Source organism: Coregonus clupeaformis, chromosome 8 (genome assembly GCF_020615455.1).
Source record: "Coregonus clupeaformis isolate EN_2021a chromosome 8, ASM2061545v1, whole genome shotgun sequence".
Classification (NCBI taxonomy): Eukaryota; Metazoa; Chordata; class Actinopteri; order Salmoniformes; family Salmonidae; genus Coregonus; species Coregonus clupeaformis.
Genome location: NC_059199.1, coordinates 53179639 through 53304277, shown reverse-complemented (window position 1 = coordinate 53304277; position 124639 = coordinate 53179639). Strand labels below are relative to the sequence as shown.

The following is a 124639-nucleotide window of genomic DNA, read 5'->3' as shown; positions in this document are numbered from 1 at the left end:
TAGTTTGTTAACAAGAAATTTGTGGAGTGGTTGAAAAACAAGTTTTAATGACTCCAACCTAAGTGTATGTAAACTTCCGACTTCAACTGTAGAAGGGTCTGCGTTTGACAATCAGGTATTCCTAGAGTCTGCACACCATCTGTTGTTGTTGTTGTTCTTGATGAAGAGACATACTCCTCCCCCTCTGGATTTCCATGAATCTAAGTCCTGTCCGCTTGGTGAAGGGAAAATCCATCGACTTGGATAGCCATGGGGGGTATCTTGTCCAAAATCCATGTTTAAGAATATTAGAATATTGCAGTTACGAGAGTCCCGTTGATAGAAAATCCGCGATCAGAGGTCATCCATCTTGTTATCAAGTGACTATAGATTTGCCAATAGAATGGAGGGAAGAGGTGGCTGGTTTTCCCTTTGCCTTAGTCTCAACAGGACACCCGATCTCTTGCCTCTTTTTCACCTGCGTTTCCTCTTAGGTAGCCCGAAGATTGGATTGTAGGTACATAAAGAGCCCAGGGTGGATGAGTCGAGGTCGAAGCCGAAATTGAGGTTAGTAACTGCCAATCTGATGTTCAAAACTTTTTGTCGAACATAACAAATGATAGAGGATACATTTAGTCTAAAAGAAAGTTCAGATAAATGCCAAAATAAGCACAAAATAGCAAAGTTGGTGTTGGAGCTCTCAAGACGGCAGCCATACAATACGGCGCCATGCTTAGCATCCAGTGTGTGTGTTCGTGTTTGTATGAAGTGGAGTGTCTGTGTGTGTAAGGGCTGGGCGGTTTACCATATTTTACTATATACCGGTATTGATGCACGTTTTTACTTAACCTTCTATTATGGTATTTCAATGTTTTGTTTGTTAAATGTGATACGCAACTCAGTTTTTATAGTTTACTCTGCTACTTGAGTCATCTCTCTCACCAAGCCCGCCCCCTGTCACTCAAGGAGCACAGTTGTTGTTGGTCGACCATGAGATCATTTGTTGTTGCTTGACTGTTCACTCTTCAGTCTGCATGATCAATGCAGCAGATGCAACAATATGTTGATGAAAACGACGCTGCTTTCCATGTAGCTTCTTAATATAAATCCACAAGCATTCTATAATGATCCACTATTAGTTTGTTTATCTTACTGTCTGCAAACAGCTAGTTTGTCTGGCTAAAATAAATTGTGTTAGCCGCTAATGCTAATCACTTGTTAGCTGGCCAGGCCGGGGTTTGGGGTTTGAGAAGTCAATGAGAAAAATGATTTTCTTCCCCTTAGTTGTTCATTTTCTCACAATCTAAAGGCAAAACCTAGATTTGAGCCAATGGCTTAAGTAGTTAAACATGTTATTACCTCGTGAAAGTGACGAACTGAAACGTTTTGATTGTTGTCAAAAATAACTTTATATCGAAGGAGTGCCTTTGATTTGATGACCTGCACATGCGCAGTTCGGCGCGAGACGACCGTTAGACCCGATGACGTGTTTCTGCGGAAAGTTTCTTCAAGTGCAGTCGCAAAAACCATCAAGCGCTATGATGAAACTGGCTCTCATGAGGACCGCCACAGAAAAGGAAGACCCAGAGTTACCTCTGCTGCAGAGGATAAGTTCATTAGAGATACCAGCCTCAGAAATTGGCAATTAACTGAACCTCAGATTGCAGCCCAAATAAATGCTTCACAGAGTTCAAGTAACACACCCATCTCAACATCAACTGTTCAGAGAAGACTGCATGAATCAGGCCTTCATGGTCGAATTGCTGCAAAGAAACCACTACTAAAGGACACCAATAAGAAGAAGAGACTTTCTTGGGCCAAGAAACACGAGCAATGGACATTAGAACGGTGGAAATCTGTCCTTTGGTCTAATGAGTCCAAATTTGAGATTATTGTTTCCAACCGCCGTGCCTTTGTGAGACGCAGAGTAGGTGAACGGATGATCTCCGCATGTGTGGTTCCCACCGTGAAGCATGGAGGAGGAGGTGTGATGGTGTGGGGTTGCTTTGCTGGTGACACTGTCTGTGATTTATTTAGAATTCAAGGCACACTTAACCAGCATGGCTACCACAGCATTCTACGCCATCCCATCTTGTTTGCGCTTAGTGGGACTATCATTTGTTTTTCAACAGGACAATGACCCAAAACACACCTCCAGGCTGTGTAAGGGCTATTTGACCAAGAAGGAGAGTGATGGAGTGCTGCATCAGATGACTTGGCCTCCACAATCACCCGACCTCAAACCAGTTGAGATGGTTTGGGATGAGTTGGACCGCAGAGTGAAGGGAAAGCAGCCAACAAGTGCTCAGTATATGTGGGAACTCCTTGGACAAGCATTCCAAGTGAAGATGGTTGAGAGAATGCCAAAAGTGTGCAAATCTGTCATCAAGGCAAAGGGTGGCTACTTTGAAGAATCTCAAATATAAAATATTTGTTGATTTGTTTAACACTGTTTTGGTTACTACATGATTCCATAAGTGTTATTTCATAGTTTTGATGTCTTCACTATTATTCTACAATGTAGTAAATAGTAAAAATAAAGAAAAACCCTTGAATGAGTAGGTGTGTCCAAACTTTTGACTGGTACTGTATGTGGACACCCCTTCAAATTAGTGGATTTGGCTATTTCAGCCACACCAGTTAATGGCAGGTGTATAAAATCGAGCACACAACCATGCAATCTCCATAGACAAACATTGTCAGTAAAATGGCCTTACTGAAGACCTCAGTGACATTCAACGTGTCACCGTCATAGGATGCCACCTTTCCAACAAGTCAGTTCGTCAAATTTCTGCCCTGCTAGCGCATCCCCAGTCAACTGTAAGTGCTTTTATTGGGAAGTGGAAACATCTAGGAGCAACAATGGCTCAGCCATGAAGTGGTAGGCTACACAAGCTCACAGAATTGTACCGCCCAGTGCTGAAGTGCGTACAAATCGTTTGTCCATGGTTGCAACACACACTACCGAGTTCCAAACTGTCTCTGGAAGCAACGTCAGCACAAAAACATTTCGGTTTCCATGGCCGACCAGCCACACACAAGCCTAAGATCACCATGCTCAATGCCAAGAGTCGGCTGGAGTGGTGTAAAGCTCGCCGCCATTGGACTCTGGAGCAGTGGAAATGCGTTCTCTGGAGTGATGAATCATGCTTCACCATCTGGCAGTCTGACGGACAAATCTGGGTTTGGCGGATGCCAGGAGAACGCTACCTGCCTGAATGCACAGTGCCAACTGTAAAGCTTGGTGGAGGAGGAATAATGGTCTGGGGCAGTTTTTTATGGTTCAGGCACCTTAATTCCAGTGAAGGGAAATCTTAGTGCTCAAGCATACAATGACATTCTAGATGACTCTGTGCTTCCAACTTTGTGGCAACAGTTTGGGGAAGGCCCTTTCCTGCTTCAGCATGACAATGTCCCTGTGCACAAAGCGAGGTCCATACAGAAATGGTTTGTCGAGATCAGTGTGAACTTAACTGGCCTGCACAGAGCCCTGACCACAAACCCATCGAACACCTTTGGAATGAATTGGAACGCTGTCTGCGAGCCAGGCCTAATCACCCCCCCCCCCCCTCCCCCACCAACATCAGTGTCCGACCTCACTAATGCTCTTGTGGCTGAATGGAAGGAAGTCCCCGCAGCAATGTTCCAGCATCTTGTGGAAAGCCTTCCCAGAAGAGTGGAGGCTGTTATAGCAGCAAATGGGGGACCAATTCCATATTAACGCCCATGATTTTGGAATGCGATGTTCGACTAGCAGGTGTCCACATACTTTTGGTAATGTAGTGTATATATACAGTTGAAGTCGGAAGTTTACATACACCTTAGCCAAATACATTTAAACTCAGTTTTTCACAATTCTTGACATTTAATCTTAGTAAAAATTCCCTGTCTTAGGTAAGTTAGGATCACCACTTTATTTTAAGAATGTGAAATGTCAGAATAATAGTAGAGAGAATGATTTATTTCAGTTTTTATTTCTTTCATCACATTCCCAGTGGGTCAGAAGTTTACATACACTCAATTAGTATTTGGTAGCATTGCCTTTAAATTGTTTAACTTGGGTCAAACTTTTCGGGTAGCCTTCCACAAGCTTCCCACAATAAATTGGGTGAATTTTGGCCCATTCCTCCTGACAGAGCTGGTGTAACTGAGTCAGGTTTGTAGGCCTCCTTGCTCGCACACGCTTTTTCAGTTCTGCCCACAAATGTTCTATAGGATTGAGGTCAGGGCTTTGTGATGGCCACTCCAATACCTTGACTTTGTTGTCCTTAAGCCATTTTGCCACAACTTTGGAAGTATGCTTGGGGTCATTGTCCATTTGGAAGACCCATTTGCGACCAAGCTTTAACTTCCTGACTGATGTCTTGAGATGTTGCTTCAATATATCCATATCATTTTCCTTCCTCATGATGCCATCTATTTTGTGACGTGCACCAGTCCCTCCTGCAGAAAAGCACCCCCACAGCATGATGCTGCCACCCCTGTGCTTCACAGTTGGGCTTGCAAGCCTTCCCCTTCACTTCAAGGCTTGCAAGCCTTCCCCTTTTTCCTCCAAACATAACGATGGTCATTATGGCCAAACAGTTCTATTTTTGTTTCATCAGACCAGAGGACATTTCTCCAAAAAGTACAATCTTTGTCCCCATGTGCAGTTGCTAACCGTAGTCTGTCTTTTTTATGGCGGTTTTGGAGCAGTGGCTTCTTCCTTGCTGACCCACTGGAATTGTGATACAGTGAATTATAAGTGAAATAATCTGTCTGTAAACAATTGTTGGAAAAATGACTTGTGTCATGCACAAAGTAGATGTCCTAACCGACTTGCCAAAACTATAGTTAGTTAACAAGAAATGTGTGGAGTGGTTGAAAAACGAGTTTTAATGACTCCAACCTAAGTGTATGTAAACTTCCGACTTCAACTGTATGTATGTGTATGTATGTATGTGTATATGTATATATATATATATATATATATATATATATATATTAGCGAGAAAAAAAAACATATGGGGGATTGGAAGTGATGTTACAATCCATCTGCAATATAAAAGCTGATCTACCCCCTAAAAAAAAAACCTAAAGAAAAAACATACAGCTGGCGGGATATACGCTGCATTGGCAAGATAGAACAGCTGCCTCCGGTAAGACAAGGGGTGGCAGTCTGTGTATATTTGTAAACAACAGCTCTTGCACGAAATCTAATATTAAGGAAGTATCAAGGTTTTGCTCGCCTGAGGTAGAGTATCTCATGATAAGCTGTAGACCACACTATTTACCAAGAGAGTTTATCTATATTTTTCGTAGCTGTCTATTTACCACTACAGACCGATGCTGGCACTAAGACCGCACTCCATGAGCTGTAGAAGGCCATAACCAAACAGGAAAAAGCTCATCCAGAGGCGGTGCTCCTAGTGGCCGGGGACTTTAATGCAGGGAAACTTAAATACATTTTACCTAATTTCTACCAGCATGTTAAATGTGCAACCAGAGTAAATAAAACTCTAGACCAACCTTACTCCACACACAGAAACGCATACAAAGCTCTCCCTCAAATCAAATCAAATCAAATCAAATCAAATCAAATCAAATGTTATTGGTCACATGCGCCGAATACAACAGGTGCAGACATTACAGTGAAATGCTTACTTACAGCCCTTAACCAACAGTGCATTTATTTTAAACAAAAAAAGTAAGAATAAAACAACAACAAAAAAAGTGTTGAGAAAAAAAGAGCAGAAGTAAAATAAAGTGACAGTAGGGAGGCTATATATACAGTAAAATAAAGTGACAGTAGGGAGGCTATATATACAGGGGGGTACCATTGCAGAGTCAATGTGCGGGGGCACCGGCTAGTTGAGGTAGTTGAGGTAATATGTACATGTGGGTAGAGTTAAAGTGACTATGCATAAATACTTAACAGAGTAGCAGCAGCGTAAAAAGGATGGGGTGGGGGGCAGTGCAAATAGTCCAGGTAGCCATGATTAGCTGTTCAGGAGTCTTATGGCTTGGGGGTAGAAGCTGTTGAGAAGTCTTTTGGACCTAGACTTGGCACTCCGGTACCGCTTGCCGTGCGGTAGCAGAGAGAACAGTCTATGACTAGGGTGGCTGGAGTCTTTGACAATTTTGAGGGCCTTCCTCTGACACCGCCTGGTATAGAGGTCCTGAATGGCAGGGAGCTTTGCCCCAGTGATGTACTGGGCCGTACGCACTACCCTCTGTAGTGCCTTGCGGTCAGAGGCCAAGCAGTTGCCATACCAGGCGGTGATGCAACCAGTCAGGATGCTCTCGATGGTGCAGCTGTAGAATTTTTTGAGGATCTGAGGACCCATGCCAAATCTTTTTAGTCTCCTGAGGGGGAATAGGCTTTGTCGTGCCCTCTTCACGACTGTCTTGGTGTGTTTGGACCATGATAGTTCGTTGGTGATGTGGACACCAAGGAACTTGAAGCTCTCAACCTGTTCCACTACAGCCCCGTCGATGAGAATGGGGGCGTGCTCAGTCCTCTTTTTTTTTCCTGTAGTCCACAATCATCTCCTTTGTCTTGGTCACGTTGAGGGAGAGGTTGTTGTCCTGGCACCACACGGCCAGATCTCTGACCTCCTCCCTATAGGCTGTCTCATCGTTGTCGGTGATCAGGCCTACCACTGTTGTGTCGTCGGCAAACTTAATGATGGTGTTGGAGTCGTGCCTGGCCATGCAGTCATGGGTGAACAGAGAGTACAGGAGGGGACTGAGCACGCACCCCTGAGGGGCCCCCGTGTTGAGGATCAGTGTGGCAGATGTGTTGTTACCTACCCTTACCACCTGGGGGCGGCCCGTCAGGAAGTCCAGGATCCAGTTGCAGAGGGAGGTGTTTAGTCCCAGGATCCTTAGCTTAGTGATGAGCTTAGAGGGCACTATGGTGTTGAATGCTGAGCTGTAGTCAATGAATAGCATTCTCACATAGGTGTTCCTCTTGTCCAGGTGGGAAAGGGCAGTGTGGAGTGCGATAGAGATTGCATCATCTGTGGATCTGTTGGGGCGGTATGCAAATTGAAGTGGGTCTAGGGTTTCTGGGATTATGCTGTTGATGTGAGCCATGACCAGTCTTTCAAAGCACTTCATGGCTACAGACGTCAGTGCTACGGTTCGGTAGTCATTTAGGCAGGTTATCTTAGAGTTCTTGGGCACGGGGACTATGGTGGTCTGCTTGAAACATGTTGGTATTACAGACTCAGTCAGGGACATGTTGAAAATGTCAGTGAAGACACTTGCCAGTTGGTCAGCACATGCTCGGAGTACACGTCCTGGTAATCCGTCTGGCCCTGCGGCCTTGTGAATGTTGACCTGCTTAAAAGTCTTACTCACATTGGCTACGGAGAGCGTGATCACATAGTCATCCGGAACAGCTGGTGCTCTCATGCATGCTTCAGTGTTGCTTGCCTCGAGCGAGCATAGAAGTGGTTTAGCTCGTCTGGTAGGCTTGTGTCACTGGGCAGCTCGCGGCTGTGCTTCCCTTTGTAGTCTGTAATAGTTTTCAAGCCCTGCCACATCCGACGAGCGTCAGAGCCAGTGTAGTATGATTCAATCTTAGACCTGTATTGACTCTTTGCCTGTTTGATGGTTCGTCGGAGGTCATAGCGGGATTTCTTATAAGCGTCCGGGTTAGAGTCCCGTTCCTTGAAAGCGGCAGCTCTACCCTTTAGCTCAGTGCGGATGTTTCCTGTAATCCATGGCTTCTGGTTGGGGTATGTACGTACGGTCACTGTGGGGGACGACATCATCGATGCACTTATTGATGAAGCCAGTGACTGATGTGGTGTACTCCTCAATGCTGTCTGAAGAATCCCGGAACATGTTCCAGTCTGTGCTAGCAAAACAGTCCTGTAGCTTAGCATCTGCGTCATCTGACCACTTTTTTATTAACCGAATCACTGGTGCTTCCTGCTTCAGTTTTTGCTTATAAGCAGGAATCAGGAGGATAGAGTTATGGTCAGATTTGCCAAATGGAGGGCGAGGGAGAGCTTTGTATGCGTCTCTGTGTGTGGAGTAAAGGTGGTCTAGAGTTTTTTTCCCTCTGGTTGCACATTTAACATGCTGGTAGAAATTAGGTAGAACGGATTTAAGTTTCCCTGCATTAAAGTCCCCGGCCACTAGGAGCGCTGCATCTGGATGAGCGTTTTCCTGTTGATTAATGGCCTTGTACAACTCATTCAGAGCAATCTTAATGCCAGCATTGGTTTGTGGTGGTAAATAGACAGCTATGAAAAATATAGATGAAAACTCTCTTGGTAAATAGTGTGGTCTACAGCTTATCATAAGATACTCTACCTCAGGCGAGCAAAACCTCGAGACTTCCTTAGTATTTGATTTTGTGCACCAGCTGTTGTTTACAAATATACACAGACCGCCGCCCCTTGTCTTACCAGAGTCAGACGTTCTGTCCTGCCGATGTAGCGTATAGCCTGCTAGCTGAATATTATCATTGTTGTCGTTCAGCCACGACTCCGTGAAACATAAGATATTACAGTTTTTAATGTCCCGTTGGTAGGATAACCGTAATCTTAACTCGTCCATTTTATTCTCAAAAGATTGAACGTTGGCTAGTAGGATTGATGGGAGAGGCAGTTTACTCGCTCGCCGTCGGATCCTTACAAGGCACCCGGATCTGCGTCCGCGATATCTCCGTCTCTTCCTCACGCGAATGACGGGGATCTGGGCCTTGTCGGGTGTCTGTAGGATATCCTTTGCGACCGCCTCGTTGAAGAAAAAATCTTCGTCCAATGCGAGGTGAGTAATCGCTGTCCTGATATCCAGAAGCTCTTTTTGGTTATAAGAGACGATGGCAGAAACATTATGTACAAAATAAATTACAAATAACGCGGAAAAACACACATAATAGTACAATTGGTTAGAGGGCTGTAAAACGGCAGCCATCTTCCCGGCGCTGTTCTTCCCGGCGCTGTTCTTCTCGCCCTCCATTTGGCAAATCTCACCATAATTCTATCCTCCTGATTCCTGCTTACAAGCAAAAGCTAAAGCAGGAAGCACCCATGAACCGGTCAATAAAGAAGTGGTCAGATGACGCAGATGCTAAACTACAGGACTGTTTTGTTAGCACAGACTGGAATATGTTCCGGGATTCTTCCGATGGCATTGAGGAGTACACCACGTCAGTCACTGGCTTCATCAATAAGTGCATTGATGACGTCGTCCCCACAGTGACCATACGTACATACCCCAACCAGAAGCCATGGATTACAGGCAACATCCGCACTGAGCTAAAGGGTAGAGCTGCTGCTTTCAAGGAGCGGGACTCTAACCCTGACGCTTACAGTGAGGGAAAAAATTATTTTATCCCCTGCTGATTTTGTACGTTTGCCCACTGACAAAGAAATGATCAGTCTATAATTTTAATGGTAGGTTTATTTGAACAGTGAGAGACAGAATAACAACAAAAAAATCCAGAAAAACGCATGTCAAAAATGTTATAAATCTCAATCAGAAAGATTTCTGGATCTAAGGTGTCTTTTATACATGTAACGAGCTGAGATTGGGAGCACACTCTTAAATGGAGTGCTCCTAATCTCAGCTTGTTACCTGTATAAAAGACACCTGTCCACAGAAGCAATCAATCAGATTCCAAACTCTCCACCATGGCCAAGACCAAATAAACCTACCATTGAAATTATAGACATATCATTTCTTTGTCAGTGGGCAAACGTACAAAATCAGCAGGGGATAAAATACTTTTTTCCCTCACTGTATAAGAAATCCCGCTATGCCCTCCGACAAGCTAAATTACTTCTATGCTTGCTTTGAGGCAAGCAACACTGAAGCATGCATGAGAGCATCAGCTGTGCCGGACGACTGTGTTATCACGCTCTCCATAGCCGATGTGAGTAAGACTCTTAAACAGGTCAACATTCACAAGGCCGCAGGGCCAGACGGATTACCAGGACGTGTACTCCGAGCATGCGCTGACCAACTGGCAAGTGTCATTTTCAACCTGTCTCTGACTGAGTCTATAATACCAACATGTTTCAAGCAGACCACCATAGTCCCTGTGCCCAAGGACACTAACGTAACCTGCCTAAGTGACTACCGACCCATACCACTCACGTCTGTAGCCATGAAGTGCTTTGAAAGGCTGGTCATGGCTCACATCAACACCATTATCCCAGAAACCCTAGACCCACTCCAATTTGCATACCGCCCCAACAGATCCACAGATACATTTACGTCATTTAGCAGACGCTCTTATCCAGAGTGACTTACAGTTAGTGAATACATATTATTATTTTTTTTATACTGGCTCCCCGTGGGAATCGAACCCACAACCCTGGCATTGCAAACACCATGCTCTATCAACTGAGCCCATGAGTCTCCCGGTCGCGGCCGGCTGCGACAGAGCCTGGATTCGAACCAGGATCTCTAGTGGCACAGTTAGCACTGCGATGCAGTGCCTTAGACCACTGCGCCACTCAGGAGTACAGATGATCTCTATTGCACTCCACACTGCCCTTTCCCACCTGGACAAAAGGAGCACCTATGTGAGAATTCTATCCACTACATTCTATTGACTACAGCTCAGCGTTCAACACCATAGTGCCCTCAAAGCTCATTACTAAGCTAAGGACCCTGAGACTAAACACCTTCCTCTGCAACTGGATCCTGGACTTCCTGACCGTCCGCCCCCAGGTGGTAAGGGTAGGTAACAACACATCTGCCACGCTGATCCTCAACACAGGGGCCCCTCAGGGATGCGTGCTCAGTCCCCTCCTGTACTCCCTGTTCACCCATGATTGCATGGCCAGGTACAACTCCAACACCATCATTAGGTTTGCGACACAACAGTGGTAGGCCTGATCACCGACAACGATGAGACAGCCTATAGGGAGGAGGTCAGAGACCTGGCTGTGTGGTGCCAGGATAACAACCTCTCCCTCAACGTGACGAAGACAAAGGAGATGATTGTGGACTACAGGAAAAAAAAAAGGACTGAGCACGCCCCCATTCTCATCGACGGGGCTGTAGTGGAACAGGTTGAGAGCTTCAAGTTCCTTGGTGTCCACATCACCAACGAACTATCATGGTCCAAACACACCAAGACAGTCGTGAAGAGGGCATGACAAAGCCTATTCCCCCTCAGAAGATTTGGCATGGGTCCTCAGATCCTCAAAAAGTTATACAGCTGCACCATCGAGAGCATCCTGACTGGTTGCATCACCGCCTGGTATGGCAACTGCTCGGCCTCCGACCGCAAGGCACTACAGAGGGTAGTGCGTACGGCCCACTACATCACTGGGGCCAAGCTTCCTGCCATCCAGGACCTCTATACCAGGCGGTGTCAGAGGAGGGCCCTAAAAATGATCAAAGACTCCAGCCACCCTAGTCATAGACTGTTCTCTCTGCTACCGCACGGCAAGCGTTACCGGAGCGCCAAGTCTAGGTCCAAAAGGCTTCTTGACAGCTTCTACCTCCAAGCTATAAGACTCCTGAACAGCTAATGAAATGGCTACCCTCCCCCTCTCTTTTACGCTGCTGCTACTCTCTGTTAATTATCTACGTTAACTCTACCTACATGTACATATTACCTCAATTTTTTTTTTTTTACTTATCTATTTTTTACTTAACACTTATTTTTCTTAAAACTGCATTGTTGGTTAAGGGCTTGTAAGTAAGCATTTCACTGTAAGGTCTACACCTGTTGTATTCGGCGCATGTGACAAATAAGATTTGATTTGATTTGATATTCTTCAAGAACCCATGGGTATATCATGGTATTCCATACCCAAAAACGAAAGTAGCAACTAAGGATTCTAGCTTTAAATTACAGTGCATTTATGTAAAAAAAAATATATATAAAAATGGGTGGACTAGAAGAAGATAATACAATAAGTATTAAGTTACAAAAATTGATCATTGTCACAAGAATTTCTATCTCAATGTTCCAAAACTGAACTCTTATATTACTCAATCTGTATCCCAGAGGTTGTAAATCTCTAATAAAGAGACTAAGTGTCCCAGTTTACAATTATCAGGCTTTATTCAGAGAGCGCTCTGCCCTCTCAAGTCCAGAGTCCATCTTTTATACACATACGTCAGACAAGAATCCCACCCCGCTTTAGGCGGGCTGTATTTTTCCACTGTACACATATTTGTTATGTCAATTCTGCAACATGTTTCATAATCTTCTCCAAGCCTAACGGTTTCTCCCCTCCCTGAGTTGGGAGGCCTATTTCCTATTATTGGTTTCACAGTTGTCAAAAGTTGTCTGTCGACAGCTCTCCGTCTCCTTTGTTGTCTGACCTAACTCCTACTCATATTGCTAAATAGTAACACCATGTCATAATCTTAATTTGTCCTACGCACACACATTACTAGATTATAGTCTTATTATTATAATACATTTCACACAGTTATCAATGGTTCCGGGATGTAATACTTTAGTCATTACATTTAAATTCTTCTATCAACTGTGCATACCAATATCCCTGTGAGACTCCCAGGCCCATGTTTCCCAGGGTTAAGAACATAAATTGTTGATTAATAATATTACATTGTATTGTATTACGCCCTCAATGTATTCCAAGGATCCCTCAGGGAAAATGTGTTTAATCTGTGATTAGCTATAAATTATAATGTAGTTATTTTATCAAACGTGGTCAATGGCTATTGTATAGAGAAAGAGATTGATGTTGGACGTCCTTATATGTAGGCCTACCTTTATATTTATGTAGATTCAAGGATAAACAGCGGGATGACATCTACAACCTGAAGGAACAGATGAAAACCGTCCAGGAAAGGAATGATGGTAATGTAGTCATTTTGTGTTTGCTCTAATGTAGTCCAAGAAAGGTTGAATAGTTCTTACCTCTGCTGTTCATTTCATTACAGATGCAAAGGTACATGTGGACCCGCTGAAGAAAGATAAAGGTGCCGACAATGAAAACAAAATTCACAATGATTTAAAAGTCAATATGTTTCTATTATTGCAATTTCACAAATGTATTTTATAGCTGAAATGTGACATTTTACTTGTTACAGAGACAATAGGCTCCTCTTACTTTCCTTTGTGCCTGTGAAAATATCTTGTTTCAGTTCCTTTTTTTGTCTGTTATAACCACAAATCAACCAAAGGTAGCTTTTTCAGTTGGACATTATTAAGTTTGTACCTTTTTATACAGTGCATTCGGAAAGTATTCAGACCCTTGATTTTTTCCACATTTTGTTACGTTACAGCCTTATTCTAAAATGGTTAAATTGTTTTTTTTCCCCTCATCAATCTACACACAATACCCCATAATGACAAAGCAAAAACAGGTTTTTAGAAGGTTTTTAGAAATGTTTGATCGGGTTCAAGTCCGGGCTCTGGCTGGGCCACTCAAGGACATTCAGAGACTTGTCCCGAAGCCACTCCTGCATTGTCTTGACTGTGTGTTTATGGTTGTTGACCTGTTGGAAGGTGAACATTCGCCCCAGTCTGAGGTGCTGAGCGCTCTGAAGGAGGTTTTCATCAAGGATCTCTCTGTACTTTGCTCCGTTCATCTTTTCCTTGATACTGACTAGTCTCCCAGTCCTTGCCGCTGAAAAACATTCCCACAGCATGATGCTGCCACCACCATGCTTCACCATAGGGATGGTAACAGGTTTCCTCCAGACGTAACACTTGGCATTCAGTTCAATTTTGGTTCCATCTGACCAAAGAATCTTGTTTCTCATGGTCTGAGAGTCCTTTAGGTGCATTTTGGCAAACTCCAAGCGGGCTGTTGTATGTTTTTTAAAGAGGAGTGGCTTCCGTCTGGCCACTCTACCATAAAGCCCTGATTGGTGGAGTGCTGCAGAGATGGTTGTCCTTCTGGAAGGTTCTCCCATCTCCACAGAGGAACTCTGGAGCTCTGTCAGAGTGACCATTGGGTTCTTGGTCACCTCCCTGACCAAGGCCCTTCTTCCCCGAGCTCTAGGAAGAGTCTTGGTGGTTCCAAACTTCCTCCATTTAAGAATGATGGAGGCCACTGTGTTCTTGGGGACCTTCAATGCTGCAGAAATGTTTCGGTACCCTTCCCCAGATCTGTGCATCGACACAATCCTGTCTCGAGCTCTACAGACAATTCCTTCGACCTCATGGCTTGGTTTTTGTTCTGACATGCACTGTCAACTGTGGGACCTTATACAGTGGGGAAAAAAAAGTATTTAGTCAGCCACCAATTGTGCAAGTTCTCCCACTTAAAAAGATGAGAGAGGGCTGTAATTTTCATCATAGGTACACGTCAACTATGACAGACAAAATGAGAAAAAATATCCAGAAAATCACATTGTAGGATTTTTGATGAATTTATTTGCAAATTATGGTGGAAAATAAGTATTTGGTCAATAACAAAAGTTTCTCAATACTTTGTTATATACCCTTTGTTGGCAATGACACAGGTCAAACGTTTTCTGTGAGTCTTCACAAGGTTTTCACACACTGTTGCTGGTATTTTGGCCCATTTCTCCATGCAGATCTCCTCTAGAGCAGTGATGTTTTGGGGCTGTCGCTGGGCAACACGGACTTTCAACTCCCTCCAAAGATTTTCTATGGGGTTGAGATCTGGAGACTGGCTAGGCCACTCCAGGACCTTGAAATGCTTCTTACGAAGCCACTCCTTCGTTGCCCGGGCGGTGTGTTTGGGATCATTGTCATGCTGAAAGACCCAGCCACGTTTCATCTTCAATGCCCTTGCTGATGGAAGGAGGTTTTCACTCAAAATCTCACGATACATGGCCCCATTCATTCTTTCCTTTACACGGATCAGTCGTCCTGGTCCCTTTGCAGAAAAACAGCCCCAAGGCATGATGTTTCCACCCCCATGCTTCACAGTAGGTATGTTCTTTGGATGCAACTCAGCATTCTTTGTCCTCCAAACACGACAAGTTGAGTTTTTACCAAAAAAGTTATATTTTGGTTTCATCTGACCGTATGACATTCTCCCAATCATCTTCTGGATCATCCAAATGCACTCTAGCAAACTTCAGACGGGCCTGGACATGTACTGGCTTTAGCAGGGGGACACGTCTTGCACTGCAGGATTTGAGTCCCTGGCGGCGTAGTGTGTTACTGATGGTAGGCTTTTCTACTTTGGTCCCAGCTCTCTGCAGGTCATTCACTAGGTCCCCCGTGTGGTTCTGGGATTTTTGCTCACCGTTCTTGTGATAATTTTGACCCCACGGGGTGAGATCTTGCGTGGAGCCCCAGATCGAGGGAGATTATCAGTGGTCTTGTATGTCTTCCATTTCCTAATAATTGCACCCACAGTTGATTTCTACAAACCAAGCTGCTTACCTATTGCAGATTCAGTCTTCCCAGCCTGATGCAGGTCTACAATTTTGTTTCTGGTGTCCTTTGACATCTCTTTGGTCTTGGCCATAGTGGAGTTTGGAGTGTGACTGTTTGAGGTTGTGGACAGGTGTCTTTTATACTGATAACAAGTTCAAACAGGTGCCATTAATACAGGTAACGAGTGGAGGACAGAGGAGCCTCTTAAAGAAGAAGTTACAGGTCTGTGAGAGCCAGAAATCTTGCTTGTTTGTAGGTGACCAAATACTTATTTTCCACCATAATTTGCAAATATATTCATTAAAAATCCTACAATGTGATTTTCTGGAGAAAAAAATCTCAATTTGTCTGTCATAGTTGACGTGTACCTATGATGAAAATTACAGGCCTCTCTCATCTTTTTAAGTGGGAGAACTTGCACAATTGGTGGCTGACTAAATACTTTTTTTCCCCACTGTATAGACAAGTGTGTGCATTTCCAAATCATGTCCAATCAATTGAATTTACAACAGGTGGACACCAATAAAGTAGTGGAAACATCTCAAGGATGATCAATGGAAACAGGAACAGTTTAATTTTGAGTCTTTAAGCAAAGGGTCTGAATACTTATGTAAATAGGGTATTTCTGTTTTTTATTTTAAATACATTTGCAAAAATTTCAAAAAACCTGTTTTCGCTTCGTCATTATGGGGTATTGTGTGTAGATTGATGTGGGAAAAAATGTATTTAATCAATTGTAGAATAAGGCTGTAACGTAACAAAATATGAAAAAAGTCAAGGGGTCTGAACACTTTCCAAATGCATTGTACCTTGTTTCAGTTCCTGTTTTTGTCTGTTATACCCTTAGATCAACCAAAGGTATATTTTCCAGTTGGACTTGATGGTGGAACTCTTCGACTCCATGGCACCACTATCACCTTAGTCACAAGAAAGTCAACATAAACACTGGCAACGGATACAACACAAACACATGTACTTTTTTCGTGTCATCTTCTCTGTCATTTTGATCAAAATAAGCATTCCCTCCTCCACAATAATGTATTTCATAGTAACAGTGCACAGATTTAATATTGCATGGAAATTATTTGTTAGCTGTAATGTATTATGCAAAGCTGACATTTCTAACATTGGCTGTACAGACACATATGTAAGGTTCTCTACACTGTATTGCCTTCTACACACCAGGGCCCTGATTCATTATGATCTAAAAAGGAAAACAGATCCTAGATCAGCACTCCTACTCTGAGACACTTTATGAATGCGGGCCCTGCTCTCTCCTCGCATGGGGAAGAGCAGAAAGCCATTGAAGGTGGTGATCAGTTCCTCATCCCCAATGTGAGTGTGATCGATGAGTCACCCAGACCTGATTCCCGACCTCCAAGGACACAGTGCTCACCATGTCATCACCATCGCTGGAGTTGTGATCATATCCATTGGCAATAGCTGTTCCATTTCTCATGTAGCAGCTGAAAGTGCTGTAAAGATCCCTGTGACAGAGAGAGAGAGAGAGAGAGAGAGAGAGAGAGAGAGAGAGAGAGAGAGAGAGAGAGAGAGAGAGAGAGAGATGTTTGTTCTGATTGAAGATAATGTAAAGAAAAAAATACTTTGAACAAACCAATAAAATATTTTCACAGTGAGAATGTTCTCAGCGTCATATATATGCCCCCCATCTCTCTCTCCCTCCCTCACCCCCTCACTCTCTGTCTGCCCTACACCCATCTCTCCTTCCCCTCTCTCTGTGCCTTAGGCATGCTGATGGCACTGTATAGATCGGTCTGTCCGTTTCTCTGTTCTGTATGTGGACACCAGACCAGGTCTGACCCAGTCTGATCATGACCCACTCACAGGCGGCTGGTGGCACCTTAATTGGGGAAGGATGGGCTCATAGGAATGGCTGGAATGGAATCAATGGAATGGTATCGAACACATCAAACACGTGTTTTCCATGTGTTGGATTCCATTCCAGCCATTATAATGAGCCGTCCTCCCCTCAGCAGTCTCCTGTGGACCCATTGTACACCCCCCTCCTATATAAAAAATATAGCCTACTAACACATACACTATATATACAAAAGTATGTGGACACCCCTTCAAATGAGTGGATTCGGCTATTTCAGCCACACTCGTTGCTGACAGGTGTATAAAATCGAGCACACAGCCAAGCAATCTCCATAGACAAACATTGGCAGTAGAATGGCCTTACTGAAGAGCTCAGTGACTTTCAACGTGGCACCGTCACAGGATGCCACCTTTCCAACAAGTCAGTTCATCAAATTTCTGCCCTGCTTGAGCTGCCCCGGTCAACTGTAAGTACGGGACCGGCGAGTGCTGAAGCGCGTAGAAATCGTCTGTCCTCGGTTGCAACACTCAATACTGAGTTCCAAACTGTTTCTGGAAAATACGTCAGCACAAGAACTGTTCGTCAGTTCACACAAGCCTAAGATCACCACAATTCCAAGCGTCGGCTGTCCGACGGACAAATCTGGGTTTGGCAGATGCCAGGAGAACGCTACCTGCCCAAATGCATAGTGCCAACTGTAATGTTTGGTGGAGGAAGAATAATGGTCTGGTGCTGTTTTTCATGGTTCGGGCAAAGCCCCCTAGTTCCAGTGAAGGAAAATCTTAACGCTACAGCATAAATTACATTCTAGACGATTCTGTGCTTCCAACTTTGTGGCAGTCCCGTTCCTGTTTCAGCATGACATTGCCCCCGTGCACAAAGCGAGGTCCATACAGAAATAGTGCCCGACCTCACTAATGTGGCTGAATGGAAGCAAGTCCCCGCAGTAATGTTACAACATCTACTGGAAAGCCTTCCCAGAAGAGTGGAGGCTGTTATAGCAGCAAAGGGGGGACCAACTCCATATTAATGCCCATGATTTTGGAATAACATGTTCAACGAGCAGGTGTCCACATACTTTTGGTCATGTAGTGTATGTTTGAGAGTGGATGGCATAAAGCTATGGGTAAAGTTAGTTTCATGGGAGAAAACATGAGGGAAGAGAAAAAGGGGGAGAAAAGGAGTAAGAAAAAAAAGGAGAGCGCAAGTTACTTATATCAGTGGTTCCCAAATTGTTTTTATTTGTATTTTATTCTTTGTTTTTTTTAAGGAACTCAGTCCGGCTTTAAACTTACTCTTGAAAGTTGTAATAATAGAATGCACAAGGTGCAATTGGGTAGTGCATCATCAGTTCCTCTTGTCATGTTAGTCTTTGCATACCTTAGAGAGCTATTTATAACTTGTCAGAAATACCCAGATCAACTATCCCAATGTTTTTTTAGCCCATAGATATTGTTGTAATTTTTTTGTCATTCAAATATCAAATGAATACACACTAAACATGGCAAGATTTATAGAATTGCAAAAACAATTGCTTTAAACCTGCAAAATGTTCTTTGCACCCCATGACAAAATGTGTAGTATTGCAGGAAATAAGCTTTAAACCTGCAAAATTCTCTCCACCAACAAGAGGGGTGTGAGCAATTTGTGTCATGAACAGTTTGTTGGAAAGGGGTGAAAAAGTCTGGGCACCCCTGACTTATATCTCTAGAGATGAAAGAAGTCTGTTATTGTAGTGTATATTTGTGTGTGTTTGAGAGTGAGTGTGTTGTTGAGACAGCTGCAGGGAGAGGGGGGGTGTGTCCGGTGTGATTGTTTTCCTGAGGCAGTGGCAGCTAGGGGGTGTGTCCCTGCTCCAACGTGATTGGCCCGGCGGACGATTCCATTGGGAGTGACATCACAACATCCTGCCTGACCTACTTGAAGGAAAATTCCACCCACAAACTACATTTACATTTTAGTCATTTAGCAGACGCTCTTATCCAGAGCGACTTACAGTTAGTGAGTGCATACATAATTTTTGTATTTTTCATACAGACAATGAGCGACAGCTGCCTCTGATTGGGAACCACACCGGCCAACATAGATCTAGACATACTAGATTATAAACATAGATCTACACCACATAGAAAATCACACCCTGACTCAACAAATAAGAGTCCCCAGAGTCAGGGCGTGACAGCTACATCCCTATGTATTTGTTAATTAGTTAGTTGTTTATACACTGAGTATACCAAACATTAGGAATAACTTCCTAATATTGAGTTGCACCCCCCACCCCCCTTTTGCACTCAGAACAATTTGTCGGGGCAAGGTCTTCGAAAGCGTTCCACAGGGATGTTGACCCATGTTGACTCCAATGCTCCCCACAGTTGTGTCAAGTTGGATGCATGTCCTTTGGGTGGTGGACCATTCTTGATACACACGGGAAACTGTTGAGCCTGAAAAACCGGTGTGCCTGGCACCTACTACCATACCCCATTCAAAGGCATTTAAATATTTTGTCTTGCCCATTCACCCTCTGAATGGCACACATACACAATCCATGTCTCAATTGTCTCAAGGCTTAAAAATCCTTCTTTAACTCCCCTTCATCTACACTTTTTAAAGTTAATTGAAAGTAGGGGCATTCACCATAACATCAGGACTGTCTCTTTCACACTGCCCCTCTCTCCCTCTTTCACACTTTCTTTCTGTTACTCCCTATCTCTTTTCTCAGTTTTTCCCCTCCTCTCTCTGTTCCTCTCCCTTTGGCTCTCTTTTGCTCCCACCCTCCCTCTCTCTCTATCCCCCGCTCTCTCTTTTTCCCTCTCTCTCTCTGTTCCTTTCTCTCTTTCTACCACCCTCTCTCCTCTCTCTTTTCTGCACTCTCTCTCACACCCTCCCCATCAGATTTATAAAGCATGGGGATTTTCCAAGAATTTTTTAAAACATTGCTGATGTTAGATTTTTCACTTAAAATCCACTTTGTGTTTTTCAAAAGCAGATGTATAGTCAGCTTTGTAGTGGATTGTGTTATTTAAGCAATGAGGCACGAGGAGGTGTGGTACATGGCCTATATACCACGGCTAAGGGCTGTTCTTATGCACGACGCAACGCAGAGTGCCTGGATACAGCCCATAGCCGTGGTATATTGGCAATATACCACAAACCCCCAAGGTGCATTATTGCTATTATAAACTGGTTACCAACGAAATTAGAGCAGTAAAAATACATGTTTTGTCATACCCGTGGTATACCACGGCTTTCGGCCTATCAGCATTCAGGGCTCGAACCACCCAGTTTATAAACAGGGATATTCCTGGTTGACTACCATTCTGTGGATCTAATCTGGACTAACACTGTATTGTCTGACCTCGATAATGGCTCAGGAGGGAGAATGAGAGAGAGGGAGGGAAAGGTAGAGGAAGGATAGAAAGAGAGGGATCCAGAGAGAGGAATGGAAAGAGAGGGAGAGAAAGAGGATGTATGGAGAGAGGAATGGAAAGAGAGGGACAGCATCAGAGGGAGATATATCCTCTCCCTCACTCCATCCCTCCATGACTGTGCATCGCCAAAGGGAGACAAAAGGCAGGAAACAAATAGCTCCCCCTCCTCTCTTCTCCTCCTCCTCCTCCTCCTCCTCTCCTCCCCTCCTCCACGATAACACTGTCTTTCACACACAGACTCCCTCTCTTTCCATCTCACTCTTTTCTTCTAACGTACTCCCTCATCCCTCCCTCCCTTCTGTCCCCCTTGACCTGTTCCTCTCCTCTCTTCTCTCTCCTAACCATTGGTTTTGTTCTCTTCTGGAGTTCTCTTCTCATTGACATTCAGTCCAGCTTTGAGGCTAGTTGCAGGGCAACCACAGCACAATACCATTCGCAAACGCAAATACGCACACACACACACATACGCATGCATGCACACGTACATACACACACATGCACACATGCATGCACACATACACAAACAAGGATACACACATACGCACACACACACTGCCCAGTGGGAGACGCTGATAAATCGCCCTCTGGGCTTACAGCTCCATCTCTCCCTCCCTCTTTCTCTCGCTCCCTCTCCCCCTGTCCCATGACCTCCCTGGCGCTACAAAGCGCTCCTCTTTCATCTCATTCCTCTCACACCCTTCTCATCCCTCTCTTCTCATCTCCCACTCTCTCTTAGCCTCAATGACCTCTCTTTAGGTTACATTCTCTTTGTTATATTAGTATTCCGTTCTCCAATCTCCATCTCCCAGCATCTCCAAGGTAATCTGGCCTACCAGCCGTCTTTCTCCCCGAACATACAGTACCAGTCAAAAGTTTGGACACACCTACTCATTCGAAACTATGAAATAACACATATGGAATCATATAGCAACCAAAAAAGTGTTAAACAAATCAAAATATATGTTATATTTGAGACTCTTCAAAGTAGCCACCCTTTGTCTTGATGACAGCTTTGCACACTCTTGGCATTCTCTCAACCAGCTTCATGAGGTAGTTACCTGGAATGCATTTCAATTAACAGATGTGCCTTGTTAAAAGTTAATTAGTGGAATTTCTTTCCATCTTAATGTGTTTGAGCCAATCAGTTGTGTTGTGACAAGGTAGGGGTGGTATACAGAGGATAGCCCTATTTGGTAAAAGACCAAGTCCATATTATGTCAAGAACAGCTCAAATAAGCAAAGAGAAACGACAGTCCATCATTACTTTAAGACATGAAGATCAGCCAATCGGGAAAATGTCAAGAGTTTCTTCAAGTGCAGTCACAAAAACCATCAAGCGCTATGATGAAACTGGCTCTCATGAGGACCGCCACAGGAATGGAAGACACAGAGCTACCTCTGCTGCAGAGGATAAGTTCATTAGAGTTACCAGCCTCAGAAATTGCAGCCCAAATAAATGCTTCACAGAGTTCAAGTAACAGACACATCTCAACATCAACTGTTCAGAGGAGACTGCGTGAATCAGGCCTTCATGGTCAAATTGCTGCAAAGAAACCACTACTAAAGGACAGCAATATTAAGAAGAGACTTGCTTGGGCCAAGAAACACAAGCAATGGACATTAGACCGGTGGAAATCTGTCCTTTGGTCTATTGAGTCCAAATTTGAGATTTTTGGTTCCAACCGCTGTGTCTTTGTGAGACGCAGAGTAGGTGAACGGATGATCTCTGCATGTGTGGTTCCCACCGTGGAGCATGGAGGAGATGTGATGGTGTGGTTTGCTGGTGACACTGTTGCTGATTTACTTAGAATTCAAGGCACACTTAACGTGCATGGCTACCAGAGCATGCTGCAGCGATACGCCATCCCGTCTGGTTTGCCCTTAGTTGGACTATCATTTGTTTTTCAACAGGACAATGACCCAACACACCTCCAGGCTGTGTAAGGGCTATTTGACCAAGAAGGAGAGTGATGCATCAGATGACCTGGCCTCCACAATCAACCGACTTCAAACCAATTGAGATAGTTTGGGATGAGTTAGACCACAGAGTGAAGGGAAAGCAGCCAACAAGTGTGGGAACTCCTTCAAGACTGTTGGACAAGCGTTCCAGGTGAAGATGGTTGAGCGAATGCCAAGAGTGTGCAAAGCTGTCATCAAGGCAAAGGGTGGCTATTTTGAAGAATCTAAAATCTAAAATATATTTTGATTTGTTTAACACTTTTTTGGTTACTACATGATTCCATATGTGTTATTTCATAGTTTTGATGTCTTCACTATTATTCTACAATGTAGAAAATTGTAAAAATAAAGAAAAACCCTTGAATGAGTAGGTGTGTCCAAACTTTTGACTGGTACTGTATATGCAGTAGCAATTGAGACTGGGAACGAGGTTCTCTCCAAGGAGTTAACCAAGAGTGTTATCAGTGCTGTGTGCTATGTGTGTGTGTTTGCTATTTAACGCAACAGTTTTTGTGACAAAACCATCAGTAGAGTTGAAAATGCGATGGAAACCCATTTAAGTTGTATTTTTCATTCGGTACATTGGATTTTAACTGTAAAATTTATTTTTATGTGCAAAACATCATCACGCACAGCCTTTTATCCGCAAAAAGTCAGTTTGACGGAAACACATCTCTGGTGGGAAAATTAGCATATTGTTTAATGCAGATTTTATAATATTCGCATGAAAATCTTTTGCAAATTGCATGGAAACCTAGCTATATACTGACTAGTTGAATCCAGGTGAAAGCTATGAACCCTTATTGATGTCACTTGTTAAATCCACTTCAATCACTGTAGATTAAGGGGAGGAGTCATCTTAAAGAAGTATTTTTAAGCCTTGAGACAATTGAGACATGGATTCACATACACGTTTTTAGCAGATGTTATTGCGGGTGTAGCGAAATGCTTGTGCTTCTAGCTGTGCCATTCAGCGGGTGAATGGGCAAGATAAAATACTTAAGTGCCTTTGAACGGGGTATGGTAGTACGTGCCAGGCGCACTGGTTTGAGTGTGTCAAAAACTGCAAAGCTGCTGGGTTTTTCACACTCAACAGTTTCCCGTGTGTATCAAGAATGGTCCACCACCCAAAGGACATCCAGCCAACTTGACACAACTGTGGGAAGCATTGGCGTCAACATGGGTCAGCATCTCTGTGGAATGCTGTCGCTACCTTGTAGAGTCCATGCCCTGACGAATTGAGGCAGTTCTGGGGGCAAAAGGGGGTGAAACTCAATATTAGAAAGATGTTCCTAATGTTTTGTACTCTCAGGGTATAATAACAAAGCATTGTATCATAAACTACATATTATATACTAACTTCATATTAACATAACAAAATCTTATAATAATGTAATATAATAAAATCACATTATATACTGAACAAAAATATAAACGCAACAAGTCCCATGTTTCATGAGCTGAAATAAAAGATCCCAGAAATGTTCCATATGCACAAAAAGCTTATTTCTCTCAAATTTTGTGCACACATTTTTTTTACATCCCACCTCCTTTGCCAAGATAATCCATCCTCCTGACAGGTGTGGCATATCAAGAACCTGATTAAACAACATGATCATTACACAGGTGCAACTTGTGCTAGGGCCAATAAAAGGCCACTCTAAAATGTGCAGTTTTGTCAAACAACACAATGCCACAGATGTCTCAAGTTTTGATGGGAGCGTGCAATAGGCAAGCTGGCTGCAGGAATGTCCACCAGAGCTGTTGCCAGAGAACTGAATGTTTATTTTTATTTTTTATTTTTTAGGGGGTAGATCAGCTTTAATATTTCAGATAGATTGTAACTTCCATCAATGTAATTGTCTGCATCACTTCCAATCCTGAATGTTAATTTCTCTACCATAAGCCGTCTCCAACGTCGTTTTAGAGAATTTGGCAGTATGTCCAACTGGCCTCACAACTGCAGACCATGTGTAACAACGCCAGCCCAGGACCTCCACATCCGGCTTCTTTACCTGCGGGATCATCTGAGACCAGCCTCCCTGACAGCTGATGAAACTGTGGAGTATTTCTGTCTGTAATAAAGCCCTTTTGTTTGGCTGGGCCTGGCTCCCCAGTGGGTGGGCCTGGCTCCCAGTGGTTGGGCCTATGCCCTCCCATGGCTGCGCCCCTGCCCAGTCATGTGAAATCCATAGATTAAGGCCTAATTTATTTATTTCAATTGACTGATTTCCTTATATGAACTGTAACTCAATAAAGTAGTTGAAATTGTTGCATGTTGCGTTCATCTTTTTGTTCAGTATATAACATCAGATTATATACTATGGCGTTGTTGAATACTCATTTCTGATTGGCTTGAAGGGAATTCTAGAGCGTGCATTCAATGGCTATAGTTCATTCTTAGATGTTCTATGTTTGAGCTGCTTTTGAAAACAAAAGTCAAATTGAAAACATTATTGGCATTGTTGAAATATATTTTCATAATAGCAAGTATAGGCCTGATGGTTTGGTTAGCTAAACTAGCAAGTCTGTTTGTTTGGTTACCAAGGCAACTACTGTAGCTATCTAGTAAAAATGCTAGCTACTTCAGTGGATGTTGAACACATTTCTACTTGTTAAATTATATCCATGGTATAAAAAGGATAATCAACTCAGAGCTCTATGTGTTCTCCGGAAAAGAATGAACGACGTGGAAAGTTAGCTCTGCTAGCGCGTCGTCGTAGACTACACCTTCCACGCGTTCATTATTTTCCATAGAATGCATAGCCCCTTGTTGATTATCCCTTACAGAATATACGAAGATCATATCATATACTAAAACCAAAGTGAGTTACTTCCCCTATCATGCATGGCCTTTGCTCAGAATGTGAGTGTTGGTTGAATACAAATTGACTCAGGAAGATAGAATCATCTGTTGAACATTTCCTTCATATCTCCTGTTCCGGAATCTTACAAAACCTTTTCCACATGTCCTCCATCTCTCCATCCTCATCCCTCCATCTGTCATCCACTCCTTTATCTGTCTCTACTCTTTATCAGTCTTTTTACATCCTGTCCTTCCTTTATTCACTATCTTCATCTGTCGCTTTTCTCCTGATCACCGTCTGTCCTCCCGAAATCCTGTCCATAATAATTATTCATCCCGCTTTCTTTTATCTTTAATCATTACTCTTTTCATTTCTATTCCATCTGTCAATCTCACCATTCTGATTTGAGGACCTCTGTTTCACGGAGGCAGATAATGTGAGGGACTTGCTGATTCGTTAGTTATCACAGGAACTGTGAAGTGAACATGAGCCTATAATTTGTATTCACAAGCACAGTCCATGTAATGATCAACTGAAATCACATGGCAACCGAGATAAACAAACCAACATGGATAATGCCCATTACAGAACTCAAGGTCAGATAAGGTCAATGTCCTTATGTATTTCCTGACAAACACAAATAATGAAAATCGTTCTGGCCAATAAAAACGGCACACAGAGGAAAATCCTGACATAACATCCTCCTACACAAGTCTGTATCATCATTTACCTTATTTGTAAAATTATTTTGACTCCAGTGCCACGTCATCGTAGCCTCAGTGTAAAACTGTCGTTGCACAGTGCCACCTGAAGGAAATACAGCAGTACAGCACCCAGTGTCCTGTCAGCTATCCTCCAGTTCAGTTGTTTTCAAACCTCTAGGGCAGGGGTTCCCAAACTTTTTCACTCGGGGCCCCCCTTCCAGTATTGGGGAACATCCAGCGCACCCCTGCCACGTCTATTTCTATGGGCACAAGCACTGTTCATGACACAAACTGTTCTCACCCCTCTTGTTGGTGGAGAGAATTTTGCAGATTGAAAGCTTATTTCCCGCAATTCTACACATTTTGTCATGGGGTTTTAAAGCAAATGTTCTTGCATTTCTATACATTTAGGCCATGTTTAATCTATATGTATTCATGTGATATTTGAGTGACTACAAAATGACAACAATATCTATGGGCTAAAAAATCTAAATAAAAAAACGGTAACTGACATGGGCTAGTTGATCTGGACATTTCTGGTAAGTTATAAATAGCTCTCTAAGGCATGCAATGACTGACATGAAATGAGGAAAACTGCTGATTCACTACCCAGTTTCAAAATTGCACCTTGTCAAATCTACTATTACAACTTTCAAGAGCACGTTTAAAGCCGGACTGAGTTCCTTAAAAATATATAAAAAAATCACGCGCCCCACAGTTTGGGAATTAATGCTCTAGGGCCCTCAAACTCAACTCTGGACCTCGAAGCCAGTTCCACTGCATTTTCTGTTCCCCTCTAGTCAAGGACTAATTTAGACCTGTGACACCAGGTGTGTGAAATTCATTATAAGGTAGAACAGAAAACCAGCAGGCTCCGGACCTCGTAGGGTAAGAGTTGCGTACCCCTGCTCTAGGGGACCCCCAGACATTTCATAATTTTGTTGTAGCCCTGAACTAGCTCACCTGATTCACCTAGTCAAGGTCTTGATTAGTTGACAAGTTGAATCAGGTGTGCTAGCTCTGGAATAGATCAAATACATGGAATGGCTGGGGTCCCGAGGAGAAGTTTCAGAACCACTGCATCCAGAAAAGGGTTGGGGTCAATTCCATTTTAATTACAGTCAATTCAGAAAGTAAACCAAATTCCAATTCCAAATTCCTCATTGAAAAGAGAATTGGAAAGTCAGTGTGCTTCCTGAATTGAAATTGACCCAAACTAGAATAAACCAAATCTCAATGATATGTAAAGAAACATCCTGACCGCTGCGCTCTCGCTCTCTCGTTTCCTTTCACTTCACAGAATGTAAGCTTGCGAGATCAGGATGGTCGAACAAGGCTACACAATAATACAGGAGAGACATCCAAAGAGAGGAAGGAGGGACATATATTTCCTTGACATACAGTAAATGGTAGAGTGTTACTGAATTTGTATGTGGGAGCTCACATTCAAAACCGTACAGTATATAGTTGAAACGTCCATATGAATACAAAGCTAAGTAAGTACAACTGTCCATGTATGTGTGCGTGTTGGCATGTACAGTTATACACATTTTGTTTTGTGTTTGTCAGGGTTTGTGTGCGTGTTTGCGTTGTTTAAGCGCCTTCTCCGTTGGCGTCATCTCCATCTTCCTCTCCTTCTTCCTCTTCCTCATCATTGTCCTCCCTTCCTCGATTCTTTACCTGCCGGCAGGATTCAATAAGCTGACATAAGACAGTCTGCGTCCCAAATGGCACCCTTTTACCTCCACAGTGCACTACTTTTGACCAGAGCCATAGTCAAAAGTAGTGCACTGACAGCCACTACTTCCTCCTCAATGTTTTCTTTTAATTCCTTTCCATCTGCCTTCTCTTCTGCACTTCTCTCTTCCATAACACTTTTCCCCCTCTTCTAGCAGTTCTCCGTTCCCAAGAATTCCTATCCCCTCTCAAGTGTCTCAGTTTGTAGAGCACGGTGCTTGCAACACAAGGGTTGTGGGTTCGATTCCCACGGGGGACCAGTACGAAAAAAAGTGTGGAAATGTCTGGATAAGAGCTTCTGCTAAATGACAAGCTAAAATGTCAATGTTAGCCTCACCTCCTGTTCCTCCAGTAGGTCTCCCTCCTCTTCTGAGTCGTTGAGAGACTGGTTCTCTCTCTCCCTCTTCAGGCTTTCCTCCTTTCCTCCGCAGTTGAGGAGAGGAGACACCTCCCCGGGCTCCGGCTTCCCACTACTCTTCATGTCTAGAGAGGGAGAGAGAGAGAGATTTTATTGATAAACAAAAATGAGTTGTTTCATACCTAATATGTCTGAAAATGCAGTGGGCAACAAGTGTACTTCCATCACTAGTGTCTGTCCCGTCCTACCTGACTTCTTGCTGTGGTCCTTCTCCATGCGTTCCAGACTCTCCAGCAGGTAGTCCACCTTGTGTTTGATCTGGGTCAGCTCTCTCTTGATGGTCTGCAGGTCGTCTGCTTTCACTGGGTTAGGAAGAGGGGGGAGAGAGGAGAGAAGGAAAGATGGATGTCATTTCCATAGAATTAACATGGATACGTGTCTACAGGGTAAATTAATAGTGGGTCAATTATCTGAGTGAATTTGGAGTTAGTAAGTGTGTGGCAAGGATGAGATCAAGTTATATCGTGTGTAGTTAGAAAGAGTGTGTGTGATCAATGTCGAAAGCATCTGTCATTCCGTGTATGTGTGTGGCACTGACTGGTGCGTGAGGTCGAGGTCCTGCTCTGGCTGCTCCTGGAGGTGGAAGATGAGAAGCTAGTCTTGGTGCGTCGGCTGCCCCCTCCACCTCCACCTCCACTCAAACTGACCCGGGGCTGTTTGGAGGGGATCACTGGCCGGGACAGGGGAGGAGGCGGAGGGGGCACACGGGAATGGTACGAGTACATCCTACAACGGCAACACAAACAGATACACACACACAGGTTATATGACAAAAGGCTGTTACAAATGTAATGCATTCAATGTGTAAAATCTCTCAAAAGAACACTACAGTTTAAGGAGGTACAGCAAAAATATCAAATTCTTTATCCCTTTTTAAGTACAGTGTGTGCGACAACGGCGAAAGGAAGGCTTACCTGTCATAGTAATCTCTCTGGAAGTCATAGTCCAAATCAAATGAAGAACTGGGCGTACGGACGGACGGACGGACGGAGGGGGGGATTGAGAGAGCGAGAGAGATTAACTGAAGCACTTGGTAAAGATCCTGTTTAAATATTTAAATTCACACAGAGAGGAGTTGAGGCACACCTGTATATGTCTCCTGCGGAGCGCTTAACCGTCTTCGATCTCTGAGGCTTCGGTTCACAAGCGAGGTTAATGTCTGAGAGAGAGAGGGGGGTGGGGGGGGGTGGGGGAGGAGAAAGAGAGACAGAAAGAACAGAAATAGTGCAGAGAAAGAAAGAGGGAAAATCAAGAGGAAGTTATATATCTAGACAGGGGGTGTAACATCCACATTATCACGTCTCCACATACAGTGGAGAGAGGCCTGTAATTTTCATCATAGGTACACGTCAACTATGACAGACAAATTGAGAAAAATAAATCCAGAAAATCACATTGTAGGATTTTTAATGAATTTATTTGCAAATTATGGTGGAAAATAAGTATTTGGTCACCTACAAACAAGCAAGATTTCTGGCTCTCGAAGACCTGTAACTTCTTCTTTAAGAGGCTCCTCTGTCCTCCACTCGTTACCTGTATTAATGGCACATGTTTGAACTTGTTATCAGTATAAAAGACACCTGTCCACAACCTCAAACAGTCACACTCCAAACTCCACTATGGCCAAGACCAAAGAGCTGTCAAAGGACACCAGAAACAAAATTGTAGACCTGCACCAGGCTGGGAAGACTGAATCTGCAATAGGTAAGCAGCTTGGTTTGAAGAAATCAACTGTGGGAGCAATTATTAGGAAATGGAAGACATACAAGACCACTGATAATCTCCCTCGATCTGGGGCTCCACGCAAGATCTCACCCCGTGGGGTCAAAATGATCACAAGAACGGTGAGCAAAAATCCCAGAACCACACGGGGGGACCTAGTGAATGACCTGCAGAGAGCTGGGACCAAAGTAACAAAGCCTACCATCAGTAACACACTACGCCGCCAGGGACTCAAATCCTGCAGTGCCAGACGTGTCCCCCTGCTTAAGCCAGTACATGTCCAGGCCCGTCTGAAGTTTGCTAGAGTGCATTTGGATGATCCAGAAGAGGATTGGGAGAATGTCATATGGTCAGATGAAACCAAAATAGAACTTTTTGGTAAAAACTCAACTCGTCGTGTTTGGAGGACAAAGAATGCTGAGTTGCATCCAAAGAACACCATACCTACTGTGAAGCATGGGGGTGGAAACATCATTCTTTGGGGCTGTTTTTTCTGCAAAGGGACCGGGACGACTGATCCGTGTAAAGGAAAGAATGAATGGGGCCATGTATCGTGAGATTTTGAGTGAAAACCTCCTTCCATCAGCAAGGTTATTGAAGATTAAACGTGGCTGGGTCTTTCAGCATGACAATGTACCCAAACACACCGCCCGGGCAACGAAGGAGTGGCTTCGTAAGAAGCATTTCAAGGTCCTGGAGTGGCCTAGCCAGTCTCCAGATCTCAACCCCATAGAAAATCTTTGGAGGGGAGTTGAAAGTCTGTGTTGCCCAGCGACAGCCCCAAAACATCACTGCTCTAGAGGAGATTTGCATGGAGGAATGGGCCAAAATACCAGCAACAGTGTGTGAAAACCTTGTGAAGACTTACAGAAAACGTTTGACCTGTGTCATTGACAACAAAGGGTATATAACAAAGTATTGAGAAACTTTTGTTATTGACCAAATACTTATTTTCCACCATAATTTGCAAATAAATTCATTAAAAATCCTACAATGTGATTTTCTGGATTTTCTGGATTTCATAGTTGACGTGTACCTATGATGAAAATTATATGCCTCTCTCATCTTTTTAAGTGGGAGAACTTGCACAATTGGTGGCTGACTAAATACTTTTTTCCCCCACTGTATACACTGCTCAAAAAAATAAAGGGAACACTTAAACAACACAATGTAACTCCAAGTCAATCACACTTCTGTGAAATCAAACTGTCCACTTAGGAAGCAACACTGATTGACAATACATTTCACATGCTGTTGTGCAAATGGAATAGACAACAGGTGGATATTATAGGCAATTAGCAAGACACCCCCAATAAAGGACTGGTTTTGCAGGTGGTGACCACAGACCACTTCTCAGTTCCTATGCTTCCTGGCTGATGTTTTGGTCACTTTTGAATGCTGGCGGTGCTTTCACTCTAGTGGTAGCATGAGACGGAGTCTACAACCCACACAAGGGCTCAGGTAGTGCAGCTCATCCAGGATGGCACATCAATGCGAGCTGTGGCAAGAAGGTTTGCTGTGTCTGTCAGCGTAGTGTCCAGAGCATGGAGGCGCTACCAGGAGACAGGCCAGTACATCAGGAGACGTGGAGGAGGCCGTAGGAGGGCAACAACCCAGCAGCAGGACCGCTACCTCCGCCTTTGTGCAAGGAGGAGCAGGAGGAGCACTGCCAGAGCCCTGCAAAATGACCTCCAGCAGGCCACAAATGTGCATGTGTCTGCTCAAACGGTCAGAAACAGACTCCATGAGGGTGGTATGAGGGCCCGACGTCCACAGGTGGGGGTTGTGCTTACAGCCCAACACCGTGCAGGACGTTTGGCATTTGCCAGAGAACACCAAGATTGGCAAATTCGCCACTGGCGCCCTGTGCTCTTCACAGATGAAAGCAGGTTCACACTGAGCACATGTGACAGACGTGACAGAGTCTGGAGACGCCGTGGAGAACGTTCTGCTGCCTGCAACATCCTCCAGCATGGTGGGTCAGTCATGGTGTGGGGTGGCATTTCTTTGGGGGGCCGCACAGCCCTCCATGTGCTCGCCAGAGGTAGCCTGACTGCCATTAGGTACCGAGATGAGATCCTCAGACCCCTTGTGAGACCATATGCTGGTGCGGTTGGCCCTGGGTTCCTCCTAATGCAAGACAATGCTAGACCTCATGTGGCTGGAGTGTGGAAGGCATTGATGCTATGGACTGGCCCGCCTGTTCCCCAGACCTGAATCCAATTGAGCACATCTGGGACATCATGTCTCGCTCCATCCACCAACGCCACGTTGCACCACAGACTGTCCAGGAGTTGGCGGATGCTTTAGTCCAGGTCTGGGAGGAGATCCCTCAGGAGACCATCCGCCACCTCATCAGGAGCATGCCCAGGCGTTGTAGGGAGGTCATACAGGCACGTGGAGGCCACACACACTACTGAGCCTCATTTTGACTTGTTTTAAGGACATTACATCAAAGTTGGATCAGCCTGTAGTGTGGTTTTCCACTTTAATTTTGAGGGTGACTCCAAATCCAGACCTCCATGGGTTGATACATTTGATTTCCATTGATAATTTTTGTGTGATTTTGTTGTCAGCACATTCAACTATGTAAAGAAAAAAGTATTTAATAAGATTATTTCATTCATTCGGTTCTAGGATGTGTTATTTTAGTGTTCCCTTTATTTTTTTGAGCAGTGTACTTTGCCTTTAGAAGAGAGAAACATATTGGAGGTAGAGTGGGAACACATGAGAAGGAAACCGCTGCCTGGGTTCTTACCTAGCACCTGTCCTACAATCATCCTCCCGTCCTCGCCGCCTACAGCGGCCCGGGCGTTCCTCTCGTTGGCGTACTGGACGAACGCGAACCCCTTGTGGACGGAGCAGCCCACGATCTTGCCGTACTTGCTGAAGAAGAACAAGGTAACGTGTCATTTGTACATCTGTGGCTGTTCGGTGTATATTTTCTGTGTGCTTGTTTGTGATGTTTTTACGCTACACAAGAATTGCCCTTCTGGGACAGTATTGACAGCTTTATCCCAACCCCGCCGAAAGACACACATACACAGAGACTGGAGATGTTGGAGCAGAGAGCAGCCATAGTATCGTGCTAGCTACCTGAAGATGGCCTCTACATCTGCCTTGGTGACCAGGAGTGTGTTGAGGTTCCCGATGAAAACCCGGGAATGGAGCGAGCGAGGGTCCGTCTTGTTGGTCACGTTGCCGGACATCATACTACTGGAGGTGAGAGACTGGCTGGTGTGTGTATGAGAGGGGGATGAAGGGAGGAGAGGAAAGAAAGGGAGAAGTAGGGAGAGAGGGGAGAAATTGAGATATGCATATCAGTGACTAAATGCCAGCCTGTGCGGGGCTGCTTTCCAAAATAAACTGGACCTGATTTGAGAGTGTGTGTGTGCGTGTGTGTGTGTCTGCGTCTACACAAACACACACACACACACACACACTGTACACCCCTACACAAGAACGGTTGTTTAAAACAAGCATTCCATTTATTATGTATGTAGGGCTACTTTGGATAATGGCTCACAGTAATGACTGTGTATAGGGGAACTTTAGGGCCTTTCCACTTTTGTGCCTAAAATCTACATGTAATGGTTTTGTACATAGGAAGGTGGGTGAGGGTTGTCCTTCTCACACACACTATTTGTGTGTCAGCAGTGCTTGTGTTCATATTTCATGGTTTATACTGGTAGCTCTCCGTTTCTGCATCTAGTGAACATATTTGGAATGTTGAAGTAACCAGAACTCACTCCATATTGCCTGTGCCCTGGACGGGCGTGGTCTGCCTTCCTGCCTGTTTCTGTTGGAGAAAAGAGTGTCTTCATTGGTCAACTGAGCCTGAGCTCGGCTATGCATTGTGGGAGATGTAGTGACTCTAGATCCACAAAAGTCTCCAGAAGTTAAGCATTTCATATTTTTGGATCAATGCTTCATATTGTTGGATAACTGCTGCCCCCATGAGGTACTTAAAAAAAATATAATATATATATATATATATATATATATATACACACAGTGCATTCTAAAAGTATTCAGACCCATTGACTTTTTCCACATTTTGTTACGTTACAGCCTTATTCTAGAATTTATTAAATTATTTGCACTTATCAATCTACACACAATACCCCAGAATGACAAAGAAAAAAAATTAATGAAATGTTTGTTAATTTATAAATAATAAAAAACAGAAATACATTGAGACTTGAAATTGAGCTCAGGTGCATCCTGTTTCCATTGATCATCCTTTAGATGTTTCTACAACTTGATTGGAGTCCACCTGTGGTAAATTCAATTCATTGGTCATGACTTGGAAAGGCACACACCTGTATATATAGTACCAGTCAAAAGTTTGGACACACCTACTCATTCAAGGGTTTTTCTTTATTTGTACTATTTTCTACATTGTAGAATAATAGTGAAGACATCAAAACTATGAAATGACACATATGGAATCATGTAGTAACCAAACAAGTGTTAAACAAATCAATATATATTTTATATTTGAGATTCTTCAAATAGCCACCCTTTGCCTTGATGACAGTTTTGCGCGCTCTTGGCATTCTCTCAACCAGCTTCACCTGGAATGCTTTTCCAACAGTCTTGAAGGAGTTCCCACATATGCTGAGCACTTGTTGGATGCTTTTCCTTCATTCTGCCGTCTGACTCATCCCAAACCATCTCAATTTGGTTGAGGTCGGGTGATTGTGGAGGCCAGGTCATCTGATGCGGCACTCATTCACTCTCCTTCTTGGTCAAATAGCCCTTACACAGCCTGGAGGTGTATTGGGTCATTGTCCTGTTGAAAAAACAAATGATAGTCCCATTAAGCCCAAACCAGATGAGATGGCGTATCGCTACAGAATAGTGTGGTAGCCGTGCTGGTTAAGCGTTCCTTGAATTCTAAATAAATCACAGACAGTGTCACCAGCAAAGCACCCCCCACACCATAACACCTCCTCCTCCATGCTTTACGGTGGGAACTACACATGCGGAGATCATCCGTTCACCCACACAGCGTCTCACAAAGATCTCCAATTTGGACTCCAGACCAAAGGACACATTTCCACAGGTCTAATGTCCATTGCTCGTGTTTCTGGCCCAAGCATTTCTCTTCTTATTGGTGTCCTTTAGTAGTGGTTTCGTTGCAGCAATTCGACCATGAAGGCCTGATTCACACAGTCCCCTCTGAACTGTTGATGTTGAGATGTGTGTGTGACTTTCTGTGACTTGAACTCTGTGAAGCATTTATTTGGGCTACAATTTCTGAGGCTGGTAACGCTAATGAACTTATCCTCTGCAGCAGAGGTAGCTCTGGGTCTTCCATTCCTGTGGCGGTCCTCATGAGAGCCAGTTTCATCATAGCGCTTGATGGTTTTTGAGACTGCACTTGAAGAAACGTTCAAAGTTCTTGACATTTTCCGGATTGACTGACCTTGATGTCTTAAAGTAATGATGGACTGTTGTTTCTCTTTGCTTATTTGAGCTGTTCTTGCCATAATATGGACTTGGTCTTTTACCAAATAGGGCTATCTTCTGTATACCCCCCCTACCTTGTAGCAACACAACTAATTGGCTCAAACACATTAAGGAAATAAATTCCACAATCCAGGTGACTACCTCATGAAGCTGGTTGAGAGAATGCCAAGAGTGTGCAAAGCTGTCATCAAGGCAAAGGGTGACTATTTGAAGAATCTCAAATATAAAATATATTTTTGATTTGTATAACACTTTTTTTTGGTTACTACATGATTCCATATGTGTTATCTCATAGTTGTGATGTCTTCACTATTATTCTACAACGTAAAACATGGTACAAATAAAGAAAACCCCTTGAATGTGTAGGTGTGTCCAAATTTTTGACTGGTAGTGTTTGTGTATATATATGGTCCCACAGTTGACAGTGCACGTCAGAGCAAAAACCAAGCCATGAGGTCGAAGGAATTGTCCGTAGAAATCCGAGACAGGATTGTGTCGAGGCACAGATCTGGGGAAGGGTACCAAAACATTTCTGCAGCATTGAAGATCCCCAAGAACACAGTGGCCTCCATCATTCTTAAATGGAAGAAGTTTGGAACCACCAAGACTCTTCCTAGAGCTGGCTACCCGGCCAAACTGAGCAATCGGGGGAGAAGGGCCTTGGTCAGGGAGGTGACCAAGAACCCGATGGTCACTTTGACAGAGCTCCAGAGCTCCTCTGTAGAGATGGGAGAACGTTCCAGAAGGACAACCATCTCTGCAGCACTCCACCAATCAGGCCTTTATGGTAGAGTGGCCAGACAAAAGCCACTCTTCAGTAAAAGGCACATGACAGCCCGCTTGGAGTTTGCCAAAGGGCACCTAAAGGACTCTCAGGCCATGAGAAACAAGATTCTCTGGTCTGAAGAAACCAAGATTGAACTCTTTGGCCTGATTGCCAAGCGTCACATCTGGAGGAAACCTGGCACCAACCCTACGGTGAAGCATGGTGTTGGCAGCATCATGCTGTGGGGATGTTTTTCAGCCGCAGGGACTGGGAGACTAGTCAGGATCAAGGGAAAGACGAATGGAGCAAAGTACAGAGAGATCCTTGATGAAAACTTGCTCCAGAGAGCTCAGGACCGAAGGTTCACCTTCCAACAGAACAATGACCCTAAGCACACAGCCAAGACAACGCAGGAGTGGCTTCGGGACAAGTCTCTGAATGTCCTTGAATGGCCCAGCCAGAGCCCGGACCTGAACCCGATCGAACATCTCTGGAGACCTGAGAATAGCTGTACAGCGACGCTCGTCATCAAACCTGACAGAGCTTGAGATGATCTGCAGAGAAGAATGGAAGAAACTCCCCAAATACAGGTATGCTAAGTTTGTAGCGTCATACCCAAGATGACGAGGCTGTAATCGCTGCCAAAGGTGCTTCACCAAAGTACTGAGTATAGGGTCTGAATACTTATGTAAATGTGTTTTCATTTCTATTTATTTTTTATGCAAAAATGTCTAAAAACCTGTTTTTGCTTTGTCATCATGGGGTATTGTGTGTAGATTGATGAGGGGGAAAAAACTATTTAATCCATTTTAGAATAAGGCTGTAATGTAACAACATTTGGAAAAAGTCAAGGGGCCGGAATACTTTCCGAATGCACTGTACAGTATATACACCTCACAAAGTCGTGTGGAGGTAAAATAAAAAGGAGATGATGGCCCAAAAACCTGTTGGACGAATAGTATTATCGTATCAAACCAGACAAATTAGTTAGAAACCGATTCAATGGGCAGGTCATTTAGCCAATTCCGAAAACCCCCAAAGCACTTTAAAATATTACTGTAAAGCTACCTTGTGCACTCTCTTGCTGAGGCGTCACACAAATGTCTGTGAACAACAATAATAAAAAAGGTATTCGGGTCCTTTAAAAGTGCTATATAAATCCCACGTATTATTAATAATATGAAGTGATTTTGGCATACAGTCTTTCATTATACATTTCTGTGGTCAATGTAGTCAATCAAATCAAGGGACATGTAATTAGTTGGCGTGGTGTCAGAAAGAGGACATTCCCAAATGTCAATGTAAATCCCAAAGCAGAGTACCTCTTGGCCCACATCCACTTTCCTAATTATAAAAAGAGATGTTAAAACACATGACACAGCCAAGGGAAGTTCTGTATCCGTCTCTGTACAGTGGATACACACACTATCATTTCGGATGAGACTGTCTAGCCAAAAGCACAAATCACAGGATGATTTTCTCTTTGCTGCTCAGTTGACGAGGTTGGTATCCACCAGCATCAATATGAGACTAGAATACAGGCAGTGCATGTGACCCGAATCAATGGTGATTCTACACATTTTGCCATGTCTTACGTGTGTTCATACCGGAGTGACTCAGCTAAATCAATGGGGCCCCCTGGGGTGTTGAGGACCTGGGCATGTAACCTGGCCACGATAACCAAGATTTAGATAGCTGGTTAGTTTAACTTACCCATCTAGTTAACATAGCCAGTAGTTTATCAACTGGACATTTCTGACAGGTTATGTCTGTCAGTGAATGACATAACAAGAGGAAAAATGTCCATGCACTAACAAATTCCAAAATTAAATTGCACCTTGTGCAGACATTCTACTATTATTACATTTAAATTTTATACTATTATAACTCTCAACAGCAGTAAGCTGAAAGCCCGACAGTTCCTACATTTTTATTTTACAAACATTTAAGTTGGGCCAGCGGTCCATATTCACTCCATTCTGGTTCCGGATCCGGACCGTGGTCTACCAGTTGAGTTTGGCTGACTTAAGGTCTAGGGGTCGATTTGTCATTGAGCCCTGGTCTGGTGGATGGCAAACTCTGAGGAGGGGAACAAACCAATCGTGCTACATAATTCCCTTAGTGGATGACAAAACTCCCCATTAGATATACAGTGAGGGAAAAAAGTATTCGATCCCCTGATGATTTTGTACGTTTGCCCACTGACAAAGACATGATCAGTCTATAATTTTAATGGTAGGTTTATTTGAACAGTGAGAGACAGAATAACAACAAAAAAATCCAGAACAACGCATGTCAAAAATGTTATAAATTGATTTGCATTTTAATGAGGGAAATAAGTATTTGACCCCTCTGCAAAACATGACTTAGTACTTGGTGGCAAAACCCTTGTTGGCAATCACAGAAGTCAGACGTTTCTTGTAGTTGGCCACCAGGTTTGCACACATCTCAGGAGGGATTTTGTTCCACTCCTCTTTGCAGATCTTCTCCAAGTCATTAAGGTTTCAAGGCTGACGTTTGGCAACTCGAACCTTCAGCTCCCTCCACAGATTTTCTATGGGATTAAGGTCTGGAGACTGGCTAGGCCACTCCAGGACCTTAATATGCTTCTTCTTGAGCCACTCCTTTGTTGCCTTGGCCGTGTGTTCTGGGTCATTGTCATGCTGGAATACCCATCCACGACCCATTTTCAATGCCCTGGCTGAGGGAAGGAGGTTCTCACCCAAGATTTGACGGTACATGGCCCCGTCCATCGTCCCTTTGATGCGGTGAAGTTGTCCTGTCCCCTTAGCAGAAAAACACCCCCAAAGCATAATGTTTCCACCTCCATGTTTGACGGTGGGGATGGTGTTCTTGGGGTCATAGGCAGCATTCCTCCTCCTCCAAACACGGCGAGTTGAGTTGATGCCAAAGAGCTCGATTTTGGTCTCATCTGACCACAACACTTTCATCCAGTTCTCCTCTGAATCATTCAGATGTTCATTGGCACTCTTCAGACGGCCCTGTATATGTGCTTTCTTGAGCAGGGGGACCTTGTGGGCGCTGCAGGATTTCAGTCTTTCACAGCGTAGTGTGTTACCAATTGTTTTCTTGGTGACTATGGTCCCATCTGCCTTGAGATCATTGACAAGATCCTCCCGTGTAGTTCTGGGCTGATTCCTCACTGTTCTCATGATCATTGCAACTCCACGAGGTGAGATCTTGCATGGAGCCCCAGGCCGAGGGAGATTGACAGTTATTTTGTGTTCCTTCCATTTGCGAATAATCGCACCAACTGTTGTCACCTTCTCACCAAGCTGCTTGGCGATGGTCTTGTAGCCCATTCCAGCCTTGTGTAGGTCTACAATCTTGTCCCTGACATCCTTGGAGAGCTCTTTGGTCTTGGCCATGGTGGAGAGTTTGGAATCTGATTGATTGATTGCTTCTGTGGACGGTTGTCTTTTATACAGGTAACAAGATGAGATTAGGAGCACTCCCTTTAAGAGTGTGCTCCTAATCTCAGCTCGTTACCTGTATAAAAGACACCTGGGAGCCAGAAATCTTTCTGATTGAGAGGGGGTCAAATACTTATTTCCCTCATTAAAATGCAAATCAATTTATAACATTTTTGACATGCATTTTTCTGGATTTTGTTGTTGTTATTCTGTCTCTCACTGTTCAAATAAACTTACCATTAAAATTATAGACTGATCCTTTCTTTGTCAGTGGGCAAACGTACAAAATCAGCAGGGGATCAAATACTTTTTTCCCTCACTGTATTATTTTACAAGGACCGAAAAGAAACACACAGCATGTGGACTTCTTTCATGGCATCGAGCGCTTTAGGTTTATATTGTATGTTGGGGGTCCCCATTTCTGACCACCTTCAATGGTTACCTGCCTCCAATTTATTCCGTTCCCAGGTGACCAATTTCATCTGTTTCTTTTTTATCATGAAAAACAATTGGAAAAGTAGGGATTCAAAGTGAAATGCAAACTACTACGCTAATCAAAACTACAACAATGGAGAATAGTGATTGGCCATCACAACAGCAGCAGAAAACTCCTTGCTTTGGGGATTTCCAAAAGGGGAAAAAGGCTATTTCAAAAGGCTGAGAGAAAAAACGAACTGGATTCTAAATCGATGCCAACATGGAAGTGAAAAAAAACAGGAGACCAACTTACGATTTATCGCTGCTCCAAAAAATGTGCCTCAAATTAAAAAATGGGAAACAAAAAATAAACATTAAGAGAGCGCCTGTAATGTTGAACTGAACCCATATCAGAGGCTACCAACTATTCTAATGATGTTAAGAGGATTTTGAAACAAATTATTCAGATTTTATTAGTGATCATATACAGTGCATTCGGAAAGTATTTAGACCCCTTGACTTTTTCCACCTTTTGTTACTTTACAGCCTATTTCTAAAATAGATTAAATCGTTTTCCCCCCTCATCAATCTACACACAATACCCCATAATGACAAAGCAAAAACAAGTTTAGAAATTTTTGCAAATGTACCTCTGTAGCTCAGCTGGTAGAGCACGGCGCTTGTAACGCCAAGGTAGTGGGTTCGATCCCCGGGACCACCCATACACAAAAAAAAATTTATGCACGCATGACTGTAAGTCGCTTTGGATAAAAGCGTCTGCTAAATGGCATATTATTATTATTTACTAAAAATACTAAATTTAAATTTCACATTTACATAAGCATTCAGACCCTTTACTCAGTACTTTGTTGAAGCACCTTTGGCAGTGATTACAGCCTTGAGTCTTCTTGGGTATGACGCTACATGCTTGGCACACCTGTATTTGGGGAGTTTCTTCCATTCTTCTCTGCAGATCCTCTCAAGCACTGTCAGGTTGGATGGGGAGCGTCGCTGCACAGTTATTTTCAGGTCTCTCCAGAGATGTTCGATCAGGTTCAAGTCCGGGCTCTGGGTGGGCCACTCAAGGACATTCAGAGACTTGTCCCGAAGCCACTCCTGCGTTGTCTTGGCTGTGTGCTTAGGGTCATTGTCCTGTTGGAAGGTGAATCTTCGCACCAGTCTGAGGTCCTGAGTGCTCTGGAGCAGGTTTTCATCAAGGATCTCTCTGTACTTTGCTCTGTTCATCTTTCCCTCAAACCTGAATAGTCTCCCAGTCCCTGCCGCTGAAAAACATCCCCACAGCATGATGCTGCCACCACCATGCATCACCGTAGGGATGGTGCCAGGTTTCCTCCAGGCATGACGCTTGGCATTCAGGCCAAAGAGTTCAATCTTGGTTTCATCAGTTTGGCCAGGCGGCCAGCTCTAGGAAGAGTCTTGGTGGTTCCAAACTTCTTCAATTTAAGAATGATGGAGGCCACTGTGTTCTTGGGGACCTTCAATGCTGCAGAAATCTTTTGGCACTCTTCCGAAGATCTATGGCTCGACACAATCCTGTCTTGGAGCTCTACGGACAATTCCTTTGACCTCATGGCTTGGTTTTTCGTCTGACATGAACTGTCAACTGTGGGGCCTTATATAGACAGGTGTGTGACTTTCCAAATAATGTCCAATCAATAGAATTTACCACAGGCGGACTCCAATGAAGTTATAGAAACAGCTGAAGGATGCTCAATGGAAACAGGATGCACCTGAGCTCAATTTCGAGTCTCATAGCAAAGGGTCTGAATACTTATGTAAATAAGGTATTTCTGTTTTTATTTTAAGACATTTGCAAACATTTCTAAAAACCTGTTTTCGTCATTATGGTGTATTGTGTGTAGATTGATGTGGATTTTTATTTATTTAATCCATTTTAGAATAAGGCTGTAATGTAACAAAATGTGGAAAAAGTCAAGGTGTCTGAATACTCTGTATAGGCTATATATGAGAAGTGTTTTTGGTAAACATATACATATCTGTATTCTTTTCTAGTGTGGGGTGCAAAGGGCATCACTCTCAAGACTGTGGGTGCATCCCAATAATATCTCCTTTCTCCTGGTTCCTTACTTCCCACAAATCTAAAAGCAATGGATTGGTGGAGGCATGCGCAAGACTAGACAGGGTTTCCACCATATTTCTTATACCAGTTATTTCCTTTCAAATCAGTGAAGGGAAGAAGTGCACACTTTGGGAGAAAGTAGAGATAATTGGGACGTAGCCGGAGTCAAAATGTGTTGGATATATTTATACAGATATATTTATTTCCTTCATGACTTCTGATCCGACAGGACTTTGATGATGATCAAAGTAAAACGATGAAAAAACAATCTACTCCATCTAGTCAGTTATCGGTTGTAAAGGAGATTAGGGAAGGAGGACACAGAATTGGGACACAACCTAGGTCTAGGTAGGCCTTGTAAATAGAAGGCTCTGGGTAGGCCTATAGAGATGAGGTAATAAAAAATTAAATAATACCAAGACAGTGAAAAATAAACTCACTGAACTTTACATACTAACACAGTATATCTTCACAGCATCAATGCATATCAACACAATCTTAAAAGGGGCAATCTGCAATTGCTTCATCCATTTTGGGACTTATAAATTGTAAATACACATTGATTCTTGAAGAATATAACATTAAAATGCCTCATGAGCTTAGTTCAACTGTCATACCCCATCAATAACTCGAAATATAAGATTGTTTTACTCCAATGTTTGTAAACAACATAAAATGAAAACAAACACTGTATAGCCTCAAAACAAGGTTAAAACTATAATTTTGATATCATGGACTGTCAGTTCTTGCATCCATAGCTCAGTCTATATGAATTTAAGATTGGTTACATTTCTCCAGGCCCATCCCTCAGCTGTTACCACTTTGTTATTGTTTCAACTGCGGATTCTAGCAGAGGATATTTCCCACAAAATAAGCTTTGTTAAATGTTAATAGTAGGTCTAATGGACGTTGATAACATAGTAGTCTGACCACAACCATTTCACCAGGCTACACACTTGAATAATGTTCAATAAACAGCACAAATTATGGATGCATCTATTTCTCATTCTGCACAATATTTTAATGATTAATCATATCACAAAATGCAATGCAACGGTTGTCTATTTTTCCTCAAATGTCTTTGCGCGCCCAATAGAAAGTATTGTTTGTATTCCAATCCAGTGTAAACAAACGGACACTTTCACTCTTCATAGAGAGAAAAAATATTTCCTAAAAAAATTACGTAATTGTTTCCAGAATTAGGGCTACTGCAGAGGGTACTGCGAACCTCAAAAAGAACAAAGCCAAAAAGAAAACTAGAAAATATCTATGAGCAGTCAACTTCAACAACAGAAATTCAAGTTACAGGTGTGCTAAATATAAAGGTTGAGCTGCGTAAAACCTTTTAAAAAATGTAATTCCAGAAAAGGGAAAAGACGACCATGTTCACGCGACCGTCACGATCACATAATCATTTGTCCAGCCAGATTTGAAACAATCGTCGATCTTTCTTTTCATAAAAATAGGACCATGAACACACAAACTGCTTGTATGGTAAACTTGGAAAAAATGTAGTTTGAAAAGTATTAATTCGAAAAAGAAAAAAAATATCGCTTTCAGAGCTACCCAACACTAGTCCCCTCTGCAACGAAATGTACGCCATTAAAACCAACACAGATTCAGAATACAGCCAGAAAAATGCATTAAAAACAAAACAAAAAAAGTCCCAAAGACATCAGTTTAAAGTCAGGAAAAATTAAAATGAGAAAAATGCTCTCGATTCAAAATACTCACCAGGAGTTTAATAATTTAAAAAGGAGTACAATTTCGACGTTGTCTTACTTGGGGTGTCTTATATGATCCGTTTCCAATTCAGTAGGCTGCTACTACTGTAACATACCTTGGCTTGAACTGAAACAGTTATCACGAAATGGCGCTGTGTCTACACCATAGAGATAGATAAAGGACTCATCTTTGTATCTGTGCCATTATAGCGTCTGTGCCATCAAATGTCCATTTTGAAGTAGTTTCCTTCTTCACGATTGGCTGATCCCTTCTGATGACTCCGTTGGACATGACTCCAACAGGGTCACCAGGAGGGATCAGCCAATGAAGTTGGAAGACCCACCCAGTTGACTACATTAAAATGGTGGAAGCCCTCAATGGCGCTGCCCATGTTAATACGACCTTTTGGCCACTAGAGGCCTCTATCATACTCTATGGGCTACACATAGTAGATTGTGCACTCCTTACACTGGTATTTTATTTGATCTCCTCAGTAGAATGTGGTGTAATCACTTAGGATATTAGTGAATGTATCACTAAACCCCGCCTAAGAGGCGACTTCACATTCCATCTCTCAACAATAGCCTACCATCTGAAATGCACACATGCACACAAGTGCAATAGCCTGTATAGTACAAAATAACAAAAATACATTGATAGATCATTTTGTTTAAATTCATGTTCTTAAATACGTTTTCTTATAACAAAAATTACATGATTGATGTCACTAATAATGCTGTGTTAGTCTGACTATGAATAAGATTGTGGGCACTTTCGAGAGGATCACTTTTGTCAAGTCACCGCCTTTTCAAAGTGTGTTGCATTCAGGGGATAAACATTGTCTGACTTGCATCCACATGTCAACTGCATGAACTTTACAAAAATCATATGATCAAAGGTCATGACATTTTAACTGTAGCCTACTACGTTTCTGCAGTTGCTAGTTCTGAGTGATTAACCAAAATGTCAGTTATTTATCGTATTTTAAACTAATTGACCAACATTGGTTCAATTATTTTAATTCCATTTTGTTCCGATTTTTTCTATGAGCTCAATGCTCACATTGCGTTGCAGTTTCTGTACAGATAAATCAGATAATGCCCGAAATGTACGATGTAGTAGGGAGTTGTAGTTTACAACAGGCCAATGTTCTACATAGTTTAGCGCAGAAAACATAATTAACTACAATGACCACAATCCATTGTGCGGCTACTTGTCCGGTCAGTGTTTCTTTTACGTGTGCTATGCAAGAGATAGAAGAATGCAAGATGGATACATAGAAAGTAGTTGCTTCTCGAGATATTGGTATTCAGCAGTCATTAAAGTATGCCTTATTTACTTTGAAGAACTACTAAAATAGTGATTTTGTCAGACAGCATAGGGATCAGCTCTATAGAGTTGAGATGATGACCTGGAATAATATAAACGCAACATGCAACCATTTCAAAGATTTTACTCTTACAGTTCATGTAAGGAAATCAGTCCATTTAAATAAATAGATTAGGCCTTAATCTATGGATTTCACATGACTGGGAAAACAGATATGCATCTGTTGGTCACAGATACCTTTAAAAATAAAAGTAGGAGCGTGGATCAGAAAACGACAATGGGCCTCAGGATCTATTCACGGTATCTCTGGGAATTGAAATTGCCATTGATAAAATGTAATTGTGTTCATTGTCCCTAGTTTATGCCTGCCCATACCATAACCCCACCGCCACCATGGGGCACTCTGCTCATAACGTTGACATCAGCAAACCGTTCGCCCACACAACGCCATACAAGTGGTCTGCTGTTGTGAGGCCGGTTGGAAAGAAAGCTTAATTCTCTAAAACGATGTTGGAGGCGGCTTATGGTAGAGAAATGAACATTAAGTTCCCTGGCAACAGCTCTGGTGGACATTCCTGCAGTCAGCATGCAAATACCCCGCTCCCTAAAACTGCACATTTTAGAGTTGCCTTTTATTGTCCCCAGCACAAGGTGCACCTGTGTAATGATCATGCAGTTTAAACAGCTTGTTGATATGCCACACCTGTCAGGTGGATGGATTATCTTGGCAAAGGAGAAATGCTCACTAACAGGGATATAAACAAATGTGTGCACAAAAGTTGAGAGAAATAAGCCTCTACATGGGACCAACACTTTACATGATGCGTTTATATTTTTGTTCAGTGTATTTTAGTAGAACCCTCCCCCGGCTTAGATGGGGCTTAGACTCTTATGGGTTAAATAAATTATGAGAGGTTGGTGTGTTTTTTCACTATCTAATCATGGCATTGGGTTGTTAAATGACAGACATATAAAATGTATCACTTGATGCTTTCAATTCAGAGAGACAAAACGCCATACATCTGCCTCACTCTCAGAGAAATAAGTAGTATTGCTAGGTTGTACACAGTAACAAATAACTAAATGTTTTATAAGGACACATGACAATATTTAAAATTGTTTAACAATAATAATAATTAAATACAGTAATATGAGGTCTGTATGTAAAACATGTACATTTGACATACACTATATATACAAAAGTATGTGGACACCCCTTCAAATGAGTGGATTCGGCTGTTTCAGCCACACCCGTTACTGACAGGTGCATAAAATCGAGCACACAGCCATGCAATCTCCATAGACAAGCATTGGCAGTAGAATGGCCTTACTGAAGAGCTCAGTGACTTTCAACACGGCACCGTCATAGGATGCCACCTTTCCAACGAGTCAGTTTGTCAAAATTCTGCCCTGCTAGAGCTGCCCTGGTCAACTGTAAGTGCTGTTATTGTGAAGTGGAAACGTCTAGGAGCAACAAAAGCTCAGCCGCAAAGTGGTAGGCCACACAAGCTCACGGAAATGGACCGCCGACTGCTGAAGCGCGTAGCGCGTAAAAACCATCTGTCCACGGTTGCAACACTCACTACCGAGTTCCAAACTGCCCCTGGAAGTAACGTCAGCACAAGAACTGTTCGTTGGGAGCTTCATGAAATGGGTTTCCATGGCCGAGCAGCCGCACACAAGCCTAAGATCACCATGCGCAATGCCAAGCGTCGGCCGGAGTGGTGTAAAGCTTGCCACCATTGGACGCTGGAGCAGTGGAAACACGTTCTCTGGAGTGATGAATCACGCTTCTCCATCTGGCAGTCCGACGGACGAATCTGGGTTTGGCAGATGCCAGGAGGACGCTACCTTCCCCAATGCATAGTGCCAACTGTAAAGTTTGGTGGAGGAGGAATAATGGTCTGAGGCTGTTTTTCATGGTTCGGGCTAGGCCCCTTAGTTCCAGTGAAGGGAAATCTTAATGCTACAGCATACAATGACATTCTAGACGATTCTGTGCTTCCAACTTTGGGGCAACAGTTTGGGGAAGGCCCTTTCCTGTTTCAGCATGACAAAGCCCCTGTGCACAAAGCAAGATTATACTAAGCTATATGGAATTGTTTTAAGGTCATACCGAGGATCATTTAGCTATCTGATTTTGAATTTTAAGACCCCTTGAAGTATAAAAAATATATATACAGTGAGGGAAAAAAGTATTTGATCCCCTGCTGATTATGTACGTTTGCCCACTGACAAAGAAATTATCAGTCTATAATTTTAATGGTAGGTTTATTTGAACAGTGAGAGACACAATAACGACAAAAAAATCCAGAAAAATGCATGTCAAAGATATTATAAATTGATTTGCATTTTAATGAGGGAAATAAGTATTTGACCCCCTCTCAATCAGAAAGATTTCTGGCTCCCAGGTGTCTTTTAATCAGGTAACGAGCTGAGATTAGGAGCACACTCTTAAAGGGAGTGCTCCTAATCTCATCTTGTTACCTGTATAAAAGACAACCGTCCACAGAAGCAATCAATCATTCAGATTCCAAACTCTCCACCATGGCCAAGACCAAAGAGCTCTCCAAGGATGTCAGGGACAAGATTGTAGACCTACACAAGGCTGGAATAGGCTACAAGACCATCGCCATGCAGCTTGGTGAGAAGGTGACAACAGTTGGTGTGATTATCCGCAAATGGAAGAAACACAAAATAACTGTCAATCTCCCTCGGCCTGGGGCTCCATGCAAGATCTCAACTTGTGGAGTTGCAATGATCATGAGAATGGTGAGGAATCAGCCCAGAACTACACGGGAGGATCTTGTCAATGATCTCAAGGCAGCTGGGACCATAGTCACCAAGAAAACAATTGGTAACACACTACGCCGTGAAGGACTGAAATCCTGCAGCGCCCGCAAGGTCCCCCTGCTCAAGAAAGCACATATACATGCCCGTCTGAAATTTGCCAATGAACATCTGAATGATTCAGAGGAGAACTGGGTGAAAGTGTTGTGGTCAGATGAGACCAAAATCGAGCTCTTTGGCATCAACTCAACTCGCCGTGTTTGGAGGAGGAGGAATGCTGCTTATGACCCCAAGAACACCATAACCACCATCAAACATGGAGGTGGAAACATTATGCTTTGGGGGTGTTTTTCTGCTAAGGGGACAGGACAACTTCACCGCATCAAAGGGACGATGGACGGCGCCATGTACCGTCAAATCTTGGGTGAGAACCTCCTTCCCTCAGCCAGGGCATTGAAAATGAGTCGTGGATGGGTATTCCAGCATGACAATGACCGAAAACACACGGCCAAGGAAACAAAGGAGTGGCTCAAGAAGAAGCACATTAAGGTCCTGGAGTGGCCTAGCCAGTCTCCAGACCTTAATCCCATAGAAAATCTGTGGAGGGAACTGAATGTTCGAGTTGCCAAATGTCAGCCTCGAAACCTTAATGACTTGGAGAAGATCTGCACAGAGGAGTGGGACAAAATCCCTCCTGAGATGTGTGCAAACCTGGTGGCCAACTACAAGAAACGTCTGACCTCTGTGATTGCCAACAAGGGTTTTGCCACCGTACTAAGTCATGTTTTGCAGAGGGGTCAAATACTTATTTCCCTCATTAAAATGCAAATCAATTTATAACATTTTTGACATGCGTTTTTCTGGATTTTTGTTGTTGTTATTCTGTCTCTCACTGTTCAAATAAACCTACCATTCAAATTATAGACTGATCATTTCTTTGTCAATGGGCAAACGTACAAAATCAGCAGGGGATCAAATACTTTTTTCCATCACTGTACAAAAATTATTTGTTGAAAATGTATTTTTGGCCTTACTGCTATTAGTCCATACAAACACATTGAATAACAGATTCAGTACATGGAACAACAGATAGTCCTAAAAAATATCAAAAATAAGTTTGTTCTGAAGTGTCTCTCCTATAACTGAGAGATATAAGAAAGATCAGGAAATGTTTATTTATTTTTTACATGTATTTAACTCCATGTGTTTGGCATTAAACAATCTCCATATATACGTCCATTCATTTTTTCAACTGGTCCCGGGGACCTTCAGACGAGTCGTGTGAGGCCTGTGGGTGCGCCCTAAAACAAAACAACCGACACGTATAGTACATTCGGAAAGTATTCAGACCCCTTTACTTAATAAGGCTTAAAGCCTTATTCTAAAATGGATTAAATTGGGGGTTTTCGTCACCAATCTACACACAATACCCCATAATGACAAAATATGTAAGTATTCAGACCCTTTACTCAGTACTTTGTTGAAGCACCTTTGGCAGCCATTACAGCCTCGTCTTCTTGGGTATGACGCTACAAGCTTGTCACACCGGTATTTAGGGAGTTTCTCCCATTCTTCTCTGCAGATCCTCTCAACCTCTGTCAGGTTGCATGGGGAGTGTCGCTGCACAGTTATTTTCAGGTCTCTCCAGAGATGTTCGATCTGGTTCAATTCCGGGCTCTGGCTGGGCCACTCAAGGACATTCAGAGACTTGTCCCAAAGCCACTTGTCTTGGCTGTGAGCTTAGGGTCGTTGTCCTGTTGGAAGGTGAATCTTTGCCCCAATCTGAGGTCCTGAGCGCTCTGGAGCAGGTTTTCATCAAGGATCTCTCTGTACTTTCCTCTGTTCATCTTTTCCTCGATCCTGACTAGTCTCCCAGTCCCTGCCACTGAAAAACATCCTCACAGCATGATGCTGCCACCACCACCATGCTTCACCGTAGGGATGGTGCCGGTTTTCCTCCAGACGTGACGCTTGGCATTCAGCCAAAAGAGTTCAATCTTGGTTTCATCAGACCAGAGAATCTTGTTTCTCATGGTCTGAGAGTCCTTTAGGTGCCTTTTGGCAAACTCCAAGCGGGCTGTCATGTGCTTTTTACTGAGGAGTGGCTTCCATCTGACCACTCTACCTTCCTTCTGGAAGGTTCTCCCATCTCCACGGAGTAACTCTGGAGCTCTGTCAGAGTGACCATTGGGTTCTTGGCCACCTCCCTGACCAAGGCCCTTCTCCCCCGATTGCTCAGTTTCAAGTCTCATAGCAAAGGGTCTGAATACTTATGTAAATAAGGTATTTCAGTTATTTTTTTATTTTTTTACTGTATTCACTTTGTCATTATGGGGTATTGTGTGTAGATTGATGAGAAAAAATAATAATTTGATCAATTTTAGAATAAGGCTGTAACTTAACAAAATGTGGAAAAAGTCAATGGGTCTGAATACTTTCAGAATGCACTGTATATATTTTATATTTTTGAAGTACCTCATGGCGGGACTGATCCCAAAATTTGAAGCAATGATCCAAAGACATGAAATGATTAACTTCTGGAGAAAGGAAGGGGTCTAAATACTTTCCGAATTCACTGTACATGTTCCTGAGAGACTCACCTTTGTACAGAGGGGTCATATTAGTGTATAGCCCAAACGGTTCGGATGCTACAGACAGAAGTTGGCAGATCGGCTGAACTGACTTCAGACCAGTCTCCAGACACTTTTGGAGGTCGTAGAGCAAAACGGGGAACACCATCATGTTCGTGAGAGTCTCATCGTTCCATAGAGGGGTTATAATAGTTCAGATGCTACAGATGATTTTGTGAGAAGACCGATTTTCAGGATGTCTCATGGTCTGACAAATACCGCTCTAGCTCTATCACCTTTCACATGCAGATGTGGAAGTGCGACAAAGACGGATGCGGTGGATTGAGACACATCCAATGCAACAACAACAAAAAATATATCTCTATCTTAAATTGACAGAGTTTCATTAGGATTTTTTGATTATGCTATTTAGATTTCCGCTGTGGCGCGGAAAACGACTCTAGGGGACATTTTGCAGTTGCAAAATTATTTTTATGTGAAATGAAAGTAAAGGGCTTTATGTTTCTAGAACTGTATTGCAATGGAGAATCAATTCACATTTAGATGGAGTATTTGGCTGTTTTGGCTGCCAGAGCCCGTCTACCTCTGAAAAATAACATATAAGGTCCTTGGACCTTAGGGAGTAATGGTAGGCTCACCTATACTCATTAAGAGTATGTTCCTGGGCTAAGGCAGACAGACCCTAAAGACCCAAACTCTGCACAAACTGACTCACACAGGAGATAAATTATTCATCTGTGGGGACTGTGGGAAAAGCTTCAGTTTCAAAGGTTACCTAAGGAAGCACAAACTAACTCACACAGGAGAGAAACCATTTAGCTGTGGAGAATGAATGGTCAGACTGATGTTATTGTTGATACATTAAATATATACTTTCCAGAATAGATCTCCTTCCATTTGTCAAATACTATTTCTCATGCATTTTCACCTAATTCTGCTAATTCATGATATAGATGTATTATTTTATGGAGTATTGATATACAATCGACTCCTGAGAAGTAATTGATTCTCCCAGATCATCCCGTACTTATGATAACGATTAGTTACCGGAGTGTAACTCCAGTTCTATGAGTGGAGCGGAGCCCCATAGGGGAGCTAGAACCACTGTTTGTCTAATGTTTTTTTTATTTTTATGTAGTCATCGTTTCCCTTTACTCGTCTGTAGGATGGCTACCTTGCACAGTAGCAAACCCCCAACCAGCTGGCGGCGCTGTTATGCGTTTCTGGACTTGCCACGCATTAGAACTAAGGTATCTTCTAAAAATCCTTGAGTATAACACGGAAGTAGGATTTGAGACGAATTTGTTTTGATTTTGAACGTTCATTGTGTGGAGTAAAGAAATACCAACTGACTCAATTGAATTTGCTACCCAACACTAATTTGATAGAAAATGTCTAAACTAGAGTTGTTGCGTGTGTTTTTGAATGAGCGTTTAATGGCTACTGCTGTGGAGATTTTCGGGGCAGTTGAGAAAACGGTAGTTGTGTACCAGGAGGAGAATGATCGGCTACGGAGACTGCTGCGGATCACACCGAAGATAACATGTATAGGTTCGTATGTATACTGAACCAAAATATAAACGCAACATGTAACAATTTCAAAGATTTTACTGAGTTACAGTTAATATAAGGTAATCAGTCAATTGAAATAAATTAATTTGGCCCTAATCTATGGATTTCACATTACTGGGAATACAGATATGCGTATGTTTGTCACAGATACCTTTAAAATAAAAAGGTAGGGGCGTGGATCAGAAAACCAGTCAGTATCTGGTGTGACCACAATTTGCCTCATGCAGTGCAACACATCTCCTTCACATAGAGTTGATCAGGCTGTTGATGGTGGCCTGTGGAATGTTGACCAACTCTTCAATGGCTGTGCAATGTTGCTGGATATTTGCGGGAACTGGAACACGCAGTCGTAGTTGTCGATCCAGAGCATCCCCAAACATGCTCAATGGGTGACATGTCTGATGAGAATGTAGGCCATGGAAGAACTGGGACATTTTCAGCTTCCAGGAATTGTGTACAGATCCTTGCAACATGGGGCCGTGCATTATCATGCTGAAACATGAGGTGATGGCGACGGATAAATGGCACGACAATGGGCCTCAGGATCTCATCACGGTATCTCTGTGCATTCAAATTGCCATTGATAAAATGCAATTGTGTTCATTGTCAGTAGCTTATGCCTGCCCATACCATAACCCCACCGCCACCATGGGGCACTGTGTTCACAATGTTGACATCAGCAAACTGCTCGCCCACGAGACACCATACACACAGAAGTCGGTTATGATGGTGAACTGCAGTCAGGTCAAGACCCTGGTGAGGATGACGAGCACACGGATGAGATTCCCTGAGATGGTTTCTGACAGTTTGTGCAGAAATTCTTCGGATGTGCAAACCCACAGTTTCATCAGCTGTCCGGGTGGCTGGTCTCAGACGATCCCGCAGTTGAAGAAGCTGGATGTGGAGGTCCTGGGCTGGCGTGGTTACACGTGGTCTGCGGTTGTGAGGCCGGTTGGACTTACTACCAAATTCTCTAAAACGAGAGAAATGAACATTACATTTTCCGGTAACAGCTCTGGTGGACATTCCTGCAGTCAGCATGCCAATTGCACACTCCCTCAAATCTTGAGACATCTGTGACATTGTGTTGTGTGACAAAACTGCACATTTTAGAGTGGCCTTTTATTGTCCCCAGCACAAGGTGCACCTGTGTAATGATCATGCTGTTTAATCAGCTTCTTGCTATGCCACACCTGTCAGGTGGATGGAATATCTTGGCAAATGAGAAATGTTCACTAACAGGGATGTAAACAAATTTGTGCACAACATTTGAGAGAAATACGCTTCTTGTGCATATGGAAAATTTCTGGGATCGTTTATTTCAGCTTATGAAACATGGGACCAACACTTTACATGTTGAGTTTTTATTTTTGTTCAGTATATAATTTTACATAAGAAATGTCAGTTTGTAATTTTTGAACATTTGGAAATGAATTCAAATTGATTATTTAAGAGGTTGGCTTATTTGGAACACCCATGCATGGGCTTAAAGGGTACACTTGGTACCCATTAAGCCTAGTCTGGACTTTTCACATATTTTATGAAATATTTTATCTTATAAAAAAAAAATGTGTAAGTAAAGTCATGAAACTTCACGAGAGATTAATCTGTCATTTTATATGTACTTCTCCTACAAAAATTAGGGCAGTATATGTTAGAAATGTCTAAACTTCGATTTTGGTGCACTTAGTAGGTACACTTAATAGGTATACTGTGAAGGTACTTCACACTTAAGGAAGTTAAGCTACGTGAAAGCCACCCTTAAGAAAATATAGTTTACTTGAAGGCCTAGTGCAGTCAAAAACGTGATTTTCCTGTATTTTATATTTCCACACTATGAGGTTGGAATAATGCTGTGAAATTGTGAAAATTATGATAATGCCCTTTTAGTGTAAGAGCTGTTTGAAAAGAGCCTGACATTTCATCCCGTTTCGGTGGGATGGAGTTTTGGCCTACCTGGTGACATCACCAGGCGGTAAATTAGTTAATAGACCAATAAGAAAGAGTTCCAAACTTCTCTGCCAATAACAGCTACTTTTAGTTTTTTTAGCCAATTTTTGCGATCAGAAGACAAATAACTTTGTTTTTACAGCCTCTTTTTTTTGTACATAATACACACATTTGACATACATGGCACTTTTTTTACACAGCAAAAATATAGTTATTTGTTATACATCAGGATAGGGCTCAATTCAAATTGAAGGCAGTCAATTCAGAAAATAAACTAAAATTACAAATGATTTTCAATTCCTTCTTAATAAACTGACAAGTAGAAGCTATTTATTTCAAATTTATTTACATTTCTGAATTTAAAAAAATATATATTTCCTGAATTGACTGCCTTTAATTCGAATTGAGCCCAACTCTGACATCTGGATAGATAGTACTTAAACATATCAGGTAAACGTGATATAGTGTTTTTAGTCATAACTATTATAAATCATGAGCTTTTAATCTTACCCCTCAGCTACCCTCAGCCCCACCCCACGTATTTCTGTAGACCACCCTCTTATGATTTCCATGTGCCATTTATTTTTCAACTGTGCTATGTTGTTTCACATAAATTCTGAACCGTTGTAATTGCATAGTATCTACAGATTGTAAGTCAAAGATTAATATTTTTACTGAAGAGTTATTTTTTGTTGATTGACTATGGTTTTCCTAATCTCCCAACAGTGCTATTTGTATGGTTAGTTTTAGGTGAGTGGTGTGATTTTTCAGCCATTCATGAACCTGTGACCAGAAACAAGCTACATAGGGGCAATACCAGAATAAATGATCTAGTGATTCTGTCTCTTCGCAGCTATAAAAGCTAGTTTTCAGTATTCCCAACCCCACTCAGAACACTCCCAGACAGTCCTATCAAAAATTTAGAAATTGCTCTTTCACCAAAAGTATGTGGACACCTGCTCGTTGAACTTCTCATTCCAAAATCATGGGCATTAATATGGAGTTGGTTCCCCCTTTGCTGCTATAACAGCCTCCACTCTTCTGGGAAGGCTTTCCACTAGATGTTGGAAAATTTCTGTGGGGACTTCCATTCAACCACAAGAGCATTATTGAGGTCGGGCACTGATGTTGGGCGATTAGGCCTGGCTCACAGTCGGCATTCCAATTAATCCCAAAGGTGTTCAATAGGGTTGAGGTCAAGGCTCTGTGCAGGCCAGTCAAGTTCTTCCACACTGATCTTGACAAACCATTTCTGTATGGACCTCGCTTTGTGCACGGGGGCAGTGTCATGCTGAAAAAGGAAAGGGCCTTCCCCAAACTGCTGCCACAAAGTTGGAAGCACAGAATCGTCTAGAATGTCATTGTATGCTTTAGTGTTAAGATTTCCCTTCAATGCAACTATGGGGCCTAGCCAGAACCATGAAAAACAGCCCCAGACCATTATTCCTCCTCCACCAAACTTTACACTTGGCACTATGCATTGGGGCAGGTAGTGTTCTCTTGGCATCCGCCAAACTCAGATTCGTCAGTTGGACTGCCAGATGTTGAAGGGTGATTCATTACTCCAGAGAACGCGTTTCCACTGCTCCAGAGTCCAATGGCGGCAAGCTTTACACCACTCCAGCCGACGCTTGGCATTGCGCATGGTGATCTTAGGCTTGTGTGCGGCTGATCGGCCATGGAAACCCATTTCATGAAGCTCTTCAGCACTCGGCACTCCCATTCTGTGAGCTTGTGTGTCCTACCACTTCGCTGCTGAGCCGTTGTTGCTCCTAGACATTTCCACTTCACAATAACAGCACTTACAGTTGACCAGGGCAGCTCTAGCAGGGCAGAAATTTGATGAACTGACTTGTTGGAAAGGTGGCATCCTATGACAGTGCGAAGTTGAAAGTCACTGAGCTCTTCAGTAAGGCCATTCTACTGCCAATGTTTGTCTATGGAGATTGCATGGCTGTGTGCTCTATTTTATACACCTGTCAGCAACAGGTGTGGTTGAAATAACCAAATCCACTAATTTGAAGGGGTGTCCACATACTTTTGTATATATAGTGTATTATTTTTATTTTTTACCATTTTCATTTAAAACAAATCACAGTAAGGTACTTAATGTCACCCAGAAATTATTTGATGTTGAGGTAAAAACGTCTGCATTTGACTTTTAACTCAAGTTACTTTTAAAAAGTAGTTCACAAACTACTTAGAGATAAATTATCATATCTAAATCTGAAATGACATAGACTACCTATTGCAAGAACAGAATGTGTAATTTTGCCTATTAAAAACAAAAACTACTTCAAGTGAGGATTAAGTAGGTCTGATACTGAAAAAGCAAGTTCCAGTAGTTAGCAACACCTCTACATGGCAAAAAAGTGTTTAACTTCTGAAAACACTACCAAGATTTTAATTTAGTTAAATTACCACCAAGATACTGCAAAATGTAATTAAATGAGTCCCGAGTGGCGCAGTGGTCTAAGGCAGGTAGGTACGACAGATCCTGGTTCGAATCCAGGCTCTGTCGTAGCCGGCCGCGACCGGGAGACCCATGGGGCGGCGCACAATTGGCCCAGCGTCATCCAGGGTAGGGGAGGGAATGGCCGGCGGGGATGTAGCTCAGTTGGTAGAGCATGGCGTTTGCAACGCCAGGGTTGTGGGTTCGCTTCCCACGGGGGGTATGAAAAATAAAAAAATGTAAATGTAAATGACTTGTTAAAGGCCCGGTACAGTCAAAATTTAGTTTTTCCTGTTTTGTATCATATTGTACAACAGCTGATGAAGCGAACGCTGTAATAGTGTGAAAAAATGTGATCATTGTTAATTCCTGATACTTGCTGGTTGAAAATACAATCTACACAGGACCTTCTAATCGGCCTGTTTGCATGGGTGGGAGTTTTGGCTTGCCTGGTGATATCACCAGGTGGTAAATTGGTTTATAGACCGATAATAAAGAGGGTTCCAAACCTCTCTGCCAATAACAGCTATTTTTAAGTTTCCCCCTCCCCATTCAGACCACTCCCAGACAGTCCTAGCCACATTTTTGTTTAAGAGCAATTTTGGCCATTTTAATGGAAAACTATTACAGTAAGATACCTAATTGTTACCCAGAAATGATTTGATATTTATTTAAAAACAGCTGCATTGGGCCTTTAAACTACATGTAGTTCACTACTCCCCAACACTGCCAATTAGCTAGGCAGGCCAAATCATAGCACTTTTTGGGGCTCATTCGGCAGTTTTTACCTGATTTAAGTAGATCTCTGTTGAAAAATTGTCTTAAAAGTACAATTTACACTGCTCAAAAAAATAAAGGGAACACTTAAACAACACATCCTAGATCTGAATAAATGAAATAATCTTATTAAATACTTTTTTCTTTACATAGTTGAATGTGCTGACAACCAAATCACACAAAAATGATCAATGGAAATCAAATTTATCAACCCATGGAGGTCTGGATTTGGAGTCACCCTCAAAATTAAAGTGGAATACCACACTACAGGCTGATCCAACTTTGATGTAATGTCCTTAAAACAAGTCAAAATGAGGCTCAGTAGTGTGTGTGGCCTCCACGTGCCTGTATGACCTCCCTACAACGCCTGGGCATGCTCCTGATGAGGTGGCGGATGGTCTCCTGAGGGATCTCCTCCCAGACCTGGACTAAAGCATCCGCCAACTCCTGGACAGTCTGTGGTGCAACGTGGCGTTGGTGGATGGAGTGAGACATGATGTCCCAGATGTGCTCAATTGGATTCAGGTCTGGGGAACGGGCAGGCCAGTCCATAGCATCAATGTCTTCCTCTTGCAGGAACTGCTGACACACTCCAGCCACATGAGGTCTAGCATTGTCTTGCATTAGGAGGAACCCAGGGCCAACCGCACCAGCATATAGTCTCACAAGGGGTCTGAGGATCTCATCTCGGTACCTAATGGCAGTCAGGCTACCTCTGGCGAGCACATGGAGAGCTGTGCGGCCCCCCAAAGAAATGCCACCCCACACCATGACTGACCCACCGCCAAACCGGTCATGCTGGAGGATGGCAAATGCCAAACGTCCTGCACGGTGTTGGGCTGTAAGCACAACCCCCACCTGTGGACGTCAGGCCCTCATACCACCCTCATGGAGTCTGTTTCTGACCGTTTGAGCAGACACATGCACATTTGTGGCCTGCTGGAGGTCATTTTGCAGGGCTCTGGCAGTGCTCCTCCTGCTCCTCCTTGCACAAAGGCGGAGGTAGCGGTCCTGCTGCTGGGTTGTTGCCCTCCTAAGGCCTCCTCCACGTCTCCTGATGTACTGGCCTGTCTCCTGGTAGCGCCTCCATGCGCTGACAGACACAGCAAACCTTCTTGCCACAGCTCGCATTGATGTGCCATCCTGGATGAGCTGCACTACCTGAGCCACTTGTGTGGGTTGTAGACTCTGTCTCATGCTACCACTAGAGTGAAAGCACCGGCAGCATGACCAAGTGACCAAAACATCAGCCAGGAAGCATAGGAACTGAGAAGTGGTCTGTGGTCACCACCTGCAGAACCACTTCTTTATTGGGGGTGTCTTGCTAATTGCCTATCATTTCCACCTGTTGTCTATTCCATTTGCACAACAGCATGTGAAATGTATTGTCAATCAGTGTTGCTTCCTAAGTGGACAGTTTGATTTCACAGAAGTGTGATTGACTTGGAGTTACATTGTGTTGTTTAAGTGTTCCCTTTATTTTTTTGAGCAGTGTATATTCCCAAAACATAAGTTGAAAATGATAACATACTGTTGCTGCTTCCTGTTGTCATGGATTTTTGATGTATTGCTCAGTATCAAAACCCTGGTTTTAAATGTCCAATTTCATAACCAATATGCTGAATTAAGTTGTGATATTTGACCAAAACATAAAAAAATACTCTCTACACGTCACACTTGTGTTCAGATAACTTGTATTTTGCTCAATTAGCACCTTATAATATACCACATACTATTTGTGTATGTTTAGTGTAGCTAGGTGTACTCAGGTATGTCTAAAGGCTGTATAGATTATAGAGATCTATGATTCAAGTATACTATTTCATTTTGTGTTATATAGATAACCTCTGTTCCTTCTTTTCTTCGCTCCAGACTCCCTGCAGCTCTCTCCCGTAGTTTCTGAAGAGGAGGTTCCCCCTGAGCAGCAGCACTGTGAGCAGGAGTGGAGTCTCAGTCTGGGGCAGGAGGACCTAGAGCACACACAGATTAAAGAGGAACAGGAGAAACTCGGCACCAGTCTGGAGGAAGAGCAGCTTCAAAGGCTGGAGGCTGATATCATAGAGTTTAAATTCACTCCTTTCTGTGTGAAAAGTGAATGTGATCAGGAGGACCCACTTTGGTCCTTGACTCTTCCCCAAAACCAGACTATGGAGAACAGAGAGAGTGACTCTAAACCAGTGGATCCTAAACCTTTTGGCACTGTGACCCACCTAAAGGGTCTCGACAATCCCTGTGGCCCTCCAGATAATCAAAACAATGACTCCAGCCACTGCTCAGTCATAAGCCGCGACCCAGTAGGACTTGACAGCAGCCCACCATTGGGGGAACACTATTCCAAACCCATCACCACGTCTAGAAAAACTCACCGCTGCTGTGACTGTGGTGAAACGTTTTCTCTGAAAGCTGACCTGCAGAGGCATGTTACTCTCCCCAAGAAGAGACCCAGTGAATGCTGCTTCTGCAATACACACTACAACTCCACCTGTAAACTGAAGGCCCATGTCCAACTCTGTCACAGTGGGAAACCCTGCACCTGTCCTGTTTGTGGCAAGACCTTCAAACTGAAAGGAGATCTGTCCAAGCACATGATGATTAACACAGAAGAGAAACCATTTAGCTGTGTTGACTCTGGGAAGAGCTTCAATCTCAAAGAACACTTAACCGTGCATATACTGACTGACGCAGAAAAGAAACCATTTAGCTGTGGTGTCTGTGGAAAAGGCTTTAGTCAGAAGGGGTCCCTTAAGAAGCATATATTTACTCACACAGGAGAGAAACGATTTAGCTGTAGTGACTGTGGGAAAGGCTTCAATCAGAAGTGGACCCTATCTGAACATATACGTACTCACACAGGAGAGAAACCATTTAGCTGTGGTGACTGTGGGAAAAGCTTCAATTTGAAGGGGAACCTAAGGAAGCATAAACTGACTCACACAGGAGATAAACCATTTAGCTGTGGTGACTGCGGGAAAAGCTTCAATTTGAAGGGGAACCTAAGGAAGCATAAACTCACTCACACAGGAGAGAAAACATTTAGCTGTTGTGACTGTGGGAAGAGCTTCAATCTCAAGCAACACCTAAACATGCATAAATTGACTCACACAGGAGAGAAACCATTTAGCTGTGGTGACTGTGGGAAAAGCTTCACTCAAAAGTCTAGCCTGCTGACGCATATGAAAACCATCCACAAAGGAAGAAACCAGGATGAAAATTGATAAAGCAATTAAATTAGGACAAAGAGATCTTATGTAAGAAGAGGGGAATGTGCAGGATGTGCACATCACTCTACATCCGGCTGTACAGTTAATATGTTGCTGTGTTTTGTATATATATATATATATATATTTTTTTTTTTTGGGGGAATGGCAACGTTGCAAGGGGAGATCATGCTGTCATAATGCATTTGATGTAATGAATTGTAGGTCCATTTTGAATCTGTAGAATGACTACATTACCCATAATGCTAATTGACTAGATTTTACAAAAGTACCATGGCAATTATGCATCACAATAATAATATGCATTTTCACAACATGCAGCAATCCATGGTATAGAAGGTACGGTAACACTTTACTTGACATCCAGCGTCATAACACATTATGACACGGTCATAACCCATTATGACACAATCATAACCGCTTTACGGCTGGTTATGACACCTACAGTGCATTCGGAAAGTATTCAGACCCCTTGACTTTTTCCACTTTTTTGTTACGTTACAGCCTTATTCTAAAATGGATTTAAAACACCCCCCCCCCCCATAATGACAAAGCAAAAACTGGTTTTTAGAAATGTTTGCAAATTTATTACAAATTAAATGAAATATCACATATATACCGTGGCTTGCGAAAGTATTCACTCCCCTTGGCATTTTTCCTATTTTGATGCCTTACAACCTGGAATTAAAATTGTTTTTTGGGGGGTTTGTATCATTTGATTTACACAACATGCCTACCACTTTGAAGATGCAAAATATTTTTTCTTGTGAAACAAACAAGAAATAAGACAACAAAACAGAAAACTTGAGCATGCATAATTATTCACCCCCCCAAAGTCAATGCTTTGTAGAGCCACCTTTTGTAGCAATTACAGATGCAATTATCTTTGGGTACAGTGGGGAAAAAAAGTATTTAGTCAGCCACCAATTGTGCAAGTTCTCCCACTTAAAAAGATGAGAGAGGCCTGTAATTTTCATCATAGGTACACGTCAACTATGACAGACAAAATGAGGAAAAAAAGGGTAGGTAACAACACATCTGCCACGCTGATCCTCAACACGGGGGCCCATCAGGGGTGCGTGCTCAGTCCCCTCCTGTACTCCCTGTTCACCCATTACTGCATGGCCAGGCACGACTCCAACACCATCATTAAGTTTGCCGACAACACAACAGTGGTAGGCCTGAACACCGACAACGATAAGACAGCCGATGGGGAGGAGGTAAGAGACCTGGCTGTGTGGTGCCAGGATAACAACCTCTCCCTCAACGTGACCAAGACAAAGGAGATGATTGTGGACTACAGGGAAAAAAAGAGGACTGAGCACGCCCCCATTCTCATCGACGGGGCTGTAGTGGAACAGGTTGAGAGCTTCAAGTTCCTTGGTGTCCACATCACCAACGAACTATCATGGTCCAAACACACCAAGACAGTCGTGAAGAGGGCACAACAAACCCTATTCCCCCTCAGGAGACTGAAAAGATTTGGTATGGGCCCTCAGATCCTCAAAAAGTTCTACAGCTGCACCATCGAGAGCATCCTGACTAGTTGCATCACCGCCTGGTATGGCAACTGCTCGGCCTCCGACCGCAAGGCACTACAGATGGTAGTGCGTACGGCCCAGTACATCACTGGGGCCAAGCTTCCTGACATCCAGGACCTCTATACCAGGCGGTGTCAGAGGAAGGCCCTCAAAATTAATATATTTGACTGCATAAGCGTATAAGCAGACTGAAAAGTGTACGGAAGGGATTATTATGATATCCAAGTACCTTGGATGGTTGTGTCATTACCACACTTTACTGTTGCAGAGGCAGTTTTACAACTGACTAGGTTGGAGGCGTTGCACGTTACACTGATGTCTCCCTCTGCTGCTGAGAGAGAGAAGTGAATCTGCTGGGCGTCCCCGTACATCTCATTGTCTCTGTCGAGAGAGAGAGAGAGAGAGATCTCAGAATCAGAAGTTTTGTTGTTCATCTTTAGTCTCCCCTCGAACTGGGATCCAGGTGAATATACACCTTCTGAGTTGAATTCTACAATATCCTTTCCTCTATACTTCCACTGCAATGATTTTAAATGTCCCCTCTCTAAGCCTGCCAGCAGCTCCACGGAGTCCCCCACTCCTATTTTACTTCATTAAAGTCCACTCCTCCACCACATTCAGCAGAACAGGATGAGATGACAGGAAAAGAGAAGTGGGGGTGGATCTGATAACCCCTCAGCTCACGAGTACAAATCACACTGTGGTTACTGTGTAATTACTCACCACCAATGCATCATATACTGCATGGGCGACATTATAAATACATGTCAGTCTGAAATAAGGTATTATATATCCTTACACAACAAAACCTCTGTCATGAATTAAGACAAAATAAAGTTACAGCTCAATGAAGTGTGGTATTTAGGGCATAACTGCAGTTATCCTAGTCCTGCAGATTATCTTATTATGTAATAGAAAATCATTCCATACAGTCCCGTTTTGCCTTAAATGTAATGAGTGACATGCATCTAGCACAGGGTCATAAGATATGTTGCGTTCTAGAAGCACTGCAACAGCTGCTGACCCAACCACACCATTGGCACTCATTCAAAACTGCAGAATCAATACATCATGATATGTTGCTGAATATAGGTATTATATAGGTGTTATCACACAGTAATAAAGCAAAATATCAATGTATTGATCAGTATGATGGTGGTGGTTTTGGAGCGTGTGTTTCCTAGCTGCTGCTGGTTGTGTGGTTAATGGTCATAATGTTTCACAGATACCGGTAGCTTTGTTACTTTATGAGCAGACCACTCAAAGTTGCAGAGAAATATAGAGGGAGAGAGAGGGTTCGGGGGAGGAGAGAAAGAGTGAGAAAGAGACAGAGAGAGAAAGAGAGAAAGTGTGGCTGAGGGGACATGAAACACCTGCCAACTTTTTCAGAAGGTAGTGGGTCCCAGGATACTGACAAAGACCCCCCCGTCTACGTTTCAGGTAACATCTTGTGGTGATGTCATTTCCAGTTTCTGTTTCTCAGGAGCAGTGACAATGACCTGGCTGCTGGCTGTCTGTCTGACCACATAGACATAAACACATAGACACAGAAACCCCCTAACTGGAACAGTGACCTTCCAGACCATGCAGGGACACTGAAAATAGCAGTCAGAGTCATACACCACTAATGTCATTAATCGTCATGACCCGTCTGTAGGATGAGGAGGCAATATGGGAGAACTGGTAGTCATGCATACATACGTAGGTTACTACTTGGAATTCAACACAGTAATGGAAATATTCAATATTGTTTCCATGTAAATACCACACCCTGGCTCATGAGCCTGACCTTTGCTTACTTGGAAGACCCCTTTGCCATCATAGACATGTGCATGTCCACATTTCAATATTAAAGAGGAAGTGATACACAGTACCAGTAATGACCAGCTCCTCAGAACTCTTGCAGAGTGTATATGACATCATAAAACAGAGAAGAACTGTTCTTTTCAGGCACACTCTTCCCCAAAAAGTCATTCTGAAAATCTCAATGGGCCTTCAGCTGATGGGGTACGACATTTGAACTTTGCTCTTGAGGCATTTATGTTATATTCTTCAAGATTCAATTGGTATATACAGCACCAGTCAAAAGTTTGGACACACCTACTCATTCAAGGGTTTTTCTTTATTTTTTACAATTTTTTGCATTGTAGAATAACAGTGAAGACATCAAAACTATCCAATAACACATATGGAATGATGTAGTAACCATAAAAAGTGTTAAACAAATCAAAATGTATTTGAGATTCTTCAAATAGCCACCATTTGCCTTGATGACAACTTTGCACACTCTTGGCATTCTCTCAACCAGCTTCATGAGGTAGTCACCTGGAATGCATTTCAATTAACAGGTGTGCCTTCTTAAAAGTTCATTTGTGGAATTTCTTTCCTTCTTAATGCCTTTGAGCCAATCAGTTGTGTTGTGACAAGGTAGGGGTGGTATACAGAAGATAGCCCTATTTGGTAAAAGACCAAGTCCACATTATGGCAAGAACAGCTCAAATAAGCAAAGAGAAACGACAGTCCATCATTACTTTAAGACATGAAGGTCAGTCGATCCGGAAAATTTCAAGTGCAGTTGCAAAAACCATCAAGCGCTATGATGAAACTGGCTCTCATGAGGACGGCCACAGGAATGGAAGACCCAGAGTTACCTCTGCTGCAGAGGATAAGTTCATTAGAGTTACCAGCCTCGTAAATTGCAGCCCAAATAAATGCTTCACAGAGTTCAAGTCACAGACACATCTCAACATCAACTGTTCAGAGGGGACTGTGTGAATCAGGCCTTCATGGTCGAATTGCTGCAATGAAACCACTACTAAACATTGTAAAGCCAACTTTTGCAGCAATTACAGCTGCAAGTCTCTTGGGGTATGTCTCTATAAACTTGGCACATCTAGCTACTGGGATTATTGCCCATTCTTCAAGGCAAAACTGCTCCAGTCCAAGACATTTAAATGTTTCCCCTTAAACCACTCGAGTCTTGCTTTAGCAGTATGCTTAGGGTCATTGTCCTGCTGGAAGGTGAACCTCCGTCCCAGTCTCAAACCTCTGGAAGACTGAAACAGGTTTCCCTCAAGAATTTCCCTGTATTTAGCACCATCCATCATTCCTTCAATTCTGTCCAGTTTCCCAGTCCCTGCCGATGAAAAACATCCCCACAGCATGATGCTGCCACCACCATGCTTCACTGTGGGGATGGTGTTCTCGGGGTGATGAGAGGTGTTGGTTTTGCGCCAGACATAGCGTTTTCCTTGATGGCCAAAAAGCTCAATTTTAGTCTCATCTGACCAGAGTACCTTCTTCCATATAATTGGGGAGTCTCCCACATGCATTTTGGCAAACACCAAACGTGTTTGCTTATTTTTTTCTTGAAGCAATGGCTTTTTTCTGGCCACTCTTCCGTAAAGCCCAGCTCTGTGTAGTGTACTGCTTAAAGTGGTCCTATTGACAGATACTCCAATCTCCACTGTGGAGCTTTGCAGCTCCTTCAGGGTTATCTTTGGTGTCTTTGTTGCCTCTCTGGTTAATGCCCTCATTGCCTGGTCCGTGAGTTTTGGTGGGTGGCCCTCTCTTGGCAGATTTGTTGTGGTGCCATATTCTTTCCATTGTTTAATAATAGATTTAATGGTGCTCCGTTGGTTGTTCAAAGTTTCTGATATTTTCTTATAACCGAACCCTGATCTGTACTTCTCCACAACTTTGTTCCTGACCTGTTTGGAGAGCTCCTTGGTCTTCATGGTGCCACTTGCTTGATGGTGCCCCTTGCTTAGTGGTGTTGCAGAATCTGGGGCCTTTCAGAACAGGTGTATATATACTGAGATCATGTGACAGATCATGTGACACTTAGATTGCAGACAGGTGGACTTTATTTAACTAATTATGTGACTTCTGAAGGTAATTGGTTGCACCAGATCTTATTTAGGGGCTTCATAGCAAAGGGGGTGAATACATATGCACGCACCACTTTTGCGTTATTTATTTTTACTATAATATTTTGAAGTTATTTTTTTCATTTCACTTCACCAATTTGGACTATTTTGTGTATGTCCATTACATGAAATCCAAATAAAAATCCATTTAAATTACAGGTTGTAATGCAACAAAATAGGAAAAACACCAAGGGGGATGAATACTTTTGCAAGGCACTGTATAAGGCCATATTGGGTAAAATGACACTTTATCTCTGTTCCTTTTTAATCAGGTCAGTAAATAATATCAATTACGGTCCCATTCTCATTTGCTTTAACAGTACCAAGAATTAGAACAGGTCATTGTAGAAATAGTTTTAGTTACTCAGCTCCGTGGTCCTGGAATTCTCTCCTGAACATTTTAAAATGGTTTGATCTAGTCACGTTGGTGGAGTTTAAACAAATATCATAGAAGAGTGTGATTGTCTTTAAAACAGCTGCTTTTTTAGTTATGACACTTGTGTTTATTTACGTAATATGTAATTGTTTTACTGTATGTGTGTCTATAGTTTTGTTCATTGTCGTGTTAGTGTATGTAAGTTGTTTTGTCTGAAACTGTTTCCCCTGCTGCTGTTGGACCAGGTCTCTCTTGAAAAATTGGTTTTATCTCAAGGAGAAAAACCTCTATGAATAAAAATAATAATAATCCACAAATCAAAGTAGATAAAATTGCTGTAGCTGCAGATAAGATCCATCATCATTACACCATATAATTAAACAAAGTTGTTACAGTAATACACAATTAAACCATGCTTAAATTCAATATATCTGTTGGTAAATAAAATAAGTACAAGGTGTTATTGTGTGTGTGTGTGTGTGTTTGTGTTTGAGTCTGTGTGTGTGTGTTTGTAATGTGTGAATTGTGCGTGCATAATCCATGTTCCTGTGTTCCTTCTGCTCCTCCTCTGATGGTGTGTCCCTTCCTTCCTCCCTCAAGGTCCTGCAACATATCACCACACAAAGTTGTCTAGGACATGCAGTCAAACAAACTCTTACATACTTTAAATAGATACATTATACTTTGATATCAGAGCATTAGTTCCATATTAGTATCATATTAAGTATCAATAGCATATGGCTATTAGTCTTACCTGGGGCTGTGACTAGCTTCACTTGAGAATAGACCGAATCTGCCTCAGGTGGGGTTTCTGTTTCTGTAAGGGGTGAGGATAAACATCAGAATAATAGAACAGTTATATACATAATAATATACAGCTAGTCAATAAGGGGTCAAAGAGGTGTGAGGTTATGATAGGGGGAATATGGAAGAAGGGATGTCTAGTCTGACCGTTCTTCTTCTTGGCTTTGACCTTCTGTTTAAGGTCAACCTCATTACATTTCCAGTCAACAAATGAAGGAGTTAGCTTATTGCATATTCTGCATCTTCATCGAAATTCAAAAATCCCACATTTAGATTTCACTGACTACCAACCTGTAGAATGGGTCTTACCTGTAGCCTTCCCTGTCTTGACCTCAGAATAATATTTTAGATCAGCTGTCATTTCTGAGGAGGAAGAGAGAATATGTAAGTTTGTATAACATCTTTGATGATAAAAAAAAAAAACTGCTACAGTTTGTATTAATTTCTGTGACAGTTAAGAATTACTTTTTTTTTTCTTGTCCAACTTTTTGAGTTGAATCTGGGCGTACATCACATCACTTGGTCCAGCAGTAGCAGCTGCAGCATCTGAAACATACAGGTAATACACTAATATCTCTACTTAGTCTTAGTATGCTAGTCATATTAAACATATGAAGAACAACTACAACAACAACTCTATACTGTATTCATGCTAAACCTAACATAGAGTAAACAGTACCATTGTCATTGTTGTCTGAGAGAGTGATTTTATCGTAGATGTTAGCGCCACCTGTTGGTCAAAGAAGAGAAAGCAAGATTAATTGGTCGGTTTTCCCTCAGCTTGCCTTGGGACATAGAGTACGGTAACATGTTGTATACAAAGTGGATGGTGAAAAGTCAGTGTGTGAGGTTACAGAGAGAGGAGAGTGACAGTGTTCTGGGCTGAGAGACTGACCATGCTGCAGGTGTGTATACCCAGCATCAGGAACCCGGCCCTTGGTAGATCCTTGGTCCTGTTGGGGGTCCAGGTTGGTGCTCTGGGGCTGGGGGGGCCTACACGGAGAGAGATACTCATGAAACACACAGATGATATTTTACTGTATGAAAAGGAACATAGTTGAAAGACAGGTGTACTCACAAGAATGTCCTGTTGCAACAGGAACCTGTAATGAGAAATGCATACTGTTATATCAGGTGGTATCTGTTTTGAAGTTTTGAATTTGAAATTTTTCTCCTAAAATGAGAAATTATGAAAGTCTCACATTTGGCGTTTTTATATCGACACAGCAGTACCAACAGAATGGCCAGTAGAACACCAGCAACAACCAGGCCCACAACCACTACTACTAGGACTAATGTAGAGGGTCCAGGAGTTACACCTGGAGAGAGAACAGCAAATCACCATCAGACTCTGAGGTAGTTATAGAAAATAAATAAAGTAGTGGACAAAGTGAAACAATTCTGTAGATACATTATATATTTGACATCTAACTTGAGATCAGATGACCAGCCTGAGCTCGCAACTCCAAACCTACAGTATGCTTTTTAACACTACAAATCACTGATGACCACAGATATTATACAAATGTAATGTGATCATAATTATTTTCTCACCTCTCACTGTCACCCAGCTCTCTGGTGATTCTCCTTCAGTAGATTTACACTTATAGAAGCCTTCATCTGACTTGGATACTACAGGGATGGTCATATCTCCTGTGGTCTCATTCCTGATGAGTTCTCCATCTTTGTAGAAATCAACCTTGGGGTTTGGGTTTGTTTCCTGATTTCTATTTGTACAGAGCAGAGTCACAGAGTCTCCCTCAGTCATGGGATAGGCAGGGCTCTCCAGGATCACAGCACCAGCTGTGTAACATAATATATAAATAAAACTGTAAATCAGGAGTAATCACACACAATATATTAACGTCTTATGAGCTTGTATTTTATATGAGATACATTCATTCAGTTTCAGAATTGAACATTGAAATGTAAAAAAGGTTAGTGAATGTTATACAATAGACGTACCAGCCACTGTGATGTTGACAGCATTACTGTACTCTCCTGATGCAGACTCACACCAGTACACTCCACAGTCCTTTTCAAGTGTGGACCTGATGGTACATGTGGACCCTGCTATTGATCCCCAGTTAGAGCCACACCCTGACTCCACTCCTCTCTCTCTGTATCTCTTCAGTCTCCATCCAGTAGAGTTCCCCTTCTCCTCACAGCTTAGTGAGAGAGACTTTGATGTAAAGTGTTGAGTTCTGTTGGGTCTTATTCTGAGAGACACTGAAGGATGCAGGTCTAAAACAAAGAGAGACAGACTCAAACCTAGTTATACTGTACATACACATGAGGGTGACTTCAATATGATTCAATGCAGTTTCAATGCAGTTAGTTACCTCCTGACCAGAGAAACTGAGGTTCACTGTAGAGTGTGTGATAGACTGGGTCTCCTCTCCCAGCTCTACACACATATCCTCCTGTGTGATTAGGACCAGCAGGGATCAGAGTGTAGGAGTTGCCAGATAGAGGCTCTACAGAGTAGGACTTGTCCAATAGGGAGGGTAACCCAGCTCTGTAGGGAACAGTTCGGTACCAGAAGAACCTCCAGCCTGTAGATGACTCTTTAACCCCACAGCTCAGAGTAACTGAGTCTCCAGGGTTCAGCCACTGAGGAGAGACACTCAGGACAGCTTGGGGTTGATCTGTTATGAAGGAGATGACACAATTAAAATGTTTGTTCTTTAATTAAATGATTTTAGTTTAAAATTTTTACCCATTTTGTTATCATGGTATTGTACCTTACCCCAAAATCAAACTATAGTTTAGTTCCATCATTGATTTCACTGTCTGCTATTTGACCTCATCCCTTTGTATTTTTCTCACTATTTTGTCTCTTTCTCTTGCAATCCCAAGAAAAACAGACTTACCTAACATGATCAATTGTATAGCATTACTTGTCTGGGAGTGTTTTAAGCCATTGTGTTTCTGAAGACCTTCACAGGTATATAGACCATTCTTTGCAGGACTGATTCTGTACTCAGGCTCTGTATTCGCGTAGACCAACTAACGAACACTGTTTTAAAAACTCAATCTCTTCTCCTCCCTGTATGTCACATCTGAGAGTGACAGTCTCTCTACTGAATATCTGGGACCAGTTGGGTATGATATATTTTCATTGTTTATTTAAAAAAAGTGGTTTATTTAACAGAAACAAAGATTTGATGTGTGCAAGAATATGTGAACCCCTTCAGTCAATAGCTTGTGGAACCTCCATTAGCAGCGAAAACTTGGACTAAATGTCTCCTATAGCCAGTAATCAGTCTCTGACATCTGTTTGGAGGGATTTTTGCCCAGTCCTCCTTACAGAACTCAGTCAATTGAGTGAGGTTTGAGGGGTGTCTGGCATGAACTTCCCGCTTCAGGTCCTGCCACAGCATCTCGATTGGATTTAGGTCAGGACTTTGACTTGGCCAATCCAAAACACAAATCTTCTTTCTCCTGAGCCATTCTTTGGTAGATTTGCTTGAATGCTTTGTGTCGTTGTCTTGTTGAAAGACCCATTTTTGTCCCAGCTTTAGCTCTTTGACTGATGGCCTGACGTTCTGTTCAAGAATCTCCTGGTATATCTCAGAATTCATGGTTCCCTTAATGATGTGGAGTCGTCGAGGTCCAGAGGAGGAAAAGCAGCCCCAGATCTTGACATTCCCACCACCATGCTTGACTGTTGGGATAAGGTTATTTTGGTGGTAGGCAGTGTTGGGTTTTCGCCAAACGTAGCGGTGTTGATTGTGACAAAAAATGTCAAATTTGGACTCATCGGTCCAGAGAATGGACTTCCAGAAACCTTCAGGTTTGTCCAGGTGGTCTCTGGCAAAGTTAAGACTGGCAGTTTGGTTCTTTTTTGACAGCAGAGGCCTCTTCCTAGCAACCCTCCCATGAATGGCATTTCGATTCAGTGTTCTTCTTATAGTTGAAGCATGCACAGTTACCTGAGATGCAGCAAGGGAGGTCTGCAAATCTTTAGATGTTATGTTTGGGTTGGCTTTTACCTGATTTATTATTGTTCTTGTGGCTCTTGGGGATATTTTGGAAGGGCGTCCACTTCTAGGCCAGGTTGCTGTCATGTTAAATGCTCTCTATTTGTAAATTATTTGCCTCACAGTGGACTGATGGAGCTCAAATCTTTTTTAGATGATTTTATAGCCTTCCCCAGATTTATGTGCTCTCACTACCATTGTCCTGATGTCCTCTGAGATCTCCTTTCCTCTCAGCGTGGTGTGCTTTAAATTCACCTGGATGGGTAACACCAAACTTACCAGGTTTCTTATCTCTAACGATCTCTCCTTTGATTGGTTCATTTGGTAGCTAATTATTTACCCACCTGATTCACTTTCCTACTTGATTTAACCAATGCAACTTTTGTTTTTGTACTACACACATGATTTCCTCTATAATAACATATGGTACTGGTAAATATAAACCTGATATTTCAGATCAAAAAGACTGGTTCTGATTAAATTAAGATTTCATGGTAAAAACGGAAAAAATCTGTAATTGCACAAGGGGCTCACATACTTTCAAGCAGCACCGTATATATACAGTACCAGTCAAAAGTTTGGACACCTCCCTATTAATTCAAGGGTTTTTCTTTATTTTTAATATTTTCTACACTATAGAATAGTAGTGAAAACATAAAAACTATGAAATAACATATATGGAATCATGTAGTAACCAAACAAGTGTTAAACAAATCAAAATATATTTTATATTTGAGATTCTTCAAATAGCCACCCTTTGCCTTGATGACAGCTTTGCACACTCTTGGCATTCTCTCAACCAGCTTCACCTGGAATGCTTTTCCAACAGTCTTGAAGGAGTTCCCACATATGCTGAGCACTTGTTGGCTGCTTTTCCTTCACTCTCCCGTCCGACTCATCCCAAACCATCTCAATTGGGTTGAGGTCGGTGGAGGCCAGGTCATCTAACGCAGCACTCCATCACTCTCCTTCTTGGTCAAATAGCCCTTACACAGCCTTTTTTTTGTATATATATATATATATATTGTTTTTTTTGGGGGGGTAGATATGCTTTAATATTGCAGATAGATTGTAACTTCCATCAATGTAATTGTCTGCATCACTTCCAATCCCCCATGTTTTTTCTCGCATATACAGTGGGAGGGAAAAGTATTTAGTCAGCCACCAATTGTGCAAGTTCTCCCACTTAAAAAGATGAGAGAGGCCTGTAATTTTCATCATAGGTACACGTCAACTATGACGACAAATTGAGGAATAAAATCCAGAAAATCACATTGTAGGATTTTTTATGAATTTATTTGCAAATTATGGTGGAAAATAAGTATTTGGTCACCTACAAACAAGCAATATTTCTGGCTCTCAACAGACCTGTAACTTCTTATTTAAGAGGCTCCTCTGTCCTCCACTCGTTACCTGTATTAATGGCACCTGTTTGAACTTGTTAACTTAGTATAAAAGACACCTGTCCACAACCTCAAACAGTCACACTCCAAACTCCACTATGGCCAAGACCAAAGAGCTGTAAAGGACACCAGAAACAAAATTGTAGACCTGCACCAGGCTGGGAAGACTGAATCTGCAATAGGTAAGCAGCTTGGTTTGAATAAATCAACTGTGGGAGCAATTATTAGGAAATGGAAGACATACAAGACCACTGATAATCTCCCTCGATCTGGGGCTCCACGCAAGATCTCACCCCGTGGGGTCAAAATGATCACAAGAACGGTGAGCAAAAATACCAGAACCACACGGGGGGACCTAGTGAATGACCTGCAGAGAGCTGGGACCAAAGTAACAAAGCCTACCATCAGTAACACACTACGCCGCCAGGGACTCAAATCCTGCAGTGCAAGACGTGTCCCCCTGCTTAAGCCAGTACATGTCCAGGCCCGTCTGAAGTTTGCTAGAGTGCATTTGGATGATCCAGAAGAGGATTGGGAGAATGTCATATGGTCAGATGAAACCAAAATAGAACTTTTTGGTAAAAACTCAACTCGTCGTGTTTGGAGGACAAAGAATGCTGAGTTGCATCCAAAGAACACCATCAATGGGGCCATGTATCGTGAGATTTTGAGTGAAAACTTCCTTCCATCAGCAAGGGCATTGAAGATGAAACGTGGCTGGGTCTTTCAGCATGACAATGATCCCAAACACACCGCCCGGGCAACGAAGGAGTGGCTTCGTAAGAAGCATTTCAAGGTCCTGGAGTGGCCTAGCCAGTCTCCAGATCTCAACCCCATAGAAAATCTTTGGAGGGAGTTGAAAGTCCGTGTTGCCCAGCGACAGCCCCAAAACATCACTGCTGTAGAGGAGATCTGCATGGAGGAATGGGCCAAAATACCAGCAACAGTGTGTGAAAACCTTGTGAAGACTTACAGAAAACGTTTGACCTGTGTCATTGCCAACAAAGGGTATATAACAAAGTATTGAGAAACTTTTGTTATTGACCAAATACTCATTTTTCCACCATAATTTGCAAATAAATTCATTACAAATCCTACAATGTGATTTTCTGGATTTTTATTTCTCATTTTGTCTGTCATAGTTGACGTGTACCTATGATGAAAATTACAGGCCTCTCTCATCTTTTTAAGTGGGAGAACTTGCACAATAGGTGGCTGACTAAATACTTTTTCCCCCACTGTATATATACAGTGGGGAGAACAAGTATTTGATACACTGCCGATTTTGCAGGTTTTCCTACTTACAAAGCATGTAGAGGTCTGTAATTTTTATCATAGGTACACTTCAACTGTGAGAGACGGAATCTAAAACAAAAATCCAGAAAATCACATTGCATGATTTTTAAGTAATTAATTTGCATTTTATTGCATGACATAAGTATTTGATCACCTACCAACCAGTAAGAATTCCGGCTCTCACAGACCTGTTAGTTATTCTTTAAGAAGCCCTCCTGTTTTCCACTCATTACCTGTATTGACTGCACCTGTTTGAACTCGTTACCTGTATAAAAGACACCTGTCCACACACTCAATCAAACAGACTCCAACCTCTCCACAATGGCCAAGACCAGAGAGCTGTGTAAGGACATCAGGGATAAAATTGTAGACCTGCACAAGGCTGGGATGGGCTACAGGACAATAGGCAAGCAGCTTGGTGAGAAGGCAACAACTGTTGGCGCAATTATTAAAAAATGGAAGAAGTTCAAGATGACGGTCAATCACCCTCGGTCTGGGGCTCCATGCAAGATCTCACCTTGTGGGGCATCAATGATCATGAGGAAGGTGAGGGATCAGCCCAGAACTACACGGCAGGACCTGGTCAATGACCTGAAGAGAGCTGGGACCACAGTCTCAAAGAAAACCATTAGTAACACACTACGCCGTCATGGATTAAAATCCTGCAGCGCACGCAAGGTCCCCCTGCTCAAGCCAGCGCATGTCCAGGCCCGTCTGAAGTTTGCCAATGACCATCTTGATGATCCAGAGGAGGAATGGGAGAAGGTAATGTGGTCTGATGAGACAAAAATAGAGCTTTTTGGTCTAAACTCCACTCGCCGTGTTTGGAGGAAGAAGAAGGATGAGTACAACCCCAAGAACACTATCCCAACCGTGAAGCATGGAGGTGGAAACATCATTCTTTGGGGATGTTTTTCTGCAAAGGGGACAGGACGACTGCACCGTATTGAGGAGAGGATGGATGGGGCCATGTATCGCGAGATCTTGGCCAACAACCTCCTTCCCTCAGTAAGAGCATTGAAGATGGGTCATGGCTGGGTCTTCCAGCATGACAACGACCCGAAACACACAGCCAGGGCAACTAAGGAGTGGCTCCGTAAGAAGCATCTCAAGGTCCTGGAGTTGCCTAGCCAGTCTCCAGACCTGAACCCAATAGAAAATCTTTGGAGGGAGCTGAAAGTCCGTATTGCCCAGCGACATCCCCGAAACCTGAAGGATCTGGAGAAGGTCTGTATAGAGGAGTGGGCCAAAATCCCTGCTGCAGTGTGCAAACCTGGTCAAGACCTACAGGAAACGTATGATCTCTGTAATTGCAAACAAAGGTTTCTGTACCAAATATTAAGTTCTGCTTTTCTGATGTATCAAATACTTATGTCATGCAATAAAATGCAAATTAATTACTTAAAAATCATACAATGTGATTTTCTGGATTTTTGTTTTAGATTCCGTCTCTCACAGTTGAAGTGTACCTATGATAAAAATTACAGACCTCTACATGCTTTGTAAGTAGGAAAACCTGCAAAATCGGCAGTGTATCAAATACTTGTTCTCCCCACTGTATATACATACATTCATACATATACACATACCTACTTTATATAGAAATACATATACATACATATGTATATACATATATATTTCCCTTTATTACTTTCCAACCCCACCACCCCTTCCACAATTGGAGTAAACTAGTGAACAACAACGCTTAGGCCTCTGCTTCCAGCTTACACATACTAATCTCAGCAAAAAAAAGAAACGTCATCTCACTGTCAACTGCGTTTATTTTCAGCAAACTAAACATGTGTAAATATTTGAATGAACTTATCAAGATTCAACAACTGAGACATAAACGGAACAAGTTCCACAGACATGTGCCTAACAGAAATGGAATAGTGTGTCCCTGAACTACGGGGGGGGGGGTCAAAATCAAAAGAAACAGTCAGTTTCTGGTGTAGCCACCAGCAGCATTAAGTACTGCAGTGCATCTCCTCCTCATGGACTGCAGCAGATTTGCCAGTTCTTGCTGTGAGATGTTACCCCACTCTTCCACCAAGGCACCTGCAAGTTCCTGGACATTTCTGGGGGGAATGGCCCTAGCCCTCACCCTCCGATCCAACAGGTCCCAGACGTGCTCAATGGGACTAAGATCCGGGCTCTTCGCTGGCCATGGCAGAATACTGACATTCCTATCTTGCAGGAAATCACGCACAGAACGAGCAGTATGGCTGGTGGCATTGTCATGCTGGAGGGTGATGTCAGGATGAGCCTGCAGGAAGGGTACCACAAGGAGGATGTCTTCCCTGTAATGCACAGGGTTGAGATTGCCTGCAAAGACAACAAGCTCAGTCCGATGATGCTGTGACACACCGCCCCAGACCATGACGGACCCTCCGCCTCCAAATCGATCCCGCTCCAGAGTACAGGCCTCGGTGTAACGCTCATTCCTTCGACGATGAACATAAATCTGACCATCACCCCTGGTGAGACAAAACCGTGACTCATCAGTGAAGAGCACTTTATGCCAGTCCTGTCTGGTCCAGCGACGGTGGGTTTGTGCCCATTGGTGACGTTGTTGCCGGTGATGTCTGGTGAGGACCTGCCTTACAACAGGCCTACAAGCCCTCAGTCCAGCCTCTCTCAGCCTATTGTGGACAGTCTGAGCACTGATGGAGGGATTGTGCATTCCTGGTGTAACTCAGGCAGTTGTTGTTGCCATCCTGTACCTGTCCCGGAGGTATGATGTTTGGATGTACCGATCCTGTGCAGGTGTTGTTACACGTAGTCTGCCACCACGAGGACAATCAGCTGTCCGTCCTGTCTCCCTGTAGCGCTGTCTTAGGCGTCTCACAGTATGAACAGGGCAATTTATTGCCCTGGCCACATTTGCAGTCCTCATTCCTCCTTGCAGCATGCCTAAGGCACGTTCACGCAGATGAGCAGGGACCCTGGGCATCTTTCTTTTGGGTTTTTTCAGAGTCAGTAGAAAGGCTTCTTTAGAGTCCTACGTTTTCATAACTGTGACCTTAATTGCCTACCGTCTGTAAACTGTTAGAGTCTTAACGACCGTTCCACAGGTGCATGTTCATTAATTGCTAATGGTTCATTGAACAAGCATGGGAACAGTGTTTAAACCCTGTACAATGAAGATCTGTGAAGTTATTTGGATTTCTACGAATTATCGTTTGTGATGGGTGATTTGAAGGAGTCAGGCGCAGGAGGGTAAATCACAGAATAACAGGATTATTCCGGAATACAGAGTTACGCAGTAAAGCAGTCCATTGCGCAAAACAAGCATATTGAAACCAACAAGGCACATGGGGAATCGAGGATATCCCTCACCGGGACCCAGCACCGCTCCTCCGGACCGTACTCCTCCCAATCCATGAGGTACTGAAGGCCCCCCACCCGACGTCTCGAATCCAGGATGGAACGGACGTAGTACGCCGGGGCCCCCTCGAGGTCCAGAGGGGGTGGAGGGACCTCCCGCACCTCAGAATCCTGGAGCGTACCAGCCACCACCGGCCTGAGGAGAGACACATGGAACGAGGGGTTAATACGGTAATCTGGAGGGAGTAATAACCTATGAGTAACCTCGTTTATTCTCCTCAGGACTTTGAATGTTCCCTCAAACCGCGGGCTCAGCTTCCGGCAGGGCAGGCGGAGGGGCAGTTTCCGGGTTGAGAGCCAGACCCGATCACCCGGTACAAAGACCGGGGCCTCACTGCGATGGCGGTCAGCGTTGGCCTTCTGGCGACGCATGGCGCGTAGGAGGTGGATGTGGGCAGTGTTCCATGTCTCCTTCCCGCGCCGAAACCATTCATCCACCGCAGGAGCCTCGGTCTGGCTCTGATGCCACGGTGCCAGAACCGGCTGATAAACTAAAACACATTAAAATGGCGTTAGGTTAGTGGAGGAGTGGCGGAGAGAGTTCTGGGCATATTCAGCCCATGGCAAGAACACCGACCACTCCCCCGGCCGGTCCTGGCAGTAGGACCGCAGGAACCTACCCACATCTTGATTCACCCGTTCCACCTGCCCATTAGACTCGGGGTGAAAACCAGAGGTCAGGCTGACCGAGACCCCCAGACGTTCCATGAACGCCTTCCAGACCCTGGATGTGAACTGGGGACCCTGGTCAGACACTATGTCCTCTGGCACCCCGTAGTGCCAGAAGACGTGTGTAAACAGGGCCTCCGCAGTCTGCAGGGCTGTGGGGAGACCGGGCAGAGGAAGGAGGCGGCAGGCTTTGGAAAAGCGGTCTACAACGACCAGGATGGTGGTGTTACCTTGAGAGAGGGGAATATCAGTAAGGAACTTAATACACAAGTGGGACCATGGCCGTTGTGGAACTGGTAAGGGCTGTAACTTACCCGCTGGGAGGTGCCTAGGTGCCTTACTCTGGGCGCACACCGAGCAGGAGGAAACATACACCCTCACGTCCTTAGCCAAGGTAGGCCACCAGTACCTACCGGTCAGGCAGTGCACTGTTTGACCGATACCTGGGTGACCAGAGGAGGGGGACGTGTGTGCCGGGTGAAGAATAGGGCCCACCTGGCATGGCGAGGGTTCAGCTTCCTGAATGCCCGGATGTACTCCAGGTTACGGTGGTCCGTCCAGACGAGGAAAGGGTGTTTCGCCACCTCGAGCCAGTGCCTCCACACGGTCAGGGCTCGGACAACAGCCAACAGCTCCCGATCACCAACGTCGTAGTTCTGCTCTGCCGGGCTGAGCTACTTGGAGAAGAAGGCACAGGGGCGGAGCTTGGGTGTTGTGCCCGAGCGTTGAGATAGGACAGCGCCTATCCCTACCTCGGACGCATCCACCTCCACTACGAACAGTAGTGATGGATCAGGATGGGCCAGTACCAGGGCTGAGGTGAACAGAACCCTCAGGTTACTGAAGGCCCTGTCAGCCTCAGCAGACCAGCGGGGCCGGGACGGCCCACCCTTCAAAAGTGATGTGATGGGAACTGTGACCTTGCCAAAGCCCCGGATAAACCTCCGATAGTAGTTGGCAAAGCCAATAAAGCACTTCACCTCCTTTACCGTGGTTGGTGTCAAGGAGCTCCACCGAGCTTCACTAACCTCACAATAAACAATCACACACAAAGACAAGGGGGCAGACGAAACACTTATACAGGTACTGATGAGGGGATATGAACCAGGTGTGTGTAATTAACAAGACAAAACAAATGGAATGATGAGATGAGGAGCGGCAGTGGCTAGAAGACCGGTGACGACGAACGTCAAAGCCTGCCCGAACAAGGAGAGGAGGCAGCCTCAGAGGAAGTCGTGACATCTTTGAAAGACAGGGTCCTGAAAAGTTTATATTCACTACCGTTCAAAAGTTTGGGGTCACTTAGAAATGTCCTTGTTTTCGAAAGAAAAGCAATTTTTTTGTCCATTAAAATAACATCAAATTAATCAGAAATACAGTGTAGACGTTGTTAATGTTGTAAATGGCTATTGTAGCTGGAAACGGCTGATTTTTAATGGAATATCTACATAGTCGTACAGATGCCCATTATCAGCAACAATCAGTCCTGTGTTCCAATGGCACGTTGTGTTTGCTAATCCAAGTTCATCATTTTATAAGGCTAATTGATCATTAGAAAACCCTTTTGCAATTATGTTAGCACAGCTGAAAACTGTTGTGCTGATTAAAGAAGCAATAAAACTGGCCTTCTTGAGACTAGTTGAGTATCTGGAGCATCAGCAATTGTGGGTTCGATTACAGGCTCAAAATGGCCTGAAACAAATAACTTTCTTCTGAAACTCGTCAGTCTATTCTTGTTCTGAGAAATGAAGGCTATTCCATGCGAGAAATTGCCAAGAAACTGAAGATCTCGTACAACGCTGTGTACTACTCCCTTCACAGAACAGCGCAAACTGGCTCTAACTAGAAAAACACCAGTCTCAACGTTAACTTTGAAGAGGCGACTCCGGGATGCTGACCTTCTAGGCAGAGTTGCAAAGAAAAAGCCATATCTCAGACTGGCCAATAAAAAGAAAATATTAAGATGGGCAGTCTGAGATATGGCTTAAGGTCAGCATCCCGGAGTCGCCTCTTCACTGTTGACGTTGAGACTGGTTTTTTGCGGGTACTATTTAATGAAGCTGCCAGTTGAGGACCTGTGATGCGTCTGCTTCTCAAACTAGACACTCTAATATATTTGTCCTCTTGCTCAGTTGTGCACCGGGGCCTCCCACTCCTCTTTCTATTCTAGTTAGAGCCAGTTTGTGCTGTTCTGTGAAGGGAGTTGCCTCTCACAGGACTGATGGTTGCTGATAATGGGCCTCTGTATACTATGTATATATTCCATTAAAAATTAGCCGTTTCCAGCTATAATAGCCATTTACAACATTAACAACGTCTACACTGTATTTCTGATCAATTTGATGTTATTTTAATGGACAAAACAATTGATTTTCTATCGAAAACAAGGACATTTCTAAGTGACACCAAACTTTTGAACGGTAGTGTACATTTTATGGACACAGTCAATTTTACAATAATTATATTTTGTTTGTTTTTACTCCTGAACTTCCTCTACCCTCAACGTCTCCGATCATTTTCATAATGTCCATCCGGTTTGCTTCTATATGCCATTTCTTTCTAACTGCGCTCTTTCACTCTCCTTCTTGGTCAAATAGCCCTTACACAGCCTGGAGGTGTGTTGGGTCATTGTCCTGTTGAAAAACAAAAGCCCAAACCAGATGGGATGGCGTATCGCTGCAGAATGCTGTGGTAGCCATGCTGGTTAAGTGTGCCTTGAATTCAAAATAAATCACAGACAGTGTCACCAGCAAAGCACCCCCACACCATAACACCTCCTCCTCCATGCTTTACGATGGGAACTAAACCTGCGGAGTTTATCCGTTCACCCACACTGCGTCTCACAAAGACACACCGGTTGGAACCAAAAATCTCAAATTTGGACTCCAGACCTAATGTCCATTACTCGTGTTTCTTGGCCCAAGCAAGTCTCTTCTTATTGTTGGTGTCCTTTAGTAGTGGTTTCTTTGCAGCAATTCGACCATGACGGCCTGATTCACACAGTCCCCTCTGAACAGATGATGTTGAAATGTGTCTGACTTGAACTCTGTGAAGCATTTATTTGGGCTGCAATTTCTGAGGCTGGTAACTCTAATGAACTTATTCTCTGCAGCAGAGGTAACTCTGGGTCTTCCATTCCAGTGGCGGTCCTCATGAGAGCCAGTTTCATCATAGCACTTGAGGGTTTTTGGGACTGCACTTGAAGAAACGTTCAAAGTTCTTAAAATGTTCCCTTTTGACTGAGCTTCATGTCTTAAAATAATGATGGACTGTCGTTTCTCTTTCTTATTAGCTGTTCTTGCCATAATATGGACTTGGCCTTTTACTAAATAGGGCTATCTTCTGTGTACCCCCCTACCTTGTCACAACACAACTGATTGGCTCAAATGCATTAAGATGGAAAGAAATTCCACAAATTAATGTAGTGTATTGACATTATGATGGTGTTAAATGTTTTTTTAAGTGGAACTGAAAGAATGTTGATTTTGGTATCAAGAGGGAATGTTTTAGTGTAACGCCACATACAACAGACAGGAAGTGTGTTGTAGACACGGGGATTGGACAGTAGAGGGAGCCACCCACATCTTGGGAGGTTATATATACTGGGGGAACAACGGCGAAGGGGCAGAAAGCATTGAGATTTATTTGGGACTGCTTCTCCAGATCTCCGCGGGTCTGTTAACTTATGCTGTAACCTCGTGATTTTAATAAAAGCCTTTGAACACGGTGCAGCCTAAGCAGACTCCTTGATTGACGGCAACAACTACGAATAACCGACACTACAAATGGGGGCTCGTCCGGGATTCTGATTTCATCGTTCTTGGTCCCTTTCCTGGATTCGCGAGTTGACTACTGCCCAAGCCGGCTTTAAAGGTGAGATTACTCACAAAGAATTTGGGCATTGGTTATCCCGCTGATTCATGAGAGGGCTTTGAAGGTGTACAGTTAAAAGTACTTGGGTCGTTGTTGATGTAGGGTGTTGCTGTCGATTAGGAGTCTGGTAATAATTATTCTAAAATTGTACAGCAATTGAAGGCAGATATTAAGGGCAGATATTAGCAGAATAAAGTAAGGGAAATACGTATATAATTTTAGAGCATTGCAGGTTTAGATAAGCCTTCGGTACAAACGGGGCGACCGCATGGTGGGCCACAAAATCCTGGCAACGCATTAGGAGTTTCAGGTCAGTCTTGGACTGGGGTTGGTGGGACATTTTCTTGGGGGTTGCTTGCTCATCTTCTGTCCGACGGGATATTTGCATGGGGGGGACCGCTCATAGAAATAGCCATACTCACGGCAGAATAAATTTAGGAACATAGAAAAATCAATTTAAGACGCAATGCGGGTTTTGTTACATGTTGTAGGCCGCAGTTGGCTAAAGGCTAATGCTAATGCTAAATGCTAAATGTGTGTTGTGTCACATTGTACCTAAAGCTAATGCTAATGCTAAATGCTAAATGTGTGTTGTGTCACATTGTACCTAAAGCTAATGCTAATGCTAATTGCTAAATGCTAATTTGTATTGCGTGCTACATGATAACCTTAACCTTAGAGGTCCACTGCGATGGATTCAAGCCTCTTAAACTTGTTTGTATGTGGGTGGAACTGAAAGTTCTACGCAAATGTGAGTTCTGTTATGTGTTATTGTCTGGCTATAAGTGTAAAATAGAGAACTGAGGTAGGACGCTGGCGTTCTATGGTGTGGTAAGCATGGGGTTAAGTGGATGTGCGCATGCGCTTGATTTTAAGGCGCTAAAACTACGACATGCGGTTGTGCTAAGCCTACAAAACACGGCATTGTGGGTAAAGGTCATAGGTCCCATTTGGGGTTACCCTGCAAGGGAAAATAGCCACAGATAAGGGGAAGTAACACGAATCTTCTAAATCGTTAAAGTAACTGTTATTCGAACGTGAAACTATTTGTTGAGATGTAGTACATTTATAAATTAAATATATGTTGACGGAGTATAATGAATTGAATTAAATGACGGATTAAAATAAAATAAAAATGTTTTGAGCGATCTATTTAGTCCTGGGTTCAGTCTTGTAGCAAATATGAGTGGGGGAATATTGAATGTGGATAACTTGGTTAAGTGTATAAACTTTAAATGCTTGTCTGTACCGTTTTGTTCCCTTGTCATATGAGGCTATAGAACGGAGCAAAGGAGAGAGAGGAGGGGCTAACGTGTGCGTGACGTGACGTGACAAGGTGTGACGCAGGCAGAGGATCATTCAAAATCAGGCTAGTGCTTTTTTGTCTACAAATCTTCCCTATAGGATGTTGGATGCAATGACACTCTCTCAGACGCTTGGCAACGGACTGATCAGTTGAATAAAATTTGCATTTTGGTGTCTCTGTGCATTACTGGGCTTGATTGGGGGTTCGGTTGGAAAACAGGTACTGACATTATTCTGTGATATTGAAATACTTGGGTGCATATTAAACAATGGAATTTATTGGTGTGGTAGTGTTGTAGATTGGAAGTCCTTGTTTTTGTGATTGCTGTGAAGTTGACTACTGGTATTCACTTTCCGGAGGGGTTAAGGTAAGTGGGCCACTAATTGATAAATTGGTAAAATAGGTGTAGAAATAAAAGATTGGTGTTAATTATTCATAATTTTTAAATAATTTTTAATTGATTTTTAATTGATTTTTTAATTGATATTTTTATTTTTTTTAATTAAAAATAATTTTTGAATAAAAATGTTTAATTGAATTTTTTTTAGGGTTTTTATTTTTAATAAATAATAAAAAAAATTGAATAATATTTTTTTTTGATTAAATTTTTAATATTCATATTTCTGTTGAATAATATATATATATATATTTTTTTCGGGTTGTTTAGGTTATATTAATAATTAAAGGGGGGGAAGCCATAGGCTATATAGGCTAAAATAAAATAGTTCACAATAAAGGAATATAAAAGAGTAGTTACAATGGGGAGAAAGGATAGCAAGGCTATGAAAGTTATTACACCGGTTGATATAGTGGAACATAGTAATCCTTTAGTTAAGGGTATTGCGAGATTATCCGGCAAATGGAACAAACGTTGGCCTGACATTGAACAACCATGGCCAGTGGAAGGGACTCTTAACCCTGACGTCATCAACATCATGAAAGTGCTTCTGTCTATTTACAAGGCAGATCAGAAGAAGGGAAAACAAAAGGAACGACGTAAAGAGAAGAGACAAAGGGAGCTGGGTGTTCTTAAATTGTTTGAAGATGAAGGACAAAAACTGATGAAAGATACCAACGACAAGGGAAGCAAAGGTATGGAGAAGAGGCTAAAGGAAGAGACGTCGACAGAGAAACTGAGGGTAGACGTCGGTATACCTTTCTCACATACGGATTTGGCGAAAAGACCCCCACCTTATGAGAAGGAAGTAGAGCTTAGGGATGCTTATCCTCAGCTTCCAGTGATCCTCCAGCAGGGTGATTATTACATCAGAGATGAAGATGAACAAATAATAGAGAGAGGACAAGCAGAAACGACCATAAAAATGCATCCAAGCTCCAAAGGTAAAAAGGAAACGAGAAGTCTGAAAACTAAGGGTGGAATGAGGTTAAGTAGGATGGAACTGGATGAGGACGATGATGATCAGAGTGATTTAGAGGGGATCATGGGTGGATATGATCCTGTCATCAAACGGAGGTTGGCCAGAACGGAGAGAAGGGGTAAGGAAGGTTTGAAGAAGAAGGATACAAGATATTACCGTGCTGAGGAAGGTTTGAAGAAGAAGGATACAATATATTTGAGTGCTGAGGAAAGCAAAGATGAAGACAGCGATAAAGAGGAGACTGAAGGTGCTGTGTATTCGAAAGGAGTTTATCCTGCAAAGACTGGCACAGAAGAAATAGAAGGAGATATAGACCGATGCTTATCAGAACTGAAGAATGCAAGGACTGCAGGAGAGGTAAGAGAGCTAGAGGAAGAACTCCAGACGCTAACCATACAGAAGGAGAAACACCTGAAAAGAGAATCCAAAAAAGGTGAGACAAAATATGCATTAAGGTCAAGGAAAGATACCACGAGCAAAATGATACCAGTTATCATTCGAGGTCAAAACTTTGAATATAAGCCGTTGCAAAATACCGATATGTCAAATATACTTGAGAAGTTGCCTATTCTTCAAAATGGGGCCTATCCTTGGATTTCAAAATTGGAAGAAATTACGGTGGGAACACAGTCTGCCATAGGAGACGTCAAGAGACTGTTGGCTAATCTCATTGGGATTCCAGATATGGAAGAAGTCTTTCAGAGAGCTGGACTCATTAGATATGTGGGGACTGCAGTAAACGATCCTGAATTGTTGGCTGCAAGTAGGAATCGTCTGTGGAGAGCATTGAAAGATACATTTCCAACAAATGTGCATCCTGATAATATTCTGATTGACCCACTAGGACAACAAGAAAATCCGAGAGCCTATGTGTCAAGAGTTCATCAAGTGTGGAGAAATATTACTGGAAATGATCCAGATGTGAGTCAAATTGAGCAGTCAATTTTGAGAGCTAAACTGCAAATGGGACTGCCCTCACCAGTAAGAAGCAAACTGGCAGAAGTGGTTGGCCTTGGAAGCATGACAAAAGGTGTCTATACAGATCACATAGCTCATCAAGTGGATCTGTACAGGAAAAAGGAACTCAACCAGAAAGAGCAGGACGAAGAAACTCTCAGAAAACTCAATCAAATACAACTGGGGGAGAATAAAAAGGATAAGAAACAAGCTTTGGTTATGCAGAGTCAGTGTGCACCAAACCAACAATCACTGCCACAGTTTCAACCAGAACAGTTCCAACCGCAATTGTACCAGTCACCCATGGCGGGACCAGTTGATTCATATCCACAGCCAATTTCTGGACAGACACAGAGTTGGAGAGGAAGAGGACGAGAAGGCTTCGGAGAAAAACATAGATTTAAGTCATCCTTCCAGCAACGTTCAGAAGCATGTTATAATTGTGGACAGGTTGGTCACTTTGCCCGTGGGTGCAATTGGTCAGGAGGAGACAGAGGGAATTTTAGAGGAGGATACAGGGGCCAGTCAAGATCATCTGGAGGACCGGTGAACCCCTACAGGGGTCCGGAGCAAGGATTCTAGAGGTGCCTAGATGATCCGAAAGGGGGGTGTCAGCTGGTAGCATCAGGACCGGAAAAAGATCCAACAATTGAGGTGAAAATAAACAACCGACCATTGGAAGTGATGGCGGATAGCGGAGCTGCGGTCACCTGTGTTCGACCTGAAGATGCTACACATCTCCCTATGTCCAATCAACTCGTTAGGACAATCGGATTTGAGGGAGTAAAACAGCTGATTCCTCTTACGGAACCAATTGAGCTATGCTATAAAGATCAGAAAATTACAATACCCATACTGGTATCAGAACATACACCTGTTGCATTATTGGGAAGAGATGCATTGTGTAAGTTGAACTGTACAATAAGATGTACACCAGACGGCTGTCTGATAGAAATGCCAAAGGAAAAGGTTTACCAATTGTCGATGAGGACGGAGATGGATTCGTCTTCCGTATTCTGGATTGGAAATCTCAGTGAAGATTTTATGAAGCAGGCTAAGATATGGGAAAGATTTATTGTTGCAAATATGCTGGATGCGAAGCTTCCGGAATATCCATTCCATTGTACGCTTAAGTATTTCAAGAAGGCTGCTCAACCACACTCAGAGGAATGGTTGAGTCATCAACCGAAGAATGTTCAACTTAGCTCAAGTTGCATTATTTTAGGACCACAAGGAGCAGCTATGAAGATAAACACAGACGATTATCTGAATAGAGAATTTGATATTGAGAAGAGTGTGCCACATGTTACCTTGTTGGTTTCGGAAGGCTATGAGCAAAAGCAAATAGGAGAAATGATGACAGAAGCAGAGAAACTTAGTTTCAGACCAATGAAAGAGAATTTGGCGATCTGGAGAAGTGAAGATCAACGATTTCTTAAAATAATGATTTCGGCTCAAGGACAAGGAGAGCCACAGGCTGTAGGAATGACACATGAATCTATTTGCAATATGAAGATTGATTCAGACCCTATGAAAGAGGAGATGTTGCAACAAGTTCCAGAAGGGTTGTGGTCTCAACATAGTACTGATATTGGACTTGTGAAATCAGCCCAACCTGTGAAGGTTGAACTTCGACCAGGAGCCAGACCTCCATGGAAAAATCAGTATCCATTGAAAGAGGAAGCAATCAAAGGGATTGAACCACAAATTGAAGGACTTTCGAAAGCAGGTGTTTTAAGGACAACAAAAAACCCTCGGAGTAACACGCCTTTGTGGCCTGTAGAAAAACCAGATGGAAGTTATCGTGTAGCTCATGATTTGAGAGCAGTAAATGAGGTAGTGACTGACTTTCCAGCAGAAGTGCCAGACCCTCATACCTTGTTGGCTCAAGTTCCTCCTGATGCGACACATTTTACAGTACTAGACTTATGTGGAGCATTTTTCAGTGTTCCACTTAGTGTAGAGAGTCAGGATTTATTTGGGTTCACATATAAGGGACAGTTCTATGAGTACAATAGAATGCCACAGGGGTACCGGCATTCGCCGCATATCTTCAATAAAGTACTGAAGGAAGATTTGGTAGGGATAGATCAGATATTGCAGAGCACTGTCATTCAGTACGTGGATGATATAATGGTTTGCTCACAAAATAAGGAAACATGTCATAGGGACTCAATTAAATTACTACAGGTATTGGCAGAAAAGGGGCATAAGGTGTCACAGAAAAAGCTGCAATATTGTCAGGAGAAAGTTGTATATTTAGGTCAAAACATAACTCATGGCCACAGAAACATTTCGGACAAGCAGGTGGAAACTATTCGTAAGGCTCCAAAACCTAGAACAGTCAGAGAAATGATGACATTTCTGGGTATTGCTGGTTATTCCTCAGCTTGGGTAGAGGATTATACTAGTTTGATGGCACCGTTGAGGGCTATGGTGAGGGGTACTGAGAGTGGTCAACTCCATAGCAATCTTTCCTGGACACAGGAAGGCCATGTGGCATTTGAAACGATCAAACAGAGGTTGCAGGAGGCACCTGCACTTGCACTACCAGATTACTCGAAGAACTTTTTTGCTATATGTTTCTACTTCTACTGGAGGTAGATATGCGTGTGCGGTTCTTTGTCAACCGACAGGCACGGGGACGAATCCTCAGCCTATTTCCTACTACTCTACTGCTTATTCAGAGGTAGAACTAGGGTTACCACTATGCTACAGAGCAATGGTGGGGGTATATTCAATGTATGACAAAGCATCATCGGTCACGATGGGCTACCCAGTGACAATTCTTACCCATCATAGTCTCAGAAATCTTCTGAACTATGGGAAATATACATTGACTATGCCTAGGCTCAGAGACTATCATAGGCTCTTAGAGCAGGAGGATGTCACCCTAGTGAGATGTGATACAGTAAATCCAGCCGAGAGTTTACCAACTTCAGAGGATGGTGAGCCACATGATTGTGTCCAAGAAGCAGAGAGATATTCGAGGCTTCGATCAGATTTACAAGCCTTTCCATTACGTGAGGCAGACCTGGAGTATTGGACTGATGGGTCTTGCTATCGGGTGGGAGATAAATTATGTGCTGGGTATGCAGTGGTTAGAGGCAGAGGGACGGGATTTGTTGTGGAAAAGGCTGAAGTAATACCACAGCCTGCATCTGCACAACTTGCTGAACTTGTGGGGCTAACAGAAGCATGTTTGTTAGCAGAAGGAAAGCGAGTAACGATATACACTGATTCAGCATATGCACATAGTGTATGTCATTTGTTTGGGGCGGTATGGAAAGGTCGAGGGTTTAAGAAAACGGATGGTTCTCCGATACAACATCATGCACAAATAATGAAACTGTTGCATGCTATGATGAAGCCTACAGAGATAGCGATAGCTAAGTGTGCAGCTCACAAGACAGATAGGTCAAGAGTGACACAAGGGAACAAAGCTGCTGATGAAGCTGCAAAAGCCGTCGCAGGAGCGGATAAATTGGGAAAAGTTTTGCTGGTCACTCATGTAGTGGACTTGGAAGACAAAATTACGCTCGGGATGTAATTTTGATGCAAGAAGCCGCTTCTATGATCGACAAACAGCTATGGCTAGACCGAGGAGCGGTCAAAGATGCTACTGGTCTGTGGAGAAACCATGAGGGGTTGATAGTAGCGCCTCTAGACCTCTTAGGTCTGATGATTCAAGAAGCACATGGGTTAGCTCATGTTGCGAGGGGGGAGGTTAACAGAAAGATCACAAAGGAATATGGTTTTTGGGCTCCATATTTGTTTGAACAAATTGATTATTTGATAGGAAGGTGCACTATCTGTCTTAAAAATAATGTTCGAAGAGGGATACCTGTTCATCCAGGTTACATTCCTACACCAAGAGGTCCTATGCGTGAGTTGGTCATTGACTTTGTTGATATGATACAACCAGTTGATGGGAAAAGATACATGTTGGTGGTTGTAGATAGATTTTCACGATGGACGGAAGCTTGTCCAACCAAGCGTAAGGATGCTCAGTTGGTTGCCAAGTTCTTGTGTAAAGAAGTCATAAGCAGGTGGGGATTACCCGATCGAATATCCTCAGACAATGGAAGGGAATTTGTGGATAAATCAGTTAAATTGATGTTGCAAAAATTGGGAATTAAGCAACGTCTTGGAGCAGTTTATCACCCACAAAGTCAAGGGATGTGTGAAAGAATGAACGGTGTCTTGAAAAATCGCATTGTGAAGATTTGTCAACATACAGGTCTAAACTGGATAGCGGCGCTTCCTTTAGCACTAATGGTGTGTCGCTCAAGTGAGTTACGTGATCTACGTATGACACCCCCATGAGTTGGTAACAGGAAGAAGGATGCCAACGCCTTGTTTGCGAACAAGCGGAAAGGGTCCAAGCTTGGCCCTGTTGGAAGATGAAATGAGAGCGTATGTTACATATATGGCCAATTTTCATAAAAAGTTGTCCACATATGTTTCTGACAGGCAAAGACAAGAAGAGGTGCAGAAGGCGCCTGAGGAGGATAAGAGGAATACAGTACAACCGGGAGACAAAGTATTCGTAAAGGTATTCAGAAGGAAGTGGTATAACGAACGTCGTGAAGGACCATTTGAAGTGGTTCGTAGTACTGGAACAGCTGTCCAGGTTAAGGGGTCTCCTACGTGGTATCATTTGTCACATTGTGTTAAAGCGCCTACAGAAGAGGTGCCACGCGCAGAGAGAGAGGATGGAGATAGGGGAGAACAGGAAGAGGGAGAGATTGTCAATGTTGGGGTTAACGTTGATAATGGTGACACTTCTGATGATGCCAGAGATGACTATGCAGGGGATGGTAAGGAAAGGGGATTTGGGGAAATTGATTTCCAATACGTCCCAGAAGCAACAGGGAATATTTCAGTGGGATGTGAAGCAGCAGAGACCACCAAGGGCAACTCTGTTACAGGAGAAGCTAGTGATTCAGTTAGACAGAGTAGGCCTAGACCAGTTAGGAGAAAAGTCAGACCAAAACGTTACGAAAACTAGGAATGTAGTAACAACAATAACACCAACACGTCAGTCTGTTATAACAACAGTGGGAAGCAAGTTAACTCTTTCAACATTGACAGTTGTTAAAGCCATAAATATATCGCATTCGATTACAAGGGAACCAATAGTGCCAGCACCAATTTTAGAACAAAAGACATCAACTAAATCAACTACTTTAATGGTAACTTTGGAAGGATTTAAGGGTACGACGGCAATAACAAATGTAGGAGGTATGATACCGACACCGACAACAACTTTTCTAAAAGTAAACGATGTAACAGAAATGACTCAGCAAATAGTGGTAGAGAACAATATAGGTTCATCTGAAATAGTACAGGATAATATAATGGAAGTACAGGAGGAGTTCTTTGGGTTCAACTTAACATCAGAAGATACATCTGATCAATACCGCTCGTTAGGGAAAAGAGACGCTAAATGGAAAGCATATGGATTTGATTCGTCTGTTTTGAAAATTAAAGATCAATGGGCAGGGAGAAATCTTTGGTTCCAGCAGTTAACTCATGCTGTAAGATCAGTGAGGAATCTTGAGGGTCCATATCTGTTGAGAATTCCAGCACCAGAGACGTGGGGTTCGATTTTGGAAACGGTCGCTCAACCGTTATCAAGTGGGTGTCAAGCCTATGCGTTGAGATGGCTGTTGTATCATCAACGAGCATTGACAGATAAAGAAATGTCGTTGTCACAACATTTGTTTAAGCCTAGGTATAAGTGTTCTTGGTTAAATGAATTTCCCTATGTGAATATGTTGGATGGTAAAGAAAGTCAGGTAACAGCGATCCCTGAAGCATTTGAGGTGAAAGCAGTGAGGGCTAAAAATTGTTTTTGTTCTAATAAAACAGATGATGTAAATGGTATGTTCATGGGAATATCAGATTGTGATGATTATATGATGACTTTGGATAAGCACGGACAAAAGGTTAGAGCGGACAAATATGATGTAACTTTTTATGTACCAGGTAGTAAGAACAGCAGGACTTTGATGGTGAGAGATCACCTTTGGCCTATCAATGTAACTATTGGGAATTTTAGAGATATTTGGTGGGTTTGTGGTGATAAAGCATATATATTCTTACCCTATGGATGGAAAGGATGTTGTTACATGTCAACGTTGAAGCTTCCATATGAGGTTTTTACAATTAGAAGAGGAGTAGCACCGAACACAGATCAATCTGAAACTACTGTTGAAAATAGGGTTAAAAGAGACATGGCTAAATGTAATAATCTTGAAGCCTACCATTGGAGAATAAGTCTGGGAGAGAAGTGGGGACTTGGTCTTTTTCCATGGTATGGTGTAACATTTTTAGCAGATCATATTGATAATATTACATATACGTTGCAGGGGTTTTGCGAATGAAACAATAAGAGGGTTTCACCTTCTGTCAAATACTCAAAGAAGTCACAGACTGACGCTGTTGAAACATGACATGGCTCTTGATTATATTTTGGCAAAACAAGGTGGCTTATGTTTGGCTATGAATCTGACGGGGGATGATTGTTATACTTTGATCCCAGATAGTTCCGATAATATCACGAGTGTTATAGATGCGTTGAAGAATATAAGGGATGCATTAGGGAGATCTGAGGGAGCTGGATGGTCAGCAAAGTCTTGGTTGCAAGATCAGTTAGGCCCAATAGGAGCAGTGATGGTTCAGATTTTAGTCGCAGCTCTGATAGCGTTGTGTGTCATGTTTTGCTTTTTGTACTTTGTTACTGACCTTTGCAAAAGCTATGATATTAAGATGGGTTGGTGTTGTGATGCCTGGAGACAACACTCAGATGCCGTTGTTGATTGTTCCTGATCTGGACGAAGATGGACGAGGGGGTCTAGATGGACTACTGATGGATAAATATCCTTTTTGATTATTTGATCATTTTTCAATTTTTTCAATATTAGTGTGATTCTTAGTATGATTTTATGAATCAAGGGGGGAAGAGGTTAATGTGATTCATATAGCATTTTTATATTCTTAGTTGATATTGATGTTTAATTTGAAAGTGTTGTTTTGCAAAAGATACTGTTTGGTTTTTTCCTTTTCTTCCAGAAGCATTTGGGGGAACATGGGAAGGGATAATATGACTGGAGGAGATGAAACAAGGAGGGTGTGGCCGATTCCATCATCAACAGTCCATTGGAAGTCGAGACTACGGGGAGATGAAGTGTAGTGGACTACATTCCAGTGTCTGCAATGAAATATAGACATGTGTAATACATAATTGTGTCATATTCTTAGGTATTAATTTTTGTAGAATGATGTTTGATGTTATTGAATACATGTGAGGATCTTAGATGTTTTTGTTTATTTCGGTGGTGTTTAGGGACAGGAGTTTAGGCAGGGAGAGGTTCACTGTAGGGTCCAATGGGTTGACCAGCCTTACAAGTGGATGTTTTTGGATAGGATTTTGTTTGCAGGGGCTTACATGTGTATTTAATTGCATCATAGTTTCAAATGCAGTTACATGGTTTATGAGTTTATCTGGAGTACCGAAGGTGGTTGCCTGGGGCAGAGGGACCGTGAGAGAATTTTACTGTCTTGATTGATGGATGGATATCTGAAAAGATGGCTGCCGGACAGTTTTTCGCTCTTACACTCCAAAAAGATTTGTTCATATTTCATAGAAAGGTATTTACACTCTAGAGGAGAATGTTTTTTGGTTTAATGTTAAAGATACTCAATAAGATAAATTGTTACTTGTCATAATCCTATTCTGTTTGGTTTCGAGACTTTTAGTTTGTCTCGAAAGGGGGGAATGTAGTGTATTGACATTATGATGGTGTTAAATGTTTTTTTTAAGTGGAACTGAAAGAATGTTGATTTTGGTATCAAGAGGGAATGTTTTAGTGTAACGCCACATACAACAGACAGGAAGTGTGTTGTAGACACGGGGATTGGACAGTAGAGGGAGCCACCCACATCTTGGGAGGTTATATATACTGGGGGAACAACGGCGAAGGGGCAGAAAGCATTGAGATTTATTTGGGACTGCTTCTCCAGATCTCCGCGGGTCTGTTAACTTATGCTGTAACCTCGTGATTTTAATAAAAGCCTTTGAACACGGTGCAGCCTAAGCAGACTCCTTGATTGACGGCAACAACTACGAATAACCGACACTACATTAACTTTTAACCTGTTAATTGAAATGCATTCCAGGTGACTACCCCATGACGCTGGTTGAGAGAATGCCAAGCATGTGCAAAGCTGTCATCAAGGTAAAGGGTGGCTATTTGAAGAATCTAAAATATAAAATATATTTTGATTTGTTTAACACTTTTTTGGTTACTACATGATTCCATATGTGTTATTTCATAGTTTTGATGTCTTCACTGTTATTCTACAATGTAAAAAATAGTAAAAATAAAGAAAAACCCTTGAATGAGTAGGTGTGTCCAAACATTTGACTGGTAGTGTATACATACAGCTCTGGAAAAAATTAAGAGACCACTGCAGATTTTTCTTAAATCAGCATCTCTACATGTATGACAGCCATTCCATTCCAGTGTCTGTTGAATTCCAACACAGGCACACCTCATTCTACTGAATTAGGTACTGATTAGGTGATCACATGAACCAAATCTTATTTAACGAGGAAAAGTATAAAATCCACTGCTGTGGTCATCACTATCCTCTTGCAATAGGACCAGCTGGATGGCAAAAAACAGTGCTAATAGTACCTCAAAAGTAATATTAATAAAAAAATAACTATTGACCATCCCAAAAGAGTTGAAAAGGAAAGTTGTGAGTGAGGAAAAGAAGGGTTCAATTCTGGCTTTACTGGCAGAGGGATACAGTGAGCGTCAGGTTGCTTCCATCCTTAAAATTTCAAAGTCGGCGGTTCATAAGAACAAGGTCAAGCAGCAGACATTGAGGAAAACAAAGCTACAGACCGGCAGAGGGCGAGAACGACTCTCTACTGACCGGGATGACCGCCAACTCATTCGAATGTCACTCAACAACCGTAGGATGACATCAAGTTACCTACAAAAAGAATGGCAAACGGCAGCTGGGGTGAAGTGCACAGCGAGGACTGTTCGAAACAGGCTCCTAGGGGCTGAAGTCATGCAAAGCTAGAAAAAAGCCCTTCATCAATGAGAAGCAAAGAAGAGCCAGGCTGAGGTTTGCAAAAGACCATTAGGATTGGGACGTAGAGGACTGGAGTAAGGTCATCTTCTCTGATGAGTCCAATTTTCAGCTTTGCCCAACACCTGGTCATCTAATGGTTAGACGGGGACCTGGAGAGTCCTACAAGCCACAGTGTCTCGCACCCACTGTGAAATTTGGTGGAGGATCGGTGATGATCTGGGGGTGCTTCAGCAATGCTGGAATCGGGCAGATTTGTCTTTGTGAAGGACGCATGTATCAAGCCACGTACAAGGTTGTCCTGGAAGAAAACTTGCTTCCTTTTGCTCTGACATTGTTCCCCAACTCTGAGGATTGTTTTTTCCAGCAGGACAATGCGCCATGCCACACAGCCAGGTCAATCAAGGTGTGGATGGAGGACCACCAGATCAAGACCCTGTCATGGCTAGCCCAATCTCCAGACCTGAACCCCATTGAAAACTTCTGGAATGTGATCAAGAGGAAGATGGATGGTCACAAGCCATCAAACAAAGCCGAGCTGCTTGAATTTTTGCGCCAGGAGTGGCATAAAGTCACCCAACATCAATGTGAAAGACTGGTGGAGAGCATGCTAAGACGCATGAAAGCTGTGATTGAAAATCAGGATTATTCCACCAAATATTGATTTCTGAACTCTTCCTTAGTTAAAACATTAGTATTGTGTTGTTTGAAAATGAACATGAACTTAATTTCTTTGCATTATTCGAGGTCTGACAACACTGCATCTTTTTTGTTATTTTGACCAGTTGTCAAAATAAATGCTCTAAATGACAATATTTTTATTTGGAATTTGGGAGAAATGTTGTCAGTAGTTTATAGAATGAAACAAAAATGTTAATTTCACCCAAACAACATACCTATAAATAGTAAAACCAGAGAAACGTACATTTTTGCAGTGGTCTCTTATTTTTTTCCAGAGCTGTATATACGGTGGGGGAAAAAAAGTATTTAGTCAGCCACCAATTGTGCAAGTTCTCCCACTTAAAAAGATTAGAGAGGCCTGTAATTTTTATCATAGGTACACGTCAACTATGACAGACAAATTGAGATTTTTTTTTCCTGAAAATCACATTGTAGGATCTTTAATGAATTTATTTGCAAATGATGGTTGAAAATAAGTATTTGGTCACCTATAAACAAGCAAGATTTCTGGCTCTCACAGACCTGTAACTTCTTCTTTAAGAGGCTCCTCTGTCCTCCACTCGTTACCTGTATTAATGGCACCTGTTTGAACTTGTTATCAGTATAAAAGACACCTGTCCACAACCTCAAACAGTCACACTCCAAACTCCACTATGGCCAAGACCAAAGAGCTGTCAAAGGACACCAGAAACAAAATTGTAGACCTGCACCAGGCTGGGAAGACTGAATCTGCAATAGGTAAGCAGCTTGGTTTGAAGAAATCAACTGTGGGAGCAATTATTAGGAAATGGAAGACATACAAGACCACTGATAATCTCCCTCGATCTGGGGCTCCACACAAGATCTCACCCCGTGGGGTCAAAATGATCACAAGACCGGTGAGCAAAAATCCCAGAACCACACGGGGGGACCTAGTGAATGACCTGCAGAGAGCTGGGACCAAAGTAACAAAGCCTACCATCAGCAACACACTACGCCGCCAGGGACTCAAATCCTGCAGTGCCAGACGTGTCCCCCTGCTTAAGCCAGTACATGTCCAGGCCCGTCTGAAGTTTGCTAGAGTGCATTTGGATGATCCAGAAGAGGATTGGGAGAATGTCATATGGTCAGATGAAACCAAAATATAACTTTTTGGTAAAAACTCAACTCGTCGTGTTTGGAGGACAAAGAATGCTGAGTTTCATCCAAAGAACACCATACCTACTGTGAAGCATGGGGGTGGAAACATCATGCTTTGGGGCTGTTTTCTGCAAAGGGACCAGGACGACTGATCCGTGTAAACGAAAGAATGAATGGGGCCATGTATCGTGAGATTTTGAGTGAAAACCTCCTTCCATCAGCAAGGGCATTGAAGATGAAACGTGGCTGGGTCTTTCAGCATGACAATTATCCCAAACACACCGCCCGGGCAACGAAGGAGTGGCTTCGTAAGAAGCATTTCAAGGTCCTGGAGTGGCCTAGCCAGTCTCCAGATCTGAACCCCATAGAAAATCTTTGGAGGGAGTTGAAAGTCCGTGTTGCCCAGCGACAGCCCCAAAACATCACTGCTCTAGAGGAGATCTGCATGGAGGAATGGGGCAAAATACCAGCAACAGTGTGTGAAAACCTTATGAAGACTTACAGAAAACGTTTGACCTGTGTCATTGCCAACAAAGGGTATATAACAAAGTATTGAGAAACTTTTGTTATTGACCAAATACTTATTTTCCACCATAATATGCAAATAAATTCATAAAAAATTCTACAATGTTATTTTCTGGATTTTTTTTTCTCATTTTGTCTGTCATAGTTGACGTGTACCTATGATGTAAATTACAGGCCTCTCTCATCTTTTTAAGTGGGAGAACTTGCACAATTGGTGGCTGACTAAATACTTTTTTCCCCCACTGTATATATATATATACAGTGAGGGAAAAAGTATTTGATCCCCTGCTGATTTTGTACGTTTGCCCAATGACAAAGACATGATCAGTCTATAATTTTAATGGTAGGTTTATTTGAACAGTGAGAGACATAATAACAACAAATAAGTCCAGAAAAACGCATGTCAAAAATGTTATAAATTGATTTGCATTTTAATGAGGGAAATATATATAAGTACTGTTCGACGAGCGTGACAGAAGAAACCACCAAGACCAGACCAAGCAGCGTGTCCAGGGGCCATCGCTAATAGATCTCCGTGGCAGCTTCGACTGGGTCAAGCCCATTGAGGAGCTGAGTGACGAGGGTTGGAGACAGAGGAGCGAGAGGTGGGCGAGAATGATGGAGGCCTGGCCCACGGGGGAGGAGAGACCCCCAGAAATTTTTTTAGGGGGCTCACGATGTCGGGGCAGCAGGAGGCCGCTATGGAGCGGTCCAGCGGGGTTGCAGAGGAGGCCGCCAGGTTACGGGGGCCACTGGTAGAAGAGGGGATGGAAGGTGTAGAGGCACGGCGAGAGGTACTGGCGTGTGTTGCCAGTCCGGTCCGGCCCGTTCCAGATCCCGGTGTAGAGCCAGTGGTGTGTGTCCCCAGTACGGTCCGGTCTATTCCTGCTCCCCGCACCAAACCTCACGGTGTGCGTCGACAGCCCAGCCCGGCCCGTTCCTGCGCCTCCGCACCGAGTCTGTGGTGCGCGCCGCCAGCCCAGTCCGGCCCATCCAAGCTTCCCGCACCAGGCCAGTGGTGTGCGTCGTCAGTCCGGCACGGCCCGTTCCTGCTCTCCGCACCAAGTCTGTGGTGCGCGACGCCAGCCCAGTCCGGCCCATCCAAGCTTCCCGCACCAAGCCAGTGGTGTGCGTCGTCAGTCCGGCACGGCCCGTTCCTGCTCTCCGCACCAAGTCTGTGGTGCGCGTCGCCAGCCCAGTCCGGCCCATCCAAGCTTCCCGCACCAAGCCAGTGGTGTGCGTCGTCAGTCCGGGCACGGCCCGTGCCTGCTCTCCGCACCAAGTCTATGGTGCGTTTGCGTCAGCCCTGTCCGGCCCGTTCCTGCTCTCCGCACCAAGTCTGTGGTGCGCTGCCGCCAGCCCGGTCCGGCCCGTCCAAGCTCCCCGCACCGGGTCAGTGGTGCAGCGTCGTCAGCCCGGTCCGGCTCATTCCTGCTCCCCGCACCAAGTCAGGGGTGCGCTCGTCAGCCCGGTCCGGCCCGTTCCTCCTCCACGCATCAAGCCAGGGGTGTGCGTCGTCAGTCCAGCACAACCCGTGCCTGGGTCATGTCCGAGCCGGATCCGCCGCCAGGCGGAGTGCCCACCCGGTCCCTCCCCTGTTGTGGTTGTTTGGCGCGGCCGGAGTCCGCGCCTTTGGGGGTACTGTCACGCCCTGGCTCTGGGGACTATGTTATGTTGAGCCAGGGTGTGTAAGTCTATGTTTTGTATATCTATGTTGGCTGAGTGACTCCCAATCAGAGGCAACGAGTGTCAGCTGGTTGTCTCTGATTGGGAGCCATATTTAACTATCGGTCTTTTCACTTTGTGTTGTGGTTTCTTGTTCCTTTTGGTTTGTGTATCGAAGGACTTCACGTTTCGTTCATTGTTTTGATCGTGTGATCTAGTTAATAAATATAAATATGTTCACCCGCAACGCTGCGCCTTGGTCCTCTCTGTTCGACGAGCGTGACAAACAGGGAATTCTTACTAGGATTAAATGTCAGGAATTGTGAAAAACTGAGTTTAAATGTATTTGGCTAAGGTGTATGTAAACTTCTGACTTCAACTGTATATATATATATATATATATATATTTATGAAGTTAAATGAAGACTAATGAAATTAGTGTACCAATCAGTTTAAAGTATGATCTTAGAAACATACACCAAATTTCTTCAATTATTACATGAAATGAGAATGAATTAATGGAGGAATCTGAACAGCAATGGTAGACAGACCCTTTTAAAACGACTAAATAGCCTCCTTAAAATGGGGACCAATGTCAAGTGGTTATGGGCATGGAGGCAGTGATGTGAACGAGAGATAAGATGACTTACCTGTCACCGTCAGTCTCACTGCATCACTCCACTCAGAAAACGTATTCTGATCAATATGTAGACCGAGACACCTGTAGTCACCACTGTCTGAAATCTTAACCTCACTGATCTCATATTCATGCTCCATACTGAGAAAGGGTATACCAACATTTTCCCATGTGTATTCCCAGTCAGTGACTTCTCCCCTCTGTATGTTACATCTGAGAGTGACAGACTCTCCACTGAATATCTGGGAGTATTTGGGGTGTATGGTCAGAACAGCCTTTGCCCGTCCTGCACAAAATAAAACCAGCATGATGCAATTGCTTTAAACACGTTATTTTCAGACACTCAATACACAAAATATGTCTATCCAAAAGCAGCTTTAAAAATCACAAACAAAGAAATATGATGAAGCATTAACAGATGAAGGCTTGATCAAGTGTACAAATATCTACCATCATCATCTTCAGAGTGTCCAGAGTAGATGTGTGTACTCAGCACTACAACAAAGAAAGTCACATTGCTCCGATATTAGCTTGAAATAAATAACAGCATGCCATATTCATGTTACTGATTACCAAATCCATACAGTACTTTCTTTTTTATTTCGAGTCTCATAGCAAAGGGTCTGAGTACTTATGTAAATAAGGTATTTCTGTGTTTTTTATATTTAATACATTTGCAAAAATGTCTAAAACCTGTTTTCACATTGTCATTATGGGGTTTTGTGTGTAGAATAAGGCTGTAACATAACAAAATATGTCTGGGGTCTGAATACTTTCCAAATGCACTGTACATAGTAGCAAACAGAGCAAGGTGTGCTCCATTCTGTCCCCACAGACAAGTGACTTCCTCTACAACTACATTCCTTCTGACAAACCCCTCTACTTCCTATATGATGACAGTCTGCTTAGATCACACCTCTTCACCGTCACACAGAACAGAGAGAGAAAGATTCAAGAGAAATGTAAAAAGATTGTGAGAAAAAATGGTAGCAGTTGATAGCGTGTTTATACTCTGATTTACTTCTCCTTATGGTTGGCTACATTGTCTCACACTGGTTCCTTCCTCATTATTGGAAGAATAGAGAATAGAGACCTGAAATGATGAGATCAGAGCTTGTGGTTTGAAATCAGAATGTGTTTCACAATGCACCCACCATGCACATATACAGTGGGGAGAACAAGTATTTGATACACTGCCGATTTTGCAGGTTTTCCTACTTACAAAGCATGAAAATCACATTGTATGATTTTTAAGTAATTAATTTGCATTTTATTGCATGACATAAGTATTTGATCACCTACCAACCAGTAAGAATTCCGGCTCTCACAGACCTGTTCGTTTTTCTTTAAGAAGCCCTCCTGTTCTCCACTCATTACCTGTATTAACTGCACCTGTTTGAACTCGTTACCTGTATAAAAGACACCTGTCCACACACTCAATCAAACAGACTCCAACCTCTCCAGAATGGCCAAGACCAGAGAGCTGTGTAAGGACATCAGGGATACAATTGTAGACCTGCACAAGGCTGGGATGAGCTACAGGACAATAGGCAAGCAGCTTGGTGAGAAGGCAACAACTGTTGGCGCAATTATTAGAAAATGGAAGAAGTTCAAGATGACGGTCAATCACCCTCGGTCTGGGGCTCCATACAAGATCTCACCTCGTGGGGCATCAATGATCATGAGGAAGGTGAGGGATCAGCCCAGAACTACACGGCAGGACCTGGTAAATGACCTGAAGAGAGCTGGGACCACAGTCTCAAAGAAAACCATTAGTAACACACTACACCGTCATGGATTAAAATCCTGCAGCGCACGCAAGGTCCCCCTGCTCAAGCCAGCGCATGTCCAGGCCCGTCTGAAGTTTGCCAATGACCATCTGGATGATCCAGAGGAGGAATGGGAGAAGGTCATGTGGTCTGATGAGCCAAAAATATAGCTTTTTGGTCTAAACTCCACTCGCCTTGTTTGGAGGAAGAAGAAGGATGAGTACAACCCCAAGAACACCATCCCAACCGTGAAGCATGGAGGTGGAAATATCATTCTTTGGGGATGCTTTTCTGCAAAGGGGACAGGACGACTGCACCGTATTGAGGGGAGGATGGATGGGGCCATGTATCGCGAGATCTTGGCCAACAACCTCCTTCCCTCAGTAAGAGCATTGAAGATGGGTCATGGTTGGGTCTTCCAGCATGACAATGACACGAAACACACAGCCAGCGCAACTAAGGAGTGGCTCCATAAGAAGCATCTCAAGGTCCTGGGTGGCCTAGGCAGTCTCCAGACCTGAACCCAATAGAAAATCTTTGGAGGGAGCTGAAAGTCCGTATTGCCCAGCGACAGCCCCGAAACCTGAAGGATCTGGAGAAGGTCTGTATGGAGGAGTGGGCCAAAATCCCTGCTGCAGTGTGTGCAAACCTGGTCAAGACCTACAGGAAACGTATGATCTCTGTAATTGCAAACAAAGGTTTCTGTACCAAATATTAAGTTCTGCTTTTCTGATGCATCAAATACTTATGTCATGCAATAAAATGCAAATTAATTACTTAAAAATCATACAATGTGATTTTCTGGATTTTTGTTACAGACCTCTACATGCTTTGTAAGTAGGAAAACCTGCAAAATCGGCAGTGTATCAAATACTTCTTCTCCCCACTGTAGATAGATAGATAGATAGATAGATAGATAGATAGATAGATAGATAGATAGATAGATAGATAGATAGATAGATAGATAGATAGATAGATAGATAGATAGATAGATAGATAGATAGATAGATAGATAGATAGATAGATAGATAGATAGATAGATAGATAGATAGATAGATAGATAGATAGATAGATAGATAGATAGATAGATAGATAGATAGAGATTTCAATTTCAGAAGTAGATGACTCAACTGTTTACTCATGCTACAACCTGAGCTGCAATGACCAACAACTCCATTTCTGTGTAGTCGGCAAACACAATGTAACCAAACAATGTCATCATCTGTTGCCACATTTATTGTGCATATATGACATACTTCATGTTCTATGAATGAAACATTTTCTCTTCCAATAAAATAAATAGTTAGCTAACAATATTCAAAATACTGATAAATACATGAATCATACTCACAGATTAGCACATAAAGTGAAGTGTGCTCCATTCTGAGCTTCTTGTAAGCGACTGTCGACACCAGCGTGTCCTCCGGACCCCCACTTTTCCTTCGGCTGTGACACAAATGGGGCTTTGACAGAATTAGAAATGTACAAATGCTTAAAGACGATCTGATGTCATGTTCATCTCTACAACTTCCTCTTCCTGTAAAAGGAATGGACACATCAACACTGTGGTCTTTCTGTGGGTGGAAGAGAGAAAAAAACTATAGTAAAGATCTGAGGAAAGAATTTTGTGGATAAAACCATATTTGTGCAAAAAGTGAAGTCAATATTGCATTTACCATACCTGGTCATGTTGACATTTTCAGTCCAATCTTTAATGTCACTAGGAGAGGTGTCAAAGGTTTGACTTTATTGTCAGCTTCCTGCTTCCCCTGTTTGTCTCCTGGCCTCTAGAGGTCAGCTGTGTTCCCCCTTTTGCCTTAGTTTTTCCTCATGTGTCCTAATTAGCTTATCTATGTCACCTGTGCCTTGTTTCCCCTTGAGTATTTTAGCTGTGTGTTTTCCCCTTGTTTCTCACTTGGTTATTGCGTCCTGACTGTGTGTCTCCTGCTTTGTCTCACCGTGTCTGTCCTAGTAAGTTGTTGAAGTTATCTTTAGTTTGTTTTTCTCCCTCGTGGAGTTGTTTTGTTTTGCCTCCTGTTTTGGAATATTAAATCTACTTGCCTGGAGTATTGCCTTGGGTGTTTCATTTGGGTCCTACAACATTTCCTCTGTGGCTAAGGGGTAGTACCCCCAGCTCTACACATCTGAGACCGGAGTTCTAACCCGGCTTGTGACAGAATAACCAAGTCAATCATGGACCCAGAAACACTCAGTTCCCAGGACCTGTTGGCGGTGATCATTCGACATGAGGGCTTCTTTCCAGCGCCATGAAGCCGTTCTCAGCCGACAAGAGGAGCTGATGGCTAGACATTCTCAACTCCTGGCCGAAATGATGAGTTCCCTTCACCAGCTCTTTGAACGCCTCCTTGGTTCTCCCCCTTCCCCCGGTCACCTCCCAGTGACGACAGGCCTTCTCGGTTGGCGGAGCCCCGACTACCACCTCCCAAGCCCTTTTCTGGGGATCCAAGCTCTTGTCAGGGTTTCCTCACCCAATGCTCCCTCACCTTCGAGCTCCAACCCTCAAGTTTTCCCACAGACCGTTCCAAGATTGCCTACCTCATTACCCTTCTTTCAGACAAGGCGCTCGCCTGGGCCTCTGCGTGTGGCAGTCCCAGGAGGCCTGTTGTGACTCCCACGCTGCATTTGTAGAAGAATTCAAGCGGGTGTTCGATCATCCTGTCAGTGGGCGGGAGGCTTCCAAGCGCCTACTGTCTCTCCGTCAGGGCCCCGAAGCACGGCAGATTTTGCCATTGAGTTCCGAACCATAGCAGCAAGGAGCGGATGGAATGATGAAGCGCTGAGGGTCTGCTTTCAGGGAGGGTTATCTGAGCCCCTTCAAGATGAGTTAGCCACCCGTGAACCAGCTGAAGATCTCGAGTCCCTCATAGCCTTGGCCATCCGCCTGGACAATCGTCTAAGAGAGCGGAGAACGGCTCGCCGTCAGGTGTCTCAGTCCCAAGTTCCTCTGAGCAGCTCTGTTTCTCCTGTTTGGACTCCGTCATTCAGAGCTGCCCCGGCTCCTGAACTGCCCCAAGATTCCCCGGAGAGCATGCAGTTAGGCCGTTCCAGGCTTTCTTCCAACGAAAGGGAACGTCGCATGAGGGAGCGTCGGTGCCTCTACTGCGGGGTTGCCGGCCACTTCCGCTCCACTTGCCCCGAGCTTTGGAAACGCCTGTCCCCGCCCAGCTACAGGAGGGTTGTGATGGGGAAAATTAGAGCTCCTCCTACTAACGCGGTCCTAGCTATTCCAGCCACTCTGTCCTGGGAGGGCCACCAGCATCGGGTCCAGGCTATGATCGATTCCGGTGCCGCAGGTGATTTTATGGATGTAACCTTGGCTAAGGAACTTAAGATCCCTACCCAACTACTTCCTCAACCCCCAGGCAGTTACAGCCTTAGATGGCCGACCTCTGGAACCAGGAAAAGTTACTGAGGCGACTCAGTCCCCAGCGACTTACCATCTCTCAACACCAGCAGGAGGAGACCTTCTATCTCATTGACTCTCCCGAGTATCCTATTATCCTGGGTCACCCTTGGCTATGCAGACATAATCCCCAGATCGACTGGCCTACTGGCACCATTCTTAGCTGGGTCCCACTTGCCAACTCACCTGCATGCTTCAGAGTTCCTCAGCCCCTAGTACCCAGTTTCAAGAGTCTGTTGACGTCTCCCGAGTCCCCAGTGTTTACCATCGGTTCAAAACAGTGTTCAGCAAGGCCCGGGCTACTGCCTTACCGCCTCATCGCACTTATGACTGTGCCATTGATCTACTCCCTGGGTGCTGCCCTCCTAGAGGTCGGATCTTTTCCTTGTCCTCCCCGAGCACGCAGCTATGGACACTTACATTAAGGAGTCCTTGGCAGCCGGCCTCATCTATGCCTCTACTTCCCGGCTGGGGCGGGCTTCTTTTGTTGAAAAGAAAGACGGGGGTCTGAGGCCTTGTATTGATTACCGGGGACTCAACAAGATCACGGTTCGAATCGATACCCTCTTCTTCTCATGGCCACTGCTTTTGAGCTGCTTCAAGGGGCTTCCATTTTTACTAAGCTGGATCTCCGCAATGCTTACCATCTCGTGCGGATCCGGCCAGGAGACGAATGGAAGACGGCGTTCAACACGCCCACGGGACACTATGAATATCGGGTGATGCCGTTCGGGCTCACCAATGCCCCCGCAGTATTCCAAGCCCTGATTAATGATGTTCTCCGGGATATGCTTAATCTGTTCGTCTTCGTGTACCTGGACGATATCCTCATCTTCTCGAGGTCACTGAAGGAGCATGAGGGGCATGTTAGCCGGGTTCTCCAGAGGCTCCTTGACAATCACCTCTACGTTAAGCCTGAGAAGTGTGAATTTCATGTTTCTCAGACTCAGTTTCTCGGGTTTATTGTCACTCCCGGGCACCTAGAGATGGATCCCAAGAAGGTCAAGGCGGTCCACGATTGGCCCACACCTGCCACGGTCAAGGAGGTTCAACGGTTCATTGGCTTTTCTAACTTCTATCGGAAGTTCATCAAGAATTTCAGCTCGGTGGTAGCCCCCTTGACGACGCTTACCAAGGGAGGAGGGACCAAGATTCACTGGGGTCCGGAAGCAGCAGGGGCCTTCGAGGATCTCAAGCGCCGCTTCACTTCTGCTCCGATTCTGTTGACCCCCTGACCCAGAGAGACCTTTCGTGGTGGAGGTGGACGCCTCAGAGGTGGGGGTGGGAGCCGTCCTGTCACAGAGGGGTGCGGATGGGAGATTACACCCTTGTGCCTTCATGTCTCGCCGCCTGTCTGAGGCAGAGCGCAACTACCACGTGGGGGATCTAGAGTTGCTTGCGGTTAAACTGGCCTTGGAAGAGTGGCGCCATTGGCTTGAGGGGGGCTCAGCACCCTTTCCAGGTTCTCACAGACCACAAGAACCTGGAATATCTCCAACAGGCTAAGCGGATGAACCCTCGGCAAGCACGATGGTCCCTTTTTCTTTAATCGATTCCAGTTCATCCCTGACTTACCGACCTGGCACCAAGAACGTCAAGCCGGATGCTCTGTCTCGAGTCTATTCTCCCGAGGTACAAGAGAAGCCCTTGGCATCGATTATTCCGAGGTCTAGGATCGTCGCACCTCTTCAGTGGGAACTAGAAAGAGGGTACGACGAAGCTCTTGCCCATGAGCCCGATCCAGGCGGTGGTCCTGCCGGTCGCCTGTACGTTCCTCTCTCGGTTCGGGCCCGCGTCTTGCAGTGGGGTCATGAGTCGCCCTTGACATGCCATCCTGGCAGTGCTCGCACACTGGAGTTCCTCCGACGGCGGTTTTTGGTGGCCGTCCATCAAGAAGGACGTGCAGGTCTACGTTGAGGCCTGCCCTGTGTGCAACCAGGGAAAAGTCGACACGCCAGCGACCCCAGGGACTGCTCCATCCCTTACCTGTTCCTCGAAGGCCATGGTCACACCTTTCGCTGGACTTTGTTACGGGACTTCCTCTATCCCAGGGCAACACCGTCATCCTTGTGGTGGTAGACCGTTTCTCTAAGGCTGCCCGGTTTATTCCCTGCCCAAGCTGCCCTCGGCTAAGGAGACTGCTGAGCTCCTCATGAACCATGTCTTCCGGATATTTGGCATTCCCTGGACGTGGTCTCTGACCGAGGTCCCCAATTCTCGTCCCGGTTTTGGGGGGCCTTCTGCAGGCTTATTGGGGCCACAGCCAGCCTATCGTCAGGATTCCATCCAGAGTCTAATGGCCAAACGGAACGGATTAATCAGGATCTGGAGACCACCCTGCGGTGTATGGCGGCCAGTAATCCCACGTCTTGGGCCACCTATATCATTTGGGCTGAATATGCCCACAACACCCTCCAGTCCTCAGCCACCGGATTGTCCCCCTTCGAATGCCAGTTCGGTTACAACCCTCCTTTGTTTCCAGAGGAAGAGGCGCAAGTTGGTGTTCCCTCGGCCCAGCGCTTTGTCCAACGCTGTAGGCGGACCTGGAAGAAGGCCAGGTGTACCCTCCTTCGGACCTCCCAGAGATACCAAAGTCAGGCTAATCGCCACCGCCGGACGGCCCCTAGTTTCCGAGCTGGTCAGAGAGTTTGGTTGGCCACTAAGAACTTGCCCCTCCGGGTCGAATCCAAGAAGCTTTCCCAGAGATACATCGGCCCTTTCCGCATTTCTAGAAAGGTTAACCCTGTGTCGTATCGTTTAGTTCTGCCTCGCTCCCTTAGAGTTAACCCCACTTTCCATGTTTCACTCCTTAAACCTGTCTTGTCTTCTCCTTTTGCCCCCCCCACAGACCCCGCCACCTCCCAGGATCATAGACGGCCAGCCAGCCTACACAGTCCGCCGGATACTGGACTCCCCGGAGGGTCCAGAACTCTCTGCAGTATCTGGTGGACTGGGAGGGCTACGGGGCCAGAGGAGCGCTCCTGGGTTCCAGCCAGGGACATCCTGGACCCAGGGTTGATCCGAGATTTTCGCACCCTGGGGCCAGGGTGTTCTGGAAGGAACGTCAGGAGTCGTTCCTAGAGGAGGGGGTCCTGTCAGCTTCCTGCTTCCCCTGTTTGTCTCCTGGCCTCTAGAGGTCAGCTGTGTTCCCCCTTTTGCCTTAGTTTTTCCTCATGTGTCCTAATTAGCTTATCTATGTCACCTGTGCCTTGTTTCCCCTTGAGTATTTTAGCTGTGTGTTTTCCCCTTGTTTCTCACTTGGTTATTGCGTCCTGACTGTGTGTCTCCTGCTTTGTCTCACCGTGTCTGTCCTAGTAAGTTGTTGAAGTTATCTTTAGTTTGTTTTTCTCCCCTCGTGGAGTTGTTTTGTTTTGCCTCCTGTTTTGGAATATTAAATCTACTTGCCTGGAGTATTGCCTTGGGTGTTTCATTTGGGTCCTACAACGTTTCCTCTGTGGCTAAGGGGGTAGTACCCCCAGCTCTACACATCTGAGACCGGAGTTCTAACCCGGCTTGTGACATTTATGGCATATTTATCATTTGGTTTATGTTGTAGCTATTTGGAGGTCAACTGCATGGTCAACATGTAGATGTTCTTGAGTTACAGCACAAAGAAGGTAGGTCTGTCAACTGTTCAAAGTAATAACTCAGGAAAGTAGTGATCACAGTGATAGATTGAATGTAAAAGAGAAATTAATAAGTGAACTACAGAATTTGTATGCTGAAAGAACATCGTCATTCTTCTCTCTGAAAAGGACATAAATCCCTGCACACCTTTTCATGTGTACTCATCAGCCGAGCAACTAGGTTTTCACTGGTTTTTGCTTATGGCTACAACCATTTCTCTATTTGACTCTCTCTGATTACAGTGGGAAAAGACAGCTTCAAAACCTGTGTATTTGCATGTACTTTGATTGGTTGATTAATCTTATGCTACACAAACATAGATAACATAAACTTTTCTAAACTAATCCAATGTGTTATGTAGTTGGACTTATTTCACCCATTACTGATATGGTTGTTCCAGTATATATAATTTAGGCAGGCTCAGTAATCAATCTTCCCTACCCCAACAGTCATTATGAATGCAGGTTGCGTGTGATGAAAAGTTCCAATTGTTGGATATCCTAACTCTGGCTGGATACCAATAAGAATTACACATCACTTTGCAAGCCAGCATAATGTGACTTGCAGGTTTAATGTGGCCTGTAAACCAGGAGTTTCAGACCAGTGTGTTCGGGTCTAACTAGGCCCTCAAAGGCTTTATGATATATGCAATGTATTGTCATAATGAGTTTAATTTTAAAGATAACATATTCACTTAGACACTAACTTGGTGAAGGCTACAGTGCTGAAAACCATTGAATACAACAACCATGTCACGATCGTCGAAAGGAGTAGACCAATGCGCAGCGTGATATGCGTACATCTCTTTTCTTTAGAGTACACTACACGAACAAAATAACAAAACAACAAACGATAACGTGAAGTCCTTGGTTAACAACACAAACCAACACGGAACAAGATCCCACGACTACCAAATGCACAAACGGCTGCCTAAGTATGGTTCCCAATCAGAGACAACAAGCAACAGCTGATTCACGTTCCCTCTGATTGAGAACCACCACGGCCAACATAGAAACACATGAACTAGAAACTGACACAATGAACACAAAACACTGACTCTACACACCCTGGCTCAACATAAAAGAGTCCCTAGAGCCAGGGCGTGACAGTACCCCCCCCAAAGGCGCGGACTGCGACCGCGCCAACATAAATCCAACAGGGGGGGGGGGCCGGGTGGGCATTCCTCCTCGGAGGCGGTTCCGGCTCCGGGCTTGACCACCACCCTCTAACAACCCCCCCGTAGCGCCCCTGGTCTGGTCTGGCACCGCTGGCTGGAGCTGGACTGGACATCTGTGGAGCGGATTGCTTAGGCTCCGGTGTGGAGCAGCTGACCAGGCACCGGTGAAACGGGCACGGGCTGTGCCGGACTGACGACGCGCACCACAGGCTTGGTGCGGAGAGCAGGGACGGGCCGGACCGGGCTGACGACGCGCACCATTGGCTTGGTGCGGGGAGCAGGGACGGGCCGAACGCGGGCTGTGCAGCGCACCACTGGCTTGGTGCGGGGAGCAGGAACAGGCCGGACCGGGCTGACGACGTGCACCACAGGCTTGGTGCGGGGAGCAGGAATGGGCCGGACCGGGCTGACGACGCGCACCACTGACTTGGTGCGGGGAGCAGGAACGGGCTGGACCGGGCTGGCGACGCGCACCATTGGCTTGGTGCGGGGAGCAGGAACAGGCCGGACCGGACTGACGACACGCACCATTGGCTTGGTGCAGGGAGCAGGAACAGGCTGGACCGTACTGACATTTTACATTTTACATTTTAGTCATTTAGCAGACGCTCTTATCCAGAGCGACTTACAGGAGCAATTAGGGTTAAGTGCCTTGCTCAAGGGCACATTTACATCATTTAGCAGACGCTCTTATCCAGAGCGACTACAAATTGGTGCATTCACCCTATAGCCAGTGGGATAACCACTTTACAATTATACTTTTTTTTTTTTTTTTGGGGGGGGGGGGGGTAGAAGGATTACTTTATCCTATCCCAGGTGTTCCTTAAAGAGGTGGGGTTTCAAATGTCTCCGGAAGGTGGTGAGTGACTCCGCTGTCCTGGCGTCGTGAGGGAGCTTGTTCCACCATTGGGGTGCCAGAGCAGCGAACAGCTTTGACTGGGCTGAGCGGGAACTATGCTTCCGCAGAGGAAGGGAGCCAGCAGGCCAGAGGTGGATGAACGCAATGCCCTGGCCTGGGTGTAGGGACTGATCAGAGCCTTAAGGTACGGAGGTGCCGTTCCCCTCACTGCTCCATAGGCAAGCACCATGGTCTTGTAACGGATGCGAGCTTCAACTGGAAGACAGTGGAGTGTGCGGAGGAGGGGGTGACGTGAGAGAACTTGGGAAGGTTGAACACCAGACAGGGCTGCGGCATTCTGGATGAGTTGTAGGGGTTTAATGGCACAGGCAGGGAGCCCAGCCAACAGCGAGTTGCAGTAATCCAGACGGGAGATGACAAGTGCCTGGATTAGGACCTGTGCCGCTTCCTGTGTAAGGCAGGGTCGTACTCTCCGAATGTTGTAGAGCATGAACCTGCAGGATCGGGTCACCGCCTTGATGTTAGCGGAGAACGACAGGGTGTTGTCCAGGGTCACGCCAAGGCTCTTCGCACTCTGGGAGGAGGACACAACGGAGTTGTCAACCGTGATGGCGAGATCATGGAACGGGCAGTCCTTCCCCGGGAGGAAGAGCAGCTCCGTCTTGCCAGGGTTCAGCTTGAGGTGGTGATCCGTCATCCATACTGATATGTCGGCCAGACATGCAGAGATGCGATTCGCCACCTGGTTATCAGAAGGGGGAAAGGAGAAGATTAGTTGTGTATCGTCAGCGTAGCAATGATAGGAGAGGCCATGTGAGGATATGACAGAGCCAAGTGACTTGGTGTATAGGGAGAAAAGGAGAGGGCCTAGAACTGAGCCCTGGGGGACACCAGTGGTGAGAGCACGTGGTGCGGAGACAGCTTTCGCCACGCCACTTGGTAGGAGCGACCGGTCAGGTAGGGACGCAATCCAGGAGTGAGCCGCGCCGGAGATGCCCAGCTCGGAGAGGGTGGAGAGGAGGATCTGATGGTTCACTGTATCAAAGGCAGCAGACAGGTCTAGAAGGACAAGAGCAGAGGAGAGAGAGTTAGCTTTAGCAGTGCGGAGAGCCTCCGTGACACAGAGAAGAGCAGTCTCAGTTGAATGACCAGTCCTGAAACCTGACTGGTTTGGATCAAGAAGGTCATTCTGAGAGAGATAGCAAGAGAGTTGGCTAAAGACGGCACGCTCAATAGTTTTGGAAAGAAAAGAAAGAAGGGATACTGGTCTGTAGTTGTTGACATCAGTGGGATCGAGTGTTGTTTTTTTGAGAAGGGGTGCAACTCTCGCTCTCTTGAAGACGGAAGGGACATGGCCAGCGGTCAAGGATGAGTTGATCAGCGAGGTGAGGTAGGGGAGAAGGTCACCGGAGATGGTCTGGAGAAGAGAGGAGGGGATGGGGTCAAGCGGGCAGGTTGTTGGGCGGCCTGCAGTCACTAGTCGCAAGATTTTATCTGGAGAGAGAGGGGAGAAAGAAGTCAAAGCATAGGGTAGGGCAGTGTGAGCAGGACCAGCAGTGTCATTAGACTTAACAAACGAGGATTGGATGTCGTCAACCTTCTTTTCAAAGTGGTTGACAAAGTCATCCACAGAGAGGGAGGAGGGGGGGAGGATTCAGCAGTGAGGAGAATGTGGCAAAGAGCTTCCTAGGGTTAGAGGCAGATGCTTGGAATTTAGAGTGGTAGAAAGTGGCCTTAGCAGCAGAAACAGATGAAGAAAATGTAGAGAGGAGGGAGTGAAAAGATGCCAGGTCGGCAGGGAGTTTAGTTTTCTTCCATTTCCGCTCAGCTGCCCGGAGCTCTGTTCTGTGAGCTAGCAATGAGTCATCAAGCCACAGAGCTGGAGGGGAGGACCGAGCCGGCCGGGAGGATAGGGGACACAGAGAGTCAAAGGATGCAGAAAGGGAGGAGAGGAGGGTTGAGGAGGCAGAATCAGGAGATTGGAGGGAGAAGGATTGAGCAGAGGGAAGAGATGATAGGATGGAAGAGGAGAGAGTAGTGGGAGAGAGAGAGCGAAGGTTGCGGCGGCGCGTTACCATCTGTGTAGGGGCAGAGTGAGTAGTGTTGGAGGAGAGCGAGAGAGAAAAGGATACAAAGTAGTGGTCGGAGACATGGAGGGGAGTTGCAGTGAGATTAGTAGAAGAGCAACATCTAGTAAAGATGAAGTCAAGCGTATTGCCTGCCTTGTGAGTGGGGGGGATGGTGAGAGGGTGAGGTCAAAAGAGGAGAGGAGTGGAAAGAAGGAGGCAGAGAGAAATGAGTCAAATGTAGACGTGGGGAGGTTGAAATCCCCCAAAACTGTGAAGGGTGAGCCATCCTCAGGAAAGGAACTTATCAAGGCGTCAAGCTCATTGATGAACTCTCCAAGGGAACCTGGAGGGCGATAGATGACAAGGATATTAAGCTTACATGGGCTAGTGACTGTGACAGCGTGGAATTCAAATGAGGAGATAGACAGATGGGTTAGGGGAAAAATTGAGAATGACCACTTGGGAGAGATGAGGATTCCTGTGCCACCACCCCTCTGACCAGATGCTCTCGGGGTATGCGAGAACACATGGTCAGACGAGGAGAGAGCAGTAGGAGTAGCAGTGTTTTCAGTGGTAATCCATGTTTCCGTCAGCGCCAGGAAGTCGAGGGACTGGAGGGTAGCATAGGCTGGGATGAAGTCAGCCTTGTTGGCGGCAGAACGGCAGTTCCAGAGGCTGCCTGAGACCTGGAACTCCAGGTGTGTGGTGCGTGCAGGGACCACCAGGTTAGAGAGGCAGCAGCCACGCGGTGTGAGGCGTTTGTGTAGCCTGTGCGGAGAGGAGAGAACAGGGATAGGCAGAGGCATAGTTGACAGGCTGCAGCAGATGGCTACAATAATGCAGAGGAGATCGGAATGAAATGAACTTAACATCAGGGAAAGGAGAGAGCAGGCCTCCCTCACCAAAAAAAAAATATATATATATATAACTCTCCCAACTTCCACCTCAGAAACTATAATTGTTTCACTGAACCACCCGAGTAAAACTCTCCCAACTTCCACTTTAGATGTTAATGTTACTCCATACCAAATATCCCTACTCATGACAACTTTTAATACATTGACAATACAGAAAAAAATACAAACAGACCACTGTTGCAATTGTTCACCAAAATCACATATTTTAACTGATATGGACCACTAGTGGTGTACCATTTGAGTTAATATGGTATGACGTCACTATCATTGCTGTACATAAATAAAATACACTTTCTCTATAATCTAGTTAGCTAACATTTTATGCAAACGCTGTCCATTCTGTTATAAATACACTTGCCTGTCCCAGTGCCCCATTTGCCATTCCATATATGGCAACATCGGGATTCAGTATTTGGCAACCTGCAAACAGCTGTTATATGTCACGCGTGCGCATTACCTTCCAGCACACTCATTCATGATGGAGCAAAGATGGCAAAAGATAGGTACCATTAGCAAGCTAACGTTAGCCTCAAATTGTACTTTCTCACCCGGTTCGTCAGACACAAATACATGACTAACTTGCTTATTTATTGTTACACTTGCAATGTGGTCATATTTCTTGTACCCCAACCAAATGCAGTTAGGTATTTACAGGCCCGTTACATTAGTTAGCTGCTAATGTTAAGTGAGGACTGCTAACTAGCTAGCAAAAAAAATACTGTCCTGTTAAGCTAACAGCTTAGCATAGCCAGCATGAAATGCGTCAATTGCAAAAGGCCACCATTGGTTTCTCGTCTTTGTCTATCTGCCAAGTATTTAAGGAGAGCACAAACAAGTGCTTGTTACATTAAATGTGGCAAACGATCTTGGAGAACCATACTTATTGTAAACATAGCTAACAAATTAGCTGACTAGTTGCAACGCAGGATGGCAGGAAGAAATAAGCAAACAATAACAAACACTCACCTTTTGAATTCTTTTCAACGCCATTGCTCGTTTAATTAGATATGGCTCTCTAATACACTTGGCACAGATACATTGGGTTAAATTACGATGTTTTTCAAACCACTCACTTTGTGTGTATATAAATAATGTAACAATCGTGGGGGTTTTCGAATAAAACTGCCGTTTCCACGGTAGAAGGTTAGCTAGTTCTTCGTCGCGGTTTTGCTAGCTTTCTCACCCCCCTCTCTCCTTCCACTCACTGGCGACACGCACCATTGGCTTGGTGCGGGGAGCAGGAACAGGCCGGGCCGGGCTGGCGACGCGCACCATTGGCTTGGTGCGGGGAGCAGGAACAGGCCGGACCGGACTGACGACACGCACCATTGGCTTGGTGCGGGGAGCAGGTACAGGCCGGGCCAGGCTGGCGACGCGCACCATTGGCTTGGTGCGAGGGGCAGGAACAGGACGAGCCGGGCTGGCGACGCGCACCATTGGCTTGGTGCGAGGGGCAGGAACAGGCCGGGCCGGGCTGGCGACGCGCACCGTAGGCTTGGTGCGAAGGGGCAGGAACAGGCCGAGCCGGGCTGGCGACGCGTACCATAGGCTTGGTGCGAGGGGCAGGAACAGGCCGGACCGGGCTGGCGACGCGCACTATTGGCTTGGTGCGGGGAGCAGGAACAGGCCGGGCGGGCTGGCGACGCGCACCATTGGCTTGGTGCGGGGAGCAGGAACAGGCCGGACCGGACTGACGACACGCACCATTGGCTTGGTGCGGGGAGCAGGTACAGGCCGGGCCGGGTTGGCGACGCGCACCATTGGCTTGGTGCGAGGGCAGGAACAGGCCGAGCCGGGCTGGCGACGCGCACCATTGGCTTGGTGCGAGGGGCAGGAACAGGCCGAGCCGGGCTGGCGACGCGCACCATAGGCTTGGTGCGAGGGGCAGGAACAGGCCGGGCCGGGCTGGCGGCGCGCACCATAGGCTTGGTGCGAGGGGCAGGAACAGGCCGGGCCGGAGCTGGCGACAGCGCACCATTGGCTTGGTGCGAGGGAGAGGAAAAGGCCGGGCCGGGCTGGCGACGCGCACCATTGGCTTGGTGCGAGGGGCAGGAACAGGCCGGGCCGGGCTGGCGACGCGCACCGTAGGCTTGGTGCGAAGGGGCAGGAACAGGCCGAGCCGGGCTGGCGACGCTGTACCATAGGCTTGGTGCGAGGGGCAGGAACAGGCCGGACCGGGCTGGCGACGCGCACCATTGGCTTGGTGCGGGGAGCAGGAACAGGCCGGACCGGACTGACGACACGCACCATTGGCTTGGTGCGGGGAGCAGGAAAGGGCCGGACCGTACTGACGACACGCACCATTGGCTTGGTGCGGGAGCAGGAACAGGCCGGGCCGGGCTGGCGACGCGCACCATTGGCTTGGTGCGAGGGAGAGGAAAAAGGCCGGGCCGGGCTGGCGACGCGCACCATTGGCTTGGTGCGAGGAGCAGGAACCAGCCGAACCATTGGCTTGGTGCGTGGAGCAGGAACAGGCCGGGCCGGTTGGCGACGCGCACCATTGGCTTGGTGCGGGGAGCAGGAACAGGCCGGACCGTACTGACGACACGCACCATTGGCTTGGTGCAGGGAGCAGGAACCAGCCGAACCATTGGCTTGGTGCGTGGAGCAGGAACAGGCCGGGCCGGGCTGGCGACGCGCACCATTGGCTTGGTGCGGGGAGCAGGAACAGGCTGGACCGGACTGACGACACGCACGATTGGCTTGGTGCGGGGAGCAGGAACCAGCCGAGCCGGGCTGGCGACGCGCACCATTGGCTTGGAGCGAGGGGCAGGAACAGGCCGAGCCGGGCTGGCGACGCGCACCATAGGCTTGGTGCGAGGGACAGGAACAGGCCGGGCCGGGTTGACGACGCGCACCATTGGCTTGGTGCGAGGGGCAGGAACAGGCCGGGCCGGGTTGGCGACGCGCACCATTGGCTTGGTGCGAGGGGCAGGAACAGGCCGGGCCGGGCTGGTGACGCGCACCGTAGGCTTGGTGCGAGGGACAGTAACAGGCCGAGCCGGGCTGGCGACGCGCACCATAGGCTTGGTGCGTGGGGCAGGAACAGGCCGAGCCGGGCTGGCGACGCGCACCATTGGCTTGGTGCGAGGGGCAGGAACAGGCCGGGCCGGGCTGGCGACGCGCACCGTAGGCTTGGTGCGAAGGGGCAGGAACAGGCCGAGCCGGGCTGGCGACGCGTACCATAGGCTTGGTGCGAGGGGCAGGAACAGGCCGGACCGGGCTGGCGACGCGCACCATTGGCTTGGTGCGGGGAGCAGGAACAGGCCGGGCCGGGCTGGCGACGCGCACCATTGGCTTGGTGCGGGGAGCAGGAACAGGCCGGACCGGACTGACGACACGCACCATTGGCTTGGTGCGGGGAGCAGGTACAGGCCGGGCCGGGCTGGCGACGCGCACCATTGGCTTGGTGCGAGGGGCAGGAACAGGCCGAGCCGGGCTGGCGACGCGCACCATTGGCTTGGTGCGAGGGGCAGGAACAGGCCGAGCCGGGCTGGCGACGCGCACCATAGGCTTGGTGCGAGGGGCAGGAACAGGCCGGGCCGGGCTGGCGACGCGCACCATAGGCTTGGTGCGAGGGGCAGGAACAGGCCGGGCCGGGCTGGCGACGCGCACCATTGGCTTGGTGCGAGGGAGAGGAAAAGGCCGGGCCGGGCTGGCGACGCGCACCATTGGCTTGGTGCGAGGGGCAGGAACAGGCCGGGCCGGGCTGGCGACGCGCACCGTAGGCTTGGTGCGAGGGGGCAGGAACAGGCCGGACCGGGCTGGCGACGCGCACCATTGGCTTGGTGCGGGGAGCAGGAACAGGCCGGACCGGACTGACGACACGCACCATTGGCTTGGTGCGGGGAGCAGGAAAGGGCCGGACCGTACTGACGACACGCACCATTGGCTTGGTGCGGGGAGCAGGAACAGGCCGGGCCGGGCTGGCGACGCGCACCATTGGCTTGGTGCGAGGGAGAGGAAAAGGCCGGGCCGGGCTGGCGACGCGCACCATTGGCTTGGTGCGAGGAGCAGGAACCAGCCGAACCATTGGCTTGGTGCGTGGAGCAGGAACAGGCCGGGCCGGGCTGGCGACGCGCACCATTGGCTTGGTGCGGGGAGCAGGAACAGGCCGGACCGTACTGACGACACGCACCATTGGCTTGGTGCAGGGAGCAGGAACCAGCCGAACCATTGGCTTGGTGCGTGGAGCAGGAACAGGCCGGGCCGGGCTGGCGACGCGCACCATTGGCTTGGTGCGGGGAGCAGGAACAGGCTGGACCGGACTGACGACACGCACGATTGGCTTGGTGCGGGGAGCAGGAACCAGCCGAGCCGGGCTGGCGACGCGCACCATTGGCTTGGTGCGAGGGGCAGGAACAGGCCGAGCCGGGCTGGCGACGCGCACCATAGGCTTGGTGCGAGGGACAGGAACAGGCCGGGCCGTGTTGACGACGCGCACCATTGGCTTGGTGCGAGGGGCAGGAACAGGCCGGGCCGGGTTGGCGACGCGCACCATTGGCTTGGTGCGAGGGGCAGGAACAGGCCGGGCCGGGCTGGCGACGCGCACCGTAGGCTTGGTGCGAGGGACAGGAACAGGCCGAGCCGGGCTGGCGACGCGCACCATAGGCTTGGTGCGAGGGGCAGGAACAGGCCGGACCGGACTGACGACACGCACCATTGGCTTGGTGCGGGGAGCAGGAACCAGCCGAGCCGGGCTGGCGACGCGCACCATTGGCTTGGTGCGAGGGGCAGGAACAGGCCGAGCTGGGCTGGCGACGCGCACCATAGGCTTGGTGCGAGGGACAGGAACAGGCCGGGCCGGGTTGACGACGCGCACCATTGGCTTGGTGCGAGGGGCAGGAACAGGCCGGGCCGGGTTGGCGACGCGCACCATTGGCTTGGTGCGAGGGGCAGGAACAGGCCGGGCCGGGCTGGCGACGCGCACCGTAGGCTTGGTGCGAGGGACAGGAACAGGCCGAGCCGGGCTGGCGACGCGCACCATAGGCTTGGTGCGAGGGGCAGGAACAGGCCGGACCGGACTGACGACACGCACCATTGGCTTGGTGCGGGGAGCAGGAACCAGCCGAGCCGGGCTGGCGTACGCGCACCATTGGCTTGGTGCGAGGGGCAGGAACAGGCCGAGCTGGGCTGGCGACGGCGCACCATAGGCTTGGTGCGAGGGACAGGAACAGGCCGGGCCGGGTTGACGCACGCGCACCATTGGCTTGGTGCGAGGGGCAGGAACAGGCCGGGCCGGGTTGGCGACGCGCACCATTGGCTTGGTGCGAGGGGGCAGGAACAGGCCGGGCCGGGCTGGTGACGCGCACCGTAGGCTTGAGTGCGAGGGACAGGAACAGGCCGAGCCGGGCTGGCGACGCGCACCATAGGCTTGGTGCGAGGGGCAGGAACAGGCCGAGCCGGGCTGGCGACGCGCACCATTGGCTTGGTGCGAGGGGCAGGAACAGGCCGGGCCGGGCTGGCGACGCGCACCGTAGGCTTGGTGCGAAGGGGCAGGAACAGGCCGAGCCGGGCTGGCGACGCGTACCATAGGCTTGGTGCGAGGGGCAGGAACAGGCCGGACCGGGCTGGCGACGCGCACCATTGGCTTGGTGCGGGGAGCAGGAACAGGCCGGGCCGGGCTGGCGACGCGCACCATTGGCTTGGTGCGGGGAGCAGGAACAGGCCGGACCGGACTGACGACACGCACCATTGGCTTGGTGCGGGGAGCAGGTACAGGCCGGGCCGGGTGGCGACGCGCACCATTGGCTTGGTGCGAGGGGCAGGAACAGGCCGAGCCGGGCTGGCGACGCGCACCATTGGCTTGGTGCGAGGGGCAGGAACAGGCCGAGCCGGGCTGGCGACGCGCACCATAGGCTTGGTGCGAGGGGCAGGAACAGGCCGGGCCGGGCTGGCGACGCGCACCATAGGCTTGGTGCGAGGGGCAGGAACAGGCCGGGCCGGGCTGGCGACGCGCACCATTGGCTTGGTGCGAGGGAGAGGAAAAGGCCGGGCCGGGCTGGCGACGCGCACCATTGGCTTGGTGCGAGGGGCAGGAACAGGCCGGGCCGGGCTGGCGACGCGCACCGTAGGCTTGGTGCGAGGGGCAGGAACAGGCCGGACCGGGCTGGCGACGCGCACCATTGGCTTGGTGCGGGGAGCAGGAACAGGCCGGACCGGACTGACGACACGCACCATTGGCTTGGTGCGGGGAGCAGGAAAGGGCCGGACCGTACTGACGACACGCACCATTGGCTTGGTGCGGGGAGCAGGAACAGGCCGGGCCGGGCTGGCGACGCGCACCATTGGCTTGGTGCGAGGGAGAGGAAAAGGCCGGGCCGGGCTGGCGACGCGCACCATTGGCTTGGTGCGAGAGCAGGAACCAGCCGAACCATTGGCTTGGTGCGTGGAGCAGGAACAGGCCGGGCCGGGCTGGCGACGCGCACCATTGGCTTGGTGCGGGGAGCAGGAACAGGCCGGACCGTACTGACGACAGGCACCATTGGCTTGGTGCAGGGAGCAGGAACCAGCCGAACCATTGGCTTGGTGCGTGGAGCAGGAACAGGCCGGGCCGGGCTGGCGACGCCGCACCATTGGCTTGGTGCGGGGAGCAGGAACAGGCTGGACCGGACTGACGACACGCACGATTGGCTTGGTGCGGGGAGCAGGAACCAGCCGAGCCGGGCTGGCGACGCGCACCATTGGCTTGGTGCGAGGGGCAGGAACAGGCCGAGCCGGGCTGGCGACGCGCACCATAGGCTTGGTGCGAGGGACAGGAACAGGCCGGGCCGTGTTGACGACGCGCACCATTGGCTTGGTGCGAGGGCAGGAACAGGCCGGGCCGGGTTGGCGACGCCGCACCATTGGCTTGGTGCGAGGGGCAGGAACAGGCCGGGCCGGGCTGGCGACGCGCACCGTAGGCTTGGTGCGAGGGACAGGAACAGGCCGAGCCGGGCTGGCGACGCGCACCATAGGCTTGGTGCGAGGGGCAGGAACAGGCCGGACCGGACTGACGACACGCACCATTGGCTTGGTGCGGGGAGCAGGAACCAGCCGAGCCGGGCTGGCGACGCGCACCATTGGCTTGGTGCGAGGGGCAGGAACAGGCCGAGCTGGGCTGGCGACGCGCACCATAGGCTTGGTGCGAGGGACAGGAACAGGCCGGGCCGGGTTGACGACGCGCACCATTGGCTTGGTGCGAGGGGCAGGAACAGGCCGGGCCGGGTTGGCGACGCGCACCATTGGCTTGGTGCGAGGGGCAGGAACAGGCCGGGCCGGGCTGGCGACGCGCACCGTAGGCTTGGTGCGAGGGGCAGGAACAGGCCGAGCCGGGCTGGCGACGCGCACCCTAGGCTTGGTGCGAGGGGCAGGAACAGGCCGGACCGGGCTGGCGACGCGCACCATTGGCTTGGAGCAGGGAGCAGGAACAGGCCGGGCCAGGCTGGCGACGCGCACCATAGGCTTGGTGCGGGAGCAGGAACAGGCCGAGCCGGGCTGGCGACGCACACCATTGGCTTGGTGTGAGGGGCAGGAACGGGTCGGGCCGTACTGGGAACACGCACCACTAACTTAGTGCGGGGATCAGGAACGGGCCGGACCGGACTGGTGACACACACCACTTGCTTGGTGCGAGGAGCGGGACTGGGTTTCCTAATAACCCTCCGCTCCCTCTGCTGCCTAATCAGTTCCTCTCGCCGTGCCTCTACTCTCTCCCTCTCCCTTATCGCCTCCAGTAGCTCCTCCCTCTGACCCACTAATTCCTGCTCTCTCATGACCAATAGCCCCCTTAACCTGGTGGCCTCCTCTCCTATTCTCCTGATTCGCCCTGTAGCTGCCTCTTGCTGCCCCGTCGTCCATGCCGTGTGCCCCCCACAAAAAATGTATTGGGGTTGCCTCTCGCCTGTCCGACGACGGCACTGTTGGCGCCGTACCTCCTCTCTCGCCAGGGCCTTAACTTTAGCCCATGGCCCTTTTCCCGCGAGCATGTCCTCCCAGGACCACCATTGGCCCACCTGGGCCATCGCCAACCTCTTCAGCTCCTTACCCGGCGTTTGCTCCTGGACACGCTGCTTGGTCCTGTTTTGGTGGGATCTTCTGTCACGATCGTCGAAAGGAGTAGACCAATGCGCAGCGTGATATGCGTACATCTCTTTCATTTAGAGTACACCACACGAACAAAATAACAAAACAACAAACGATAACGTGAAGTCCTTGGTTAACAACACAAACCAACACGGAACAAGATCCCACGAATACCAAATGCACAAACGGCTGCCTAAGTATGATTCCCAATCAGAGACAACAAGCAACAGCTGATTCACGTTGCCTCTGATTGAGAACCACCCCGGCCAACATAGAAACACATGAACTAGAAACTGACACAATGAACACAAAACAATGACTCTACACACCCTGGCTCAACATAAAAGAGTCCCTAGAGCCAGGGCGTGACAAACCATGTCTCTGTGGCTAAGAAATACAGTCATGGGTGGTAAATACAATTCACTCTAAATGCAAGGCGCTCTTGGTTGTTGGGACAGACATGAATGCCATTTTGGACATGCGGGACAATTCAAATAAGACCAACTACAATCCACAGGCAACCAAGGCTCTCCAGCATATACTCTCTGATTACAACCTCATTGATGCCTGGTAAGCACATAATCCTAATACCAAAGTGTACACTTTCTACTCACAGGCATAAATCTATCTCATGAATCAATTTCATACTATTATCTATAACTCTTTTCTTTAATCAAGAAAATAGAAATCCGACATATGATCTTGTCTGATCACCATGCCTACCACTGCCAATTACACATTTCGGAATCTCCTAATTGTAACTAGGCCCTCAAAGAAAGGCATAAGGCCTTATGATACACTGTATATATGAGAATCAACAAAGGGAGAAGATTACATTCATGAAAAAGTAAGCAAATAGTGTAATTAAACAGTAACATCTAGGTCTATTTACAGAATGTAAACGTGTAATACGCAGAGGATGCAGAGGGTTATATATCTATGGAAGGCCCAGCCTATGACCACATCCTGTTCAGCTCACAGTATTTTCTGCTAGGGAGAAGGTGGGCATTCTGTGTGTTCAAATGCGATCTTGTCATACAGAGTCTGCGGCTACATGTGACAGACAATCAAGAAGAAACTGTTTCAGCATCAAGAAAGGTATAGACAATCAAAGTAGACTACATAGTCTTCCATTCAATAACAGACATTTTAACATCATGACCATTTATATCTTACCTTGTTCAATCTTGGGATAACCAGATCATTGACAGTCTCATAGATCGACACTGGCTTTACCTGACTATTTGATCTTGTCTGGAATCAAAATACAGCATATTACAATACAGTACATGCAGCTTCCACACATTCATACATAATAACGGCAATGCATACTTACATCCTTAATTCTTGTGTTTTCCATAACATCAGCATATATTGTGTTGTCAGCAGTGGAGGAAAAAGTACCCAATTGTCATATTTGAGTAAAAGTAAAGATACCTTAGTAGAAAATGACTCAAGTGAAAGTGAAAGTCACCCAGTAAAATCCTACTTGAGTAAAAGTCTAAAGGTTTTTGGTTTTAAATATACTTAAGTATCAAAAGTAAATGGAATTGCTAAAATATACTAAAAGTAAAAGTATAAATAATTTCAAATTCCTTATATTAAGCAAACCAGACGGCATGATTTCCTTGTTTTTTTAATTTACCGATAGCCAGGGGCACACTCCAACACTCAGACATCCTTTACAAATGAAGGATGTGTTTAGTGAGTCCGCTAGACTAGAGGCAATAGGGACGACCAGGGATGTTCTCTTGATAAGTGTGTGAATGGACCATTTCCTGTCCTGCTAAGCACGCAAAATGTAACGAGTACTTTTGGGTGTCATGGAAAATGTATGGAGTAAAAGTAAAACATTTTTTGGGGGGGAATGTAGTGAAGTTAAAGTAAAAGTTGTCAAAAATATGAATAGTAAAGTAAAGTACAGATATCCCAAAAAACTACTTAAGTAGTACTTTCAAGTATTTTATTCAAGTTCTTTACACCACTGGTTGTCAGTTAGATCTGCTGTGTTTGATAAGAACAAAATATCAACCAATCAGATTCATTTGAAACAGGAAATCAACAAACATACGCAGGAATTAATACATTCCACATGAGGCATCTCACTCTTTTTCCAATTGATATCAAATTTCAACAGATACTCTGATGTAGATGGTATACCACACCAGTCCTGTCACATATTGCACAACACACATGGTTAGACTATACAATATGATAAAGACTAAATGGCTCTATATCATATACATCCAATGTGATCACATGCATTACGTATTACATTTCACAACATAAGCGTATAAGCACACTGAAAAGTTTTTGGAAGGGATTATTATGATATCTAGGTACGTGGGGTAGTTGTGTCATTAGTACACTTTACTGTTGCAAAGACAGTTTTCCAACTGACTAGGTTGGAAGCATTGCACCGTTATACTGATGTCTCCCTCTGCTGCTGAGAGAGAGAGAAGTGAATCTGCTGGGCGTCCCCGTACATCTCGTTGTCTCTCTCCCAGGTGTATGTAAGGTTGGAGTAGCAGGACACGTTGGACACCAGCCGCACCGTACAGGAGTGGTTGGCCAATAGCTTGATGTCTGTCTGGATCACCACCTTCGATATAGGCTCTGACCAACCAGGAGAGAGATAGAGACACATAATCAGTCTTCTAAATGATCCCTACCATAGCCATACCACCAGGAGAAAGACGACAGAGGATAAAACTTGTTAATGTGATGGAAATGTATCAAAGCATGGTGAGTAAGGTCAGTATAAAACCAACAAATCTTCGTTATAGTTTAAAGATCATCAGCCGTGGTCATGGATATAAATTAGAATGATATCAAAATAGGATGCAAAAAGGTGATAACAGCCTACCGTTGACCTTCAGAGTGATGGTCCTACCGCCAATCTGACCTTTGTCCCCTTCGCCTGTAACTAGAAAATCCCCTGAGTCTTGCAGTGTCAGTTCTCTGACCGTTAAACTGAAGTTTTTGGTGTTCATCTTTAGTCTCCCCTCGAACTGGGATCCAGGTGAATATACAACTTCTGAGTTGAATTCTGCAATATCCTTTCCCCTATACTTCCACTCCAATGATTTGAAATGTCCCCTCTCTAAGCCTGCCATCAGCTCCACAGAGTCCCCCACTCTCTTGTTGATGAACAGAGGAACACCCACAACTGAAACACACAAATACACATGTTATTCTGACATCAATCAATGGTTGCACACTATATTACAATGGTCTTATTACTGTGTAATTATTCATGTAAGTACGGTGTAGCAATTCTTTTAATTGCTCATTGTTACACTGTAAGACTTGTTACAGTGTGCCTACATGAATAATTACACAATAATACACTGCAATGCAGAGTCTTACCTAATCAATAGATAATAATGGATTGGATTTTGTCATGACTGTCCTGTGAGGATCCAAATAGGTCAGATCAGGTTTGCAATGAATAACTTCAACCAGACCCCCTCTCACCTGCAGAGGGGAGGAGGAGGGAATTGGTGGGGGGGGGCTTGACAGCTGACGCCCGGTTGTAAATCAAGGAGAGACGATTCAGGTCTCCCTCTCCAATGTTTTGCAGAGGAATGTGCTTTTGTTTCCACA

General features: G+C 45.1%; 3 protein-coding genes and 1 long non-coding RNA gene across 10 annotated transcripts; 1 reads left to right on the top strand and 3 right to left on the bottom strand.

The window, feature by feature from the left end:
- Positions 1–11982: 11982 nt before the first annotated feature.
- Positions 11983–44031, bottom strand: LOC121571347 (heterogeneous nuclear ribonucleoprotein C). 7 transcript variants are annotated; one of them, XR_006001697.2, is made up of 13 exons: positions 43817–44031; positions 33639–33688; positions 32986–33123; positions 32648–32775; positions 29254–29326; positions 29082–29129; positions 28706–28893; positions 28356–28469; positions 28087–28232; positions 16671–16761; positions 16084–16191; positions 12833–12878; positions 11987–12732 (listed from the first exon to the last, which is right to left on the bottom strand). XR_006001697.2 is itself a non-coding variant. In XM_041882758.2 (10 exons), exons 2-10 carry the CDS (start codon positions 33641–33643, stop codon positions 16699–16701), a joined length of 903 nt encoding a protein of 300 aa, XP_041738692.2. In that variant the 5' UTR covers positions 33644–33688; positions 43817–44031; the 3' UTR covers positions 16066–16698. The 7 variants fall into 7 exon arrangements, 5 of the variants coding, with proteins under 5 accessions (XP_041738692.2, XP_041738690.2, XP_041738691.2 ...); XR_006001696.2 differs by having other exon boundaries at positions 11983–12732; positions 16084–16761; XM_041882758.2 differs by lacking the exons at positions 11987–12732; positions 12833–12878 and having other exon boundaries at positions 16066–16761.
- A 7769-nt stretch (positions 44032–51800) lies between these two features.
- Positions 51801–60986, top strand: LOC121572751 (gastrula zinc finger protein XlCGF46.1-like). The gene is made up of 2 exons (XM_041884776.2): positions 51801–52068; positions 59141–60986. Exons 1-2 carry the CDS (start codon positions 51909–51911, stop codon positions 60481–60483), a joined length of 1503 nt encoding a protein of 500 aa, XP_041740710.1. The 5' UTR covers positions 51801–51908; the 3' UTR covers positions 60484–60986.
- Positions 60987–66121: 5135 nt separating this feature from the next.
- On the bottom strand, positions 66122–70720 carry LOC121572458 (low affinity immunoglobulin gamma Fc region receptor II-like). The gene is made up of 12 exons (XM_045222272.1): positions 70682–70720; positions 69479–69821; positions 69102–69380; positions 68691–68939; positions 68339–68455; positions 68215–68239; positions 68032–68129; positions 67816–67866; positions 67602–67682; positions 67446–67499; positions 67087–67149; positions 66122–66935 (listed from the first exon to the last, which is right to left on the bottom strand). Exons 1-12 carry the CDS (start codon positions 70718–70720, stop codon positions 66928–66930), a joined length of 1407 nt encoding a protein of 468 aa, XP_045078207.1. The 3' UTR covers positions 66122–66927.
- Positions 70721–99146: 28426 nt separating this feature from the next.
- LOC121571349 lies at positions 99147–102497 on the bottom strand. Its single transcript, XR_006001698.1, has 3 exons — positions 102248–102497; positions 99578–99622; positions 99147–99413 (listed from the first exon to the last, which is right to left on the bottom strand). It is a non-coding gene; the product is annotated as an uncharacterized LOC121571349 (long non-coding RNA).
- Positions 102498–124639: the final 22142 nt, after the last annotated feature.

Bases quoted from the DNA above. Each gene is read 5' to 3' on its own strand.
- LOC121571347 (XM_041882756.2), bottom strand. The intron at 28,894-29,081 runs GTAAGCCTTCCT...TTGCCGTTGTAG, and splicing joins CAGAGAGATTACTATGACAG to GATGTACTCGTACCATTCCC. The intron at 28,470-28,705 runs GTCAGTGCCACA...TTCCTAACCCAG, and splicing joins GACCTCGACCTCACGCACCA to TGAAAGCAGACGACCTGCAG.
- LOC121572751 (XM_041884776.2), top strand. From the start codon at position 51,909: ATGTCTAAACTAGAGTTGTTGCGTGTGTTTTTGAATGAGCGTTTAATG. The intron at 52,069-59,140 runs GTTCGTATGTAT...TCTTCGCTCCAG, and splicing joins ACCGAAGATAACATGTATAG to ACTCCCTGCAGCTCTCTCCC.
- LOC121572458 (XM_045222272.1), bottom strand. From the start codon at position 70,720: ATGAATTCTGAGATATACCAGGAGATTCTTGAACAGAAC. The intron at 69,381-69,478 runs GTAACTAACTGC...TCTTTGTTTTAG, and splicing joins TCAGTTTCTCTGGTCAGGAG to ACCTGCATCCTTCAGTGTCT. The intron at 67,150-67,445 runs GTAAGACCCATT...CACCCCTTACAG, and splicing joins CAAGACAGGGAAGGCTACAG to AAACAGAAACCCCACCTGAG.